General features: G+C 42.3%; 4 protein-coding genes across 12 annotated transcripts; 3 read left to right on the forward strand and 1 right to left on the reverse strand.

Moving 5' to 3' along the window:
- Positions 1-4639: 4639 nt before the first annotated feature.
- On the reverse strand, positions 4640-23625 carry mtx2 (metaxin 2). Its single transcript, XM_035754898.2, has 10 exons — positions 23454-23625; positions 19794-19841; positions 19360-19406; positions 14950-15022; positions 13289-13365; positions 12588-12680; positions 12020-12058; positions 9637-9762; positions 8270-8346; positions 4640-5266 (listed from the first exon to the last, which is right to left on the reverse strand). Exons 1-10 carry the CDS (start codon positions 23491-23493, stop codon positions 5065-5067), a joined length of 822 nt encoding a protein of 273 aa, XP_035610791.1. The 5' UTR covers positions 23494-23625; the 3' UTR covers positions 4640-5064.
- Positions 22779-48997, forward strand: lnpk (lunapark, ER junction formation factor). 6 transcript variants are annotated; one of them, XM_035754894.2, is made up of 14 exons: positions 22779-22921; positions 28476-28565; positions 29683-29724; positions 30133-30320; positions 31078-31136; positions 31422-31462; positions 34526-34609; positions 34700-34754; positions 35954-36148; positions 42549-42654; positions 42910-42980; positions 44633-44800; positions 47412-47531; positions 48264-48997. In XM_035754894.2, the coding sequence occupies exons 2-14, from the start codon at positions 28539-28541 to the stop codon at positions 48443-48445; spliced, it is 1338 nt and encodes a 445-aa protein (XP_035610787.1). In that variant the 5' UTR covers positions 22779-22921; positions 28476-28538; the 3' UTR covers positions 48446-48997. The 6 variants fall into 6 exon arrangements, with proteins under 6 accessions (XP_035610787.1, XP_035610786.1, XP_035610788.1 ...); XM_035754893.2 differs by lacking the exon at positions 22779-22921 and adding an exon at positions 27657-27821; XM_035754895.2 differs by lacking the exon at positions 22779-22921 and adding an exon at positions 27657-27821 and having other exon boundaries at positions 42564-42654.
- A 25473-nt stretch (positions 48998-74470) lies between these two features.
- atp5mc3b (ATP synthase membrane subunit c locus 3b) lies at positions 74471-77189 on the forward strand. 2 transcript variants are annotated; one of them, XM_035754899.2, is made up of 5 exons: positions 74471-74548; positions 74788-74870; positions 75698-75775; positions 76067-76257; positions 76647-77189. In XM_035754899.2, exons 2-5 carry the CDS (start codon positions 74832-74834, stop codon positions 76759-76761), a joined length of 423 nt encoding a protein of 140 aa, XP_035610792.1. In that variant the 5' UTR covers positions 74471-74548; positions 74788-74831; the 3' UTR covers positions 76762-77189. The 2 variants fall into 2 exon arrangements, with proteins under 2 accessions (XP_035610792.1, XP_035610793.1); XM_035754900.1 differs by lacking the exon at positions 74471-74548 and adding an exon at positions 74569-74653.
- Positions 77190-78081: 892 nt separating this feature from the next.
- Positions 78082-109089, forward strand: LOC118370104 (N-chimaerin-like). 3 transcript variants are annotated; one of them, XM_035754903.1, is made up of 14 exons: positions 78082-78308; positions 78471-78542; positions 79900-79938; positions 80025-80080; positions 85547-85578; positions 85688-85801; positions 87981-88269; positions 98059-98136; positions 99157-99241; positions 100990-101163; positions 101365-101442; positions 101780-101917; positions 102035-102140; positions 108188-109089. In XM_035754903.1, the coding sequence occupies exons 2-14, from the start codon at positions 78524-78526 to the stop codon at positions 108357-108359; spliced, it is 1380 nt and encodes a 459-aa protein (XP_035610796.1). In that variant the 5' UTR covers positions 78082-78308; positions 78471-78523; the 3' UTR covers positions 108360-109089. The 3 variants fall into 3 exon arrangements, with proteins under 3 accessions (XP_035610796.1, XP_035610794.1, XP_052354926.1); XM_035754901.1 differs by having other exon boundaries at positions 78082-78255; XM_052498966.1 differs by lacking the exon at positions 78082-78308 and adding an exon at positions 81061-81203 and having other exon boundaries at positions 78494-78542.
- The last annotated feature ends 35090 nt before the right edge of the window (positions 109090-144179 follow it).

Raw genomic sequence — 144179 nt, forward strand, 5'->3', positions numbered from 1 at the left:
GACAACACAGGAGTAAACAATTAACAAGTCAATAACACAGTAGAAAAAAAGGGAGTCTATATACATTGCGTGCAAAAGGCATGAGGAGGTAGGCGAATAATGGGAAGACAAGACAAAACCAATGGAAAATTAAAAAGGGATCAATGATGGCTAGAAGACCGGTGACGCGACCACAGAGCACCGCCCGAACAAGGAGAGGCAACGACTTCGGCAGAAGTCTTGGTTACTACATGATTCCATATGTGTTTTTTTTAAATCATTTTGATGTATTCACTATTGTTCTACAATGTATAAAATATAGAACAACTATTGAATGAGTATGTGTCCAAACTTTTGATTGGTACTATATCAAAACAAGACACATGACATAAAAAACAATGGGAAAAGACTTTGGAACACCTTCAATTATATTATGGGCAGAAAATCCAATTAATCTTCCTTAATTGAAGTTGATTGGTCATTTATAACAAAACCTTTTAACCTATAGCCAATCATTTCAATGACTATTTCACGGGGAAAGTGGACAAACTGAGAAGTGAAATGACAACACTGAAAAATGAACCATCATAATTATTTGAACCATCACCATCATATTTAAGATCTCATAATGAAAGAGAAGAATTGCCATTTTGAATTTGGTCAAGTTTGTGTGGTGGGAAAACTGTTGTTATCCATCAATAATGATAAGCCACCAGGTATAGACAACCTAGATGGGAAACTATTGAGAATGGTAGCAGACTGTACTGCCACCAATTAGTGTGTCCACAGGTGTGGAAGGAAGTTAAAGTAATTCCACTACCTAAAAATAGTAAAGCCCCCTTTGCTGGCTCTAACAACCGCCCAATCAGTTTGCTGCCTGTTCTTACAGTAGAAAACTGACAGAGAGAATTGAAAATACACCTTTGTAAAGAACAAGTTAACTACTGACTTTCAGCATGCATATAGGGAACGACACTCAACTTGTACTGCAATGACTCAGATGACTGATGATTGGCTAAAATAAAAGGATAATAAGATGATAGTTGGAGCTGTATTGTTAGATTTAAGCCTTTGATGATATGGATCACAATTTGTTATTGAAAAAAAACAGCTTGATATGGGTTTACATCACCTGCCATCACATGGTTGAAGAGTTACGTATCCAATAGAACTCAAGAGTATTCTTCAATGGAAGCTTCTTTAACTTGAGATACAGTATGCACAGTGCAGTATCCCTGAGGGCAGTTGACATGGGCCGTTACTCTTCTCTATTTTCAGAAATGATTTGGTACTTGTCTTACAAGAAGCTAAAATGACTATGTCTGCTAATGATTTCACACTCTACACATCAGCACCTACAGTCAGTGAGCTCACTGAGACTTACCACGGAATTACAGTCAGTGACAGAATGGGAAATTAATTAACAATAAACTGGTCTTAAATGCATCTAAAACCAAAAGCATATTTGGTTTAAAGCATTCTCTTAGACTGTTACAGGCTTTGTTTTTTTCATTCATAATTTAGAGGTTGGACATTAGCACGCGGGGTGCACCGATTGGTGTCACCTTTTAAGTCACTATGTGTAGCATCTGTGCTGGCTTGTTAGTTGGAAGTTGTTTCACCATAGTTAAGAGTGGCTGGCCCAGTGCTTCAGTTGTCTTGAGAGATGTGGAGGGTTAAAACACCTTAAGGAACAATGTGGACTGTGAAGGGACACAGACATGTTCATTGTGGATATGTCTGTGGTGTAGCGATGTTATATGATGTACTGTTTTATGTGTAATGTAAGTATCTTGATGTGTTTGGACCACAGGAAGAGTAGCTGCTGCCTTGGCCAACTAAAGGAGTCAGGGAAGCCGCTCATGGGTATCTCTAATAAAATACAAACTCCTTCAGTTGGCTATACCTATTTGATTTCAAGACAGACAATCCTTAATCTGATCATCCCTATTTTAGTTTTGCTACACTTTTTGGTTTGCTTCCTGTCTTTAAGTTTGGTGTAGGTTTTTCTTTTGTTTGCCTCTTATTGGGTAAATGTAGTGGGTGCTCGTGGTGGGTGTCTTAGGTCCCAGTTGTTGTTATGTTACTTTCAGTGGACACACCCATGGTGTCTTTCGAAACCCCTTCTAAAACCCAACCTGTTTTGTTTTAGTTGTCAGTTACTCATTGTTAGTTTCCCCTTCTGTTTGAGTAACATTATTGGTTTTCTTGCAGGGGAACGTAACAAGACCTCAACTGGAGTTGTGCATAAAGTGTGTGACCTTTGTTGTTGAAATTGAAAAACTGAACTCCTATGAGTAACATTGGATAGTCAGTCATGGTGAAGTCATATTGACAAAGTTGTTGTGAAGATGGGGAGAGGCAGGTCTGTTATAAAATATATGTTTTTGACACAAAGATAAACTGTACTAGTTGTTCGGGCTTTGCTCTTGTCCCATATTGATTAGACTGGTAATATGGTCTGGTGCAGCAAAGAAAGACATAGCAAAGTTGCAGCTGGCTCAAAACAAAGCAGCACGCCTTGCCCTTAACTGCACACACTGAAGTAACAACATGCTTGAGTCTTTCATGGTTGAGGAGAAATTGACTACATCTCATCTTTAAGAAACATTTGTGTGTTGAAAATGCATAACCACTTATAATCTATTTGATACACTTCAAACAGATACATAGACCAGCAGACACGCCACTATGGGTTTCTTTACGGTACCCAAACCAAAAACAGATTTACTTCGTTTCTCACCATAGGTTACTCAGACAAAAAGCAAGTTTAGCTAAAACAAACTGATAAAGGATCTTGCATCATAGCGCCTCTTTCTAAAGATCTACTTTAACTTTACTGCATATATGAATATGAAAATATGTTTTTTCTTTCCTATATATATAAAACTCTTTTTTATTTGAATTTGTTCTTGTCTATTACTGTTCTATACTTTGCCATGTACAGTATTTGTATCTTTTATGTGGACCTCAGGAAGAGTATCTTCTGCATGTGCAGTAGCTAATGCGGATCCTAATAAATTCAACTTAACCCTAAAATCCATGTGAAAATGGCACGTTTCTAGGTATTGTGGAAAAGATAGGAAGATAAGTTTCCAATGACATCGGTGTGCATCATGTGATTTAAACTGATACATTGTATACTTGTTCTCCCCACTGTATAGTGTCGGTAATAATAGCACATTTCTAAGTGTTTACAATGCATCAACCAATAAGCATGCAATGCCTTCTCATAATTAGCTTAAATCAAGTACTTGTTCTCCCCACTGTATGTACAAATGTATGTGGACACCCCTTCAAATGAGTGGATTCAGCTATTTCAGCCACAAACATTGGCAATGGAATGCCCTTACTGAAGAGTTCAGTGACTTTCAACGTGGCGTTGAAACCGTCATAGGATGCCACCTTTCCAACAAATTTCTGCCTTTCTAGAGCTGCCCCGGTCAACTGTAAGTGTTGTTATTGTGAAATGGAAATGTCTAGGAGCAACAGCGGCTCAGACGCAAAGTGGTAGACCACACAAGCTTACAGAACGGGACCAACAAGTGCTGAAATGCATAGCGAGTAAAAAAATAGTCTTGTCTTCAGTTTGCAACACTCACTACAGAGTTTCAAACTGCCTCTGGAAGCAACGTCAGCACAAGAACTGTTAGTCGGGAGCTTCATGAAATGGGTTTCCATGGCCGAGCAGCCGCACACAAGCCTAAAATCACATGCGCAATGCCAAGCGTCGGGTGGAGTGGTGTAAAGCTCGCCGCCATTGGAAACACATTCTCTGGAGTGACGAATCACGCTTCACCATCTGGCGGTCCGACGGACGCCAGGAGAACGCTACCTGCCCGAATGCATAATGCCAACTGTAAAGTTTGGTGGAAGAATAATGGTCTGGGGCTCTTTATCAAGGTTTGGGCTAGGCCCCTTAGTTCCAGTGAAGGGAAATCTTAATGCTACAGCATACAATGACATTCTAGATGATTCTGTGCTTTCCTTTCCCATTTTACTGTGGATATAGATACTTTTGTACCGGTTTCCTCCAGCATCTTCACAAGGTTCTTTGCTGTTGTTCTGGGACTGATTTGCACGTTTCGCACCAAAGTACGCTCGGCTGCGTGGTCCCATGGTGTTTATACTTGCGTACTATTGTTTGTACAGATGAACGTGGTACCTTCAGGTGTTTGGAAATTGCTCCCAAGGATGAACCAGACTTGTGCAGGTCTACAATTTTTTTCTGAGGTCTTGGCTGATTTCTTTTGATTTTCCCATGATGTCAAGCAGAGGCACTGAGTTTGAAGGTAGGCCTTGAAATACATCCACAGGTACACCTCCAATTGACTCAAATTATGTCGACATCCTAAGCGACTTGCCAAAACTATAGTTTGTTAACAAGACATTTGTGGAGTGGTTGAGAAACAAGTTTTAATGACTCTAACCTAAGTGTATGTGAACTTCCGACTTCAACTGTATATACTGAATGGCTCAATTTACAGAATGTGTGACTGCTATTAAGGGGATTTGTTGGCTGTTATAACTGGATACACCAGTTGAAAGCCCTAACCCACTTTGGGATTACTGGTTTAATGCATCTTATCTCCAAGGCCTCGGACCGTCAATGTTAATAAACTAGTATAACCTACAGCATATTACCCAAACAACAGTAATGGTACTTTCACTTTTTATTTGTCATTCTTGAAAGTGCTTCAAGGTTTTCCACAAGCATGACAATAACATGGTACATCTGTGAATTTCATACTTAACTTGTTTTAATACTAAGCTCACACTTCTAAATATTCTAAATAGAAACCATAAATTGTGAAGAATAAGAGTTGTGTGTGGAATTGTATTTTTGTAGGCACTTTCCATTCAAATATCAAACCAGAAAAAAAACTGCACAATCTGGAAAAAATAAATCACAATTGCTTTTCATTTAGTTTCTACATCAAAGAATCACCACTACATTTTCAAGAAAGTCATACTTCCAGTTCATGGCATTCACAGGCAAGCAAGTGGAGAAAGAAAGACTGGGAATGGGGTAGGATAGGATGGGATGGAGATGGAATGGGACTGTTGGGCTTCAGGTGATGGGCATCAAAAGAGGGAGGGGCCTTTCGAATAGCCTCTGGACGAGGAGCCAGCTTGGCTGTCCTCGAAATAGCTCTGCTCGATGCGGCGGCAGAAGGCCAGCAGGTTGCTGTAGCTCTTGATCTTCTCGCCCAGCTCGTCGCTGGTGAGTCGTGTGGTCAGGATGGTGAAGAGGTGGCCGAACACCAGCGCATCCAGCTCAGTGGGTCTGAGGACAAAGGGAATCTTTTATAACCCATAAAAAAGTTTGAGCATGATTCTTGACACAAACATACTTTTTTTTTTAAAGGAGATCAGATTCACCAATCCAATTTCATATTTGTATTTTTAAGATACGAAAAGTATAGAGGGGGATAAATGGTATATAAGCGCAGAGTGGCTGAGACAGGGCTTAAGTCCCGTAGTCATGGCCTAGTTCCAATATTTGTGGCTTGTATGGCTCAGTTTGTAGGCTAGTTTTCTGGGACCACACATACGTAAAATGTGTGCGCACATGACTAAGTCGCTTTGGATAAAAGTGTCTGCTAAATGGCATATTATTACAGTGCCTTCAGAAAGTACTGTATTCACACCCCTAGATTTTTTCCACATTTTCGGTTATCGCTCAAATTTAAAATAGATTGAGTTTCTGTTACGGGCCTACACACAATTATTGAAGAAGTATGGCTGTACGCCCAGCCTCTGGGAACGAGCTTGACAGCATAGGCTAACATCTTCATTAACTTGGAGAAGAAGCGTGGAAACAGTTACTATTACAACTATGTGGAAACACTGGCCTGAGAGGTGAGAAATCCAGCCACACTTTGCTTTTGTTAAACTAAGCCACTAACAAATCCTAATATCATTTTTGGACCTAAACCCCATGTAAGTCAATCTCCCCTGTTTAGCATGTTTTGCTCAATTAATTTGTTTAATTCTTTGGGCGCAAAACATGCTAAACATGGGGACATCGATTTACATGGAGGTTTTTACAGAAAATGCTAACATTAACAATAATTGGCACTGACTAGTTAAACAAAACCAAAGTGTGGTAGAATTCTGTTTCTCAAAATTAATGAAATGAAAAGCTGAAATGTCACGTCAAGGATTCAACCCCTTTTTTATGACAAGCCTAATAAAATCAACTGTATAAAAAAAATCCACAAACATGCATCCTGAAATCCAACAGGAAAATGGCGTTCAGTCTGCTTTACAAGGGACACTGGGAGATTTATAAACTTTTCAGGAAGACAATAACGTAAAACACAAGTCCAAATATACACTGGAGTTGCTTAACCGAGAATGTTCTTGAGTGGTGTAGTTACAGTTTTGACTTAAACGATTGTCTAGCAATGATCAACAGCCAATTCGACAGAGCTTGATGAATTTTGAAAATAATCAAATGGGCAGGTATTATACAATCCAAGTGTGCAAAGCTCTTAGACTAACCCAGAAGGGCTCACAGCTCTAACACGTATTCACTCAAGGTTGTGAATACTTATGCAAATTAGATATTTCTGCATTTCATATTAAATCAAAATCATGTTTACTGTCATTACGGAGTAGTGTGTGTAGATCGATTAGGAAAAAAAGTAATCAATTTTGAATTCAGCCTGTAACAAAATATGGAATAAGTCAAGGGGTATGAATACTTTGGCAGCTCTAGATCCAAATCATACAGCAAATAAGGCTGTCATTTGTCACCATGTCCATGTGTGGGAGACATTACCATTTAAAAAGGCAACATGCCATACCATTGATGGATTCACAAAGACCTTACATATTTATTCTATGCACAACAACGTATTATGTTGACTACTCTCTTTCTCTGCTCTAGCCAAGGTCAGCACAGGCCGTCAGTCGATTATACAACATCACACTCAGGCAGCTTTGTAATGGCGTTTAAGATTTCACCCATACTGGCAATCTTAATTTTTATTACAGCAAGTTATTGTCCTCTCTTGTAGCATATGACAAGGCCAGGATGTCATTACTAGATTAATTAGAGGTCCCTCCCCCCGCAGGTTCAGGGGGGAGAAAGCTCAGACAATGGGAGAAAGGGGAGCGCTGGGTTCACAGATTCAGCAGTGTTATCCTTCAGCACTATGTGTAAACTAACCCAGTGAAAACAAATGGTAGTCAAAGCCCTGGCTATCTAAGAGGTACTGTATAGGCCCAAGTCTGACCCAAAACAGCATTAGTCTGCATCCCAATTTGCCACACTTCTCCCAAAGTTCCTGTCATGGATTTAAAAGCATTGGATTTATAAAGGGTGTGCAAGTACAAGGCTCCCCCTGACCTCTTTTTTTCTTTTAGAGTAGCAGGAAAACAACCTGTTTTGAGACCTTAAGATCAGCACTTTAATGCAACTAATGTAATATAATAGGATTCATTGAATACATTGAAAGGACTGATAAAGTAAAAGGACAAAAATGTTAGCACAACAGGCAAATACAATGTAATAATAGGTCTAACATGGTATAGACCAGGGGTGTCAAACACATTTTTTCCAAGGGGCCCGCATTCGGTCTTCAACGGGGTCCGGAAGGCAGCACTGGATTTATTTATTTCTACGCTGTAAAAATTGGCTAAATAGTCTCCATTGTTTTTGGAATTTAATGCTCCCTGACTGTGTAACTTTCATTTAGGTGATTTTTAGCGAGCTGGTCACAGTCCAAAAAAACTTTGTGTCCATTATCATTTCTACAGCTTTCATCTGGTTTAGTCATTTTAGTCGTGGGCCGGATCCTTGTGTTTGACACCCCGGGTATAGACCATTTGTGGCCTCCAGCGGGTAATGCCGCCACTTGCAGCACATTCATTATGGCGTTACAGTGAGTATGAATCCCACTGCTCCTTTGTATGTCTCCAATTCAATGTACCACTTCTCTCATTCATTTTCTTTTCAAGGGCCGGCAGATAGCATAGCGGTTAGGAGTGTTGGGACAGTAACCAAAAGGTTGCTGGTTCAAATCTCTGAGCCAATCAGGTGAAAAATCTGATATGCCCTTGAGCAAGGCACTTAACCCAAAATGCTCCATGGTCCCCCTCAATAATGGCAGATCCCTGGCCATTATTCCACTCTCCGATGGCGTCTCAAGAGTGGGATATGCAAAAAAATGCATTTAATTTACACGTGTGAAATAGGACAGATGTAAGCATCAACCAATATATTGTTATTTGTCTATCAGAATAAATAAAAAAGTATGCAAAGACAATTGTAGAAACCTACTGCTTATTGAAGAAGTATGGCTGTGTGCCCAGCCTCTGGGAAAGAGCTTGACAGCATTGGCTAACATCTTCATAAACCTGGAGAAGCGTGGAAACAGTTACAATATAACAATAATATTACAACTATGTGGAAACATTGCATGAGATGAGAAATCCAGCCACACTTTGGTTTTGTTAAACTAGACACTGACAGCAAATGCTAATATTAGCATTTCGGACCAAAACCCCATGCAAGTCAATCTCCCCTTTTTGGCAAGTTTTAAATGTCATGCCTAATGGATTGTGTTGCTCAATTCATTGGTTTACAATTCTTTCGAGAAGATTTTGGCATGACATTTAAAAAACATGCTAAACGTGGGACATTGATATATATATATATACACACAAGGTTTTGAACAGAGAATGCTGACGTTAGCATTAATTGGCAGTGACTAGGTTAAACAAAACCCAAGTGTGGATTGCAGTAATTCTTTGTCTATAGACTGCTTTCAAGGAAACAAATAATACATCTGTAAAATAGCTGAACTGATTGTAGTTCAGGTAATATGGTGTTCTTTTTCAGCTGAGGTTGGCATCTCAGGGCGCTCATCTCTGGCGGACAGACTGTTACAAATTGTATCCTAAGGTCTGTCAAAAGACTGTGGGATGCAACACGAACAAGCAACAGTTTCGTCACTGATTATTTGAACCAATCGCAATTTAGCGGTTGAGTGTTTCTTTTGAAGTTCGCTATACTCGAGTTCAGTGGGTTGAGTCACTGACGGAGATCTTTCTGTCAGGTTTTGCGCCCCCTTCGGCTTCGTAAGGTGGGGGAAATCATCATGGACTATACTCAGCCTTGTCTTAAGGTAGTAAGTCCCCCACCCAGTCTCAGTCGCTGGTATAATATCGCACACTCACATTTAATCCTGAGGTGCTGCACCCTCTGCAACAAGTGATTATTATTTGACCCTGCTGGTCATTTATGAACATTTGAACATCTTGAAGAACAATCTGGCCTTAATGGCCATGTACTCTTATAATCTCCACCCGGCACAGCCAGAAGAGGACTGCAGAGCCCGGTTCCTCTCTAGGTTAGTTCCTAGGTTCCTGTCTTTCTCTGGAGTTTTTCCTTGCCACCATGCTTCTACATCTGCATTGTTTTCTCTTTGGGTTTTAAGGCTGGGACTCAATATAAGCACTTTGACATCTGCTGATGTAAAAAAAGGGCTTTGTAAATAAATATGATTGAGGGAAAACTTGGCCCATAGACTTCCACTTCTTGTTCTAATATCTGTTCTCGTACATCTCCCCCCAAAACCTTATGGAGTATCTGACGAAATTACACAAGATTTTAGTTCTGGGCTTCCGAGAACACAGGGCACTAACCTGCTCCAGGCTCTTCCCTGCCCAGCCAATGGCATTCATCTTACGACGGACCTCCCATTGCTTCTGATAGGCCAGGATTTGGTTGAGGGGCCAGGAGTATGGGCTGCTGTATCTCGGCCTGGAGATCTACAGACATGAGGCTGAGGTGAGATTAAAAAAGTTTCCACATTTTGAACATTGTCTGGCTTAAGTTGGGTGGTTCTTGTAAACAAAAGACAAACACTAAAATATACTTTAAACGCAATCTCGCCACTGCCAAAGATAAATATTTTAATAGCTTTATAGATAGACCCAGGTTAAAATATTATTGTATTTCCTGATTGGTGGAGTGCTGCAGAGATGATTTTCCCATCTCCACAGAGGAGAACTGTGTCAGATTGACCATCAGGTTCTTGCCAAGGCCTTTCTCCCCCGATTGCTCAATTTGGCCTGGTGGCCAGCCCTAGGAAGAGTCTTGGTGCTTCCAAACTTCTTCCATTTAAGAATGATGGAAGCCACTGTGTTCTTGGGGACCTTCAACGCTGCAGAGATTTTTTGGTACCCTTCCCCAGATCTGTGCATCGACACAATCCTTTCTCTGAGCTCTACAGACAATTCCTTTGCTCTCATGGCTTAGTGCATGGTCAACTGTGGGACCTTATCTAGACAGGTGTGTGCCTTTCCAAATCATGTCCAATCAATTGAATTTACCACAGGTGGACCCCAATCAAGTTGTCGAAACATCAAGGATGATCAATGGAAACAGGATGCAACTGAGTTCAATTTTGAGTCTCATAGTAAAGGGTCTGCATACTTATGCAAATAAGATTAGATTTGTTATAAATTTGCAAACATTTTTTTAAAAACCTGTTCGCTTTGTCATGATGGGGTATTGTGTGTAGAGATAAGAGGACATGCAGCTTCTCTTCGGTCATATGTTTCCCTAGAAGGCTAAATAAAACCTTGCTCACCAAAATGTCATAAATCTATAGAATGAGTGGCTCAATCTAGGTGACATCAATAAAGTTCTGTCATCTCGGCTTCTTCTGCGGAGCAAAGACGTTTAGGGGCCAGTTGTAAGGAAATGAAGAAAAAAAAAGCGCTGTGAAAACAACCCAACATGTTTCTGATAAGATTTCAGTTGGATACATGCTTATTTTGTGGTTGAAATAATATCAGGTTTTATGATGCCGATAAAGATAGCATCTCTAGAGTCGGTACCTAACAGTGCATTTGCATAAGATGCTGAAAAAAATAAAATGTATTTCTCCACTCCTGTTCCCGAGCCAATTTTAACTACAGTTGGTGTAACATTTTACTGCAAGAAATGCTTAATTCTGCTGGAGTTAATATAAGGCTGTGTGAGAGGTTAAAGACCTACAGTCAGTGTTCAGATTTCAGTTTCCATTTAAAACATCTGAACAGTAGGCTACAGTTCTCTTGATGTGCCATAGGCTTATTTGATGTCCCCCTCTTGTGACCGTGTAATTTGTATAGCACCCCAATTATCACACATAAGATAGCTGGCACTGCCATCATCCTCTTACCACTTCAACAAATATTTCCTAAACTTTACTTTACTGGCCCTTACCTCTATTTTCAACTCTCCATTTTGCAGCTTTTCTCTTATTGAATTAAACTCCGATATTCCTTTTTGCCTTCCGTTGACCGTAAACCTAATTTGCCAATTAGTGTGTAGGCTATTTGGTGTACGTACAGTTAGGCCCTAAAGCTTACGCCCCAGATAGCTAAAATGATGAAAGAAAAACCTCAATGTAGCCTACAGATATAACATTTAGATAGGACATTTTACTTTCAAAGCGCACTTAGCCCTCCAGTCAGCCCTGACAAAATAGCCTATGCTATTTCACCCATTTCAATGAGCTATTATAGGTGCGCACCTAACAGAGGTTCCACAATACCTTTTCACAGATTAATGCAAAAACACTCACCATGAATAAAAAATAAAAAACAGAATCAGTTCTATCATGGCGAACATCAAGACTTCTCTTTCACTGTTGCTGTTAGTGTTCTCTGATAGGTTTCAGCTAACCTAAAAACAACTGAACACTGTCTGCCTCTGTATTTGTCAGTTTGATTAGTCAAGGAATGAAAGAGAAACTTATGACATAGACTAATGAAAACATTTAAAATGCCCATCCCTAACATTGAAGATGAATGAATGTCAACCGGGGGAGAACGTTTCTAAACAATTGTCGTAAATTAACACAAAAGTCACAGCTGAGGGCGGCAATAAAAGGGCTATGCAGAGGGCAATGAGTGGAACTCAGCAGTGTGTGTGAGGGCCTACTAAATGGAAGCCGAGTAAAAAGCATGGCTCATTTATGAGAGGGGGGCCGAGGCTGCAGCCTAATGAAGATGAATGCCCAGGGAGAGCACTCACCTCAGTCGCCGTGGTATCATCACACCACTGGATATACAACTGCATAGAGGAAAGAGGGATACAAAGGATGGATACAAAGGATGAACACAAAACATAGAGGGGAAGGAAGGAGGGAAAGATATAAGACAAGAGGCATGAAGAGAAGAAAATACGAGAGAAGGGGGGGGGGGGTATACAGGAGTATTTGAGATGGGCAACATTTGAAAATAAACAAAGGGAGGAAAAGTAGTGGCGAGCAGTGAAGGATAAAGGATCTAGGGGGAAGAACATTTCTCACAGAGTACATGGTGTCATTGCTTGATTTTACTGAACATTACTTAAGGAGCAAAGGATTTCAATGAATACTAAAATCACATGTAGATAATCAAACATACACAAATCATGAAACAAGCTCATATCAAGGATATGCTCATGACATTTCAAACAACTTCTTGTTGTAACCACACGAGTCCCTTGCCAAGCACTTCCTTTCTCTGACAGGAATATAGAGGGCTTCATCAGCATAAATACCCACACATTCAGTATGTAATGGAGTTTTCCTTCCTGTTGAGGAGTTTCTCTACTGTACCTCAGCGGTGAGCAGCATGTTGTTGACCAGCTCCATGTAAGCTTTCATTTCAGCCCTCTGAACGTCATCCAGACCATCACTGAGAGAGTGACCCTAGAGAGCGAGAGATAAGCAGTGATGAGTGTGTGAGACATACGTGTGTGTGTGTGTGTGTGTGTGTGTGTGTGTGTGTGTGCACATACGAGGGTGTAGCATAGCAGGATGCTTCGATAAGCAAGCAGTCATAACAGTAAAGCTTTCAGAAATTCAGAAATCACACCCCTTGACTTATTCCACATTTTGTTGTTACAGCCTGAATTCAAAATGGATCAAATCATTTCTCACCCATCTACACACAATAAACCCCATAGTGACAAGTGAAAAGATGTTTAGAAATTTTAGCAAATTTACAAAAAATTAAATACGTCATTATCTCATTTACATAGGTATTCACACCCATACATGTTAGAATCACCACAAATGGGTTGAATACTTGACTCAAGACGTTTTATTACACATTTTTTTTTATTAATAAAAAAATGTCTAACGCCAAAGTGGATTTGTTTTTATAGGGTATTGTGTCTAGGCCAGCGACAAAATGTAAATGTAATCAGGCTGCAACACAACAAAATGCATGTATGTGAGAGAGTAGTAGGGAGTGATTGATGACTGATCTTAAAAAAGGACAGGGGTCCTGCTTCTCATTCATAAGGCTCACTTACCTTTGCCTTGGTAAACTGGACTATGGGCCCCAGCTCAGACACGACCTGATTTCCCACATGGACAAAGGGGACTTTACCTGAAGGGAGAGGAATAAACCGTATAAAAGTTCATTTCTAGTGACAAAGGGAAAGAAGAGAGATTATAGAATGCATATTTTAAACTCTCCTCTGTAAATAAGAATCTGGTCTCCAATGTCGTTACTCAAAACTGCCCAGCAGGCTGCACTGAGTACAGAGCTAATCAAATTCATAACATTTAGTAAAGTGTTTGAGTGGGTTTGACTGGGCAGAAATCAATGATGAAGCTCGAGTCTCTCATGTGTTGGTTTTGAGTGTTGAGCTTACCTTGAATCCCTTACAAGAAAACATTACACGGAAATTGTGGTAATATTGAATTACATTTGCAAATCACATCCTAAGTCAAACACCAGGCTACATTACACTGTATTGGATTCTCCAAATCCCAGGTAGGCTATGGTGTTATGTTCATCCATTTTGAGCCAACAATTCCTATGAATTGTATGGAAATTAATTTTGTCCTTTAATTGAATCTGACAGTTTTTTTGCATCATTCTCTGCAAGATGGTGAGTTATGAGAGGAGGCTGGAAAAGGAAACTAAGGATTCACACTCCCATAAAATAAATGTAATCTCCAACTGGCATAATTCAATGTAAATGCAGTGATTAAAAACATTGAGGTTCTTCAGTTAAAAACAGTCTAAAATGTATGATTCCTAAATTCATTAGAAGTTCACCAGTATTTTTCAGATGCTAAATTCAGTAATTGAGAGAATAATTTATAGCATGATTCGAATTTATCTGAGAGCAGCAACCCTAGTCATGGTTTTACAGTCATCCTTTATCGGTCTACCAGCTGCAATGTAACGTGTGATGCTCTGACAAAAGGCCTGTCCACATCCAGGGGATAAAGATTTACACATACCCAACATGCGGACCACACCGCTCGCATTATGTGCACGAGTGTTTCAAAATAAACTTACACATACATATATTTCAATCATTGTGTCAATGAGCGTCTGCGTAGCCAGGCACTAAAATAGAACTTGGTTCTATTTGTCGCGCTTGATGCGCTGCAAATCCTACCTCTCCCATCTCCTCATTGGTTTTTAGGAGCATATGCCCACGTGGGTAATTGAAAGATGAATTGAGATCCACATTCCAGTTGGTGGTGGTAATGGACCTTAAAGTTGGTTGCCAACCGCCATTTAAAGTCCAAAGAAGTAGCCGGAAGGAGGCGAAATGACTAGAAACAAACTCGGTTTACCCTTTTATCTGTGGATTAATTGTCAGAGTGCGTTTCAGGTAAAATAACAACCCACTGCTTATAATCTCAGCTAGCTAAATTGCCATGAATGTTTAATGCCTTTCGACCCGTCCCCAAATTAATATAGTTGGTTCAGAGTTTGTTTTGATATTTCAAAATTTGGGTCCTGATCACGTCTGGTGTGGATGGACAAAAATCCACATGCGCACGATGGTATACACGCACGCCCGGTCTAGTCAGCATGTAACAGGAAAGGTTCTCTTGGCCATGTACACATATGGGACGTATAAACAGCTGGTCAAGTTATACAAAAGCACAAGCATAGACCTGAGGGAGGGAGGGCATACACACTTTTTCAATAGCATGGGGAACTCACCAGATGGGGACATGTACTCTGCATTTGACCGACAGGACACATGAACAGGCAGATTGCACATCCTCAGATAAGCCTGCGACAAAAAACAGCATTTCATATGAACTACACCAACAACACAGCTAGTTAACAATCCAAATGCAGTAATCAGTAGATCAAATAGCAACACATATGAACAGAAATCAAACAGAATATGCTTAGTATTCATGACTGTGGTTGTTTTCTTAATTCAAATGACATTCAAGGTAAATCAATATTTCAAGAACAAAATAGAATAATTTGGTTTATTCAATTAATTCAGGGGAGACTAATTAATTCAGAAGGTTGTGTTCTAGCATGGACACAGCACCACTATCATTATTTTGTCAAGCACACCGACATTGGTTCCCAGAACAATTATAGCACTGTTGTGCAGAAGAAAAACAATATGACTCCACTGCTTTAGACTACCCGAGCAGCACTACCAGTCATGCTAGAACCATTCAGCCTGAACACATATAACCTAGGCTATTCACTGTACCACAAGGGCTCGACATTTCCACCTGCCCGGGGACCCCCCTTGAAACCCTCCGGGCCAGTTAATCAACCATAGTAGCACACCTGCCTGATAATATAGACCATGTTAATATGGACCTAAAATATAAAAGTTATCAATATGTTACTGGGATCATTTCTGGAGAGGAATATTACATTTTAATAGTTTCATACAAGATGGTGGATGTTTGTTTTTTTCTTCCTCCAAGCAATCAGTGTAAATATCATATTTTATTGTTGGCTATAAAATCATTTATAAACATGCACCTGTTAAACTGACCGTTAAGGCTCCATGGGTTGAGGAATTGAAAAACTGTATGGTTGAAAGAGATTGTGGGGGGAAAGGAGTCGCCAATAAGTCTGGCTGCACATCCGACTGGCTGACTTACTGCAAATTGATTAATTGTGTGACAAAAACTCAACAGACAGAAGAAGAAACTATGAAGCCAAGATCAATGATGGAGAAAAAAGGTCTTTCTGCCCATAATTTAATTTAAAGTACAAATTCAACTCCCCCTTTAATTGAATCAGATGGCTTTACTCATCACAAAACCAATTGAGGTTGCCAATTATTTTTATGATTACTTTAATGGCAAAGTTGGCAAACTTAGGCAGGAAATGCCAATAATAAACAGTAAGACATCGTGTTCATACACAAAACAAATAATGAAAGAAAAACATAAAGTTTTAATGTTGTAAAGTTAGTGGGAGTGGTGGAAAAATTGTTAGCAATCAATAATGACAAACCTTGCACTGACAACTTTGAAGGTAAGCTACTGAGGATGGTAGCTGACTATGGCCACTCCTATCTGTCATATCTTTAATATGAGTCTAGAGGAAGGTGTTTGTCCTCAGGCCTGGAGGGAAGCCAAAGTTATTCTGTTACCCAAGAGTAGTAAAGTGGCCTTTACTGGTTCTAACAGCAGACCTATCAGCTTGCGTCCAGCTCTTAGCAAACTGTAGAAAACAATATTGTTTGACCAAATACAACGCTATTTCTCTGTAAACAAATTGACACTTTCAGCATGCTTATATTGAAGGGCACTAAACACGTACTTAACTGACACAAAAGACTGATGATTGGTTGAAAGAAATTCATAATAAAATGATTGTGGGAGCTATCCTGTTAGATCAGTGCAGCCTTTGATTATTGACCATAACCTGTTGTTGAGAACTTAAGCCATAAAACATTTCAACCTCAGCTCTGAATCCTTGATATGTCAATCCATCTAATAGAAATGAGAAGGTTTACTTTAATGCAGCTCTTTAGGTCCTCTACTCTTTTCGAATTTGACCAATGACCTGCCACTGGCATTAAAGCCTGTGTGTCCATGTATACTGATGACTCCATATACACGTGTCAGTAACCACAGCTGAAACCCTTAACAAGGAGTTGCAGTTCGTTTTGGAATGGGTGGCCAGTAATAAACTGGTCCTGAACATCTCTAAAACTGAGAGCACACTCACCGTGTGCAACAATAGTGTTAAACATGATTTTTGAATGACTACCTCATCTCTGTACCCCACAATTACAATTATCTGTAAGGTCCCTCAGTCGAGCAGTTCATTTCAAACACAGATTCAACCACACAGACCAGGGCTTATATTTGGGGAAAATCCAACAACACGTCACTGAGTACCACTTCATATTTTCAAGCATGATAGTGGCTGCATCATGTTATGGGTATGCCTTCATCGGCAAGGCCTAAGCAGTATTTTTTTAAGCTAAAAAGAAATTTAGAGCTAAGCACTGGCAAAATCCTAGATGGAAAGCAGACTGAACCAGGTTTTCAACAGACACTGGGAGACAAATTCACCTTTCCGCAGGATAATAACCTAAAGCACAAGGCTCAATAGACACTGGAGATGCTTACCAAGATGACATTGAATGTTCCTGAGTGGCCTAGTTACAGTTGACTTAAAATCAGCTTGAAAATCTATGGCAAGACTTGAAAATGGCAGTCTAGCGATGATCAACAACCAACTCGAGAGACCTTAAAGACATTTTTAAAGAACCATGTATAAATATTGTACAATCTAGGTTTGCAAAGCTCTTACAGACTTAACCAGAAAGACTCATGTATTGTCTCAAGGGGTTGAATGCATATGTTAAATCTAGTGTTTTCTTTCTCGTTATTTTTGCAGTCAAATTACATATGGATATTAGGTGAAGGTAAAGAATATCACATTTTATATGAGGGTCTCTGCATTATATTTTAGAAATAAAAGGCTACATAAAGTACTATCTAGTCATCCCATTTGTGAAAAAAATACAGTATTTTGACTAAATTCCATTTCAGTAGTCTAAAGGTTAATATTTGGGATGGGAAACAGTTAGCATTTCCCATAGGAAAACATTTCACACTTAGCCACCGTGCTAATGTAACTGTGGCTTCCATCCCTCTCCTTGCTCCATCCTGGGTTCAGTCAGAGACCCTCTGAAAACATCGACAACTGTCAGCCATAAGGCATTATTACCCGTCACTCCACAAAAGCAGTCTCAGAGCAGGTGAAGTCACTGATTGAACGCTACTTGTGTACCGCTAAACACCAACTGACAAACCAAATTATCCTCTGGAAAGAGACCACAGATATTTCTGCAAGCAAGACCTCAAGTCCTTTGGCATCAACACCGACACCTGAGAAGATGGCGCCCAGGACTATCTTCACTAACAGCGGGCACTTCGCAGCGGGCTGCTAACCAGCAAATCCACCCTGGCGCAACACTAAGTAGTAAAGAGCAAAAATGAAAGAAGATCAGGACACCACCGCAACATCTACAACAGGCTTGCCCAATAAGCAGCCGGAAGGCATAATCAAGCCCGCGGGTGATTTTATTTGTCCCCCCAAGTCTTCTGAGCAAAAAATGTATAAATAAATATTTAGTTGTATTCATTGTTGGATATAAGATTATAAAATCACCAAGAAATCAGCTCAGTGATTTAAATTCAGGAAATCTGTTTCCCAAGTATTCCCACAGATAAAGAGGCATATGTGATCATATCCCAATGTAATCTAGGTTTGAAATTATTCAATTTTTGTCAAATACTATATGTTTGGGATCTTGCAGTGTACAAATTATTAATAACTTTGTTCCAGCCCCCCGACCCTCCGCTCAGGGAAATAAATAAATTGGCCCACGGCTGAATGTAATTGGGGACACCTGATCTACAACAGCAGGGCAGTCTACAAATGTGACAACTATGGCCGAGTCTGCCACTCAAGAGTGGACTTCACACCCACCGCAGACACTGTGCTAAGACCTAACTCCCCAAGGCACATGAAATCTATTGTCACCGGAGTCTGCGACGACAAATTGTTAAGATGTTGGTTTCAGACCCCGCTGGTGACAATGGCGCCCAACTGTGGGGCAAGGCTCTTTTTGGTGAGGAGGTCAAAGGCGGGTGAATGTAGCAGACCTGAGTCCAGCTCATGGTCTTATGACGTGGGAATTTCCTGTTGGTTTAACATGTTTGTTTCTCCCCTGGAGACCCAAGTTCAGATCCTGTCCATGACACAGGCATGCACAGTTGTATACCAGATAGCTACAATAGAGCCACTAACGACAAGCAGCCATCATCTGCACAGGGGTTTCCACCCTCTAATTGTTTCTTCCATATAACAATGACATCCACAAAGTTGTTGGATTTTAATGAAAACAGGTGTCTTATGAAAGGTTTTATAAAATATGACAAACCCTATCAACACATTTGGCCATGTTTGATCAGAGGACTAGCTTTACGGGCCCTGTGTACTGTATGGTCTTTTAAGGAGGCCTAGCCTATACCACAACATTTGTGTAACGGCTAATGCCAACGAGCCAACTGTCTTAGTTTCACATCCTATTTGGCTATGGCAAAGACATAAACATTATCTTACCTGTACAGCAAGTGATGATGCACAGTCTGATAGTAGTATCTGATCCTCTGAAAAAACAAACAGGCAACAGACAGACATGCATTTGCACATTATAAAGTGACAAGATACACTGATAAATATGGCTCAAAAAGTTATTAAAAAAAAAATAAAATAATAAATAAATAAAAATAAATTCTTAAAACCTATATTCCTCTCTAATTCATTAGCATAATTTTCCTCAACATTACATCAAATAACTTTAATTGGGTATGTTTAGCAGTGCACTAATAGTCCACAACATTGTAGGGTTCAGGGCTTAAGCCTAAACTAAAAACTAAACTAAACTTAATTAATAAAGTAAATAACTTTCGCATTATCCAACACATGATTTAACATTGTAAATGCAGAAGTAGGAATTTGAACAGTTTTGTCTCGAAAGTGAGTGAATGACTTACCTCTCAGAGGCTGATACAAGGTGGCATTTTCAGGCCATGGCTCCGCAGCTGTGGGACAAAATATTCAGGAGAGCATTGGCAAAAGGTCACATTGAGGAGTTTGTCAGGTTGCAGAACAGTGACACTGTTGTGACATGATGAATTTCGAGCTTGAGCCAATCTGAGAGTCGGCATCATAAAATGTTCCTGTGAGGATGATTGAATTTCAGAGGCCGAGTATAACATTGCCTGGGGATCAGACCACCAACGTCTGGGACATTACACTGTTTGATTCTGGAAATGGTCCTCTCAGGTCCTCTACAACCTAGAATATTGAATAAAATTACATTACCGATTGTCTGCGTGGTTGGTCCTTACGTGGCAACAAATTTTAGACAATATATCCACAGTAAAGTATTATTAAATCAACTTTTCAAAGCGCTGGTAATGCACCTTAAGCATCAGCCCTACCGAGCTAAAGAACCAGCTGACACCTGTTTGATTTTAAACATACTTTATAATAATAAATCTATGCAGTAAAAAATACAAAATACAAATTCAGCAACTAGTTGCTTGTATGCACCAGTCCAATAATGTCAACTTCACTTTCACGCACATCTCATCTGTGGCAGCTGTGATCAGCCAGCTGCATCCCCTTCCAGCGATTAGCTGGGGGCAGCAGGTAGTCTAGTGGTTAGAGCTTTGGGCCAGTAACCAATTGCTGGATCGAATCCCGAACTGACAAGGTAATAATCTGTCGTTCTGCCCCTGAACAAGGAAGTTAACCCACTGTTCCCCGGTGGGCCGCCATTGTAAATAAGAATTTGTTCTTGACCGACTTGCCTAGTTAAATAAAAGGTTACGTTTTAAAAACACCTGCTTCTCTACATCCCACTTTTCCTGTGCATCCATCAGTTTTTAAAATATAATTTAGCCGTAATGGCGAGCTGGGATGCAGACCCTGGTAAGTCTTCGGGTTGTTACATTTGGAGCAGCGCACAGAGCGAGCAAAGTTGATACATTATATAATTTAATCGCCTGGCTAGCTAGCTAGCTAGCTAGCTACCAGTGTTGCCCCCGCCTCCCAGTTAGCACAGTGTCCTTCGCTCCCGCCTGCTGAACATCTGCCCTTGTCGTCATTAATGGTACTGCGGGAAATCAGTGCCCGACATGAGGGCAAAGCTAGATAGCTACCGGTGTCGCCACCGTCTCCTGCCTACCGGAATCTGAGCCAACACCTGCAATCATGTCTTTCACTGAAGTCTGCCCTCGTAGTCGTCAACAGAACTGTCGGGAAAGCAGTGCCCAACAGGCGCTAGCTCCATATCCCGCCTGCTATGCATCGGAGTCCTAGCGAGTGTAGTCGATGTGAAATGGCTAGCTAGTTAGCGGTGGTGCGCGCTAGTGGCGTTTCAATCGGTGACGTCACTTGCCCAGAGACCTTGAAGTAGTGGTTCCCCTTGCTCTGCAAGGGCCGCTGCTTTTGTGGAGCGATGGGTAACGATGCTTCGAGGGTGACTGTTGATGTGTGCAGAGCGTCCCTGGTTCGCGCCCGGGTCGAGGGGACGGACTAAAGTCTTTACTGTTACACTAGCACCCAGTGTTCTTCGCTAATACCTTCCATCGCCGTCGTTAAAAGCAGTGCCCGACAGGCGGGGGCAAAAGACACTTTCTACCAGTGTTCTCGTTCTACTTCTTCTGTGGGGTTTATTGGTGGTTGGCATCTAACATTAACGCCACCTACTGTACTGGAGCAACCCGGCCTCCTCCCTGTGTCCCAGAGCATTAAAAATGGAAGATAGAAGTATAAAGGGTTCATGAAGATGCGACAACACATCTGTCACGCTGATCCTCAACACAAGGGCGGCAGCGTAGCCTAGTATCCGAAAGGTTGCAAGATCGAATCCCCGAGCTGACAAGGTACAAATCTGTCGTTCTGCCCCTGAACAAGGCAGTTAACCCACTATTCCTAGGCCTTTAACTGACTTGCCTAGTTAAATAAAAAGTTTAAACATAAAAATACATTTTTAAAAAGGGCCCCCGAGGGTGCATCTATAGTCTCCTCCTATATTCCCGGGTTCAAGCCCCGACTGCGTGAAATTAGCAGTCTGTCAACAGCTCTGGTGGACATTCCTGCAGTCAGCATACCAATTGCACTCTCCCTCAACTTGAGACATGTGTGACAAAACTGCACATTTTTGAGTGGCCTTTTATTGTCCCCAGCACAAGTTGCACCTGTGTAATGATGATGCTGTTTAGTCAGCTTCTTGATATGCCACACCTGTCAGGTGGATGGATTATCTTAGCAAAGGAGAAATGCTCTCTAACAAAAATGTAAACAAATTTGTGCACAAAATCAGAGAGAAATATGCTTTTTGTGGGTATGGAAAATTTCTGGGAGATTTCATTCAACTCACTTTACATGTTGCGTTTATATTTTCGTGTAGTGTAACGTAAACTCACCCCATTCCGTACAAATGTGCGCAACCGCAACATTCAAACGAGGCTACAAAGAAAACTCATGGGACTGCAGTGACTGTATTGACTTCAAAATCGGGGGTGTGAACTACGTTTCTATTCAAGCGTTGATCGACATGGTAATGGCTTTTATAGTATTGGAGAAAAGTTGAAAAAAACGGACCCTCCGTTACATCCTGACGCGTCATGCCGTAACGTCCTGCATGTGTAACGGATGTGAAACGGCTAGCTTAGTTAGCGGTGCGCGCTAAATAGCGTTTCAATCGGTTACTTCACTTGCTCTGAGACCTTGAAGTAGTAGTTCCCCTTGCTCTGCAAGGGCCGCGGCTTTTGTGGAGCGATGGGTAACGATGCTTCGTGGGTGACTGTTGTTGATGTGTGCAGAAGGTCCCTGGTTCGCTCCCAGGTATGGGCGAGGGGACGGTTTAAAATGATTCTGTTACACATGCATAAAGCAACTATTCCCGTCTTATAATCTCTCTCCACCAGGTGTAGCACTTCTCTCATCCTTTCAAAACAAGAAATGGACAGTGACGGGGCAAAGGGGGATACATAGTCATTTTCTGCGTCATTGCATGCGATCATCAATCTCAAAGCTGCTGTTTACTTCCAAGATCACTTTAGCACCGCCCTAAAAACCTGATTCAAATTCGACACAAACCTTCAAATAGGTATGTATAATGACACATTATATAAACTCTTTATAGTGTTTTATTTACATTTTAGAGGCGATAAGGTGATAAGTTGGACAGATCGAGTGAAAAAAAGCTATTTTCCCACACAACATCTCTCCTTCTCACTATCACGCATTAGTTTCGCTTCCCCACCCGTCATTTTTTTAAAGACCTGACGGGGCTCATTGCCTTTTTGAATCATGCAGAAAAAGGGCAGCGTGGGGTCATTCTGTTGGAAAGGGGAGAAATTGTTCTTTACAATGGTATTGACATTACAGTTGATCTGGAAGTATTACGTTATTGGGGCGCTAAAATAAGGTAAATTGTACGGACCAATGCGATGTACAAAAGTGAGTGAGTTTACGTTAGTTTGATATGGAAAGCTAGTTACCTCATTTGTCAGCGAAGCCGCAGACAAAAATGAATATTTGCACGGCTAGCTAGTGGCTAGCATCTGATGCTAACTAACGACAAAACGAATGCCAATGACGTTAGCTTTATGTTGCAGAACACAGACTACACACGTTACCTGCTATCTGGGAGACGAATGCCTCTGCAGCAAGAGACATGATGAAATCGGACAGAAATTCAATCCAGAATGGTGTAAAATAAAATGTTGCAAACAAGGTTAAGGGCACGCTTAGCGTAGAGTAATAAAGGTGACGTCAGACGCAGTGGTACGACGCGCCTGTTTTTCCTGCTCCAAATTTAGTTCAATCACAATCGTTCCGCCAACACGTCGCTCGTACCTGAGCCCATAGCCACACTCAGAGTAGGAATGCAGGCCAAGTATCGGGGAAAAGGATACGATGAATAGGACAAGATCTCCTCTCTGCCCAGAAAGCTACCATTCACCAGCTCTGCTACCGTTATGTCAAGATACTAACCAAATATGCCTGCAATTATCATTTACCTGCTTACTTCCAAAAATGGTCTAAATAAAATTGTACAAGCTACCACCTTTTTTTTATGTATCACGATTTTCAAAAAAACTGTCGTGTGATACAAATGCAAAAAGCATGTTAAATATCCTTCCTCCCAATTAATTTCTATGTGAGAATTGCCAGAACAATCAGAGATCATGTAACGTGCTCTTTGTTCTCGTATATGATGTGATATGTTACAGGTTTGGTTCGTATTTCCTGTAAAAAAAAAAAAGAGGGACAACATCTGAAGAATTAAACAGGATATTTTTGATCTAGACAAAAAAATGTGTTAGCCTATTATGTGTGGGTTCCTCCATCATATAACTGGTTAAGCAGAGACGTCCCTAAAAACCTTTACATGTTTGCATCTTAGCCCCCCTGTTTTGGGGTTTTCCAACATTTTGACAAGTATCTACTTTTCTCATGATATTGCTGCATGCTTGAAATCTACACATCTCTGAGTGACTGTCTGCACTATCAGAGAGAACAAGGTTCAGACGAATATACAAATTAAATCTATTCATAAAGCCCTTTGTACATCAGCTGATATCTCAAAGTGCTGTACAGAAACCCAGCCTAAAACTCCAAACAGCAAGCAATGCAGGTGTTGAAGCACGTTGGCTAGGAAAAACTCCCTAGAAAGGCCAAAACCTAGGAATAAACCTAGAGAGAAACCAGGCTATGAGGGGTGGCCAGTCCTCTTCTGGCTGTGCCGGGTGGAGATTATAACAGAACATGGCCAAGATGTTCAAATGTTCATAAATGACCAGCATGGTCAAATAATAGGTCTGGGACAGGTAGCACGTCCGGTGAACAGGTCAGGATTCCATAGCCGCAGGCAGAACAGTTGAAACTGGAGCAGCAGCATGGCCAGGTGGACTGGGAACAGCAAGGAGTCATCATGCCAGGTAGTCCTGAGGCATGGTCCTCTGAGAGAGAGAAATAAAGAAAGAGTGAATTAGAGAGAGAATACTTAAATTCACACAGGACACCGGATAAGACAGGAGAAGTACTCCAGATATAACAAACTGACCCTAACCCCCCTGACACATACACTACTGCAGAGATTATAACAGAACATGGCCACGATGTTCAAATGTTCATAAATGACCAGTATGGTCAAATAATAATCATCACAGGCAGAACAGTTGAAACTGGAGCAGCAGCACGGCCAGGTGGACTGGGGACAGCAAGGAGTCATGTCAGGTAGTCCTGAGGCATGGTCCTAGGGCTCAGGTCCTCCGAGAGAGAGAAAGAAAGAGAGAATTAGAGAGAGCATACTTAAATTCACACAGGACACCAGATAGGACAGGATAAGTACTCCAGATATAACAAACTGACCCTAGCCCCCCGAAACATAAACTACTGCAGCATAAATACTGGAGGCTGAGACAGGAGGGGTCAGGGGACACTGTGGCCCCATCCGATGACACCCCCGGACAGGGCCAAACAGGAAGGATATAACCCCACCCACTTTGCCAAAGCACAGCCCCCACACCACATCAGTGATCATCAACCCACTCAAGTGACGCACACCTCCTAGGGACGGCATGAAAGAGCACCAGTAAGCCAGTGACTCAGCCCCTCTAATAGGGTTAGGACCATATACCATTGTCGTTGTCTTAAATCGCCTATTGACATGTCAACAAAGTATGTATCAAGTAATGTACTCACCTTCATTTGTTGCTTGTATGCCTCTGTAAAGTCTGCAGTACTACTCACTTTTGCTGATCAACAAAGATGATAAACCTAAAATCGGCAAGATGGCCGTTTCTCGTAAACAGGAAAAGACTCAGAAGACGAAACTCGGTGAGCACAGGCTTGGCCAAATGTACTTTTAGCCCAGAAACAAGATGGCGTTGAGGCCTCAATGCTCTGAGTTAATGCCCATTTTCTGGGATTAAAGGTAAAAAATGGTAATACAGCGGTAATTTGACCGCTTCACATTAAAGTACATCAACCTACGGTGTAAGGAAAAATAGAGCCAGCCATTTATCTATCGTAATTTACGAAAAATCGTACAATGTCTGCTTGATGATGGTTAAACAATTGTTTTATTTTTTATTTAAAGTTAGATTCAGTTGCGGATTTGTTAAGGCGAATCCGATTACGTGGGTTTCGGAGCTCTACGTGATTTACTGTGATTTTCTGTACTCACACGCAAACACAGTCAATGTGAAGTGACACAGTGTGGGAATTACAGACAGAACCTGCAATAAGTTACCTGCGTTCGAACCATCACTGGTCACCATAGAAACACCCACCTGTAGCACGCGCTCCAGCAGGTATATTGCACTGGTCAATCCCCAAAGCCAACACTTCCTTTGGCCGCCTTTCCTTCCAGTTCTCTGTTGCCAATGACTGGAACGAATTGCAAAAATCTCTGAAGCTGGAGTCTTATATCGCCCTCTCTAACTTTAAGCATCAGCTGTCAGAGCAGCTTACCGACCACTGTACTTGTACACAGCCAATCTGTAAATAGCACACCCAACTACCTCATCCCCATATTATTACTTAACCTCTTGCTCCTTTGCACCCCAGTATCTCTACTTGCACATCATCATCTGCACATCTACACTGTGTGGTTGTTTTTGGTCGCACTACTTTGCTTTATCTTGGCCAGGTCGCAGTTGTAAATGAGAACTTGTTCTCAACTGGCCTACCTGGTTAAATAAAGGTGAAATAATAAAAAAATAGAAACAGTGAAGTTAAACATCTTCTTTCCATTATGCATTAAAAAGTCTAGAATGTATTTTTCACGTTGTAAGTTGAGACTGAGGAAGTAGTAATTGCCCCTCAAATATTAGACAACTAAACAAGCCCTAATGTAAATCAAAGGTGGGAGAATAATATGAGTAACTCATAACACCAGGGCTGGATTAATGCAGGGCCTTATCTATCAGGTATGAAGGTAAGACCCAGATGCAGACCGCATTGAATGAACAAGAGTTTAATATTCCAACAGGGGCAGGCAATCGACAGGTCAAGGCAGATAATGGTCAGAAAACCAGAGGTGGGGCAACGGTACTGGGTGGCAGGCAGGCTCAGGCTAGAGCAGAGGTCGGTAATCCAGAGGTGGGCAAAGGTACAGGTCAGCAGGCAGGCTCAGGGTCAGGCAGATGGGCTCGGAGTCAGGACAGGCAAGGTTCAACACCAGGAGCTTGAGACACAAACCACTGGTTGACTTGAACAAACAAGACGGCAACATACAAACAGAGAATACAAGTATAAATACACAGGGGATAATTGGGAAGATGGGCCACACCTGGAGGGGGGTGGAGACAATCACAAAGACAGGTGAAACAGATCAGGGTGTTACATTACCGGAGTTGAAGCCCCTGAGCCCAAGCCCGTGGGGGGCCCAAGCGCCAGCAAAAAGAAGTGTTTAACAATATATTTTAGATGTTTCAAAGTAGCTATCCTTTTGCTTTATAACAGCGTTGCACACACTTGGCATTCTCTCAACCAACTTCATGAGGTAGTCACCTGGAATGCATTTCAATTAGGTGTGCCTTGTTAAACGTTAATTTGTGGAATTTATTGACTTCCTAATGCATTTGAGCCAATTCCTCCCCTAATCGAGACGACGCTGGGCCAATTGTGCGCCGCCCTATGGGACTCCAGATCACGGTCTGTTGTGATACAGCCCGGGATTGAACCAGGGTCTGTAGTGACACCTCTAGCACTCTAGCGCTGCGTTACGCGGGAACATAATTAGGTCGGAGGGTTTAGGTGTTTTGTGTTTATTTTCTTTTATACTGATGTAGCCAGAGCTACTACTGTATGTAGTGTAGTAAACCATCATTACCACGCACAGTAGGTGGCGGCATGGACCCTAAACGTTTGTTCGCGGACCGCCATTCTACCATAGAAGGAGAAAACGACGAGGAAGAACCCGAACCCCCGTATTGTTATTGACTCTTTATTGCATGACACGGACCTATTTAACATGAAATAGCTATCAAGCAACCGTAAGTAGCAGACTTTGATGTATTTCTATTAGGCCTAAGAATGATTAACATTAGGCCTGTCGGTTTAACACACTAACGTTAGGCTAACGTTACGTGCTAGCGTATGCTGCTAGTAATATTCTGCTAGCTAGCAAGCCAATTTATGTCAGCTAGCGAGCTGTCACAAGCATCAATCTACAGTGTTACGTTAGTCTATACAATTCTGTTGAGTGACTCAGGATTACAAAACCGTGTCAGTCATGCCCAACACTGAGCATTTTCCTTCAGGTGCTTCAATGGAACATGTCAGGGCTGTTTAGCGTTAGCTTCGACTTTTTGTCTGCCAATGGGGGGGTTGCACTAGTTACCACAGCCACAAAGTCATAAATCTTGCTAAAGTGTACACGGACTATTTCTAAAATGCTTCTTCTTAAAATCAGAGTTTAAACCTAACCTTAACCACAATGCTAACCGTATGCCTAACTATAACCATAAAGTAAGACCAAAGAGCACATTTTTTTTATTCGTGAATTTTTACTTCATAGCCAGTAACAACCATCTGAATGGGCTAGCTATCGTTTGCACTTTCCATTCTGTAACCTTACCTAGCTAGCCATCTGAGCTATTGTTTGGGTAGCAAGCTATGTCTTACCTTTTACTTTTCAACACTTTTAGGCAGCTAGCTAACGTAAAGGAAAGAGTGGACGAGGAGCGGGACACACCATACATTCTACAGAGATGGGCGCTGTTGTTTCCCGGTGGAAGGTAACTATGCACGTTAAACGTTAAAGTCCCTAACAGTAACGTAAACTAGTTTAGCTATAATAATCCAATGTATTCTAGCAACCCTGGTTTATAAACGCAGATATCGACTCTGCCACTTGGGTATGCTTTTTGGCATTAGGTTGAGGTTTATAGCTACACTCCATTACATTGGTGTCAGAAGCGGGAACCCCAAACCTTCTGGCCTGAAGCCGAGCTCCATCGACTGTGCCACAAAAGCATGCTTAAGTGGCACAGTCGTTATCCAAGCTTATAAACCAGGGTCCCTACACAACTCCTCTAATATTCATATGTGAAAACATACTGAATTGTAATTGGATGCATTTTACCACCATACCATACTGTGTTATGATTGGTTAAGACCACCCAAATGGTTAGGTCATGGGCAGTTTGATCCTGGTTGGCGACATGTGAACATGCCAGTTATAGCTAGCTAATAAAGAGCTATGTTAAGAAATATCCTGTAGTACTGTATTTTATTATTTTGTACAAAGTGTGCAAAACAAGACAACTCCCTCTCAAAGAGCATGTCCTTGCGTTAGACCTCATAGGACGCCGTCTTACAGGAACGTGCTCACCAGTCAAGCACACACACTAGTGGATGCGAGCTCCGATCCCACTTCTGACACCAATGTAATGAAACAAGCAGGAAGTGCGTCTCGAGCCATCAACCTTCTTGCCTGAAGCCCAGCACGCCATTGATTGTGCAACAAAAGCATGCTCAAGTGGTAGTCGATCTCTGCGCTTATAAAACAGGGTTGAATAAATCTGGAGAAACCGACTACTCCACAGTCTAACTAGCTAGCTACCAACCCAATGCTCCCTTAGCATTTCAAGGTTTCAGTTTAAATTAACGTAATCAAGTAGCCTACATCACTGACTAGTCAACTGTACTGTCTGGCTAGTGTCAGAATGGAATTGAGGCAATGTTTTTGGCGTTTGAGGGCATGCATGATGTGTTGAAGTTAATGTTCATAATATCTATTAATTACCTTTTTTATCATTCGGAGAGAAAAAGCGTTGCATCCAGCACACACATCTGGTCGTAGCCATTTGTTTTGAGTGATTCAGAAGTAAATTGTATCTAATCTTCAAACAGGCTAAACCAACGACGGTGGAACTTCTAGAAGGCATTGACAAGGTAAGTATTAGGTTAAATGTTGCTATAAGCCCTGCTTTTCAACATTATATAGGCTACTAGTATTCAAAAAATTGTTTGCAGCACCAAGCTTCTCCCACAGTCCTGTCCATGAGCTTCATCTTGTATCTGTCTGTAATTATCAGTCAGGCAGTGATCTGTTTTGATCTTTTAGTGACAGGTACAGATGTCCACAACTCTGACTTTGGCCAGCACATTGGCTGTCAGATACTAGATACTAGGTTATACTTTTTAGAGAAGAATTAGAACGCTACATTAAACCCTTTTTAATTGTAGCATAAGGCTAGGAAATAGTCTGGCATTACCCAAGCATTCCATAATTCTTATAATCCAAGTATTACCTGTTATCTGTTATAAAATACTTGTCATGGCATTTTGTTGTCTTTTCAGGATATTAAGGACCTTGAGGAATTTAGAGCGAAGAATCAGAGATTGGAGAAGTTGTGGGTGGGAAGACTGCTTCTGTATTCATCTGTGCTTTATCTTATTACTTGCATAAGTGTTTACTTCTGCTATCTCCCCGAACAATGGACAGGACGCATCGTGATGACTTTGCCCTTATTTCTATTTCCTATATTGTAAGTATAGCCTACTCTGTCCACTGCCACACATAACCTTAAAGGGGCAATCTGGGATTCAAACAACAATGAAGTGGTGCTCTTTTTGTTGTTGTTGTTGGTAAACATGGGACTGGAGGAATGTACTCACTCTCAGATTCATGTTTTATAGCTATTCTGTGTTTGTTTGAAATTACATTATTTACAAACATCTGTGTATAACAAGCTTATATTTTGGTTTCTGTTAAGAAAGTTGTATTCTTCAAGAATCAATGGCTATATATCCTTTATTTAAAATTAAAACAATGTATGCACCAATCCCTGATTACCCCTTTAAGTATGTATACTATTATGTGCCTGCAGCCTCCTTTGTAAAGATGTTTGTTGGCAGTTCAAAAGTACCCCTGGCACATAAGTCAGAGAAGATGCCGAGCATCTACATATTTTCATTCACATGAAATCTTCCACGCACAGACATAGATTTTTATATTTGTTTAAATCAATAGTTTTTCTTATTCCACAACTGTACTGGTTTTGTGCATCTAATGCCAAAGTTACTTTTCAATATGTAGGCCTATACTACTCTTTCAGGTCATGTCCTGCCATGTAAAATTTCCACCACATAATCTTCAAAGTGAAGAATCTTCTGTTTTGTTCCATTGATCACAAAATGCTTTACCACAGAAAGTGATGCTCTCTCTGATCTGCTTTTCTGAGTAACTATTCAACAATGGAAGACTGTTTATGCTGCATTCTAATATTCCTGATTGTTTTTCAGAGTGTGGTTTATGAGGAAGCTGCTGTTATTCCTTTTCTCAAAGCGAACGGAAAGAAACAGTAAGGCTTCTCTTATTTTTATTCCATTTTTGTTGGCCCATCAACCACCCCCTTCTTTGGAGGACATTTTTGTTTTTACACATGTAGGATTCTCTTCTTTACATTAAGTTTATCTTATCTTGTTTTGAATTGCAAGTCTGTCCAATTGTAAATGTCCAATTGTTAAAAAAGAATGATAATACTAAAAATATTTATCAATATAAATGTCTCTTAAAATGCAAATGTTTGAAAATGCATGTGTTTCATGACAAATACTCAACGCATTCCTCGTCACTTTTGTTTCAGATGACAAACTAGAAGATTTAAAAGTTGAAAAAAGAAAAATTGTAAGTGTAGATTTTTATATTTTATTTCTTCCAATAATTTTATATAATTCAGGGCAGAGCTGGTTTCGTGGACACAAATTAATCCTAGTCCTGGCCTAAAAAACACGCTCAATGGAGAAACCAGCCCTTTAGTGTTTTGAAGTAAGCGTGTTATTGATCCAGAGCTGATATCTTAATGACACAATGCCTCTTTCCCTGATTGCCCTTTTAATACCCTAAATGTTTAATTGTGTCAGGAGCTCCTTGCACAACTCGCATGCGCTCTAACCTTTGAATCACATTGATGTAATTTGTGCTGATCTATGCATATTACACCCCTTTTTAGAATTTTGCGCCCCCCCATCTCCTACCCCTTTCCCTTAGTAGAGGGAGGCTCTTTGCTACAGCAGGCAGGCATTGAGTACAGGTGCCTCAAGCTTACAATGGAAGTCTCCTGCCTTCTTAGGAAGCCTTTTTTGTGCTCTTAGAGCACTTTGCAGTGAGCTAATTGCCAGTGCTAAGAAATAATCTAAAATCAATGCAGGCGAATTGGCAAAGAGACTGTGTTCCATAAAGCGCTCCCTTAACGATTCTCTGTAAATGTATAGCAGTAAGCATGGAGAGGATGTCATTTTCTGTCATGTCTAATAACTTCTAATAATTGTGGCTGATGGATTTTCACACCCCATTACTGATTTTGGTGCATGTTATTATATATCTTCTACTAGCTAACAATTAACAATGTTTGGTGTTGAATTACAAACCATATTGCTGGCTTGCAAAATCAGAATTTCCTTACATAGCAGTTTTGGTGTTCACACCGACGGGTCCCCTTCCTCACTCAGCCCCAGTTTTTTCTGCCACTGAGTACACATTTTCACTTACAACAAATTAAACCACTAGGATAATGTTATAAACGTAAAATTATTTTAAAATCCTGTTGTAAGGTATACATAGACACTATGATTTACTATTAGTGTTTATCATGTTATTGTATTTGTATTTATTATGGAACCCCATTAGCTGCTGCCAAAGCAGTAGCTACTCTTCCTTGGGTCCAGCAAAATTAAGGCAGTTTATACAGTTTTAAACATTTACAACATTTACAATACATTCACAGATTTCACAACACACTTTGTGCCCTCAGGTCCCTACTCCACCACTACCACATATCTACAGTACTAAATCCATGTGTATGTATAGCGCGTATGTTATTGTGTGTGTGTACGCGCACATGTGTCTATGCCAATGTTTGTGTTGCTTCACAGTCCCCGCTGTTCCATAAGGTGTTTTTTAATCTGTTTTTTAAATCTAATTTCACTGCTTGCGTCAGTTACTTGATGTGGAATAGAGTTCCATGTCGTCATGGCTCTAAGTAGTACTGTGTGCCTCCCATAGTCTGTTCTGGACTTGGGACTGTGAAGAGACCTCTTGTGGCATGTCTTTTGGGGTATGCGTGGGTGTCTGAGCTGTCTGCCAGTAGTTTAGACAGCTCGGTGCATTAAATATGTCAATACCTCTCATAAATAAAAGTAGTGATGAAGTCAATCTCTCTTCCACTTTCAGCCAGGAGAGATTGACATACATATTATTAATATTAGCTCTCTGTGTACCTCCAAGGACCAGCCGTGCTGCCCTGTTCTGAGCCAATTGCAATGTCTCTCTTTGTGGCACCTGACCACACGAGTGAACAGTAGTCCAGATGCGATTAACTAGATAGAGCCTGTAGGACTTGCCTTGTTGTTAGTGCTGTTAACAAGGCTAGTGCTTTTTTTTATGGACAGACTTCTTCCCATCCTAGCTACTGTTGTATCAATATGTTTTGACCATGACTGTTTTACAATCCACAGCTACTGGATTGCAGCTTCGTCATCTCAACTTGCTCAATTTCCACATTACTTATTACAATATTTAGTTGGGGTTTAGTGAATGATTTGTCCCAAATGTAATGCTTTTAGTTTTTTAAATATTTAGGATAAACTTATTCCTTGCCACCCATGTTAAGTATTGCAGCCATTTCAGTCGCTGTAGTAGCTGACATGTATAGTGTTGAGTCATCCGCATACATAGACACAATGGCTTTACTCAAAACCAGTGGCATGTCGTTAGTAAAGATTGAAAAAAGGGGTCTAGACAGCTGCCCTGTGGAATTCCTGATTCTACCTGGATTATGTTGGAGAGGCATCCATTAAAGAACACCCCCTGTGTTCTGTTAGACAGGTAACTCTTTATCCACAATATAGCAGGGATGTAGTCATAACACATCTTTTTCCAGCAGTAGACTCGGATCAATAATGTCAAAAGTTGCCAACTCAACTTGCTCAATTTCCACATTATTTATTACAAGATATAGTTGAGGTTTGCCACTCCTACTTAGTGAGGACGATGAGCACGTAGATGAGCTTCCCTTAGAAGGTTTCTGACAATTGTTGCGGAAATTCTTCGGTTTTGCAAAACCACAGTTTCATCAACTGTCCAGGTGGCTGGTCTCAGACAATCCCGCAGGTGAAGAAGCCAGATGATGTCCTGGCTGGCGTGGTTACATGTGGTCTGTGGTTGTGAGGCCGGTTGGATGTACTACTAAATTCTCTAAAATGACGTTGGAGGTGGCTTATGGTAGAGAAATGAACATTCAATTCTCTGGCAACAGCTGTGGTGGAAATTTCTGCATTCAGCAAGCGAATCACACGCTCCCTCAAACTGCACATTTTAGAGTAGCCTTTTATTGTCCCCAGCACAAGGTGCACTGATCATGCTGTTTAATCAGCTTTTTGATATGCCACACCTGTCAAGTGGATGGATTATCTTGGCAAAGTAGGAATGCTCCCCAATAGGGATGTAAACTAATTTGTGCACATTGGAGAGAAAAGCTTTTTTTTGTGTATGGAACATTTCTGGGATCTTCTTCTATTTCAGCTCATGAAACATGGGACCAACACTTTACATGTTGCATGTATATATTTTTCCAGTATATATGTATTTTAACTTGAAAGCTACCAAAATGTTTGTTGTTTACTGGTAATATACCCTCCCTTTGTATTCTTATGTTGTGCAGACAGTTCCTTAACTGATTTTATTTTTCAGTTGGAAGAGGTGATGGAGACTGAAACATACAAAAATGCCAAGTTAATTCTTGAGAGATTTGATCCTGAAGCAAATAAGAAAGTGGTAAGTACAGTATGTTTTTTGAACGAATGACTTAATCTGATATTTATTTCAATTATGAATTGTTCTGAGATTCTTATTTTATTTTGAAAGGAAATGGAATTCACGCCAATCAGGCCAGGTCAGATGACTCCTGGACCGGGCCAAGGTGAAGGCATCCTTTCTACATTAGTTGTTTTTGTATTCAAGCATAAAGCCAAAGATAGTAAAACTATAAATGCCTTACTTACCTTTTGATTGCTACCACATCATTTCTGTGGTTGACTAGGTTACATAGAATTGATCTGTTCATGTGCTCACGGTGTGAGCCTGAGCTGTCAGTCCTGTATAATTGATTACATTCAGGAGAGCAGTCACACACTTCTTTCTCTACGTTTAGTCAATGAACAAATAGGTTGACCATAATTGAGTGAGCGCTTGTGGGAATTGTTTATTCAATGCCCCTTGAGGACTTTCGTTCAATGAATGGGGGCGGCAGGTAGTCTTTTATGCTGCAAGGTTGGGCAAACTACGAGCCCAACCCTGTTTTTTCAGGGTGGGGGGCTTTATTAAGGGTTAAAAATATGTCCAGGCCTCTCTTGAATGTCTAAAACTTAATAGAAAGTATGTAGAAATGATAATGGGCCGACGTTAAATAACTGCACTTTTTCTGGCACAGAAATAGATTTTGACAAACAAATCAGATCAACAACAAAAACATTTTCGTCTCTGAATTTCAAAATCCCGATTTGGCCCTTGAGCCAAAAAGTCTGCCCACCCCTGCACTAGTGTATAAACCCTTATGTTATACTGGGAAATTGCATTTCCATAGCTAGAGCTGACAGTGAGAATCAACCACCTTTGCATAATAAAAATCTTTGTGAGAAGGTGGAGACGTTTAGTTAGACATTGATATGCAAATGCTGGCTGAAAAGTACCAGTAGCCCCACTTTGGCCCCAAGTGAGAGCAGGTCCGAAGGAGCCAATAGCCCAGTGAGACAAGGGTGCCGGCCTTCGTAGATGGAAACAGAAGAGCATGAACTTTCTGGGTAAAACACTGCGGTAAATTTAGCATGTAAATGTGCTATTACAGATGTGGGCCAGCAATCGGAATGTTGGCGTTTTGAACCCCTAATCAGACAGCAAAAATCTGGCATGATGTGAGTCGGCAACCAAGGGTTGCTGGTGTCAAATCCTAGATGCCATCTCCTGCCGTTGGGCCCTTGAGCATGGCAATAAAATGTCCCTGTACTTCAACCCACATTACCGTAGATATGCAAATTAAACAGAATGCCTTAACTCAGAACCATTTGTGTAGTGTCCTCATTTTGAGAAAGAATACCTTTTCTACATATCCCTCTTCTTCAGAACTCCGTCAACGCAACATAGCCTTGAGGCCCCCTGTCATGGGTGCTGGAACCACCCCTACGGGTCCCCTTCCTCGCTCAGCCCCAGGTGGGCCCCCAGGAGGACCCCCGGATAGAGGCCTGTCTGCCGCAGTCGCCCAGCAAACCATGATGAGGAGACCCCCTATGACACCCTGCACCCCTATCCCAGGCATGGGTGAGTAAAGATCTAATAGGATAGTTATTTGGCCTGTTTTGAATGAGAAATAATTATTTCACAGTTAACAGAATTGTACAAAAGTTCTTTAGCGCTTTCTGGTCCCCCTATATCTGGGTTTACCAAACTCTTGTGGCCCACGACCCTATTTTGATATCAGCAACTTCTAGGTGACCACACCATGTGAAAAAGGCAATGTAATCAAAGCAAGTTCAGTCTGACAGTATTTCAATCTGATGGAATCATCAGGGAAGATCATCAGGCAATAATTGTGTATGATCCTATGTGTAGAAAATAACAATCATTGCTAGAAAATATTTGTCTATTGTCTAATGAGAGTGGACCAAGTAATTTGGTGTCACTAAAGCGGAAAAGTGGAATAAACGAGTCAGGAGTAGGTTTTCTTGATTGAACACAGTTCTCTATTGAGAGATTTCTGACAATACAAACGCAATCAATGAGAATCTCCCAAGGAACAACTTACATCTTCTTTAGATCACACAGGAACACAAGACGACTATCTTTAATTAAACTATAACAACAATCACAGATTTGTCACCGTCTTAATTGATCTTCTTGGATAGCTCCCCTCTCTTGGTAGTCGTTCTACAGAGAGAATGTATCTTCCCTCTGTCTGCTGGTTCCATCCTCTCTCTTATAGGGGAAAGAGAATGTCATTAGTACCGTCAGCTGTGCTTAATTGCCTTTGGTTACCTTGTGTCACATGACTTGTTGGGCTACTATCTGTGAGCCCAGCCTGCCCTCTGGTGGCCCTTCCACACTACTTTCCATCTAAAAGGGGATTCAACTGATCTACACAACCTACTCAACATTTTCCAAATGAAACTTCCTCAATGAGCTTGACACCTTGATGAGCTCATTTCCTGACGATGGCTCACCACTCCTTGTACTCGGTGACTTCAACCTCCCGATGTCTGAATTTGTTTCTTTCCAACTGTTTCTTTCCCCTCTTTCCATCTTTTAACCTCACCCTTTCTCAGTCCCCTCCCACTCACAAGGCAGGCAATACGCTTGACCACATCTTTACTAGAGGCTGTTTGTTTCCTTTACTGTCTTGTCTCTCCTCCAACCCTATCCACTCAGCCCCTCCCAGATGGTTATGTGCCGTTGCAGTCTTCACTACTCTCTCCTATTCTCCTATTCTATCTTATCTCAGTTCTAGGCCCTCTCCTCTTCTCTCTGTACATTAAGTCACTCTGTCATATCCTCCCATGGAATCTCCTGTTATTGCTATGCGGGTGACACTAAACTACCCCCCCCCCCTTCTGACACCAAGGTGGTGACACCCATCTCTGCGTGTCTGGCAGATTTCTCAGCTTTAATGCTGGCCCACCACCTCAAGCTCAACCTCAATAAGACAAAGCTGCTCTTTCTCCTGGGGAAGGCCTGTCCGCTCCAAGACCTCTCCATCATGGTTGACAACTCCACTGTGTCCCCCTCCCAGAGTGTAAAGAATCTTGACGTGACCCTGGACAACACCTGTCGTTCAAATCAGTGACTCGCTCCAGCAGGTTTATGCTCTACAACATCTGTAGAGTATGACCCTACCTCACACAGGAAGCACAGCAGGTCCTAATCCAGGCGCTTGTTATCTCTCGTCTGAACGACTGCAACTCGCTGTTGGCCGAGCTCCCCGCTTGCGCCATCAAACCCCTGCAACTTATCCAGAACACTGCAGCCCTCCTGGTGTTCAACCGATCTTCCATGTCACCCCACTCCTCCCCATACTCCACTGGCTTCCAATCGAAGCACGCATCCACCACAAAACCATGGTACTTGCCTACGGAGCAGCAAGAGGGGGCTATTCTTAAATCTTACACCCCAATCCGGATAGTCCGTCCTGCTGCCTCTGGTCTCTTGGTCCTCCTATCCCTCAGCCAAGTCCACTCTTCTCTGTCCTGGTACCCCAATGGTGGAACCAGCTTCCCCTTGAAACTAGGGCACCAGAGACCCTGCCCATCTTCCGAACACAACAGGATGGCTATGTCTTTGAAGAGTATCTTAAATAATCCCACAGCGGCCCCCCCAAAAAAGGCCTTTCGTGAACAAACACTCGCACTTGCCTTTTTTCATCCCTTACTAAGTCTGACTTTGCTGATGAGGAAAATGTACTTGATATGTGGTATATGGTCATCCCAACCAGGGCTATGGCGGTCATTATATTTTGTCAGCCAGTGATTGTCTAGCAAATATCTGCCAGTCTCACGATAATTGACTGTTAATTAACAAACACATTTAGCATCTTCTGGCTTCAACGCATAGCCTACAAGCATCTGATGCAGACCTTTTGGAACATCTACATTTTAAGAAGTGTAATATACCATCACAAATCCATTATTTATTTTAGACAGGTCTAAAAAAAAAAAAGTAATCTATTTCATAAGGACAACTGTTCTTCTGTTAGGCCCTGATCTGGCTGTGGGCTACAGTAGTTAATTTAGCAGACAAGATTTGCTTAGAATTCTGTGGCATTATTTTATAGTGTGAAGAAGACAATTGAACATACAACCGCTTCACTTTGTCCACATTTTGTTACGTTACAGCCTTATTCTAACATGGATAAAAAAATTAAAAACGAAATCATCAATCTACACACAATACCATATAATGACAAAGAAAAAACAGGATATTAGACATTTTAGCAAATTTATTACAAATAAACTAATCGCATTTACGTAAGTATTCAGACCTTTTACTCAGTACCTTGTTGAAGCACCTTTGGCAACGATTCCAGCCTCGAGTCTTCTTGTGTATGACGCTATAAGCTTGGAACACCTGTATTTGGGGAGTTTCTCTCATTCTTCTCTGCAGATCCACTCAAGCTCTGTCAGGTTGGATGTGGAGCGTCTCTGCGCAGCTATCCTCTCCAGAGATTTTCGGTCGGTTTCAAGTCCGGGCTCAGGCTTATTTACATAAGAATTCAGACCCTTTGCTATGAGACTTGAAATTGAGCTCATGTGCATCCTGTTTCCATTGACCATCCTTGAGATGTTTCTTCAACTTGGAGTCCACCTGTAGTAAATATAATTGATTAGACAAGGCACACACCTGTCTATATAAGGTCCCACGGATGTCAGAGCAAAAACCAAGCCATGGGGTCGAAGGTATTGTCCGTAGAGCTCCGAGACAGGATTGTGTCGAGGCACAGATTTGGGGAAGGGTACCAAAACATTTCAGCTGCATTGAAGCTCCCCAAGAACACAAAGCATTCCATCATTCTTAAATGGAAGAAGTTTGGAACCACCAATAATCTTCCTAGCGCTGGCTGCCTGGCCAAACCAAGCAATTTGGGGCAAAGGGCCTTGGTCGGGGATTTGGAAAAAGTCAAGGGGTCTGAATACTTTCCGAATGCACTGTAGCTGAATAAAATTTAAAGTATATTTTCTCCAAGCGATTTGAGGGAGTGTGCACATGCGGCTATAGAAACAGGTACTCCTATATGCTTAATTTATAATTATTTATGTAACTTTAGTTGTGATACAAACATATTTTTTTATTTTAATACATACTACGGTTGCATGATGTGACTACTGATGATTTGAAAAAAATTGCATGGAAGGCATGAGCTCTGCTTTGTTTTTTACTCAGGCTGCAAACACTTCATCACTCTTAACCACTTGATAATGGCCGTTATGCCCCTTGGCTGAATATACTAGTTATAATTCCCTTCCCCCGGCTGCGTGCTCTGAAGCACCTCTCACATAGACCCAATCACGTGGCTGAAAGCTTTCTCACAGGCTACATGTGAAGGTAGATACACAGGGGACGCAACTGTGCATGTCCTTATCCAATTCCAACGCGGTAGGCAATACTGCTGTTGTAAAGAGAAGCAATGTGCTTAATATGTGGAAAGTTGAGGAATAAATATAGTAGGCCTAGCCTATAGGAAGCTGATGGGAACCTCTTTTTAATAGAGGCCATCACTCTGTTTTCTCAAGCAATTGCATAGCCTATAGAAATGTTTTGCAACATGAGCTCATAGGTTCTACATTTGCATTGATGTCAGAGTGATTTAGAGGGACAATAGAGTGCTGAGTACCAGGCAGTTAGCAAGTTTGGTAGGCTACTAATGATTATCAGCCGCATCAGAGCTGAAATAAGCCTAATTACCGTGGCTAAACAGTCACATGGAATTTGACTGCCGTCATGACTCCTGACCGCCAGGGTGGCGGTAATACGGTCACCATAATAGCCCTAGTCCCACTTAGCTATCTTAAGATGAATGCACTAACTGTAAGTCGCTCTGGATAAGAGCGTCGGCTAAATGACTGCAAATTTAGGAGATTAATTTAAATGAAACCATAATTTCACCTTTATTTAACCAGGTAGGCTAGTTGAGAACAAGTTCTCATTTGCAACTGCGACCGGGCCAAGATCAAGCGTAGCAATTCGACACATACAACAACACAGAGTTACACATGGAATAAACAAAACATACAGTAGAACAAAAGAAAACAAAAAGTCTATATACAGTGAGTGCAAATGAGGTAAGTTAAGGAAATAAATAGGCCATGGTGGCGAAGTAATTACAATATAGCAAATAAACACTGGAATGGTAGATTGGCAGAAGATGAATGTGCAGGTAGAGATACTGGGGTGCAAAGGAGCTAAATAAATAAATACCAGTATGGCGATGCGGTAGGTAGATGGCCTGTTTACAGATGGGCTATGTACAGGTGCAGTGATCTGTAAGCTGCACTGACAGCTGGTGCTTAAAGCTAGTGGGGGAGATATGAGTCTCAAGCTTCAGAGATCTTTGCAATTCGTTCCAGTCATGGGCAGCAGAGAACTGCAAGGAAAGACGACCAAAGGAGGAATTGGCTTTGGGGGTGACCAGTGAGATATATCTGTTGGAGCACGTGCTAGATATATCATAAAGAAGTCTTGATTGTGAAGGTCTTTAAACCCCTTGCTGTGGCACATCTAAATATGTTCAGAATGTAATATGTTCATACAAAATCAAAAATGTTGGGGGATGAGGTCCATTTGTTTGCAAAAGTAGTGGTTCTCATGATTTAAGAACAACTTAACCACTATGTAGCTTAACGGTTAAGAGCGTTGGGCCACTAACTGAAAAGGTTGGTGGTTTGAATCCCGGGCCGATTGAGCAAGGTACTTAACCCTAATTGGTCCTGTAAGTCGCTCTGAATAAGAGCGTCTGCTAAATTACATTTAAAAGAATATATTTAAAAAATCTCCTGTCTCTGCAAGTTCACTCCAATTTGATAGAGAGTGTCAAATAATTATTCAACCTCAGAGCTGCTTTTAAAGCATGTCTGGGATACATTTTCAGACCGGCATAGATCAGGGGAGGTTAAAATAATAATTGCAACAACGCTGTTACTGCAAGACTGTTTGCCATGTTGTCTTGCAGAATTACACAAATTAACTTTTTGGCCTATATTAACATCTTCAGGTTTGGGTCAAATCCAGTACAACACATCACTGAGTGAAACCCTTTGTATTTTCCTGTATTGTGGTGGCAGAATCATGTTTAAAATTATTTGTATTTTTTTTACATTTAACCTTTAACTAGGGGAGTCGGTTATAAACTATTTTTATTTGCAATGAAGGCCTACACCGGCCAAACCAGGACGATGCTGGGCCAATTGTGCGCCGCCCTATGGGACTCCCAATCACGACCGGTTGTGATACAGCCTGGATGTTATGGGTATGCTTGTCACTGGCAGGGACTTGGTTTGTCAGGATCAAATGAAATATTAAAATAGCAAAGCCCGGGTAAAAAGTTGGAGGAAAACATGCCTCAGTCCTCTGAATACTTTACCCTGGGATAGAGTTTTATCTTTCAGTGGAACAATTGCAAAAATTGTAATGCCACAGACACACCAGAATGGCTTTCCAAGAGGTGTTGAGGGTTCATGAGTGGTCCAGTCTCAGTCTTGTCTTAAATCTGCTTGATAATCAGAGACAAGGTTTGAATATCGCTGTACATCAATGGTTACCCTAAGAGTTGTACAAACTTGGTAGAATCTTATTCAAAATGATTTACAGCTGACAAATGTAATCCTTTTTCAAATGTTTTTATTTGAAGACAGCTAAATGTGAAAACTGCAAGAGATATGTAGACTTTCACTTAGCACTGTATGTAGCCCTCTAAGTTGCTTATGGGTTGTTAATGGATTCCAGTGTAGATTATTAAAATACTTGACCTTATTTTCTATGGCCTACACTTTTATGTATCCCAAATCTAAATGCCATATTATGCACTAAACAAGGGTGATTTATATTCTTACCTTTCAAGAGAAACCTGTTAAAAACTAGCCTGTGTAGTTTTTTTTAAGGCTGTAGTATTAAAATGTGTAGAAACTAAACTGAGCACTAATTGTCACTGTGTTCCTATGATGTGCTATAATGTTAGGTATGCACCCCCCAGGCCCACCCCTGGCTAGACCCGTCTTACCTCGAGACCGAGGTGCTGTGGACAGAGTCATCGAATACCTTGTGGGAGATGGCCCTCAGAACAGGTCTGTACTTCCGTCCAAAGCATTTCCAATGACCTCCATTACTGATGTGCTTCGTAGAGTACTATGCCTACAGTGAGCAGAGGATCGTATTCTCTGTTTGGCATCACTATTTTGTGCTCATCAGTTGTGACAGTCACTGTAACATACAGCTTTAAATGGTAGACCTTTACTGGAGTTCTTCTTTTAACAGTTTTGCATCTAGGCAACTTCAAGGTTGATCTCTTCTCACTGTTATGTATGCTCTTTTATCCCCAGATATGCCCTTATATGCCAGCAGTGCTTCTCCCATAATGGTATGGCATTAAAAGAGGAATTTGAATATATTGGTAAGATTTTGAGAAATACTGCTTCCTGTCACTACCCTTCAAACAATGCATTAACTTTGCCCTTCGGTACTTGGCTGCCAGCTTTGTATTTAGTATTTATTATGGATCTCCATTAGCTGCAGACAAGGCAGCAGGTACTCTTCCTGGGGTCCGGCAAAATTGAGGCAGTTATACAATTAAAAAAAAACATTACAATACATTCATAACATATTTCACAACACACTTTGTGCCCTCAGGCCCCTACTCCACTACCACATATCTACAACACAAAATCCATGTGTACGTGTGTGTATAGTGCGTATGTTATCATGTGTGTGTATGCCTGTCTTTGTGTTGCTTCACAGTCCCTGCTGTTCCATAATGTGTAGCTTTATCATTTAAAAAAATCTTGATTCTACTGCTTGCATCAGTTACCTGATGTGGAATACAGTTCCATGAAGTCATGGCTCAATGTAGTACTGCGCGCCTCCCATAGTCTGTTCTGGACTTGGACTGTGAAGAGACCTCTGGTGGCATGTCTTGTGGGGTATGCATGGGTGTCTGAGTTGTTTGCGAGTTTAAACAGACAGCTCAGTGCTTTCAACATATCAATACCTCTCACAAAAACAAGTCCATATCTCCTCCATTTTAAGCCAGGAGAGTTTGAAATGCATATGATTAATTTTAGCTCTCTGTACATCCGCACTGCCCTGTTCTGAGCCAATTGCAAAGTCCCTCTTCATGGCACCTGACCACACGAGTGAACAGTAGTCAAGGTGTGTTTAACGAGAGCCTGTAGGACCTTCCTTGTTGTTAGTGCTGTTAACAAGGCTAGTGCTTTTTTATGGACAGACTTCTTCCCATCCTAGCTACTGTTGTATCAATATGTTTTGACCATGGCAGTTTACTATCCACAGCTACTGGATTGCAGCTTCGTCATCTCAACTTGCTCAATTTCCACATGACTTATTACTAAATTTAGTTGGGGTTTAGTGAATGATTTGTCCCAAATGTAATGCTTTTAATTTTTTAAATATTTAGGATTAACTTATTCCTTGCCACCCATGTTAAGTATTGCAGCCATTTCAGTCGCTGTAGTAGCTGACATGTATAGTGTTGAGTCATCCGCATGACAATGGCTTTACTCAAAACCAGTGGCATGTCGTTAGTAAAGATTGAATAAAGGGGTCTAGACAGCTGCCTTGTGGAATTCCTGATTCTACCTGGATTATGTTGGAGAGGCATCCATTAAAGAACACCCCCTGTGTTCTGTTAGACAGGTAACTCTTTATCCACAATATAGCAGGGATGTAAAGCCATAACACATGGGTTTTTCCAGCAGTAGACTATGATCAATAATGTCAAAGGTTGCACTGAAGTCTAATAAAATAGCCCCCACAAACTTTTCATAATTTTTCTCAGCCAGTCATCAGTAATTTGTGAAAGTGCTGTGCTTGTTGAATGTCCTTGTGTTACGTTTTTTTCTAATATGCTGGTGCAACCAACTTTTTGTAACCAAAGTAGCTCAAGCTATGACATCGAAATAAGGTTAATCCATTGAGCAGATGCAGTTATGCATCTTCAACATGTCTTAAAAAAAAGTTGTGAGGCAATTGTTGAAGCACATGGCACCTTGCCTTTGAAATAATGTTACTTACATTATGACCGTTTAGCTTTCAGGTGTGCTTACTGTTACGTCCTGAACAATGCAAGGAAGACCCGACCTCAAGCTCCAAGACTCCCAGAATTTAGCTTTGAGCGGAGAATGCGCTCGGAATCACCCACCCCAGAAAAATCTGCAGCATCAGAGGCCACTGATGAGAGTGCACCCCCCTCTGGAGGTATAGTAACTAGAGTTACCTTTGAAAATGAACTAAGCATATATGTAGCACTTGGCCAAATCCAAGGGTCAAATGATCAGAGGAGAAGTGTATCCAAATGTATCAGTGTTGACATTAAGGTTTTTTTTTTTCTTAAGTTGTTTATTTTATTCAGGGCTCTAAATGAACAGGTTGTAAATTAACAGCATTGGTGCCCCCAACTTTAAAAATGTTGTTTAAATTTAAGAGGAACCAGAATTAAAAAATTTAAAAAATTGTCGATTGAGATATATCCTACATGAATTCTAGCAACTTCTGAAGCACATGTTGTGCCCCAGAAACTCATGTAACCCTGTTGATATAAATACAGTGGGGCAAAAAAGTATTTAGTCAGCCACCAATTGTGCAAATTCTCCCACTTAAAAAGATGAGGCCTGTAATTTTCATCATAGGTACACTTCAACTATGACAGACAAAATGTGAAAAAAAATCCAGAAAATCACATTGTAGGATTATTAATGAATTTATTTGCAAATTATGGTGGAAAATAAGTATTTGGTCAATAACAAAAGTTTATCTCAATACTTTGTCATTGCCAACAAAGGGTATATAACAGAGGTCAAATGTCTTCACAAGGTTTTCACACTGTTGCTGGTATTTTGGCCCATTCCTCCATGCAGATCTCCTCTAGAGCAGTGATGTTTTGAGGCTGTTGCTGGGCAACACGGACTTTCAACTCCCTCCAAAGATTTTCTATGGGGTTGAGATCTGGAGACTGGCTAGGCCACTCCAGGACCTCGAAATGCTTCTTACGAAGCCACTCCTTCGTTGCCTGGGCAGTGTGTTTGGGATCATTGTCATGCTGAAAGACCCAGCTACGTTTCATCTTCAGTGCTCTTGCTGATGGAAGGAGGTTTTCACTCAAAATCTCACAATACATGGCCCCATTCATTTTTTCCTTTACATGGATCAGTCGTCCTGGTCCCTTTGCAGAAAAACAACCCCAAACATGATGTTTCCACCCCCATGCGTCACAGTAGGTATGGCATTCTTTGTCCTCCAAACACGACGAGTTGAGTTTTTACCAAAAAGTTATATTTTGGTTTGATCTGACCATATGACATTCTCCCAATCTTCACACGTCTGGCACTGCAGGATTTGAGTCCCTGGCGGCGTAGTATGTTACTGATAGTAGGCTTTGTTACTTTGGTCCCAGCTCTCTGCAGGTCATTCACTAGGTCCCCCCGTGTGGTTCTGGGATTTTTGCTCACAGTTCATGTGATCATTTTGACCCCACGGGGTGAAGTCTTGCGTGGAGCCCCAAATCGAGGGAGATTATCAGTGGTCTTGTATGTCTTCACAGTTGATTTCCTCAAACCAAGCTGCTTACCTGTTGCAGATTCAGTCTTCCCAGCCTGGTGCAGGTCTACAATTTTGTTTCTGGTGTCCTTTGACAGCTCTTTGGTCTTGGCCATAGTGGAGTTTGGAGTGTGAGTGTTTGAGGTTATGGACAGGTGTCTTTTATACTGATAACAAGCTCAAATAGGTGCCATTAATACAGGTAACAAGTGGAGGACAGAGGAGCCTCTTAAAGAAGAAGTTATAAGTCTGTGAGCCAGAAATCTTGCTTGTTTGTTATTGACCAAATACTTATTTTCCACCATAATTTGCAAATAAATTCATAAGAAATCCTACAATGTGATTTTATGGATTTTTTTCCCCCCTCATTTTGTCTGTCATAGTTGAAGTGTACCTATGATGAAAATTACAGGCCTCTCTCATCTTTTTAAGTGGGAGAATTTGCACAATTGGTGGCTGACTAAATACTTTTTTGCCCCACTGTTCCTGTCATTGTAATTAGTCATTTGTGTAATATTAGGTTTTGACATTATGTAATAGCACTATTTTGCTATTTTTACTTCTCTGTAAAACATTTTGTCATTTATCAGATGCTCATCCAGAGCCTACATTTTTTCAGGAGTAAAATGTCCTTAATAGACATAATACATTGCATGGACTCACTCTGTGTGCAATAATAGTGTTTAACATGATTTTTGAATGACTACCTCATCTCTGTACCCCACACATACAATTATATAAGGTTCCTCTGTCAAGCAGGGAATTTCAAACACAGATTAAACCACAAAGACCAGGGAGCGAAGACCATGTCTCGCAAAGAAGGGCACCTATTGGTTAAAAAAAAAGCAAACATTGAATATCCCTTTGAGCATGGTGAAGTTGTTAATTGCATTTTGGATGCTTTATCAATACACCCAGTTACTACAAAGATATAGGCATCCTTCCTAAACTCATTTGCCAGGGAGGAAGGAAACTGCTCAGGGAGTCCAGTGGTGATTTTAAAATGGTTACGGACTTGAATGGTTGTGATGGGAGAACTCCTGAGGATGGGTCAACAACATTCTAGTTACTCCACAATACTAACCTAAATGACAGTGACCAACTTGGTTAGTCATGAATTCATACATCTTCAGGTCATTAAAACCACATGGTAAATGTAGCATAGTGTTTGCTGCTATAACAAACTCAATGATCAATTTAGCATTGTCGTCGTTTTGTGCATGTTTGTTTTATCCTAATATTTACCATTGCTTTATACTTTGTCTTTGAATAGCTGATCAAAGTGAAGACAGTGGTCCCAGTCATGTGGCTACCAGGGCGCCCACTGTATCTTTAGCAACTGCTTCATGGAGTTCAGTGCACAGTTTCGCCATTGTCCACCATCACCACAAAGGTCCCATCTTACCACAGCCTGGTGCTTTGCAGCCCCTTACAAATAATGATCTTAGTCCCACCAATCACGTACCCTGATTAAAGGCTATTTAAATTGACTTCCTGTGGCATCTGGCCCCATAATCATATCACAATCTTAATATGATCAAGCAACTAACAATCAGATTTGGGGTCAATTTATTTTTAATGCAGGAATTGAACTGAAATTTCCGTTTTACCCATCTGTCTGATATCACAGCTACACAAGCTATTGCATGGCATTACACAATGATGTTGATGCATTATTTCACGTTGGACCATCAAATGTCCATTGTACTGATCCCACTCTTTTGACCCAGAAAGTTGTTGATAATTAACTTAATTCTGGAGTAATGTAAAGCTTCAGTGTTCACAGATCAAGTCATTGTATATAATATTAGCAGGCTGGGCATGCTGCAAATTATCATTGTAGTGTAATTACACAAAGTTAGTGATTTAATGGTTTGACTGTTAAAATGATTTAACCCACTCACTCACCCCCCTTCTCTGATATTTTTGTGAATGTTTGATAATAGGCTGCTCTGACAGTTTGACAGTAATACTTTACAGTAAATATATTATAGTGGCTTATGAATGTGTGATTTGTACAAAGTGGCTCAGAGGCAGAGCGAGCGAGTCCTCTTATCAGAAACAAGCAAGTGGTAGATCTGTATGGTTAATGTAAGCTTTATAAATGTCTGTCTTTTGGTTGTAGATGAGAAGGAGCTGGAGGTCCCTTCTGATGAAGTGGAACCTGAAGTTGAAAAGGCCCAGTCTACAGAGGAGACCCCAGACGCCAACGTAGAGAACCCAGAGTCCGCAGAGACGGTACACACAGAAGAGGAGCCTGAGAGACCAGGAGAAAAGCAAGAAGTCCCCCAATTGGAAACAGAGTAGAAAACATTGAATTCCTACCCTCCCCTCTGTATATCAGCTGACATGGTGCAGTGTTTGTTTAAAAATCATGTGGTACCCAGCTCCTGGATTTACATAAGATGCTTGTAATGCACAATATTCTTTGGAAGTGAAGTAATAATCTAGAATTTACCACTTTTTTTCTCACTTAAACCATAACTTGGCAGATGTGAAAGAGCATTTCTTACATTGGCTTTGATTACATACTTGCCAAATCCACTTTTTCTTTTGAAAAGATACATTTGCCAAATGCACTGGTCCGGTCTGTCTTTCATGATTTGCTCTGATTGTGTTATTCATTAGGTTCACAATAAATAGTTAAGACATGTTTTACATTTATTTACAGTAGTTCTGGAAATATTTTAACTTGTTAAATCGTAAGCCTAGTTGGGCAAAACTTTTGTTTACAGAGTGAAAGTAGAATGAATTGAGATATTATTTATTCTGGCCAAGAAGCAGTTCCACATATCTTCTTTCAAGCCTGTGTTATGTTCAGCCATGAAGTAAATAAAATAATATATATTTTGTGTTGGAGCTTAATTTGTATGTCAGGTTTTCGGCACACCAAATCTTTGCAAATGCCTGTTTTTATTAGTATGTAGATGGCACGCCAAATAATGTTTTTTTTTAATAAAATAAAAGACGTGGTAGACTATTGTAACAAGACAAAGGGTGCTTCTATTTCATAATACTCTAGGTTAGACTGCAGTGCTTTGCAGGCAGTGTCATAGTGGGCAATTCCATACAAAATTGGCCCAAATATATTTATTATGTTTTGGTTCTTACTGACATGAAATTCGTGGGAAGGATGCTTGGCATACCTTTGACTTATGCAAAATGTTTATTGAGAACTATTAAGTTGGGGAATTTGTGACATTTAGGCCTTACCCAGGCCTTAAGACACTACAAAGATGAGTAAAATTGTGCTTAAGTCATAAGTTGCATGGACTCTGCAATAGACTATCTGCTGTAAAGACTGTTCTCATTGTGTAGAAACCAGGGTCTGGCCCCCAAAACAAAGTTCCTCTCATCATTATCCATACCGGAGCCATCTCCATCCTGGTACCTCCCAGCACACAAACACCAACTCATGCTATGGAATGCAGTCTTGTTAGGTTTATCACCGAAGGAATCGTAAATCTTCTGTCAGCATTAAGCCTCCAGAGGCCCAATCTAAGTTCACACAGACAATATAATTCTAAGAACCCCCTATTCTATTGCATAAAACAACCATTTGATGCAATAACAGCATAACAATCTTGTAATTTTGCTCTCATAAACATGATTTTTGAATGACTATCTCAACTCTGTATACCACACATACAATTTAATTGCACGGTCCCACAGTCGAGCAGTGAATTTCAACCACAAAGACAAGGAAGGTTTTACAATTCCTCGCAAAGAAAGGCACCCATCGGTAGATGGGTAAAAATTCAAAAGCTGACTTTGAATATCCCTGTGAGCATGGTGAAGCTATTAATTACACTTTAGATGGTGTGTAAATACACCCAGTCACTAAAGAATACAGGCGTCCATCCTAACTCAGTTGCTGGAGAGGCGAAGGGTGACTTTAAAACATTTAGAGTTTAATGGCTGTGTTAGGAGAAAAGTGAGGATAGATCAACAACATTGCAGCTACCTCAAAACACGAACCTGACGGATTGAAAAGAAGGAAGGCTGTACAGAATAAAATATTCCAAAACATGCATCCTGTTTGCAAAAAGGCACTAAAGTAAAACTGACAGAAATGTGGCAAATAAATTTACTTTATGCCCTGAATACAAAGCATTATGTTTGGGCAAATCCAACGCATCACTGAGTACCACTTCATATTTTCTATCATGGTGGTGGCTGAATCATGTTATGGGCATACTTGTCATCTGCAAGGACTAGGGAGTTTTTTTTAGGATAAAAAGAAATGGAATAGAGCAAAGCACAGGCAAAATCCTAGAGGAAAACCTGGTTCAGTCTGCTTTCCAACAGAAACTGACTAGGGTACCACACATCTCAAAATAGGGCTACTTAATGTTAGATATTATCTCTTACTTCAAAGGCAATTATAGTCAATGAACTGATCATAATCTTGATGTGATTGGCCTGACTGAAACTTGGCTAAAGCCTGATGAATTTACTGTGTTAAATGAGGCCTCACCTACTGGCTACACTAGTGACCATATCCCCCATGCATCCCGCAAAGGCGGAGGTGTTGCTAACATTTACGATAGCAAATTTAAATTTTGAGCTTCTCGTCATGAAATCTATGCAGCCTACTCAATCACTTTTTATAGCTACTGTTTACAGGCCTCCTGGGCCATATACAGCGTTCCTCATTGAGTTCCCTGAATTCCTATCGGACCTTGTAGTCATAGCAGATAATATTCACATTTTTGGTGACTTTAATATTCACATGGAAAAGTCCACAGACCCACTCCAAAAGGCTTTCGGAGCCATCATCGACTCAGTGGGTTTTGTCCAACATGTCTCTGGACCTACTCACTGTCACAGTCATATTCTGGACCTAGTTTTGTCCCATGGAATAAATGTTGTGGATCTTAATGTTTTTCCTCATAATCCTGGACTATCGGACCACTATCGGCTCAGACCCCAACCAAGGAACATCACAAGTCATGCTATAAATTCACAGACAACATAAAGATTCCTTGATGTCCTTCCAGACTCCCTCTGTCTAACCAAGGACGTCAGAGGAAAAAATCAGTTAACCACCTAACTGAGGAACTCAATTTAACCTTGCACAATACCCTAGATGCAGTTTCACCCCTAAAAACATTTCTAATAAGAAACTAGCTCCCCGGTATACAGAAAATACCCGAGCTCTGAAGCAAGCTTCCAGAAAATTGGAACGGAAATGGCGCCACACCAAACTGGAAGTCTTCTGACTAGCTTGGAAAGACAGTACCGTGCAGTATCGAAGAGCCCTTACTGTCACGAATCTCGCCGGAGTTGGTGCTTCTTCCTGTTCGGGCGGCGCTCGGCGGTCGTCGTAGCCGGCCTATTAGCTGCCATCGATTCCCTTTCCGTTTTTTTCTGTTTATTGGGTACACCTGTTTTGAGTTAGTGTTTGTTTATAGGCTAGTTAAGGGCACTAGGCCCGCTGGGTATTTGTGCGGGCTTGTTCTCTGTTATTTGGTGTATTAGTGTGATCTATATGTTTCCGGACAGTTTTAGTCCTTTGTATTTTTGGACGGGTTGTTTCATGCACCCTTGTGTTTCGCATGTCCGTGTCTCCACTGTCTTTGGAATAAAATATCCATGAACGGAATTACCTGCTCTCTGCGCTTGACTCCTCCACTCACCATTCATAGAAATCGTAACACTTACTGCTGCTCGATCATCCTATTTTTCCAACTTAAATTGAGGAAAATAAGAACAACCCAAAATGTATTTTTGATACTGTCGCAAAGCTAACTAAAAAGCAGCATTCCCCAAGAGAGGATGTCTTTCACTTCACTTCAGCGGCAACAAATTCATGAACTTCTTTGAGGAAAAGATCATGATTATTAGAAAGCAAATTATGGACTCGTTAAATCTGCGTATTCCTTCGAAGCTCAGTTGTCTTGAGTCTCCACAACTTTGCCAGGACCTAGGATCAAGAGAGACACTCAAGTGTTTTAGTACTATATCTCTTGACACAAATAATCATGGCCTCTAAACCTTCAAGCTGCATACTTGACCCTATTCCAACTAAATGCCTGAAAGAGCTGCTTTCTGTGCTTGGCCCTCCTATGTTGAACATAATAAATGGCTCTCTATCCACCGGATGTGTACCAGACTCACTAAAAGTGGCAGTAATAAAGCCTCTCTTGACAAAGCCAAACCTTGACCCAGAAAATATAAAAAACTATCGGCCTATATCGAATCATCCATTCGTCTCAAAAATGTTAGAAGAGGCTGTTGCGCAGCAACTCACTGTCTTCCTGAAGACAAACAATGTATACGGAATGCTTCAATCTGGTTTTAGACCCCATCATAGCACTGAGACTGCACTTGTAAAGGTGGTACATTACCTTTTAATGGCGTCAGACCGAGGCTCTGCATCTGTCCTCGTGCTCCTACACCTTAGTGCTGCTTCTGATACCATCGATCACCACATTCTTTTGGAGAGATTGGAAACCCATATTGGTCTACACGGACAAGTTCTGGCCTGGTTTAGATCTTATCTGTCGGAAAGATATCAGTTTGTCTCTGTGAATGGTTTGTCCTCTGACAAATCAACTGTAAATTTCGGTGTTCCTCAAGGTTCCATTTTAGGACAACTATTGTTTTCACTCTATATTTTACCTCTTGGGGATGTCATTCGAAAACATAATGTTAACCTTCACTGCTATGCGGATGACACACAGATGTACATTTCAATGAAACATGGTGAAGCCCAAAAATTGCCCCCGCTAGAAGCCTGTGTTTCAGACATAAGGAAGTGGATGGCTGCAAACTTTCTACTTTTAAACTCGGACAAAACAGAGATGCTTGTTCTAGGTCCCAAGAAACAAAGAGATCTTCTGTTGAATCTGATGGTTGTACTGTCGTCTCAAATAAAACTGTGAAGGACCTTGGCATTACTCTGAACCGTGATCTCTTTTGACGAACATATCAAGACTGTTTCAAGGACAGCTCTTTTCCATCTACGTAACATTGCAAAAATCAGAAACTTTCTGTCCAAAAATGATGCAGAAAAATGAATCCATGCTTTTGTTACTTCTTGGTTAGACTACTGCAATGCTCTACTTTCCGGTTACCCGGATAAAGCACAAAATAAACTTCAAATAAACTTGCTAGCCTCCCTACACTGGCTTCCTGTCAAGGGTTGATTTGAAGGTTTTACTGCTAACCTACAAAGCGTTACTTGGGCTTGCTCCTACTATCTCTCTGATTTGGTCCTGCCGTACATACCTTCACGTACGCTACGGTCACAAGACGCAGGCCTCCTAGTTATCCCTAGAATTTCTAAGCAAACAGCTGGAAGCAGGGCTTTCTCCTATAGAGCTCCATTTTTATGGAATGGTCTGCCTACCCATGTGAGAGACGTAAACTCGGTCTCAACCTTTAAGTCTTAACTGAAGACTCATCTCTTCAGTGGGTCAAATGATTGAGTGTAGTCTGGCCCAGGAGTGTGAAGGTGAACGGAAAGGCTCTGGAGCAACGAACCACCCTTGCTGTCTCTGCCTGGCCGGTTCCCCTCGTTCCACTGGGATTCTCTGCCTCTAACTCTATTACAGGGGCTGAGTCACTGGTTTACTGGTGCTCTTTCATGCCGTCCCTAGGAGGGGTGCGTCACTTGAGTGGGTTGAGTCACTGATGTGATCTTCCTGTCTGGGTTGGCGCCCCCCCCTTGGGTTGTGCCGTGGCGGAGATCTTTGTGGGTTATACTCGGCCTTGTCTCAGGATGGTAAGTTGGTGGTTGAAGATATCCCTCTAGTGGTGTGGGGGCTGTGCTTTGGCAAAGTGGGTGGGGTTATATCCTTCCTGTTTGGCCCTGTCCGTAGGTATCATCGGATGGGGCCACAGTATCTCCTGACCCCTCCTGTCTCGGCCTCCAGTATTTATGCTGCAGTAGTTTATGTGTCGGGGGGCTAGGATCAGTTTGTTATATCTGGAGTACTTCTCCTCTCTTATCCGGTGTCCTGTGTGAATTTAAGTATGCTCTCTCTAATTCTCTCTTTCTCTCTCTTGGAGGACCTGAGCCCTAGGACAATGCATCAGGACAACCTGGCATGATGACTCCTTGCTGTCCCCAGTCCACCTGTCCGTGCTGCTGCTCCAGTTTCAACTGTTCTGCCTGTGATTATTATTATTTGACCATGCTGCATTTATGCATTCATGAACATTTGAACATCTTGGCCATGTTTTGCTGTAATCTCCACCCAGCACAACCAGAAGAGGACTGGCCACCCCTCATAGCCTGGTTCCTCTCTAGGTTTCTTCCTAGGTTTTGGCCTTTCTAGGGAGTTTTTCCTATCCACTGTGCTTCTACACCTGCATTGCTTGCTGTTTGGGGTTTTAGGCTGGGTTTCTGTACAGCACTTTGAGATATCAGCTGATGTACGAAGGGATATATAAATTGATTTGATTTGATACCGGAGCGCCAAGTCTAGGTTCAAGAGGCTTCTAAACAGCTTCTACCCTCAAGCCATAAGAGTCCTGAAAACCTAATCAAATGGCTACCCAGACCCCCCCCTTCTTTTACACATCTGCTACTATCTGTTGTTATCATCTATTCATAGTCCCTTTAATAACTCTACCTACATGTACATACAGTTGAAGTCGGAAGTTTACATACTGTGGTGGTTCATTTCTGTATTATCAAATGAGGAGAGACAAACTTATCACACAAGTCAGAGTTATACTTAAACAGAATCTTTATTAGTGAGAGCTTTGCAATAGCAATGGTTGGTCGACAAATTACCGAATTCGCCCCGAGACAAAAGTACAAAGGTCTTTTATAGCCAAGATACACCCCTTTCAACATACATGAAGAACAGATATATAGAATTGGTCACACGGTTAAGATTCGTATGAAAGATACCTATAATACATAGCAGACAGTATCTGCTGTGTCAACAGTTTTCATTGTATAGAGACCAGTTTCTGGCCCTCTGACTCCAAACTGGAACCATCTCTCCCTGGTACGGTACAGAATAGAAACATTAACTCATGCTCTGGAATGCTCTTTGGGTTTTATCAAACAAAGATATTCCTTTCTCTGCTTTCTCTGTTGAATGAGTGGATTACTCAAATCGATGGCGCCAACTAAACAGACTTTTTGGGATATAAAGAAGGATTTTATATAAAAAACGGCACTACATGTTATAGCTGGGACCCTTTGGATGACAAATCAGAGGAAGATTTTCAAAAAGTAAGTGAATATTTAATCGCTACTTGTGAATTTATGAAACCTGTGCCAGTGGAAAAATATTTTGATGTTGGGCGCCGTCCTCAAAAAATTGCATTGGCATGCTTTTGCTGTAATGGCTACTGTAAATCAGACAGTGCAGTTAGATTAACAAGAATTTAAGCTTTGACCGATATAAAACACTTCTATGTACCTAAATGTTTTATATCCATAATTTTAAATAATGATTTATTTGATTTGCTGGCCCTCAGGGATGCCTAGCCCTAAGCAGTTTTAAAAAGTAATGATATTTTGGACATTTTGTTTCCCTTTAACTTAGAGTGAGTGAGAAAAAGGCAATTCTTGAACATGGGGTGAGACATTATCACTAATTTGTAAATAAATCCAGTTTGTTATTTAGAATTATTTATTTCTGGAGAAACCTAACTTGATTACAGAATAAAAAACAGTACATCCTGCCAGCACTCCCACAAGTGAGCATCTCAGGCAGAGAATGACACATGGAAGAGAGCGAGGAACGAGATGGGAGTAACAATCCAGGATCATTTGCTCTGAGACTGGCAAAATAATGTAATGAAACAAGCAAGGAGCAGGTTCTGAACCCTCAACATTTTAGCCCGAAGTCCAGCACGCGAAGTCTGAAGGCTGTGCCCAAATGTATTCATTGGGGTTGGGTAAAAACACTTTATCATTTAGAATCTTTAACATGTGGAAAGGGGAAAAAGTATTAGTATTGTTTTTTCACAGGCATAGCAGGATGGGCTTTTAGATGAACAGTAGACTATTCAACCTTTACAAAAGAAATGACTAATAGCCAAGCTAGGTGTGAACCCCCCCAAGCCCCAACTTGAGCTAGGTTTGACCCCCCAACTTGCAAAAAATAATTTGTATCTATCTTTCCACATCTAGCTACACACGTATCTACCTACACACGGTTGATATTCTGAAAAAACAATATATACAGTTGAAGTCGGACGTTTACATACACTTAGGTTGGAGTCATTAAAACTTGTTTTTCAACCACTCCACAAATGTCTTGTTAACAAACTATAGTTTTGGCAAGCCGGTTAGGACATCTATTTTGTGCATGAGACAAGTAATTTTTCCAACAATTGTTTACAGACAGATTATTTCACTTATAATTCACTGTATCACAATTCAAAATTGGTCAGAAGTTTACATACACTAAGTTGAATGTGCCTTTAAAAACCTTGGAAAATTCCAGAAAATGCTTCTGACCACGTTCATCTGTACAAACAAAAGTACGCAAGTATAAACACCATGGGACCACGCAGCCATCATACCGCTCAGGAAGGAGATGTGTTTTGTCTCCTAGAGATGAGCGTACTTTGGTGCGAAAAGTGCAAATCAATCCCAGAACAACAGCAAAGAAGCTTGTGAAGATGCTGGAGGAAACATGTACAAAAGTATCTATATCCACAGTAAAACGAGTCCTATATCGACATACACTTAAAGGCAGCTTGTTAAAGGAATTTGATTCCTATATGTTTATTAACCAATTCAATTAATACACTGGATGTATTTCACCAATTTCTAAGAATTTGTAAGATACTTATTTGCATAAAATGGACAGAGACCAGTCTCAAAATCAATCAATAGCGTTTATTCTCGAGAGTACTGATCATGGTACAATTTACAAGAGGTTATAAACTAAAAATGACGTCATAGGTTTTAAACTGTCCCTCCTCCACTCCGATACAATGGCAGTATAGTTCACAAGACTTCCCACATCGTCCACCACCTGTTAGATAATTTACTACCAGCCTAAGGTCTCTCCTCTCCCGGTGTAGATAAGATGTCCCGTAAGGAACACAGCATTCTAGCCAGTCTGACGATAGCTTCATTCGTTTCTACCAAGGAACAGACAGTCTTTGTTCTAATTCTTGATTATAATTACACACATTATATTCAGTATTATGATTATAATAAGATTCATACATCCATACAGTAACGTAATAGTATTCTGTTTAGTCATAGTTCTAATTGAGTCATTATTGATAAAAAGCCCTTAACACCTCTCAACAAGGAGGAAGCCACTGCTCCAAAACCGACATAAAAAAGCCAGACTAAAGTTTGCAACTGCACATGGGGACAAATATCATACTTTTTGGAGAAATGTCCTCTGGTCTGATGAAACAAAAATAGAACTGTTTGGCAATAATGACCATCGTTATGTTTGGAGGAAAAAGGGGGAAGGCTAGCAAGCCGAAGAACACCATCCCAACTGTGAAGCATGGGGGTGGCAGCATCATGTTGTGGGGGTGCTTTGCTACAGGAGAGACTGATGCACTTCACAATATAGATGGCAGCATGAGAATGGAAAATTATGTGGATATATTGAAACAACATCTCAAGACACTCAAGACATTCCAGTCAGGAAGTTAAGCTTGGTCGTAAATGGGTCTTCCAAATGGACAAGGACCCCAAGCATACTTCCAAAGTTGTGGCAAAATGGCTTAAGGACAACAAAGTCAAGGTATTGGAGTGGCCAATAGCAGAACTAAAAAAGCATGTGCGAGCAAGGAGGCCTAGAAACCTGACTCAGTTACACCAGCTCTGTCCCGAGGAATAGGCCATAATTCACCCAATTTATTGTGGGAAGCTTGTGGAAGGCTACCCAAAATGTTTGACCCAAGTTAAACAATTTAAAGGCAATGCTACCAAATACTAATTGAGTGTATGTAAACTTCTGACACACTGGGAATGTGATGAAAGAAATAAAAGCTGAAATAATTAATTCTCTCTACTATTATTCTAAGACAGGGAATTTTTACTTGGATTATATGTCAGGAATTGTGAAAAACTGAGTTTAAATGTATGTATCTAAACTTCCGACTTCAACTGTATATATATATATATATATATATATATAGCATCTCGGTGCAAGAGCATTTACTACAGTCCCTGGTTCGAATTCAGGGCGACACACAACTGGCTATGCGTCATCCAGGTTTGGCCGGGGGTAGAAGTGAGAAGCACTCCCTGTCCTCCCCCAACATTATGGATGCCGTGAGAAATACTCCCTGCCCTCTCCCAAACCTCTCAGTGGCCCCCAGCCAACACAGTCTGTGTTTAAGATACTATAGACATTTTGTACTTTCAGCCGATAAAAAACACATATATGTACCGACATTTGTTGTTTCTCTACAATCTGCGATCTTGACACAAGGCACTGCATGATTTACAACTGTCCAGTTGATGGGACGCCAATCCCTAAGAAGATTTATTAATGATGGTGTTGAAGTTGTGCTTGGCCATCCAGTCATGGGTGAACAGGGAGTACAGGAGGGGACTGAGCATGCACACCTGAGGGACCCCGTGTTGAGGATCAGTGTGGCAGATGTGTTGTTACCTACCCCTACCACCTGGGGCGGCCCGTCAGGATGTCCATGATCCAGTTGCAGTGTTTAGTCCCAGGGTCCTTAGCTTCGTGATGAGCTTTGAGGGCACTATGGTGTTGAACGCTGAGCTGTAGTCAACGAATAGCATTGTCACGTAGGTGTTCCTTTTGTCCAGTTGGGAAAGGGCAGTGTGGAGTGCAATAGAGATTGCGTCATCTGTGGATCTGTTGGGGCGGTATGCAAGTGGGTCTAGGGTTTCTGGGATAATGGTGTTGATGTGAGCCATGACCAGCCTTTCAAAGCTCTTCATGGTTACAGACATGAGTTCTTGGCATTTAGGCAGGTTACCTAGCTGTTCTTGGGCACAGGGACTATGGTGGTCTGCTTGAAACATGTTGGTATTACAGACTCGGTCAGGGAGAGGTTGAAAATGTCAGTGAAGACACTTGCTCGTTGGTCAGCGCATACTTGGTGTACTGGTAATCTGACTGGCCCTGCGGCTATGTGAATGTTGACCTGTTTAAAGGTCATACTCACATCAGCTATGGAGAGCGTGATTACACAGCCGTCAGGAACAGCTGGTGCTCTCATGCATACTTCAGTGTTACTTGCCTCGATGCGCGCATAGACGTCATTTAGTTCATCTGGTAGGCTTATGTTTCCCTGCATTGAAGTTCCCGGCTCTGGATGAGCATTTTCTTGTTTGGTTATGGCCTAATCAGGAGTAGGCCTAGTGGTATTCTATAAATGCATGTAGCAATGGTAACCATACTGATAGAAAATAGAACGTAAGGGGTACATACAACATTTATTATTATTATTATTATTTCTCACTAATCCAAATTTACAGTAGAGCTGTAGGCTAGCAAACAACACTGTGACTTAACGTATCTTAACGTATCTTAAATCTGCAAAATTAGGATTTTCTGAAATTGAGGCCACAAATGCTAAAATCAAATCTTTAATAATATCACTGTAGTAAATTATTTGTAATCATTTTTTCACAATGTTATTTCCCTTCATTTAAACTGAATAAAACCTTGTGATACTTCGGATTTAGACTCACCAAACTATTAATGGAATCCTCAAATGTATGACATTCTAAAAGGGTGAGATTAGCTAATAATTTTCTTTAATATAGACCCCTCCCTCGATAAGTTTCCCACTGGGGAGAATGCTCAAGGTCCTTGTATGCCTTTGTAATCAGTTATTTTTAAGGTGGTAACACCAATTGCATAAAACTGAGACATACATTATACTACTAAAATGTTTTGTATTTTAATAGCCTTTGAAGTATATATGGTATAGATCAATAAAAACAATCAATCACCTAACCAAACCTACATGTAAATATTACCTTAATCAATCACCCCAACAACCTTGTACACTGTACTCATTATTGTTATTTTATTGTGTTACTATTTTATTTTTTATCTATTTGTTAATTTTGTTACTTTTTAACTCCGTTATTGGGAAAGGGATCGTAAGTAAGCGTTTCACAGTAAAGTCTACACTTGTTGCATTTGGTGCATGTGACAAATACAATTTTATTTTATTTTGTTTGGATAGGCTGTGTTGATTGAAAAGCAATTTATGTAAGAATGCCTTTTTTATCAAAAACGAAAAGTGTCAAGTATTCCTGCAAAATTATTTTCTATCTACAAATGTAACTTTCTGGAATTTGCTGGTGCAGACATACTGCAGCCCACAGGACCTCCGTCAGTGTGACTTTATTGCTCTCCTCTGAGTCAGACTTAGGGCGTAGCTGCAGACTGAACCAGTAAAAGCATCCAATTCCAATCACTGTCACATAAGACAAATATAATACATGTTTAAAAACCAAGCAACCTCATTTCCATGAATGTACAAAATTAAATTAGCGATTTATCAAATCACTGTTATAGATTCCTTACAAATCATTGTAGAGTATGATGAAGGTCATAAATCCTCCCATTTACAGTTTATCTCCAAACAGACGTTGGCACCTCCCCATCTGTCTGTTTATGAATAATGTGCAATACCAGTCAAAGGTTTGGACACACTTACTCATTCAAGGGTTTTTTCTTTATTTATTTGTTTACAAATTTCTACATTGTAGAATAATAGTGATGACATCAAAACTATGAAATAACACAAATGGAATCATGTAGTAACCAAAGAAGTGTGAAACAAATCAAAATATATTTTATATTTTATATCCTTCAAAGTAGCCACCCTTTACCTCATATGTTATTGTGTGTGTGTGTGTGTGTGTGTGTGTGTGTGTGTGTGTGTGTGTGTGTGTGTGTGTGTGTGTGTGTGTGTGTGTGTGTGTGTGTGTGTGTGTGTGTGTGTGTGTGTGTGTGTGTGTGCCAATGTTTGTGTTTCTTCACAGTCCCCGCTGTTCCATAAGGTGTTTTTTAAATGTTTTTTAAAACAAATGTTACTGCTTGTGTCAGTTACTTGATGTCCATGTAGTTATGGCTCTATGTAGTACTGTGTGCCTCCCATAGTCTGTTCTGGACTTGGGAACTGTGAAGAGACCTCTGGTGGCATGTTTTGTGGGGTATGCATGGGTGTCCGAGCTGTGTGCCAGTAGTTTAGACAGACAGCTCGGTACATTCAACATGTCAATACCTCTCATAGATAAAAGTAGTGATGAAGTCAATCTCTCACTTTCAGTCAGGAGAGATTGACATGCATATTATTAATATTAGCTCTCTGTGAACATCCAAGGGCCAGCCGTGCTGCCTTGTTCTGAGCCAATTGCAATTTTCCTTTTTTTATGGCATCGACACGACTGAACAGTAGTCAAGGTGAGCCAAAACTAAGGCCTGTAGGACCTGCCTTGTTGATAATGTTGTTAAGAAGGCAGAGCATCGCTTTATAATAGACAGACTTCTTCCCATCTCAGCTACTACTGCATCAATATGTTTTGACCATGACAGTTTACAATCTAGGGTTACTCCAATTAGTTTAGTCATCTCAACATGCTCAATTTACACATGATTTATTACAAGATTTAGTTGATGTTAAGGTTTTAGTGGGTGTTTTGTTCAAAATACAATGCTTTTAGTTTTAGAAATATTTAGGGCTAACTTATTCCTTGCCACCCATTCTGAAACTAACTGCAGCTCCTTGTTGAGTGTTGCAGGCATTTCAGTCGCAGTAGTAGCTGACTTGTATAGTGTTGAGTCATCCGCATACATACAGTTGAAGTTGGAAGTTTCCATACACCTTAGACCAACACATTTAAACACAGTTTTTCACAATTCCTGACATTTAATCCTCGAAAAATTCCCTGTCTCAGGTCAGTTAGGATCACCACTTTGTTTATATAGCCCTTCGTACATTAGCTGATATCTCAAAGTGCTGTACAGAAAACAAGCCTAAAACCCCAAACAGGAAGCAATGCAGGTGTAGAAGCACGGTGGCTAGGAAAAACTCCCTAGAAAGGCCCAAACCTAGGAAGAAACCTAGAGAGGAACCAGGCTATGCGGGGTGGCCAGTCCTCTTCTGGCTGTGCCGGGTGGAGATTATAACAGAACATGGCCAAGATGTTCAAATGTTCATAAATGACCAGCATGATCAAATAATAATAATCACAGGCAGAACAGTTGAAACTGGAGCAGCAGCACGGCTCGGTGGACTGGAGACAGCAAGGAGTCATCATGTCACGTAGTCCTGAGGCATCGTCCTAGGGCTCAGGTCCTCCGAGAGAGAGAAAGAAAGAGAGAAAGAGAGAGAGAATTAGAGAGAGCATACTTAAATTCACACAGGACACCGGATAGGACAGGAGAAGTACTCCAGATATAAGAAACTGACCCTAGCCCCCCGACACAAACTACTGCAGCATAAATACTGGAGGCTGAGACAGGAGGGGTCTAATATTAATAATAGTAGAGAGATGTCATGCTGTGACCATAGAGAGCCTGTTATTCTCTATGTTGGTTAGGTCGGAGTGTGACTAGGGTGGGTCATCTAGGTAATTATATATCTATGGTATGATTCCCAGAGGCAGCTGTTTATCGTTGTCTCTGATTGGGGATCATATTTAGGCAGCCATTTCCCCTTTTTGTGCTTTGTGGGATCTTGACTATGTTTGTGTGTAGTTGCTTGCACTGCATGTAGCTTCACATTTTGTTTATTAGCTTTACTGTTTTTGTGCTTTAAGTTTCTCTTCTAAGTAAAAGGATGGAAACATACCACGCTGCATCTTGGTCCACTCATTTCAACGAGCGTGACAGAAGATCCCACCACAAACGGACCAAGCAGCGTGGCAGGAGGAGAAAACATCCTGGACATGGGAGGAGATATTGGCAGGAGACGAAAGCCTTTCATGGAAGCAGATGCAGGAGGCAGCAAAGGAGGATCAACCGCGACTCGGAAGTTCACGACCACGACGGAAGCCTGAGAGGCTTGGTCGGCGAAGCCGAGGTGCGAGTCTGAAAGCGAAGAGGAATATTGGGATAGACTGAGCGAGGAGTTGAGGGGAGTGATGAGGTAGAGTGGATGTTTTGGTATCTGGAGCAAGACAGTCGCCGTGAGGAGCGTGGGACCAGCACCATGTTTTGGGGAGATACGCAATGTGTCTCCAGTGCGCATCCACAGCCCGGTGCATTCTGTGCCAGCTCCTCGCACTTGCCTTGCGAAAGTGAGCATCCAGCCAGGATGGGTGGTGCCGTCTCAGCGTTACTGGTCTCCAGTACGCCTCCTCGGTCCAGGATATCCGCGCCGGCTCTACGCAATGTGTCGCCAGTGCGCCTTCACAGCCCAGTACGTCCTGTGCCAGGGCCCCGCACTTGCCGGGACGCGTTGTGCCAGCTCTACGCTCCAGACCTCCAGTGTGCCTCCACGGCCCAGTATATCCTGCGCCGGCCATGCATACATTTTACATTTACATTTAAGTCATTTAGCAGACGCTCTTATCCAGAGCGACTTACAAATTGGTGCATTCACCTTATGACATCCAGTGGAACAGCCACTTTACAATAGTGCATCTAAATCTTTTAAGGGGGGTGAGAAGGATTACTTTATCCTATCCTAGGTATTCCTTAAAGAGGTGGGGTTTCAGGTGTCTCCGGAAGGTGGTGATTGACTCCGCTGTCCTGGCGTCGTGAGGGAGTGTGTTCCACCATTGGGGAGCCAGAGCAGCGAACAGTTTTGACTGGGCTGAGTGGGAACTGTACTTCCTCAGTGGTAGGGAGGCGAGCAGGCCAGAGGTGGATGAACGCAGTGCCCTTGTTTGGGTGTAGGGCCTGATCAGAGCCTGGAGGTACTGAGGTGCCGTTCCCCTCACAGCTCCGTAGGCAAGCACCATGGTCTTGTAGCGGATGCGAGCTTCAACTGGAAGCCAGTGGAGAGAGCGGAGGAGCGGGGTGACGTGAGAGAACTTGGGAAGGTTGAACACCAGACGGGCTGCGGCGTTCTGGATGAGTTGTAGGGGTTTAATGGCACAGGCAGGGAGCCCAGCCAACAGCGAGTTGCAGTAATCCAGACGGGAGATGACAAGTGCCTGGATTAGGACCTGCGCCGCTTCCTGTGTGAGGCAGGGTCGTACTCTGCGGATGTTGTAGAGCATGAACCTACAGGAACGGGCCACCGCCTTGATGTTAGTTGAGAACGACAGGGTGTTGTCCAGGATCACGCCAAGGTTCTTAGCGCTCTGGGAGGAGGACACAATGGAGTTGTCAACCGTGATGGCGAGATCATGGAACGGGCAGTCCTTCCCGGGAGGAAGAGCAGCTCCGTCTTGCCGAGGTTCAGCTTGAGGTGGTGATCCGTCATCCACACTGATATGTCTGCCAGACATGCAGAGATGCGATTCGCCACCTGGTCATCAGAAGGGGAAAGGAGAAGATTAATTGTGTGTCGTCTGCATAGCAATGATAGGAGAGACCATGTGAGGTTATGACAGAGCCAAGTGACTTGGTGTATAGCGAGAATAGGAGAGGGCCTAGAACAGAGCCCTGGGGGACACCAGTGGTGAGAGCGCGTGGTGAGGAGACAGATTCTCGCCACGCCACCTGGTAGGAGCGACCTGTCAGGTAGGACGCAATCCAAGCGTGGGCCGCGCCGGAGATGCCCAACTCGGAGAGGGTGGAGAGGAGGATCTGATGGTTCACAGTATCGAAGGCAGCCGATAGGTCTAGAAGGATGAGAGCAGAGGAGAGAGAGTTAGCTTTAGCAGTGCGGAGCGCCTCCGTGATACAGAGAAGAGCAGTCTCAGTTGAATGACTAGTCTTGAAACCTGACTGATTTGGATCAAGAAGGTCATTCTGAGAGAGATAGCGGGAGAGCTGGCCAAGGACGGCACGTTCAAGAGTTTTGGAGAGAAAAGAAAGAAGGGATACTGGTCTGTAGTTGTTGACATCGGAGGGATCGAGTGTAGGTTTTTTCAGAAGGGTGCAACTCTCGCTCTCTTGAAGACGGAAGGGACGTAGCCAGCGGTCAGGGATGAGTTGATGAGCGAGGTGAGGTAAGGGAGAAGGTCTCCGGAAATGGTCTGGAGAAGAGAGGAGGGGATAGGGTCGAGCGGGCAGGTTGTTGGGCGGCCGGCCGTCACAAGACGCGAGATTTCATCTGGGAGAGAGGGGAGAAAGAGGTCAGAGCACAGGGTAGGGCAGTGTGAGCAGAACCAGCGGTGTCGTTTGACTTAGCAACGAGGATCGGATGTCGTCGACCTTCTTTTCAAAATGGTTGACGAAGTCATCTGCAGAGAGGGGAGGAGGGGGGAGGAGGATTCAGGAGGGAGGAGAAGGTGGCAAAGAGCTTCCTAGGGTTAGAGGCAGATGCTTGGAATTTAGAGTGGTAGAAAGTGGCTTTAGCAGCAGAGACAGAGGAGGAAAATGTAGAGAGGAGGGAGCGAAAGGATGCCAGGTCCGCAGGGAGGCGAGTTTTCCTCCATTTCCGCTCGGCTGCCCGGAGCCCTGTTCTGTGAGTTCGCAATGAGTCGTCGAGCCACGGAGCGGGAGGGGAGGACCGAGCCGGCCTGGAAGATAGGGGACATAGAGAGTCAAAGGATGCAGAAAGGGAGGAGAGGAGGGTTGAGGAGGCAGAATCAGGAGATAGGTTGGAGAAGGTTTGAGCAGAGGGAAGAGATGATAGGATGGAAGAGGAGAGAGTAGCGGGGGAGAGAGAGCGAAGGTTGGGACGGCGCGATACCATCCGAGTAGGGGCAGTGTGGGAAGTGTTGGATGAGAGCGAGAGGGAAAAGGATACAAGGTAGTGGTCGGAGACTTGGAGGGGAGTTGCAATGAGGTTAGTGGAAGAACAGCATCTAGTAAAGATGAGGTCGAGCGTATTGCCTGCCTTGTGAGTAGGGGGGAAGGTGAGAGGGTGAGGTCAAAGAGGAAAGGAGTGGAAAGAAGGAGGCAGAGAGGAATGAGTCAAAGGTAGACGTGGGGAGGTTAAAGTCACCCAGAACTGTGAGAGGTGAGCCGTCCTCAGGAAAGGAGCTTATCAAGACATCAAGCTCATTGATGAACTCTCCGAGGGGACCTGGAGGGCGATAAATGATAAGGATGTTAAGCTTGAAAGGGCTGGTAACTGTGACAGCATGAAATTCAAAGGAGGCGATAGACAGATGGGTAAGGGGAGAAAGAGAGAATGACCACTTGGGAGAGATGAGGATCCCGGTGCCACCACCCCGCTGACCAGAAGCTCTCGGGGTGTGCGAGAACACGTGGGAGGACGAAAGAGAGCAGTAGGAGTAGCAGTGTTATCTGTGGTGATCCATGTTTCCGTCAGTGCCAAGAAGTCAAGGGACTGGAGGGAGGCATAGGCTGAGATGAACTCTGCCTTGTTGGCCGCAGATCGGCAGTTCCAGAGGCTACCGGAGACCTGGAACTCCACGTGGGTCGTGCGCGCTGGGACCACCAAATTAGGGTGGCCGCGGCCACGCGGTGTGGAGCGTTTGTATGGTCTGTGCAGAGGAGATAACAGGGATAGACAGACACATAGTTGACAGGCTACAGAAGAGGCTACGCTAATGCAAGGAGATTGAATGACAAGTGGACTACACGTCTCGAATGTTCAGAAAGTTAAGCTTACGTAGCAAGAATCTTATTGACTAAAATGATTCAAATGATACAGTACTGCTAAAGTAGGCTAGCTGGCAGTGGCTGCGTTGTTGACTTTGTAGGCTAGCTGGCAGTGGCTGCGTTGTTGACACTACACTAATCAAGTCGTTCCGTTGAGTGTAATAGTTTCTACAGTGCTGCTATTCGGGGCTAGCTGGCTAGCTAGCAGTGTTGATTACGTTACGTTGCGTTAAAAGAACGACAATAGCTGGCTAGCTAACCTAGAAAATCGCTCTAGACTACACAATTATCTTTGATACACAGACGGCTATGTAGCTAGCTATGTAGCTAGCTACGATCAAACAAATCAAACCGTTGTGCTGTAATGAAATGAAATGAAAATGTGATACTACCTGTGGAGCGAAGCGGAATGCGACCAGGTTGTTGAGTGCGGAAGTTCTATTCAGTAGACGTTGGCTAGCTGTTGGCTAGCTAGCAGTGTCTCCTACGTTAAGGACGACAAATAGCTGGCTAGCTAACCTCGGTAAATTAAGATAATCACTCTAAGACTACACGCTCTAAACTACACAATTATCTTGGATACGAAGACAGCAAAGACAACTATGTAGCTAGCTAACACTACACTAATCAAGTCGTTCAGTTGAGTGTAATAGTTTCTACAGTGCTGCTATTCGGTAGACGGTGGACGTTTGCTAGCTGGCTAGCTGCTGGGCAGATAGCAGTGTAGACTACGTTAGGACGACGAAATACGAAGTTGCAATAGAAGTGCTGACTGTTTCACTTTGTTGTCCTCTTTCTTTTCCTTTTTCTTCTGTCCTTCTTTTGTCCTTATTTTATCTTCCTTTCTTCTGTTAACTAGATATTTTTGTTGTTATTCTTTGTAAGCTAGCTAGCTTCTTCCAGGAGAGTCCATAGCAACTGCTTAGCAACAAGTAAACAATTCTGCTAGCAATTCAGCTAGCTAAGATAACTGTACAATTTTATGAAAAATAGTTAATTTTTCAAAAGCCTGTCTTTTTTGGTTTGTTCCTTGTTTTGTCTTCTATTGAGTCTTGCAGTTTTCTCTTGATTTTTTCGATGTACTTCACTCTAAAAAAACATTTAAATCTCAATATATACAGGAGCTCATTTTTCAGCAGCTGCTCAATTTAGAACTCCATACTGTGTCTCCAGTGCGCCTTCACAACCCAGTGCGTCCTGTGCCTACTCCCCACACTCGCCCTGAGGTGCGTGTCATCAGCCCGGTGCCACCTGTACCGGTCCCACGCATCAGGCCTCCAGTATGCCTCCACAGTCCAGAGCTTCCGGCGACAGTTCCTAGTACAAAACTTCCGGCGACAGTTCCCAGTCCAGAGCTTCCGGCGACAGTTCCCAGTCCAGAGCTTCCGGCAACATTTCATAGTCCCGAACCTCCAACGACGGTCCGCGGTCCAGAACCTCTAACGACGGTCCGCGGCCCGGAACCTCCTGAGATGGTCCGCGTTCCCGGAACCTCCTGAGCCGGTCTGCGCTCCGGAACCTCCTGAGACGGTCCGTGGTCCGAAACGTCCTGAGACGGTCTGGATGCTCCTGAGACGGTCCGCGGTCCGGAACCACCTGTGACGGTCTGGAGCCTCCATTGACGGTCCGCGGTCCGGAGCCTCCAACGACGGTCGGCGGTCCGGAACATCCTGAGAGGGACCGTGGTCCGGAGCTTCCAGCGACGGTCGGCGTTCCGGAGTCTCCAGCAACGGTATGTGGTCCGGAGCCTCCAGCTGTTGTTTTGGATTGATTTGCACTTCTCGCACCAAAGGATGTTCATCTCTAGGAGACAGAACACATCTCCTTCCTGAGCGGTATGATGGCTGCGTGGTCCCATGGTGTTTATACTTGCGTACTATTGTTTGTATAGATGACCTTCAGGCGTTTGGAAATTGCTCCCAATGATGAACCAGATTTGTGGAGGTATACAATTTTTTTTCTGAGGTCTTGGCTGATTTATTTTGATTTTCCTATGATGTCAAGCAAATAGGCACTGAGTTTGAAGGTAGCCCTTGAAATACATCCACAGGTACACCTCCAATTGACTCAAATTATGTCAATTAGCCTATCAGAAGCTTCTAAAGCCATGACATCATTTTTCTGGAATTTTCCAAGCTGTTTAAAGCACAGTCAACTTAGTGTATGTAAACTTCTGACCCACTGGAATTGTGATACAGTGAATTATAAGTGAAATAATATGTCTGCAAACAACTGCTGGAAAAATTACTTGTGTCATGCACAAAGTAAATGTCCCAACTGACTTGCCAAAACTATAGTTTGTTAACAAGAAAGTTGTGGAGTTGTTGAAAAATGAGTTTTAATGACTCCAACCTAAGTCTATGTAAACTTCCGACTCCAACTGTAGACACTCACGCTTTACTCAAAGCCAGTGTCATGTCGTTCATAAAACATTTTAAAAGCAAGGGGCCTAAATAGCTACCTAGGGATTTCTTAATTTTAACTGGATTATATTTGATAGGCTTCCACCCTCTGTGTTCTGTTAGACAAGTAACTCTTTATCCACATTATAGCAGGGGGTGTAAATCCATAACAAGTACGTTTTTTCCAGCAGCAGACTATGATCTACAGTGAGTTGTCATAATGCTGCATCAAATGTACATTTTCCTTGTGGCGTTTGCGGACACTATGTAATTTATGTCCCCCTAATTGCCCTGAATAACTCTGTTGATCCTGCTCCTATTGTATGCAGTAATCAGGAGCGTATGCATCAGAGTTACACCATTAGCAATGAGGTGGCGTGCCCTAGTAGGAAGAGCACTTTGTGCATTTCACCCTGCACTATCAGCTCCAATATAAATAGCATGAGCAAGTCTACTTCTGATAAGCTTCCCAGTAAAGCATTAAAACAATCAAGAGTCCCAGAAAAGTGTTAAAATAGACCATACTAACATATGCAGCCCGAGAAACAAAGTCCATGAAGTCAATAACTTGCTTGTAACAGATTACTTTCATATTCTGACAATCTTTGAAATTCACTTAGATAATACCTTTGATGATACAGTGGTAGCAATACATGGTTATACATGGCAAAACATGGTTTATATAAAGAACCACATTCCTTTAAAGCTTAGAGACGATATAATGTTAAATACTATTTAGGTAATATGGCTACAGATTAATCTGCCTCACCTAAAGCCCCTTCTTTTGGGAAGCTGCTATAGACCACCAAGTGCTAACAGTCAGTATCTGGATAATATGAATGAAATGCTTGATCATGTATGTGATATCAACAGCGAAGTATATTTTCTGGGTGATTTAAATATTGGCTGGCTCTCATCAAGCTGCCCAAAAAAATGTCAAAACTGTAACCAGTGTCTGCAACCTGGTTCGGGTTTTAGATCAACCAGGGTAGTTACAAACAGCACAGGAAGGAAATCATCAATATGTATTGATCACATCTTTACTAATGCTGCAGAAATTTGCTTTAAAGCATTATCCAAATGCATTGGATGTAGTGATCACAATATAATTGCCATATCTAGGAAAACCTAGCTTCCAAGGGCTGGGCCTAATATAGTGTATAAGAGGTCATACAATAAATGTTGTAGTGATTCATATGTAAATAGTATTTGCTGGTCTGTGGTGTGTAATGAGGAGCAACCAGATGCTACACTTAACTCATTTATGAAATTGCTTATTCCAGTTACTAATAAGCACTCATACATTAAGAACATTACTGTAAAAACTGTTGAATCCCCTTGGATTGATGAGGAATTTAAAAATTTGTATGATTGAGAGGGATGAGGCAAAAGGTATGGCACATAAATCTGGCAGACCAATTAATTGGCAAATGTACTGCAAATTAAGAAATCATGTGACTAAGCTAAATAAAAACAAAAATAAACTATACTATGAAACAAAGATACATTATATAAAGAATGATAGTAAAGAGCTTTGGCGCACCTTAAATTACATTTTGGGGAAAATGCCATCTCGGCTCCATCATTCATTGAATCAGATGATGGCTCATTTGTCACAAAACAAATTGATATTGCCAGCTACTTTAATTACTTTTTCATTGGCAAGTTTAGCAAATTTAGGGATGACATGCCAGCAACAAACGCTGACACTACACATCCAAGTGTATCTGACCAAATTATGAAAGACAAGAATTGTAGTTATGAATTCTGTAAAGTCAGTGTGGAAGAGGTGAAACAATGATTGTTGTCTATCAAAACACCGGGGTGACAGAGGATAATAGCAGGTGATATTGCCACTCCTTTTTGCCACATCTTAAATTTAAGCCAACTAGAGAGTGTATGCCCTCAGGCCTGGAAGGAAGCTAAAGTCAGTCCTCTACCCAAGAATAGTAAAGCCCCCTTTGCTGGCTCAAACAGCCAATCAATCAGTCTGTTATCAACCCAAAAAATGGTGTTTGACCAGATAGAATGCTATTTAACAGAAAACAAATTGACAACAGACTTTCAGCACGCATGTAGGAAAGGATACTCAACAAGCACATCACTTACACAAATGATTGATGATTGGCTGAGAGAAATTTATGATACAATTATTGTGGGGGCTGTCTTGTAGACTTCAGTGCAGCTTTTGACATTATCGATCATAGTCTACTGCTGGAAAAACTTGATGTGTTATGGCTTTACATGCCCTGCTATAATGTGGATAAAGAGTTACTTGTCTAACAGAACTCAGAGGGTGTTCTTTAATGGAAGCATCTCAAACATAAACCAGGTAGAATCAGGAATTCCCCTGGGTAGCTGTTTAGGCCCCTTGCTTTTTTCAATGTTTACTAATGACATTTCACTGTCTTTGAGCAAGGCCAGTGTGTCTATGTATGCAGATAACTCAACACTATACACGTCAGCTACGACAACGACTGAAATGACTGCAACACTTAACAAAGAGCTGCAGTTAGTTTCGGGATAGGTAGCAAAGAATAAGTTAGTCCTAAATATTTCCAAAACTAAAAGCATTGTATTTGGGACAAATCATTCACTAAACCCTAAACCTACATCTCATAATGAATAATGTGGAAATTGAGCAAGTTGAGATGACTAAACTGCCTGGAGTAACCCTGGATTGTAAAACTATCATGGTCAAAACATATTGATACAACAGTAGCTAAGATGGGGTGAAGTCTGTCCATAATAAAGTGTTGCTCTGCCTTCTTAACAACACTATCAACTAGGCAGGTCCTACAGGTCCTAATTTTGTCACACCTAGACTACTGTTCAGTCGTGTGGTCAAGTGCCACAAAGAGGGACTTGGGAAAATTACGGTTGGCTCAGAACAGGGCAGCATGGCTGGCCCTTCAAAGTACACGGAGAGCTAACATTAATGCCATGCATGTCAATCTCTCATGGCTCAAAGTGGAAGAGAGATTGACTTCATCATTACTTGTTTTTGTAAGAGGTGTTGACAAGCTGAATGTACTGAGCTGTCTGTTTAAAATACTAGCACACAGCTTGGACACCCATGCATGCCCATCAAGACATGCCACCAGTGGTCTCTTCACAGTTCCAAAGTCCAGAACAAACTATGGGAGGCTCACAGTACTACATAGAGCCATGACTACATTGAACTCTATTCCACACCAGGTAACTGATGCAAGCAGTAGAATCAGAGTAAAAAGGCAGGTAAAAATACACCTTATGGAAGAATGGGGACTGTGAAGCAACACAAACATAGGCACAGACACATGCGCACACACACATGATAACATACGCACTATACACACATGTACACATGGATTTTGCGTTGTAGATATGTGGTATTGGAGTAGGGGCCTGAGGGCACACACTTATTGTGTTGTGAATTCTGTAATTAATGTAGAGTAATGTTTTTAAAATTGTATCACTGCCTTAATTTTGAAGGACCCCAGGAAAATGAATGGGGACCCATAATAAATGCAAATACAATTACTGTATATTGTCCACATTTGTGAATTTCCAAGCATGTGTTTAGATATTTAAATGTCATATTGATGTGAAGAAAAGGTCAAGTACAATACATTAATGATACATCTCTCCAAGCCTTTTAATCAGCTTCAGACTGCCGTTATTTAAGAACCTTGGCGATGCAGTATAATATCTTTATTTAAATGTTTCACTCAACCTTTATTTTACCTGGTAAGTTGACTGAGAACACGTTCTGATTTACAGCAATGACCTAGGGAACAGTTACAGGGGAGAGGAAGGGGGATGAATGAGCCAATTGGAAGCTGGGGATGATTAGGTGGCCATGATGGTATGAGGGTCAGATTGGGAATTTAGCTAGGCTACATCTACATGTCCTTGAAGACATAGGTAGAGACCCTGTCTATGAACCAATCATTGCATGTCTGTTCGGCCCTGTCATTCCCTCACATACCCAGAAAAACACACAAAGACAGATCTTTGAGGGAGGTAGGGCATGAAAATAGTAGTTCATCATTATAATATATGCCATTTCGCAGACGCTTTTATGACTTACAGTCATGTGTGCATACATTCTAAAATCGAACCCACATTAATGCTCTACCAACTGAGCTACAGAACCACATTTTGCTCTCATCTCTAAAATACCATTAATTTAATGGACAAGGAATGTTAATCCAACTCTTTTTTTAAGCTGGTCATATGTGTTTGTGTATGTACAGTATATATATGTGTGTGTGTGTGTGTGTGTGTGTGTGTGTGTGTGTGTGTGTGTGTGTGTGTGTGTGTGTGTGTGTGTGTGTGCGTGTGTGCGTGCATGTGTGCATGTGTGTGTGTCTACACAGTGGCCCAATCTCAATTTTAATCATAAGACCCTACGGCCTTTAAAATCAACTCTGGACCTCGAAGCCAGTTAGACTGCATTTTTCCATTGTTCCCCTCTAATCAGGGACTGATGTAGACCTGGGACACTAGGTGTGTGCAATTAATTATCAGGTATAACAGAAAACAAGCAGGCTCCGGACCTCGTAGTGTAAGAGTTGAATACTATGCATTGCTACCACTGCCCTACTCCCTGTGCAGATTGGAGATCTGAAAGGACATGGCATAGGTATGGTAATAGCTCCACCTAGGCTTCAGATAGGCTAGTTGGATTTAATGCCATATTGCTAACACCTGTCAAACCTTCTCAGATCACTGAAGTGCACAGGGCGTTAAGGTTGAGGTTTGACATTGGGATTGGGTCAGTATAGCTGTAATGATACCTTGCCTAGCTGCCACTACATCACACAGGTTTACACCACATCCCCCTCTGCTGGAGATGGATCATGTTGTATATGATCTGCTATAGTGCAAAACCAAACTCAATAAATAATGGTTTTTATATATTTTTTAAAAATGTAATAGACGAGAACTTTTGAAAAGGATGACACTGTCCATATATGAATATAACAAAAGGCTAAAGAACAGGAAAACTAGAATTCAAAATTATTTTGGGGTTAAAACAAATATGTGGGGTAAAACTGATACATAGATTCACAGAGAATTTAAAAATAGCAGTTCAACATCATTGGTGAACAGTGTGGCACTCACACAAGTAGAAAGAAACCCTTTTGAGTGTGCCCTACTATCACCCTGCGTTTATGAGTTTATTATCACTAGTAGCATGATTAAAATATGTCACATTGTCATTGAAACGAATACAATAGATATTTGATTGATAAATAGAAACATAGATGGTTGATAGGAACAATATTGAATACGCTGTGATTGTACTATTTTTCTTTCCAATATTCTAACAAAGGTGCTAGCTCAGGAATGAGGTCTGATGTCGTAAATCCCGTCATCCGGGAATATGATTAAATACGGTTTCGGGCATGCGCAGTTGTTCCTCAGCGCTTCGACCTCTGCAGCCGGTAAGTGAAGGGGAGGCAAATGGGGATCTACGCTGAAACATTTTAACAATCCATTTTCATCTTCTATCTAAAGTCGTTTTGATCCCACACCAACACATAATTTATGTGAATACAGTTGTTTTGCACATAACGTTAATCGTTTTCATGGATTCGCTGTATCTTTGAATTTGTAGTGAAATTATCATTGACCTTAGCGACTGTTCTCTCTCTCTCTCTTTTTTTGTTGTTGAGACAACCAGGTGACTCGTCTAGTTGATTTTATCAGTCAACACATTAAACTAATATGTACGCCTGTGCGAAGTTCGTCTCTACGCCTGCACTGGTGAGTTGTGAAATTAATGATGCATATAAGTTGTCATAGCATAATGTTAACTAGGCAAGTTAGATGGGCCTGCTGAATTTATACTTATTTGTGACTTAGGAACTGCTGTAACGTTTCAGTGCATGCAATTGTGCACACTGAATTGTAAGTAACTTGGCTTGAAATGTAATTGAAATCAACGTAGCTAGCTAACCTTTAAAAACTATTATAATAATTGTTAAACCTGCTCTTAGAAAATAACGTTACCTCTTGTCACCTAAGCTAGGTTGCCAGCTTTAGCTATGCTTACGTTAGGTTGCTAACCATCGCTCGTTAGCTTTCGAATGAGCCAATGAGACTTTGTAATTTCAAGGTCATGCAGAAATAAAGCAGCAAAGACTGCTTGCATTTGGCTATGTGCATTTGTTACTAGTAATGTCAATCCTAGTTGTGCCCTTTGCCAGTTTGGCGTTACATATTGATCCACTCCATAATGCCCTCTGAGTTGGTCGTGTAGGACATCTGCAAGGGCTGGTTCAGTAGAGGCAGATATTTGGAACTAAACACTGCAGTGCTTCCATGCATTTGTCATGTTTAACAGCACATTCTCCTCAGTGTGTGTGGGAGGGGGGCTCTGTAGTATGTAGCAAGCTACTAGTTACTTGTTGTACTGCCCACATCTGACTTGTACAGTTGGTCAGTGGTGATGTACATATGATTTGGCAATGTGTCCCCTTGCGACTGTTAACAAATGTTATTTATTTTTATAGTGGTGTGTTTATAATCAAGTGACAATAATGTTATGGAAGTTTCATCACTTAACATATACCATTTTTTAAAATGTGCAGGTCCGTGCTGGATCCAGGGCATTATACAGACCTCTCTCTGCGTCTGTGCTTTCCCGGCCGGATGTCAGAACTGGAGAGGTGAGTGTCTACCTGCCCCTTTTACCCCTTAGCGCCCTTACCCTGAGAAACAACATCGACTACTATGGACATCTGATGCTACCTTTTAGTCTAGATTTTTTTCCTTAGGTAAAATGTTGCTGATAGAAATTATAAGGATACAGCCCTCTGTTCTCTTCCAAATTTTATTGGACCCCTCTGCAATGATTTAAGTGTTGTCTTAATCATAAATGATTGTAATATTTATCTTCAAGCTGTTTTTATGATCAATTGGTTCATAATTATTTGTGACTTTTTATTTGTTGCTCCCAGGCTAGCACTGACTTTGTGCCACAGAGTGCCTTTTCTCAGGTAGCACTGCGGGGTTTCCAGACTAGTGCTGTGAGCAGAGACATTGACACAGCAGCCAAGTTCATCGGCGCTGGAGCTGCCACAGTTGGAGTGGCTGGTTCTGGTGCTGGAATCGGGACTGTGTTCGGCAGCCTTATCATCGGCTATGCAAGGTAAATATTGCCATTAGTAGATATTGGGGCGGCAGGGTAGTGGTTAGCGCGTTGGACTAGTAACCGGAATGTTCAAATCCCCGAGCTGACAAGGTACAAATCTGTCGTTCTGCAACCTGAACAGGCAGTTAACCCACTGTTCCTAGGCTGTCATTGAAAATAAGAATTTGTTCTAAACTGACTTGCCTAGTTAAATAAAGGTTAAAAAAAAAATGTATATATTTTTTTATCAATATGGTGCCCTGCTTTATGCCCTTTATGTGAATCTTTGTTGATTTTTGTCTTTTTTTTTTTACAATGTTTGAAAATGGTTAACAATCGCTATGGCTGCAAGTCTCTCCCACAGTTGATTCATGGCACTAGCAATTATTTATTTTTTTTCTCCCCAGGAACCCTTCTCTAAAGCAGCAGCTTTTCTCCTATGCTATCCTGGGATTTGCCCTGTCTGAAGCCATGGGTCTGTTCTGCTTGATGGTTGCTTTCCTGATCCTGTTTGCCATGTAAATAGGTCTACTGCAGATGGTGATCATGATTTTGAAACCACAGCTGTGGCTACCTATTTTACTCGAGCAACCCACATTGTTCAGTGTTGGTCATAGAATTGTACATTTTCCAAGTTTTTGTTGAAGGCTGACAAAAGAAAAGGCATGTATTGTAAAAATGTAACCAATTACAGAATTAAATGCATGTATTTCACTTTAATGCTTTAGTTATTTTGTGTGTAGCCCCACTTCCCTGCAAAACATTTTCAAAGGAACACCAGATTTTGGATTAACAAATGCATTTCTCTAGCGTGTGCCCTTCAGCTCAAAACAAAGCATATAGGTATGTTAACTGCAGGTTGATTGCAAGTGAGTTTAAGTACATTTTTACTGTACTTTTGGTTATCATATGCTTTTCTTAATTGTAATAAATACTGAAGTCATCTTTCACTGGTGTAATACAATGTCCTCTTTTGCTATTCCATGAAAAATGATCAACTTGACTCTGCTTTGCATTTATTTTTTAGAACAGCCATTTAATATATGTTAAAGTTGCCAATAGATGCTGATATTGGGTCAGTTTTGCATTAGGACTGGGGAAGCTGATCTGAGCTCTTTACCTAGGGCAAACTTCACACCAAAGCCATACATTTCACTTGATCTTGAAGATATTTTAGATTTGGGGTGAGATTTAGTTCAGATGTTGGATTACAATTGAATAGACACTTCCAATCTCTTGCATTTTGAGATTATAAACTTCATAGCACTAAGTAAACATTTTGGTTGTCATGAGCGGATATTATTTATGGATACCGGTAGTTAAAACATGCTTTAAGAGGGGGGAGGGAATAATGTAACTGGTTGTATGTGAGTGGACAGTGCAGTGTGCTTCTAATGGCTTTGGACCTGTCTGATTCTGACCAATGCGTGTGTATGACTGGTGGCACAAGTAGTGGTCTTAATTAACGTGGACTGCAGGATTTATGAATCGTTAGCTCAAACATTGCCTGTACTATGCCTACTTGCAGAGCCGAATTTGCAGTTAAGATTTCCATTTAGGATGTCCCAAAAAAAGAGAACGAAATTACAAGGACATCTCAACGGTATATTAATCTAATCAGATGTATGGATTCTCTCATCCTTCTAACATGGTGATTTAACTGGAATGCTGCTGCACCGGTCCATGCTTTCCAGGATCCTTGGGACTTCCCAAATTTAAATTTAAAATAGTTACGGGTAGGGACATCCTAAGGATCCCAGATAGCACCAACCCTGCCCCATCCTTTTCTGAGCAGCTTCACATGGTAACCATGGTAAAACTACGGCCTAAAATTGAGGCTGATGGTCACGTGATATCACAAGATGGCGACTTCGTTATAGAATATAGATACGGTGTTTATTGGGATCAATTATATTAGCTATATGCATTCATATACAACCGGATAGATTACACATTGGCTTTATCCTCACTGTAGATAAATGCATGTTTGCATCTACGCCTGTTCCCATTCCTTAGGTTTGTTTATTTTTGTCATGAAGTCGGCGGTACTACTAGCGGTGACTCACAGTGTGAGCAAACGCGTTAACTTAAGTGGCCAACGCTATCTAGCCTGGACTGGCTCTGTTATTGTAGTATAATTAGTATAAACACTTGACAGTTTTCAACATTTTTCCTAGTTGCTGAATGTTTTCTCGCAAAATAATATTTATTCACTGTATTCCCCTTATCAGCTTTCTAACGTCGGTGGAAATAGTCATATTGCGCATCAGTTATCGCACCAAGAATGGCTCTAAATGTCTTTGGTAAGTTAACTAACGTTAGCTAGCTAACTGTTCCTTTCTGTCAGTTTGATACCTCGCTAGTTCCAATACCAGCTCTAACGCCAGCTTCCTAGTAATGCATGTGACAGATATGCAAATGTTTTGCTATAGAAATGTGATCTGTGTTTGTCCATCTAGCCAGAATTATTTTTGGCCTTGTCGGGAGGCCTGTAGAGTTTTTTTTCGCACGGTATAGAAACACCGTATTTTGCGTCATCAGATTTGTAGATACAATGTTCGATAGCTAACGCTAGCTAACTGTTTATTTAAGTCATTGTCAACGTTCATGTATTATAGCGTTTTAAGCCATGTTAAAACCCCTTCATCACCAAAGGGTATCACAATAATTTTCATGAGGTGGAATAGTAGACTACAGTCTATTGCCTTTTTTTTTTTTGCATTAAACAAAGGACATTGACATATCTGTAACTGTTGAACTAGGAGAGGGAGAGAAATACATACATAACGGTTAGGGGGCTGGAAATTACGTGCATTTCAAGTTTAAGATCAAGCTAACTTCCAGGCTGTGGGGGATGAGACTGGAAGCTCTGCTTTGGGACAGATATCCAGTGTATTCTGTCAGAACACACATGCCATAGTCCTTTCATGGTGTGATTGAAAGCACAGTCTGCAGTCCTATGTAGTGCAATAGCTATTTGAGGGTCAGAACATCCTTGTAGTAGCCTAAATGAAATCTTTGTCAGTATTAAGTAGGAGCTCTTTTTAAAGCTATCCTACATAATGGTGTCGACCCAAACTGCATGTGCTACGGTAGTGGTATGGTTCAGTATAGAACTGGTATTTTTTTTGTAAGGATATGTTGCTACGAGTGGAGACAGAGCGACCATACCAACCATGGCGGATGTGTGAAAAGTAAAGTCCTCATAAAACAATTTGGCTTGGCACCATAATGTTTTAATGTATTGATGAACTTACTTCTCAAGTACAATAAGCCTAAGCTAATAATAATGTTAGATGTATTCTGAATTTGCATAAAATGCTAATTTTCCCACAGCATTAGTTTGGTATTGTTGATTAGGCTAGTTGCATAGTATCTTGCGTCTAGCCTAAAATGAGTGACCCTATATTATGCTTCAAGGCAATTCAGATGGGCTGAAGGCCTGCTAATGTAATCATTTGTTTGGGTTCAAAAATATCTTGTCTGTTACTGAATCTGTAGAAAATCTAATTTGTCAGGGTGGCTTTAATCAACACAGTTTAAGTGTAGTGTGTTAGAATGACCACCTGGAGGCACTGTCAATCAGGAAACAAAGATTTTTGGTAGTGTGTCAATGTTAAAGTTTTTTTAAGACTTGAAATTATGTTCTTCTTTCCTCAGACCATGATGAATACAGGCCGCCAGTGTGGAAATCTTACCGTGAGTATAAATGTATTCTAAAAATGAAAATATTGTAGGGAGCACTGTAATCATGTTTTACTGACTGTGTTCTGTTTTTGCACAAGTGTATCAGCTCCAGCAGGAGGCACCACATCCACGGCGACTGACCTGCACCTCTGAGGTAATTGACTTGCTTTCAATAATTGACTTGCTTTCAATTTCTCATTGACTTGCTTTCAAAGAGAATAACAGATATGTAACTCACATTTCTATGTGAATTTGTTCGGGTCACCAAAAAGTTACATCTTACAGCTTTAGATGCTAAATATGTTTGGTGAATTTTGGCCCATTCCTCCTGACAGAGCTGGTGTAACTGAATGAGCTTTTTAGGCCTCCTTGCTCGCACATGCTTTTTCAGTTCTGCCCATACATTTTCTATAGGATTGAGGTCAGGGCTTCGTGTTTGCCACTCTGCCATACCGTGACTTTGTTGTCCTTAAGCCATTTTGCCACAACTTTGGAAATATGCTTGGGGTCATTGTCCATTTGGAAGAAACCATTTACAACCATTTACAACCAATCTTTAACTTCCTGACTGATGTCCTGAGATGTTGCTTCAAAATATCCACATCATTTTCCTCCTCATGATGCCATCTATTTTGTGAAATGCACCAGTCCCTCCTGCAGCAAAGCACCCCCACAACATGATGCTGCCACCCCCATGCTTCACGGTTGGGATGGTGTTCTTCGGCTTCCAAGCCTCACCCTTTTTCCTCCAAACATAACGATGGTCATTATGGCCAAACAGTTCTATTTTTGTTTCATCATTCCAGAGGACATTTCTCCAAAAAGTACAGTCTCTGTCCCCATGTGCAGTTGCAAACCGTAGTCTTGCTTTTTTATGGAGGTTTTGGAGCAGTGGCTTCTTCCTTGCTGAGTGGCCTTTCAGGTTATGTCGATATAGTACTGTGGACATGGATATTTTTGTATCTGTGTCCTCCAGCATCTTCACAAGGTCCTTTGCTGTTGTTCTGGGATTGATTTGCACTTTTCTCACCAAAGTACGCTCATCTCTAGGAGACAGAACGCATTTCCTTCCTGAGCGGTATGACGGCTGCGTGGTCCCATGGTGTTTATACTTGTGTACAATTGTTTGCACAGATGAACGTGGTACCTTCAGGCGTTTGGAAATTGCTCCCAAGGATGAACCAGACTTGTGGAGGACTACAATTTTTTGTCTGAGGTCTTGGCTGATTTCTTTTGATTTTCCCATGATGTCAAGCAAAGAGGCACCGAGTCTGAAGGTAGGCCTTGAAATACATCCACAGGTACACTTCCAATTGACTCAAATTAGGTCAATTAGCCTGTCAAAGGCTTCTAAAGCCATGACATCCTTTTCTGGAATTTTCCAAGCTTTTTAAAGGCACAGTCAAATTAGTGTATGTAAACTTCTGACCCACTGGAATTGTGACATAGTGAAACAATCAGTCCGTAAACAATTGTTGGAAAAATTACTTGTGTCATGCACAAAGTAGATGTTCGAGCCGACTTGCCAAAACTATAGTTTGCTAACAAGAAATTTGTGGAGTGGTTGAACAAGTTTTAATGACTCCAACCTAAGTGTATGTAAACGTCAGACTTCAACTATATATATATATATATATATATATATGCTGATTTACTGATTTTAATCGTAGGTTTGTTTGGAACAGTGACAGAATAACAACAAAAAAAATCCAGAAAAACGCATGTCAAAAATGTTGGAAATTGATTTGCATTTTAATGAGGGAAATAAGTATTTGACCACTCTTCAAAACATGACTTAGTACTTGGTGGCAAAACCCTTGTTGGCAATCAGAGGTCAGACGTTTCTTGCAGTTGGCCACCAGGTTTGCACACACCTTCAGCTCCCTCCACAGATCTTCTATGGGATTAAGGTCTGGAGACTGGCTTTGCTTCTTCTTGTGCCACTCCTTTGTTGCCTTGGCCGTGTGTTTTGGTTTATTGTCATGCTGGAATACCTATCGACGACCCATTTTCAATGCCCTGGCTGAGGGAAGGAGGTTCTCACCCAAGATTTGACGGTACGTGGCCCCGTCCATTGTCCCTTTGATGCAGTGAAGTTGTCCTGTCCCCTTAGCAGAAAAACACCCCCAAAGCACAATGTTTCCACCTCCATGTTTGACAGTGGGGATGGTCTTCTTGGCGTCATAGGCATCATTCCTCTTCCTCCAAACACGTTGAGTTGATGTCAACGAGCTCCATTTTGGTCTCATCTGACCACAACACTTTCACCCAGTTGTCCTCTGAATCATTCAGATGTTCATTGGCAAACTTCAGACGGGCATGTATATGTGCTTTCTTGAGCAGGGGGACCTTGCGGCAGGATTTCAGTCCTTCACGGTGTAGTGTGTTACCAATAGTTTTGGTGACTATGGTCCCAGCTGCCTTGAGATCATTGACAAGATCCTCCCGTGTAGTTCTGGGCTGATTCCTCACCGTTCTCATGATCATTGCAACTCCACGAGGTGAGATCTTGCATGGAACCCCAGGCCGAGGGAGATTGAGTTCTTTTGTGTTTCTTCCAACTGTTGTCACCTTTTCACCAAGCTGCTTGGCGATGGTCTTGTAGCCCATTCCAGCCTTGTGTAGGTCTACAATCTTGTCCCTGACATCCTTGGAGAGCTCTTTGGTCTTGGCCATGGTGGAGAGTTTGGAATCTGATTGATTGCTGCTGTGGACAGGTGTATTTTATACAGGTAACAAACTGAGATTAGGAGCAGCTCGTTACCTGTATAAAAGACACCTGGGAGCCAGAAATCTTTCTGATTGAGAGGGGGTCAAATACTTGAGTTTTTCTGGATTTTTGTTGTTATTCTGTCTTTCACTGTTCAAATAAGCCTACCATTTAAAATTATAGACTGATAATTTCTTTGTCAGTGGGCAAATGTACAATATCAGCAGGAGATCAAATACTTTTTTCCCTATATATATATATATATATATTTTTTTTTTTCTTTAATATATTCAACTGGCTATGAAGTGAAATTAATATCTCTGCGGGGTCTCAATGTTTCTATGGGAATGTGACAACACTAACAGTGTGGTCAACGCCACAGAGAATCCAGTACAGTTGTCCAGGTCTATACTACCTGAAATATCTACTAGAAATTCACATATCAAAATGTATTACTTTTGTGTTGCAGTTAGGGTTGGGAGGTATTCCTATTTTCAGAACATTTCTGTACAATACCAGGATATACGGTTTTACCGAACGTGCACACATATGTATGCATGCATATATATATTATTATATATATATATATATTATATATACAGTGGGGCAAAAAAGTATTTAGTCAGCCAACAATTGTGCAAGTTCTCCCACTTAAAAAGATGAGAGAGGCCTGTAATAGGTACACTTCAACTATGACAGACAAAATTAGAAGAAAAAAAATCCAGAAAATCACATTTGTAGGATTTTTAATGAATTTATTTGCAAATTATGGTGGAAAATAAGTATTTGGTCACCTAGAAACAAGTAAGATTTCTGGCTCTCACAGACCTTCTTTAAGAGGCTCCTCTGTCCTCCACTCGTTACCTGTATTAATGGCACCTGTTTGAACTTGTTATCAGTATAAATGACACCTGTCCACAACCTCAAACAGTCACACTCCAAACTCCACTATGGCCAAGACCAAAGAGCTGTCAAAGGACACCAGAAACAAAATGGTAGACCTGCACCAGGCTGCGAAGACTGAATCTGCAATAGGTAAGCAGCTTGGTTTGAAGAAATCAACTGTGGGAGCAATTATTAGGAAATGGAAGATATGCAAGACCACTGATAATCTCCCTCGATCTGGGGCTCCACGCAAGATCTCACCCCGTGGGGTCAAAATGATCACAAGAACGGTGAGCAAAAATCCCAGAACCACACGGGGGGACCTAGTGAATGACCTGCAGAGAGCTGGGACCAAAGTAACAAATCCTACCATCGGTAACACACTACGCCACCAGGGACTCAAATCCTGCAGTGCCAGACGTGTCCCCCTGCTTAAGCCAGTACATGTCCAGGCCCGTCTGAAGTTTGCAAGAGAGCATTTGGATGATCCAGAAGATTGGGAGAATGTCATATGGTCAGATGAAACCAAAATATAACTTTTTGGTGGTAACTGAACTCGTTGTGTTTGGAGGACAAAGAATGCTGAGTTGTATACCATACCTACTGTGAAGCATGGGGGTGGAAACATCATGCTTTGGGGCTGTTTTTCTGCAAAGGGACCAGGACGCCTGATCCGTGTAAAGGAAAGAATGAATGGGGCCAAGTATCGTGAGATTTTGAGTGAAAACCTCCTTCCATCAGCCAGGGCATTGAAGATGAAACGTGGCTGTGTCTTTCAGCATGACAATGATCCCAAACACACCGCCCGGGCAATGAAGGAGTGGCTTCGTAAGAAGCATTTCAAGGTCCTGAAGTGGCCTAGCCAGTCTCCAGATCTCAACCCCATAGAAAATCTTTGGAGGGAGTTGAAAGTCCGTTGCTGCCCAGCAACAGCCCCGAAACATCACTGCTCTAGAGGAGATCTGCATGGAGGAATGGGCCAAAATACCAGCAACCATGTGTGAACCTTGTGAAGACTTACAGAAAACGTTTGACCTCTGTCATTGCCAACAAAGGGTATACAACAAAGTATTAAGAAACTTTTGTTATTGACCAAATGCTTATTTTCCACCATAATTTGCAAACAAATTCATTAAAAATCCTAGAAATGTGATTTTTCTGGATTCTTTTTTCTCATTTTGTCTGTCATAGTTGACTTGTACCTATGATGAAAATGACAGGCCTCTCATCTTTTTAAGTGGGAGAACTTGCACAATTGGTGGCTGACTAAATACTTTTTGCCCCACTGTATATGTGTGTGTGTGTGTATGTATATATATATATATATATATATATATATATATATATATATATATATATATATATATATATATATATATATATATATATGCATGCATGCTGCCATTTCACTTCATAGCCAGTTGAATATATTAAAGAAAAGGCTTGCAAGTGTGTCCTTCTGTAGCTCAGTTGGTAGAGCATGGCGCTTGTAACGCCAGCGTAGTGGGTTCGATACCCGGGACCACCCATACGTAGAATGTATGCACACATGACTGTAAGTCGCTTTGGATAAAAGCGTCTGCTAAATGGCATATATTATTATTATTATAATAAGGGATGCCAAAAAAAATATTCTAGCCGTCTCACAGAGTATTATTACATTCCGGCTTGGCCAGCCCCTTGATGGACACCTGTGCATGCTAGCATTGTCTCTGACCATGGTGCTTATCCAGTGACCTTCCTCTGAAACACCTAGTTGGTGGGCATTAGATCCTATTTTAAGTTTGCTATATGTCTTTACAGTAGTCAAGTCGCGTAGCATACGGTGGATAATTCTTTATTTTATATTCCATGATGTTGAGTTGTGTCCTTCGGAATGCATCCCAGTGTTATAGCTGATGCAAGTAAAGTACTATTGCGGTGACTTAGTTCTCCTCTGGTTAACCTTCCAACCTTCACAATCCGAAAACCAGAAGTCTATTTTTCTTGATTTACTTATCAATGGAATATTCTATTTGCTTTCAGGTGGATAACCGGCCCAAATACTATGGGAGAGAGTAAGTTGGATTATTTCAATGTAGAATTTATATACAAAACTAGTCATTGCTGTAGTTTAAAAAAAATCCAGTCTGCGTCTGTGTTTCCAATGTTCTGTCTTCTCCCCAGGTACCATGGGATGATCTCCAGAGAGGAGGCTGACCAGCTGCTGAGTGTGGCAGAAGGGAGTTACCTCATCAGAGAGAGCCAGAGGCAGCCTGGGACCTACACACTGGCCCTACGGTTAGGCACACGCACACCATTTCTACAGTTAGATTTTCCAAACAGTGTGATGCATGACTTCTTTTGATTAGTTTAGAATTTTTTGTAGTTACACCCCCCCCCCCCCAATTTTGAGATTTACAATTGGTAGTTAGTCTTGTTCCATCGCTTCAACTCCTCTACGGACTCGGGAGAGTTGAAGGTCGAGAGCCATGCATCCTCCGAAACACGATCCTGCCAAGCCGCACTGCTTCTTCACACACTGCTGGCTTAACCCGGAAGCCAGCCGCACCAATGTGTCTGAGGAAGAAACACCTTTCAGCTGGTGACCTCAACATCTAAGCCATTTGTTGGGGGTGGTTCTACTAAGCTAACATATGGAATTGCTTTAAGATGATCATTTATCTTTTTGATTTTGAATTTTAAGAACCCTTTAGGTACGCATATATACATATATACTAAAGTATGTGGACACCCCTTCAAATTAGTGGATTAGGCTATTTCCGCCTCACCCGTTGCTGGCAGGTGTATAAAATCGAACACACAGCCATGCAATCTCCTTAGAATAACATTGGCAGTAGAATGGCCTTACTTAAGAGCTCAGTGACTTTTACATGGCACCGTCATAGGATGATATGAATCACCAGGAAAATAAACATTGAATGATGTAGAGTTTTCTAGTACAGAATGTTCTAAAAAGTGTGTGTGTGTTCTTTATCTTGAAAGTTCATATGTAATTCCATTGGGGGAACATAGGTTGTATGAGCAACATTGATCAGCTTCTCTCAGCTGTCAAGTGCTGTATTGCCTATGCACTGGGGCCTGACTAAGTGTAATTATTTATCCAGATCATTTTCCTTGAAGCTGCTGTGATGAAAATGTTGATTTCTTGTATTTATTGAGGTCAGCCAAGTTGTGCTTAGTGTCAATCTGCCACTCTGTGCATTGCTTCGCTTATGTGTTTGCCTCTGCGACAGAGGAGTATACCATCCTCTGTCGCAGATGTCGTTAGCGTGGTAAATCTAATGCACAGTGTATTCCCAGGTCTGGGCTCTGTCCTTGAAGCCAGTGAGAGGGCTGCCAAGTGTTTCTTTTTTTCATAATCCCCCAGTCTGAGGCTTCCCTCAAACCCTTTCTGTCCCATATCTCATTTGGTCTCGTTAAAGCAGATCGGCAGAGGTGATGAATGTTTTTGGCTCTGATTTTGTGTTTTTAAAACTAGGCCAGCGTTTTGAAATTCTCATGTGAAAATGCATTGTTTTCCAAACAAGCAATGAGGTTTTGAAATGCAAATAAACTGCATTTCTTCCTCCTGTATATCTTTCTTTTCTCTCTGCTTAAGTGTCTCACCTTTGCTAATTCTTCGCTATAATTGCTTTCCATAAATATAATCACCTTTTGTAAGGATGGCTGGAAAATGGTTGTCCAACAATGGGCAGCCTTGGATCTGAATTTGGAAGGGTGAGGTCATGAACTTTGCATCTGGTTAGTATTGGAGTAAGGATTCTTAGCTAGTTAGTTTAGGATGTCTCCTGAGTTATTTGTGCTGGTTTGTGTTTTTCTTTTCACACGGGAACACTTTCTTCTCTTCGCCAACTATCTCCCTTTATTTCTCATTGACAGATGAGGTTGAAATATTGGTCTCTTGCATCTACCCAATGATGAAGAATTCCTTGCATTTACCCAATGATGAAGAATTCCTTGCATTCTTCTGGCTCATGTTGTGCACAGTGATTGGATTTGCTGTCCGTACAGAGTGTAATGGTTGGCGCTTTTGCTGCATGCACATCTGAGAGGCCTTTTTCCTGTGAGATGAGGAATTTTGTTAGCATTCACTATACACTTAATGTATTGATCAGCTCTAATAAAGGTCACCATTATTTATAACCACTATGTGCAGGGAAGAAATGATTTGATCTAGCAGTCATTACTGGATATTAAAAAGCTTTTTTAGCATGATTTAATTTGGTTTTCCACTGATCCAGGGTACGAGGAAGGAGAGGCAGGCAAAGTAAAAAAAAAAATGCTTTTAAGGTCGGCTCTACATCCTAGGATTCCCCCCCCCCCCAGCTGTACGGCCTCCTCCTTATGCTTCCCACTTGAGACAATCTAAAAACACTCTCCTACCCATAGAAACTGATTCTCACTGATTTCCCTCCCCCTTCCCTTTTCCTCTTTCCTCCCTATATCCTGAACCCAGCTTTGGAAATCAAACCAGGAACTTCCGTCTCTACCGTGATGGGAAACACTTTGTTGGGGAGAAGCGCTTTGAGTCCATCCACGACCTTGTGACAGATGGGCTGATCACGCTCTACATCGAGACCAAGGCAGCAGAGTACATCGCTAAGATGACCATCAACCCAATCTATGAGCACATTGGCTACACAACACTCAACAAGGAGCCCACGCTGAAGAAACACTTGCCTGTGTGCCAGGAGGTTCCTGATGGGCCTGCGCCACAGGGAGAGCTGGGTGACGAGGAGAAAGGGGTAAGGAACACTCTCACTGTCCTAAAAATGTCAGCCTTTTACTGTACTGGAAAAGGAAACGAATGGAGCAGATGCTGAAATGAATGCAATGTGAAAACCAGGCAGAAGTGAATGTTTTCCATGTCAAGAAATTCCAGCTCTACTATTCTAATGTGCAGAAAGTTGGTAGCACTGCTCTTGTTGCTCACCAAAAGAAGATAGCCAGAATTTTTTTAGATGCATCCTGAGATCAGTTTTTAACACTTCATGCTATTGAACGGAACTTTGTCGTTTTGTGGTTCATGGAACCTGGATTTGCTGGCGTGTGGTTGTGTACAGTGCGTTCTGAAAGTATTCAGACCCCTTGACTTTTTCCACATTTTGTTACTTTACAGCCTTATTCTAAAATTGATTTAAATATTTTTTTCCCCTCATCAATCTACACACAATACCACAATATGAAAATGTAAAAACAGGTTTTTATTTATTTATTTGCAAATGTGTTAATATTTAAAAAAAACATACCTTTTTACATAAGTATTCAGACACTTTGCTATGAGACTCGAAATTGAGTTCAGGTGCATCCTGTTTCCATTCATCATCCTTGATGTTTCTACAACTTGGAGTCCACCTGTAGATACAGATACATTCAACTGGTTACATTATTTGGAAAGGCTCACTCCAGTCTAAATAAGGTCCCACAGTTGACCGTGCATGTCCGAGCAAAAACCAAGCCATGAGGTCGAAGTAATTGTCCCTAGGGCACCGAGACAGGCACAGATCTGGGGAAGAGTATCAAAAAATGTCTACAACATTGAAGGTCCCCAAGAACACACTGGCCTCCTTTATGCTTAAATGGAGTAAGTTTGGAACCATTAAGACACTTCCTAGAGCTGGCCAAACGGAGCAATTGGGGGAGAAGGGCCTTGGTCAGGTGACCAAGAACCAGATGGTCACTCTGACTGTGCTCCAGAATTCTTCCGTGGAGATGGAACCTTTCAGAATGACAACAATCTCTGCAGCACTCCACCAGTCAGTCCTTTATGGTAGTGCCCAGACAGAAGCCACTCCTTAGTAAATGGCACAACACCGCCACTTGGAGTTTGCCAAAAGGCACCTAAAGGACTCTCAAAACTCCGTTGGAGTTTTTAAAATAAATTAGCAAAAATGTTTAAACCTTTTTTTGCTTTGTCATTATGGGGTAATGTGTGTAGATTGAGGAAAAAACAACTAATCAATTTTAGAATAAGGCTGACGTAACGAGATGTGGAAAAAGTCAAGGGGTCTGAATACTTTCGGAATGCACTGCATGTACACATAAACTGAACAAAAATATAAATTCAATTCTCGTCCAAAAAGTTTACTATATTTTGCTAAAAAAGCACCTGGATGATCATCAAAACTCTTGGAAGAATGTTCTATGGACAGGAGTCAAGTGGTGAAATGGGCCCTATTTATCCCTGGCGCAAACCAACACTGCATTCCACAGTAAGAATCTTATACAAACGGTCAAGCATGGTTGTGGTAGTGTGACAGTTTGGGGTTGCTTTGCTGCCTCAGCACTTGGACGACTTGCCTTAATAGAAGACATCATGAATTATTCTCTGTATCAGAGAATTCTGCAGGAGATTGTTAGGGCATCAGTCTGTGAACGGAAGCACAGCTGGGTCATGCAGCAAGGCAATGATCCAAAACATACAATCAAGTCTACATGAAAATGGTTAAAAGTAACACATTTTAAGTTTTGGAATGGCCTAGTCAAAGTGGAGATCTAATCCCAATTGCGATATTGTGGCAGGACTTGAAACGAGCAGTTCATCATTGAAAACCCACAAATGTCGCTGAGTTAAAGCAGTCCTGGATGCAGGAGTTGGCCAAAATTCCTCCAAAGCGATGTAAGAGACTGATCATCTACTACAGGAAGGATTTGGTTAGTCATTGTTGCTATAGGTGGCACAATCAGTTGAGGGGGCAATTATACTGAACAAAAATATAAATGCAACAATTTCAGTTTTACAGTTCATATAAGGAAATAATTCAAATACATTAGTCCCTAATCCATGGATATCACAGATGTCTTTAAAAAAAAAAAAGTTAGGGGCGTGGATCAGAAAACCAGTCAGTATCTGGTGTGACCACCACTTGTGTTGCGCTGCATGAGACATCTCCTTCACAAAGAGTTGATCAGGCTGTTGATTGTGACCTGTGGAATGTTATCCCACTCCTCTTCAATGGCTGTGCGAAGTTTCTGAATATTGCCGGGAACTGGAACACGCTGACGTACTCATCGATCCAGAGCAACCCAAACATGCTCAATGGATGACGTCTGGTGAGTATACAGACCTGGAAGAACTGGGACATTTTCAGCTTTCAGGAATTGTGTGAAGATCCTTGCAACATGGGGCTATGCATTATTATACTGAAACATGAGGTGATGTTGTGCCATTCATCCGCCACCAATGGGCTTCAGGATCTCATCACGGTATTTCTGTGCATTCAAGTTGCCATCGATAAAATGCAATTGTGTTCATCGTCCGTTGCAAATACCATAACCCCACCGCCACCATGGGGAAGCGTTGACATCAGTGAACCCCTGATCGTAATTCTTTGACAAAAGCTCTGGTGAATATTGCTACAGTCAGCATACCAATCCCCCCTCAACTTTAGATGTGTAATGATCATGCTGTTTAATCAGCTTCTTGATATGTCACACCTGTCAGGTGGATGGGTTATCTTGGCAAAGGGAAAATGCTCACTATCAAAGATGTAAAAAAAAATCTGTGCACAAAATTTGAGAAATAAGCTTTTTGTGTTTGAAATTTCAGAAGTGGATAGATGGCAGCATTCGCACGAAACTGAAAGTGTGAACCACTGCATTTAACCACGGTAAAGGGACTGGAAACAGAGGCAAATATAGACAGAGGCAGAAAGATGTTACAGGGACTAAGTGAAGTTGCAGTTCAACTGCTCTGACACGAGACTCATGTGACAGGGACTTAAAACAATCACCGATTTGTAAAGGGAAAACCAGCCACGTTGCGGACACTGATGCCTCACTTCCAGACCCGTTAACACCTATTTTGCCTGTTTCGAGGAAAACGACACTGACCCACTGACATATGCCTCCACTGCTTATGAGGACTGCGGGCTCCCAATCTCTGTAGGTGACGCGAGTAGGATCTTCAAGCATGTTAACACTCGCAAGGCTGCCTGCCCAGATGGCATACCAAGCTGTGTCCTCAGAGCATGCACAGACCAACTGGCTGGAGTGTTAACGGACATTTTCAACCTCTCACCATCCCAGTCTATCATCTGCACTTCAACAGGGCCACCGTTGTTCCTGTACCCAAGCAAGCCAAGGCAACTGCACTAAATTACTATCGTCCCGTAGCGCTCACTTTTGTCATCATGAGGTGCTTTGAAAGGCTAGTCAAGGACCATATCACCTCCACCTTACCCGACACCCTTGACAGACTACAATTTGCATACCGCCCCAACATTTCTAAGGACGACGCAGTCGGCGTTGGACTGCACACTGCCCTATCCCACCTGGACAAGAAAAATACCTATGCTGTTTGGTGTTAAAAGGTGAGCAGTAGTCATAGTGCCCTAACTGAATTAAACATTTCTGGACCCCATGAAGAGTACACCAGCTTAATTAGGGATGTATATTAAATATAAATTCCTCCCGCCCTTGGGGTGTGTGCTCAGCCCCCTCCTGTACTCCCGTTTTCACCCCTGACTGTGTGGCAACTCGATCATCAAGTTTTTTGACGACTTGACAGTGGTAGGCCTGATTACCAACAACCACGAGACAGCTTACAGGGAGGAAGTTAGAGCCCTGGTGGAGTGGTCCTAGGAAAATAACCTCTCCCTCAAACAAAGGAGCTTATTGTGGAATACAGGAGACGATGGAGCCGCAGTGGATAGGTTCAAAAGCTACTAGTTAATTGGCGTGCACATCATAGAGGACCTGAAATTGTCTCGCCACACCAACATTGTGGTGAAGGTGCAACAGCACTTCTAAAACCTCAGGTAGCTGAAGAAAATCTGCATGGCCCCCAAGACCCTAACAAACGTCTGGAGAGGCAGCATTGAGAGCATTATGTCAGGCTGCATCACCGCCTTGTCCGGCAACTGCTCCGCCCTCAACTGCATGACTGTCCAAAGGGTAGGTGTGGACAGCCCTATGCATCACCGGGGCCATGCTGCCTGCCCTCCAGGACTACAGCACCCAGTGTCAAAGGAATACCAAGAGGATCATCAAGGGCCTCAGCCAGGTGAGCCACAGACTGTTCACTTGTCTATTGTCAGACAGATGGAGACAGTACAGGTGCATTAAAACCGAGACTAAAAAACTGCTTATTTTACTTGGCCTTCAGACGGTTGAACAGTCATCGCCAGCAGTCAGCTAGTAATCTCACACACCTCATACTCACGTGCACTTACACATCAAATCAAATTCCTATATTAAGCAAACTAGATGGCACAATTTTCTTTTTTACTTACGTGCAGACAGGCACACTCCTTGGTCCATTTGAGCAAATTCATATGCCCATGATTTTGGAATGAGATATTCGATGAGCAGGTGTCCATATTCTTTTGTTTTTCTAACATGTGTATCATTCACAACTAAAGTTGCCAAATAACTAACCGAGGGTATAGGACCAGTTTCAAATGATCATATGCGCACTCTTGCTCCAGAATGGGGGAAATATCCTTTCTATTTTATTCAGCTAAGTTCAATTATATTCTTCTTACTATAAAATACTATAAAATAACGGTAGTAGGCTAAATGCCTACTGTTGGACTGCCGTGGTCTGCATATAGATGCCTCATCTCATGATTCAGCCTCAAATGGATGTATGCAATACTTTTTTGTTTTTGTTTTACACCACTGAAGTTATCTAATGGTCATTCACTCGCTGACCTCCCCCAGCCGCCTTCTCCCTCCTCCCACTCTTCTCTCTCTATGTAATTAAATGCCTATAATCATCCTAATGCAGGTTCTTTTTGAAGAGCCTGGACATAATCAACCCGGCAACCCCTCAATACAGACTGATAAGGTGGAGTCATGCGTCCTCCGGAACATGACCTGACAGCCAGCTGCACCAAGGAGTCGCTAGAGCACAATGAGCCAATTAAAGCCCCACCGGACGATGCTGGGCCAATTATGTGCAGTCCTATGGGACTGCCGGCCACAGCATGAACCCGGGTCTGTAGTAAAGCCTCTAGCACTGCGATGCAGCGCCTTAGACCGCTGCGCCACTCGGAAGGCCTGAATTAAAGGTGATTTTATTGAGAATAACAACACAACTCACTCCTTGAGTTGCTATGGTGTGCACTAGTGGCCTCTTCTGATACACGATCAATCTTGGCAGTATTTTTCTGTCTGTCCCATGGTAGCTTTAACAGGCTATGTATACAGAGGACACTATCAAGATCACTCAATATCCTTTCTGCATTTTCCCTTCAGGGAAGACCATCTAATCATGATTGTTAGTGCTTTCTATAGAGTGAGGTCAACGTATTTAGTGACTTTTTTTTTGTGATTTTTGGCTCTGTACTCCAGCACTTTGGATTTTTTTAAATTATAGAATGACGGGTTAAAGTCAATACTGTCAACTTGAATTTGATCGTATTTTCATCCATATCATATTTTCATCCACTTTAAGTACGTGCCCCACCTCCCCCATTTTAGGGAACCAAAAGTATTTGGACAAATTCACTTGTGTATTAAAGTATTCAAAAGTTTACTATTTTGTCCCATATTCCTATCACACAATCAATCTTGTGACTCTTGTTGGATGCATTTGCAGTTTTTTTGGGGCTTGTTTTAGGTTTTGTGCCCAATATAAATGAATGCTAAATAATGTATTGTCATTCTGGAGTCACTTTTATTGTAAATAAGGAAAGAATGTTTCTGAACACTTCTGCGTTAATATAGATGCTACCATGATTACAGATAATCCTGAATGAATCTTGAATATTGATGAGTGAGCAAGTTGGAGGCATAAATATCACCCCCCCCCCCCCAAAAAAAAATGCGAACCTCTCCTGTTGTTGGTCATGGCATTTCTTGGGGGTATGATATTTATGTCTCAAACTTTCTCAATCGTCATTTTTCACAATTCATTCAGGATTATCCGTAATCATGGTAGCATCCACATGAATGCATAAGTGTTCAGAAACATATTCTATTCTTATTTACAATAAAAGTGACTCAAATGACGCAGTACATAATTTACCATTACTCTTGTGCACAAAATAATCTGAAAAACAACCAAAACAAACTGCAAATGCATCCAAGAAGTTTGTAATGTCACAAGCTTGTTGTTATTGTCATTGTATGCTAGGAATTATGGGACCAAATACGAAGCTTTTGACTACTCAAAGAAGTGAATTTGTCCAAATATTTTTGGTTTCCTAAAATGGGCTATGCACCAAAAGTGCTGTAATTTATATTTCTATGTAATTTATATGGATGAAAATTCCTTCACCTTATTAACCTCATAGTCATAGGATTTAAAAGTATACAAAGTACTGGAGTACAGAGCCAAAACAACAAAAAATGTCACTGCCCAAATACTTTTGGACCTCACCACCAAGAGAGTGCTACACACACAGAGGGATCAAGATGGTGGTGGTGAGAGGGAGATGCAGAGAGTGTGAGGGTAAGACGCAATCGGGCAAATGTATAAGTAAGGATAAAACGTGAGTGGGAGAGGGAGAAATCTTTCCATTTCTCAGAGCCTCTGTGAACCTCAGGCAAGTCTGAGCCTGCTTTAAGCACCAACTGTCAGAGCATCTTACAGATTACTGCACCTGTACATAGCCCACCTATAATTTAGCCCAAACAACTACCTCTTTCCCAACTGTATTTAATTAATTAATTTATTTTGCTCCTTTGCACCCCATTATTTTTATTTCTACTTTGCACATTCTTCCATTGCAAAACTACCATTCCAGTGTTTTACTTGCTATATTGTATTTACTTTGCCACCATGGCCTTTTTTGCCTTTACCTCCCTTCTCACCTAATTTGCTCACATTGTATATAGACTTGTTTATACTGTATTATTGCCTGTATGTTTGTTTTACTCCATGTGTAACTCTGTCGTTGTATCTGTCGAACTGCTTTGCTTTATCTTGGCCATGTCGCAATTGTAAATGAGAACTTGTTCTCAACTTGCCTACCTGGTTAAATAAAGGTGAAATAAAAATAAAATAAAATTTTAAGTCCGATGGCTGCTGTTATCTATCCCTTTATGTTCTGTACATATTGTTAACAGTCCTGAGCTGCAGGCAGAGACCAGGTTCTACAATCATGATCTGTACCCCACTTTCTGCTACTTGGATCTATCCACAATCATGCACTCTTCCAGCTTACAGTGCATTCGCAAAGTATTCAGACCCCTTGATTTTTACACATTTTGTTACGTTACAGCATTTTGCAAATGTATTACAAATAAAAAAACGAAATACCTTAGTTACATAACTATTCAGACCCTTTGCTACTCAAAATTGAGCTCAGGTGCATCTTGTTTCCATTCATCATCCTTGATGTTTCTACAGCTTGATTAGAGTCTGCCTGTGGTAAATTCTATTGATTGGACATGATTTGGAAAGGCACACTTCTGTCTATATAAGGTCCCACAGTTCACTGTGCATGTCAGAGCAAAAACCAAGCCATGAGTTCGAAGGAATTCTCCGTCGAGCTCCGAGAAAGGATTGTGTCAAGGCACAGATCTGGGGAAGGATACCAAAAAGTGTCTGCAGCGTTGAAGGTCCCCAAAAACACAGTGGCCTCCATTTATTTTATTCTTGAATTGAAGAAGTTTGGAACGACCAAGATTCTTCCTAGAGCTGTCTGGCTGGCCAAACTAAGCAACCAGGGGAGAAGGACCTCTGTAGAGATGGGATAACCTTCCAAGATAACCACCTCAGTAAAAGGCACATGACAGCCCGCTTGGAGTCACCTAAAGGAAGAAACCAAGATTGAATTATTTGGCCTGAATGCCAAACATCACATCTGGAGGAAACCAGGCACCAACCCTACGGTGAAGCATGGTGGCGCCAGCATCATGCTGTGGGGATGTTTTTCAGCGGCAGGTACTGGGAGACTAGTCGGGATCGAGGGGAAAGCTGAACGAAGGGGAACACAGAGATCCTTTCTGAAGAGGGCTCAGGACCTCCGACTGGGGCAAAGGTTCACCTTCCAACAGGTCAATGACGCTTAGCACCCAGCCAAGACAGCACATGAGTGGCTCCGGGACAAGTCTCTGAATGTCCTTGAGTGGCCTACCCAGAGCCTGGACTTGATCAAAGATCTCTGGAGAGACCTGAAAATAGCTGTGCAGCGACGCTCCCCATCCAACCTGACAGAGCTTGAGAGGCTCTGCAGAGAAGAATGAGAGTAACTCCACAAATACAGGTGTGCCAAGCTTGTAACGTCACACCCAAGAAGACTTGAGGCTGTAATCGCTGCCAAAGTTGCTTCAACAAAGTAAAGGGTCTGAATACTTATGAAAATGTTATTTAAAAAAAATATGTTTTTATTTTATGCATTTGCAAAAATGTCTTAACCTGTTTTTGCTTTGTCATTATGTGGTATTGTGTGTAGATTGATGAGGGGGGAAAAATGATTGAATCAATTTTATAATACGGTTGTAACGTAACAAAATGTGGAAAAAGTCAAGGGGTCTGAATACTTTCTGAATGCACTGCATTTAACAAGTAATGTGTACTATAATTTTTGTAAATAGCTGTTTTGAAAACATGCAGATCCTATATAGATTTTTTTTTTTTTACTCTAGAAGTTACAACCATGTAGGACTAAGTTGTCTGAAAGTGAAATCAATTGCACCATATCCTAACATTTTGGGAATTGTAATGATTTTTTATTTTCTTCTGTATGTGGTAGATGTGTTTTTATGAGCATTAATCTGAAGGCTAGTCTCTCAACCCTGGAGCTACAGTGACATTGAGCTGTATTGTAGGATTGAGCTCTCTCTCCCTCTGCCTGTGGGGTAATAGGAATATACTATAGCACTGTTGATAAAGCCGAGCCTGTTCTTTTCTCTGATTGGCTTATTCTCAATGTGACATTTAAATCCATCAGTGACTACCCAATGCACCTGCTTTCGCTCGCTCGCTCTCTCTTGCTTACCCCCCATGGCTGTCTTCACTCTGGGTTTTGTCTGTGCACCAGTGACCGTATCAGTGTCGACGTGGAGAGGATAAACTTAGCAACACACCTCATCTGCATCGATGCACACAGTCAAGCCAGATCTTTTGAGGAGGAATCTCGTTTAGACACCCTGATCAGCACAGGATTAAGGACACAATTCTGTGGCACTGTAATTTTAAAGGAATAATCTTAACTACTTATTTTTTCTTTTTTTCCCCCTTTAAGATCTTTGGATTCTTAGTGGATTTTACCTACTGCTTTTGTTGGGTTGTTTTGGTTTAGCTGATGCGTTGATTTTAACGATACAAGCATCGGTGCTGATGACAGGCTTGCGCTGAGCTGCTCCAAGTTGATCTCTGTGAGCTTTGTCAGTCTTCCACATAGGCATCACATTAGCTGTTCTGAGAACTGGGGGAATTTCCCTTTTATTACCCACCCATCATACCATCCAGGGAGTTGTCCATAGTCAGGGAAGGGAAGAAGTCTCTGGTAAACGAGGCTAAGAAGGATGGGGGTGCAGAAGGACATTATGGCCACAGCCCTGGGTGTGAGGATGGGGTCAGGGACCCAGAAGCCCTTGCCACCTTCTGGCAGCCTCTCAAACTGTTTGCCTATTCACAGCTCACCTCACTGGTCCGCCGAGCCACCCTGAAGGACAACGACCACGCGACCAAGTATGAGAAAGTCCACAATTTCAAGGTAAGACCTGAACCTGCCTGCTCAGCGCTTCTTACTTTTCCTCTTCTGCTCTTTCTTTTTCACTGCCTTTATGGTTGTTATATCACATTTGAGGTTGTTTGATTGGCATATTTTACATTTTTTGGAATGACAGGGGGGAGAGAATTGCCTGTTTGTAAAAGATAAAAATCTATATTCTGATCGACTTCTGACTAGTGAGCAGCATTTTGAGTAGTCATGAAGGAGGTGGGATTGTAGTAGTCCTCAGCAACTGATAGTGTAGTCTGACTGGCTACCGTACCTGTCGTGGCTAGCTCATATAAACTGGGAGAGGGAGACAGAATCTGACAGAACACAGCACTTAATCCCATTCTGTCCAGCCAGACGCTTAGGGACCCTCCAGCTGCATCTTGCCAACCACACCTCTTACCAGCCAAACATAGCAACCATCTTGTCCTAAAATAATCTCAGCCAGATATAATTTTACTAGAACATGTGAAAATAATACATTTTGTTTTGTGAGATTCTTTTTAATAACCAGACTGCTATAACACCAGTCATTTAGGTTTTCTCATTTTGTTGTTTGTCTTGTCATTTACACAAGATGCCTATCCTCCACGTTCCCATTCCCAAAATAACAATCTAAAACAAGGGGTCTGAGTCCACCATGCTTTTCACAGATAAATGTTGAGCATTTCTGATTGGTCTAGCCATTACCTGGCAGAACTAGGCATTTGTTTGATGTAGTCCCTTTTTAGATATGTGATAATCCTGGCATTGTCAACCATGACACACACACACACACACACACACACACACACACACACACACACACACACACACCCACCACCGCCACTCTCCAACCCCCATTAAGGCCTGCCAGTCTGATTTCTAGTGCTGCTTATCTCTCTCTGGCATAATTCCCAATTGGCTCCTTCCATGTGCGCAGGCTGTGGAGATCCAGACTAGTATGTCCATCTATCCTTCCATCCAGTAAAAAAAGTGACCATGTTTTCCATCCTCTCTTCCTCGCCCTTGCAGGTGCACACCTTCCGGGGACCCCACTGGTGTGAATATTGTGCCAACTTCATGTGGGGCCTCATCGCTCAGGGAGTTAAATGTGCAGGTAAAGGGAGGGTGAGAAGCAAACCGTGGTCTCTGCTTTGTGTTTTGTCTTTTAACACAGCTAGTTTGAACCAGGTTTCGAGGAGATGTCATATACAGCACCATACCAGTGTCTACAGGGCGTTCGTAAATTCAATCTGGTAATCTACTTGAGTTCAGAGCACTCTGGTTTGAGAGTGTCAGAGCAAAGAATAATTGATGAATTTAAGAAAGACAAGTAGTGCCTGTTGATATGACAGGTGCCTGTAAATATTGGCTTAAACAAATTGAAATGTTGCCATTAAGTTAGTCACTAACCCTCTTGATAACATGGAAATAGACTAACCAGCTCAGCAAAGGTGAGTAAAATTAGTCAGTGAGCTGTTCACTCATTTTTGTCTTTAAAGTAGCTAGTCAATGTTAGCCAGTTAGCTTGACTGCTGTTATTAGACTTTTTTTAATTTAACCATTATTTTAGGGAAAACATTTGAAAAGTATTTTGGAAAGTATTCATTCCCCTTGACTTTTTCCACATTTTATTACGTTACAGCCTTATTCTAAAATGGATTAAATTGTTTACCCCATAATGTCAAAGAAAAAAATGGTTATTAGAAATGTTTGAAAATGTATTAAATCAAAAACTGACATTTAAATAAGGGTAGGCAACAACACATCTGCCACGCTGATCCTCAACACAGGGGCCCCTTGGGTGCGTGCTTAGTCCCCTCCTGTACTCCCTGTTCACCCACGACTGCGTGGCCAAACACGACTCCAACACCATTTAATTTTGTTGACGACACAACAGTGGTAGGCCTGATTACTGTCAACAATGAGACTGCCTATAGGGATGAGGTCAGTGACCTGGCCGTGTGGTGCCAGGACAACAACCTCTCCCTTAATGTGAGCGAGACCACGGATCTGATCATGGATTACAGGAAAAGGCGGGCCGAACAGGCTCCCGTGAACATCGTAGTGGAGTGGGTCGAGAGTTTCAAGTTCCTTGGACCACTATCATGGTCCAAACACACCAAGACAGTTGTGAAGAGTGCACGACAACACCTTTTCCCCATCAGGAGACTGAAAGTATTTGGCATAGGTCCCCAGATTCTCAAAAAGTTCTACAGCTGCACCATCGAAGCATCCTGACCCGGTTACATCACCGCTCGGCATCTGTCCGAGGCCCAGTACATCACTGGGGCCACGCTTCCTGACATCCAGGACCTCTACCAGGCAGTGTCAGAGGAAGCCCCTAAAAATTGTCACTCCAGCCACCCTGTTCTCTCTCGTAAGTTAGCTTGTTGTGTTCGGCGCATGTGACTAATACAATTTGATTTGCTCTATTTTTCAATGCCATTTTATGGGCAAATTGATCAGAGATCGCCACTGCAGACCTTAAGAAATGATGTGCATGATAGAGTGGGTTCTTACTATTGTATTTCTTTATTGATTTGAAGTAGTTGTCTAACTAATGTGTAATTGCTTTTTGCTCTTGTAGTACAGGGCTCCCTTGCAAACGAGGCTGGTCTCAATTGGGCCCCCTGCCTAAATAAAGGTTACATAAAACATACACAAATCATCTCCAATTGGAAAAGCAATCAGATTGGCATAACATTGAGGATGCGTTTATGCATTGTAACAGAATAATCGTTTTTAGTGCTGCCTGCCATTTTAAATTGTGATAAGGACACTTTATTTAGGCAAGACTACCCTGCCTAAATAAAGGTTCAATTAAATGATACAGTATCATTGCTAATCTCTTTTTCTGCCCAGATTGCGGTTTGAATGTCCACAAACAGTGTTCCAAAATGGTGCCAAACGACTGTAAGCCTGACCTCAAGCATGTCAAGAAAGTATACAGTTGTGACCTTACGACCCTGGTAAAAGCCCACCATTCCAAGCGACCCATGGTGGTGGACATGTGCATACAAGAGATTGAGTCTAGAGGTGAGCGGTAGAAAATGACCAACTTGTGATGTTTTTTTGTTTGTTGCTATAGGGTTGTTATGGTTTCAGACATCCTCCAGTAACAATGTTCAAATTTCCTGACAAGTAATGGAGAGGTATGAATTTGCACTGGTGTTAGTTTGATAAATGTAAAGCTGTTTTAATTTGTCATTGTCTTTCTCTCCCGTTCTCTAACTGTAGGTGTTCAGTCTGAGGGCCTGTACAGAATCTCAGGCTTCAGTGACCTGATTGAAGATGTGAAGCTGGCTTTTGACAGAGGCAGGGCCCTTTTTCCTTTGCCACTGTATCGCATTCTGCTTTCTGGGTGGGGCAGTCAGTGTGTATCAATTGGACTTAGGCCAAGGACTATTGTTGATATTGCTGCAAGATTGCGGGGACTAGGTTGGACAAAAACGGATTTAATTGGTAATGGCAGTTATCAAGTAAGGCCAATCGAGTGCCAACTGCGTTTATAATCTCTAGACCGGCTGCAAAGCCACAAAACAATAGAATTCTAAGTTCTCTTTTTGGATGCGTGCAACCGTTGTGGCATCTTTTAATTAACTGCCCCGTCTATAGATAGGTTTAAAAAATTCTCCCTCTTGTCTCCCAATAGATGGTGAAAAGGCGGACATTTCTGTGAATGTGTATGAAGACATCAATATAATCACTGGCGCACTGAAACTGTACTTCAGGGATTTACCCATTCCTCTTATCACGTATGAAGCCTACCCAAGGTTCATGGAGGCAGCAAGTTAGTCCTTAACTTTAGCCTTTTTAATGAATATTTGTATTTGGACTTTTATTGGGTGTGTGTTATGGTTCCTATCCTGCAGACACTGACTGTGTGTCCATTTGTTTCGGATTCTAGAGATTACAGATCCAGACAAGCGGTTAGAGGCCCATCATGAAGCTCTGAAGCTGCTGCCACCTGCACACTGTGAATCACTGTGTTATCTCATGGCCCACTTAAAGAGGTGAGACCAGATATTGCAGTATATTATGGTAAAACAGGCGTACAGTGTCTAGTCGTTGAGTAGAGACAATGATTAGATTTACAGTCTATTAAAACTTAGGGATCGGCGTTGCAAATCATGCTGTGCCTTGTGTCAAGATCGCAAATTCTTGTTAATATAACTGCACTGTCAAGTTACAGTAGCTATTACTGCGAAAAAATATCATGCTATTGTTTGAGTCCCTTAACAACCAAACACTTTTTTCCCCACCGCGATAGGTTTCATAAATTCACTGCTGAAGGTGAAATGTTTACTTACATTCTGAAATCTTGCTCTGATTTATCATCCAAAGGGTACCAGAGATAACATGAAGTGTCGTTTTGTTAGATAAAATCCTTTTTCATATCTTAGCATACACGATCGATTTTGTATTTCCGCTTGGTTCAATTTTCAAAGAACAGAATCTGTGAAAATCTAACCCTAAATATTGTTTCAACCAGTCAAATCACATTCGTATGTATTCCTCTAAGATCCTAGAACGTAACCAGACCTCACTATATCATTAGGGTTGTAGTATATTCTATAGGACACCAAATTTGGTCAGAGAGCGACGCCTTCATGGCAAGCCGATGACGTGGGCGGTCTTCATTTACATTTAAGTCATTTAGCAGACGCTCTTATCCAGAGCGACTTACAAATTGGTGCATTCACCTTATGACATCCAGTGGAACAGCCACTTTACAATAGTGCATCTACATTTTTTAGGGGGGTGGGGGGGTGAGAAGGATTACTTTATCCTATCCTAGGTATTCCTTAAAGAGGTGGGGTTTCAGGTGTCTCCGGAAGGTGGTGATTGACTCCGCTGTCCTGGCGTCGTGGGGAGTTTGTTCCACCATTGGGGGCCAGAGCAGCGAACAGTTTTGACTGGGCTGAGCGGGAACTGTACTTCCTCAGTGGTAGGGAGGCGAGCAGGCCAGAGGTGGATGAATGCAGTGCCCTTGTTTGGGTGTAGGGCCTGATCAGAGCCTGGAGGTACTGAACAGCTCCGTAGGCAAGCACCATGGTCTTGTAGCGGATGCGAGCTTCAACTGGAAGCCAGTGGAGAGAGCGGAGGAGCGGGGTGACGTGAGAGAACTTGGGAAGGTTGAACACCAGACGGGCTGCGGCGTTCTGGATGAGTTGTAGGGGTTTAATGGCACAGGCAGGGAGCCCAGCCAACAGCGAGTTGCAGTAATCCAGACGGGAGATGACAAGTGCCTGGATTAGGACCTGCGCCGCTTCCTGTGTGAGGCAGGGTCGTACTCTGCGGATGTTGTAGAGCATGAATACAGGAACGGGCCACCGCCTTGATGTTAGTTGAGAACGACAGGGTGTTGTCCAGGATCACGCCAAGGTTCTTAGCGCTCTGGGAGGAGGACACAATGGAGTTGTCAACCGTGATGGCGAGATCATGGAACGGGCAGTCCTTCCCCGGGAGGAAGAGCAGCTCCGTCTTGCCGAGGTTCAGCTTGAGGTGGTGATCCGTCATCCACACTGATATGTCTGCCAGACATGCAGAGATGCGATTCGCCACCTGGTCATCAGAAGGGGGAAAGGAGAAGATTAATTGTGTGTCGTCTGCATAGCAATGATAGGAGAGACCATGTGAGGTTATGACAGAGCCAAGTGACTTGGTGTATAGCGAGAATAGGAGAGGGCCTAGAACCGAGCCCTGGGGGACACCAGTGGTGAGAGCGTGGTGAGGAGACAGATTCTCGCCACGCCACCTGGTAGGAGCGACCTGTCAGGTAGGACGTAATCCAAGCGTGGGCCGCGGCGGAGATGCCCAACTCGGATGCCCAACTCACAGTATCGAAGGCAGCCAATAGGTCTAGAAGGATGAGAGCAGAGGAGAGAGAGTTAGCTTTAGCAGTGCGGAGCGCCTCCGTGATACAGAGAACAGCAGTCTCAGTTGAATGACTAGTCTTGAAACCTGACTGATTTGGATCAAGAAGGTCATTCTGAGAGAGATAGCGGGAGAGCTGGCCAAGGACGGCACGTTCAAGAGTTTTGGAGAGAAAAGAAAGAAGGGATACTGGTCTGTAGTTGATGACATCAGAGGGATCGAGTGTAGGTTTTTTCAGAAGGGGTGCAACTCTCGCTCTCTTGAAGACGGAAGGGACGTAGCCAGCGGTCAGGGATGAGTTGATGAGCGAGGTGAGGTAAGGGAGAAGGTCTCCGGAAATGGTCTGGAGAAGAGAGGAGGGGATAGGGTCAAGAGGGCAGGTTGTTGGGCGGCCGGCCGTCACAAGACGACGAGATTTCATCTGGAGAGAGAGGGGAGAAAGAGGTCAGAGCACAGGGTAGGGCAGTGTGAGCAGAACCAGCGGTGTCGTTTGACTTAGCAAACGAGGATCGGATGTCGTCGACCTTCTTTTCAAAATGGTTGACGAAGTCATCTGCAGAGAGGGAGGAGGGGGGGAGGGGGAGGAGGATTCAGGAGGGAGGAGAAGGTGGCAAAGAGCTTCCTAGGGTTAGAGGCAGATGCTTGGAATTTAGAGTGGTAGAAAGTGGCTTTAGCAGCAGAGACAGAGGAGGAAAATGTAGAGAGGAGGGAGTGAAAGGATGCCAGGTCCGCAGGGAGGCGAGTTTTCCTCCATTTCCGCTCGGCTGCCCGGAGCCCTGTTCTGTGAGCTCGCAATGAGTCGTCGAGCCACGGAGCGGGAGGGGAGGACCGAGCCGGCCTGGAGGATAGGGGACATAGAGAGTCAAAGGATGCAGAAAGGGAGGAGAGGAGGGTTGAGGAGGCAGAATCAGGAGATAGGTTGGAGAAGGTTTGAGCAGAGGGAAGAGATGATAGGGAAAAGGATACAAGGTAGTGGTCGGAGACTTGGAGGGGAGTTGCAATGAGGTTAGTGGAAGAACAGCACCTAGTAAAGATGAGGTCGAGCGTATTGCCTGCCTTGTGAGTAGGGGGGGAAGGTGAGAGGGTGAGGTCAAAAGAGGAGAGTAGTGGAAAGAAGGAGGCAGAGAGGAATGAGTCAAAGGTAGACATGGGGAGGTTAAAGTCGCCCAGAACTGTGAGAGGTGAGCCGTCCTCAGGAAAGGAGCTTATCAAGGCATCAAGCTCATTGATGAACTCTCCGAGGGGACCTGGAGGGCGATAAATGATAAGGATGTTAAGCTTGAAAGGGCTGGTAACTGTGACAGCATGTAATTCAAAGGAGGCGATAGACAGATGGGTAAGGGGAGAAAGAGAGAATGACCACTTGGGAGAGATGAGGATCCCGGTGCCACCACCCCGCTGACCAGAAGCTCTCGGGGTGTGCGAGAACACGTGGGCGGACGAAGAGAGAGCAGTAGGAGTAGCAGTGTTATCTGTGGTGATCCATGTTTCCGTCAGTGCCAAGAAGTCGAGGGACTGGAGGGAGGCATAGGCTGACATGAACTCTGCCTTGTTGGCCGCAGATCGGCAGTTCCAGAGGCTACCGGAGACCTGGAACTCCACGTGGGTCGTGCGCGCTGGGACCACCAGATTAGGGTGGCCGCGGCCACGCGGTGTGGAGCGTTTGTATGGTCTGTGCAGAGAGGAGAGAACAGGGATAGACAGACACATAGTTGACAGGCTACAGAAGAGGCTACGCTAATGCAAGGAGATTGGAATGACAAGTGGACTACACGTCTCGAATGTTCAGAAAGTTAAGCTTACGTAGCAAGAATCTTATTGACTAAAATGATTAAAATGATACAGTATTGCTGAAGTAGGCTAGCTGGCAGTGGCTGCGTTGTTGACTTTGTAGGCTAGCTGGCAGTGGCTGCGTTGTTGACACTACACTAATCAAGTCATTCCGTTGAGTGTAATAGTTTCTACAGTGCTGCTATTCGGGGCTAGCTGGCTAGCTAGCAGTGTTGATTACGTTGCGTTAAAAGAACGACAATAGCTGGCTAGCTAACCTAGAAAATCGCTCTAGACTACACAATTATCTTTGATACAAAGACGGCTATGTAGCTAGCTATTAGCTATCTACGATCAAACAAATGAAACCGTTGTGCTGTAATGAAATGAAATGAAAATGTGATACTACCTGTGGAGCGAAGCGGAATCGACCGGGTTGTTGAGTGCGGAAGTTCTATTCAGTAGACGTTGGCTAGCTGTTGGCTAGCTAGCAGTGTCTCCTACGTTAAGGACGACAAATAGCTGGCTAGCTAACCTCGGTAAATTAAGATAATCACTCTAAGACTACACGCTCTAAACTACACAATTATCTTGGATACGAAGACAGCAAAGACAACTATGTAGCTAGCTAACACTACACTAATCAAGTCGTTCAGTTGAGTGTAATAGTTTCTACAGTGCTGCTATTCGGTAGACGGTGGACGTTTGCTAGCTGGCTAGCTGCTGGGCAGATAGCAGTGTAGACTACGTTAGGACGACGAAATACGAAGTTGCAATAGAAGTGCTGACTGTTTCACTTTGTTGTCCTCTTTCTTTTCCTTTTTCTTCTGTCCTTCTCTTGTCCTTATTTTGTCTTCCTTTCTTCTGTTAACTAGATATGTTTTGTTGTTATTCTTTGTAAGCTAGCTAGCTTCTTCCAGGAGAGTCCCTAGCAACTGCTTAGCAACAAGTAAACAATTCTGCTAGCAATTCAGCTAGCTAAGATAACTGTACAATTTATGAATAAATACTTTACTCGATCAACTTTGTCAAATAAGCACAATCGGGATCAAACAAAGCTAGCTAGATAGCCAATGAGCTGGGCTTTACGGGAGTATCCGGAAACCCTATATCTGTGGCAAAATGCAGCTGCTAACCTTGTGCGATAGCATGCCTTTTCCTTTTGGTGGAAACACCTTTGACAGCCATTAGGATGTTTAAAATAGTTTTTTGGCTACAATGAAAAATGTATATTTGTAAGTCTCACACCACTTTGCAATGAGCTGGAGGCAGTATGCGTTTTTAAAACATATACTATAGCTTATTAATCGTTTGAAACCTGAGCATTTTACTACATAGTATGAGGCATGTTTTTACCTTGTTTCAACATAGCCAAGGCAAAATCTCACCATATCAGGAGGCAATTTATTTTATACAGACATTGAAACTAGTAGCTTATTTCTCATTCTATTTTTATTTCATTCAAATTCAATCATGAAGTGAGGAAAGACACATCAGGTGTTGGTACCAATGCCGTTTGTCTTGGCAATTAGGTTTCAAAAAACAGGCAAACAGCCTAAAAATGATCTTGTTTTGTCTTTTAGAGGATTGTAAAATACAAATTCTTTAAAAGTCTGAGAAAGAGGACGATGTTGCAGATTTATTTTAAAGGAGTGGCTGCAGTCCCGTCTTCTCTGCACCCCTCTTCCCGACGGCTAAAGGTCCGAAGCGTCTGCGCATGTGCTGGGTTCTCTACTTTGCACAGTCTCTGCTCTACTCGTTGAGCTGCCCAGAGAACATGCCACCCGGGCGAATGATACTTGTTTAATAAAGTTAGATCAAAGCTGAATCAATGTCTACAAGATCACATAATGATAGTATTAATGATAGTACAGTATAACATACTGTAAGACAAATAACATCACCTCATTTCTTATGAGATTTTCAGATGATTGTGCGAATGGTCACATTTTTCTCATGCGGCCAAAACTCTGCAGCGCTTGCCAAAGAATCACATGCACGATGTGATTCGGATCTACAGTTCTGGGGAAAAGGGATCCATGGGGGTGGGATCCGCAGCCTCTGCCTTATTTTAATGACAAAATCAAATGCCCGTCGGCCAATGGCGGTTCTAGTGTTAAAAATGTGTAAATACTTGTGAAGCAGCTTATTGTGTGACTTAAGGAAAATCTTAGAGGACAAATACTTATGCAATCAAGACAGGCCTTTTTGTAAGTTATTATTATTAATTGTAGAGTTAATATTTTTTTTACTTGGAATTATATGTTAACAATAGCCAATAATTGGTTTGATGGTAGAAAACTAATTTGGACCTGAACGAGCATGTCAATGGCATCCAAAGGGGTTTATTTTAGTTGTTGTTGCCGCTTCTCTCTCCTTGCCCTGTGACCCTTTCCTGTTCCTCTTTTTAAAGGGTAATCCAAAATGAGAAAGACAACCTGATGAATGCAGAAAACCTTGGCATTGTTTTTGGGCCCACCCTCATGCGGGCCCCAGACCTGGATGCGATGACGGCGCTCAATGACATCCGCTATCAGAGACAGGTGGTGGAGACGCTCATAAAGAACGAAGACATTCTGTTCTGAAAGGCGATTGATTAGCAATGAAGGAATCCTAAATCGTGAATAAGCGATGTACTCATCATTTAGAAAGGAGGAAGTGACAATGTTTTTAATGTTTTCCCTTTGTAAAACTAAGACTTGAATAATAATGCACCATTGTACATTCCCTTCCACTCCCAGTGAGCCCTGTCTGAAGAGATGTCTGATGGGTTTGAATCCCGTACTTTAGACGTGTCTTTTGCATGTTCACCCCCCCCCCCCATTTGTGTCGGGGGTAATTGATGTAACACTCATTCCTTTGGATAGCTAGTATGCGTTTTTGTTTTCAGATATTGTGTTACACCAAAGGGAGAGAGGACTCAACTTTATCTCTGACATAGTGTCTTTGACAGCATGGGCAGTGCCATTGATGCTACAACCCATAGGAATCCCCATCCAGTTGGCTACTTTTAATACTTTGAAATGGCAGAGGCATGGTGGATGCCCTCAATGGCAATGTCCATGCCAAAATGGGTTATATCCACGATGAGTCCTCTCTCTATGGGTCACAATCACTCATTAACTGCTCTCTCTGATCTTGTAGATGTGGCTCATTTGTTTCATGATGAGTTTATTCTTCCTGTGAATCACTAATGTACCTGGATGTAACATACAATACTATCGGTTTAAAAACCTTGTTTATTTTGTTTAATATTGTATGTTGTTCTTTTACGTTCATTTAAAATAAATACAATGGCATATTTCTATAATTTCAGCCAGTAGTTCTAAAAGTAGCCTAGCACTCACATGCCATAACGGGTGCCTTAAATGTATTATGTTATATTAGCGGTGTGTCCCATGTACATCTGCACTTCATTTATATTTATAATGGCGTGCCACACTATTGGCACTCACTGCCCCTATTGTCAGAGTATCCAATGTGCCCAAGTGATCAAGCCTCCCACTTTTACCTTGCAGCGTCATTGTATGTGATTGTGCCTTTCAACGGTCCTATCAACATTGTCCACCCGCTTTGGTTGTTTGAAGTATCCCTTTATTCCTTGGTCAGACTATGGCACAACACTTTTCTAGTTTAAAAAGTGTAAATGGTACCAAATTAGCTCAATGGATGCAAAGTTGAGTCAGTCTAGTTTAATTTGAACCTAACTAACCAGTTTTATTACAATGGGATGCCCATCTACATTTACATTTACATTTAAGTCATTTAGCAGACGCTCTTATCCAGAGCGACTTACAAATTGGTGCATTCATCTTATGACATCCAACAGCCACTTTACAATAGTGCATCTAAATCTTTTAGGGGGGTGAGAAGGATTACTTTATCCTATCCTAGGTATTCCTTAAAGAGGTGGGGTTTCAGGTGTCTCCGGAAGGTGGTGATTGACTCCGCTGTCCTGGCGTCGTGAGGGAGTTTGTTCCACCATTGGGGGGCCAGAGCAGCAAACAGTTTTGACTGGGCTGAGCGGGAACTGTACTTCCTCAGTGGTAGGGAGGCGAGCAGGCCAGAGGTGGATGAACGCAGTGCCCTTGTTTGGGTGTAGGGCCTGATCAGAGCCTGGAGGTACTGAGGTGCCGTTCCCCTCACAGCTCCGTAGGCAAGCACCATGGTCTTGTAGCGGATGCGAGCTTCAACTGGAAGCCAGTGGAGAGAGCGGAGGAGCGGGGTGACGTGAGAGAACTTGGGAAGGTTGAACACCAGACGGGCTGCGGCGTTCTGGATGAGTTGTAGGGGTTTAATGGCACAGGCAGGTAGCCCAGCCAACAGCGAGTTGCAGTAATCCAGACGGGAGATGACAAGTGCCTGGATTAGGACCTGCGCCGCTTCCTGTGTGAGGCAGGGTCGTACACTGCGGATGTTGTAGAGCATGAACCTACAGGAACGGGCCACCGCCTTGATGTTAGTTGAGAACGACAGGGTGTTGTCCAGGATCACGCCAAGGTTCTTAGCGCTCTGGGAGGAGGACACAATGGAGTTGTCAACCGTGATGGCGAGATCATGGAACGGGCAGTCCTTCCCCGGGAGGAAGCGCAGCTCTGTCTTGCCGAGGTTCAGCTTGAGGTGGTGATCCGTCATCCACACTGATATGTCTGCCAGACATGCAGAGATGCGATTTGCCACCTGGTCTTTAGAAGGGGGAAAGGAGAAGATTAATTGTGTGTCGTCTGCATAGCAATGATAGGAGAGACCATGTGAGGTTATGACAGAGCCAAGTGACTTGGTGTATAGCGAGAATAGGAGAGGGCCTAGAACAGAGCCCTGGGGGACACCAGTGGTGAGAGCGCATGGTGAGGAGACAGATTCTCGCCACGCCACCTGGTAGGAGCGACCTGTCAGGTAGGACGCAATCCAAGCGTGGGCCGCGCCGGAGATGCCCAACTCGGAGAGGGTGGAGAGGAGGATCTGATGGTTCACAGTATCGAAGGCAGCCGATAGGTCTAGAAGGATGAGAGCAGAGGAGAGAGAGTTAGCTTTAGCAGTGCGGAGCGCCTCCGTGATACAGAGAAGAGCAGTCTCAGTTGAATGACTAGTCTTGAAACCTGACTGATTTGGATCAAGAAGGTCATTCTGAGAGACCATCTGCAGTGGATGGCCCATTTATCAGGAAATGAAGTATGCTAAGCCTGTGACAAGGTCTGAGAGAGGGTTTTGTGCAAGCAGGATCAGCCATGTATCCCAATTTTGCAGAATCTTTGTCCCCATGTGCAGTTGCAAACCGTAGTCTGGCTTTTTTATGGCGGTTGGCATATTCCTTGCTGATCGGCCTTTCAGGTTATGTCGATTATAGGATTAGTTTTACTGTGGATATAGATACTTTTGTACCTGTTTCCTCCAGCATCTTCACAAGGTCCTTTGCTGCTGTTCTGGGAATGATTTGCAATTTTCGCACCAAAGTACGTTCATCTCTCGGAGATAGAACAAGTCTCCTTCCTGAGTGGTATAATCGCTGCGTGGTCCCATGGTGTTTATACTTGCGTACTATTGTTTGCAGAGATGAACGTGGTACCTTCAGGCGTTTGGAAATTGCTCCCAAGGATGAACCAGACTTATTTTCTGAGGTCTTGGCTGATTTATTTTGATTTTCCCCTGATGTCAAGCAAAGAGGCACTGAGTTTGAAGGTAGGCCTTGAAATACATCCACAGGTACACTTCCAATTGACTTCCAATTATGTCAAATAGCCTATCAAATCAAGTGTATTTATATAGCCCTTTGAACATCAGCTGATATCTGAAAGTGCTGTACAGACACCTAGCCTAAAACCCCAAACAGCAAGCAATGCAGGTGTAGCAGCACGGTGGCTAGGAAAAACCTAGGAAGAAACATAGAGGAACCAGGCTATGAGGGGTGGCCAGTCCTTTTCTGACTGTACCGGGTGGAGATAACAACATGGCCAAGATGTTCAAATGACCAGCATGATCAAATAATAATAATCACAGTAGTTGTCGAGGGTGCAGCAAGTCAGCACCTCAGGAGTAAAATGTCATTTGGCTTTTCATAGCCAATCATTAAGAGTATCTCTACCACTCCTGCTGTCTCTAGAGTTAAAAACAGTTGAAACTGGAGCAGCAGCATGGCCAGGTGAACTGGGGACAGCAAGGAGTCATCATACCAGATAGTCTTGAGGCATGGTCCTAGGGCTCAGGTCCTCTGAGAGAAAGAAAGAAAGAGAATTCGAGAGAGCATACTTAAATTCACACAGGACACCGGATAAGACAGAAGTACTCCAGATATAACATACTGACCCTCGCCCCTGACAAATACTGCAGCATAAATACTGGAGGCTGAGACAGGAGGGGTCAGGAGACACTGGCCCCATCCGATGATACCCCCGGACAGGGCCAAACAGGAAGGATATAACCCCACCCACTTTGCCAAAGCACAGCTCCCACACCACTAGAGGGATATCTTCAACCACCAACTTACCATCCTGAGACCAGGCCGAGTATAGCCCACAAAGATCTCTGCCACGGCGCAACCCAGACAGGAAGATCACATCTGACTCAACCCACTCAAGTGACGCACCCCTCCTAGGGACGGCATGAAAGAGCACCAGTAAGCCAGTGACTCAGCCCCTGTAATAGGGTTAGAGGCAGAGAATCCCAGTGGAAAGAGGGGAACCAGCCAGGCAGAGACAGCAAGGATGGTTCATTGCTCCAGAGCCTTTCCGTTCACCTTCCCACTCCTGGGCCAGACTACACTCAATCATATGACCCACTGAAGAGTAACTTCTAAGTTGCCAACTTTGAGACGAAAACAGGGGACCTTGCAAGCTTAGCTCTGGAACCAAATAAGATCGATTGCGTTTTTCCAAGATGCAGAGAAAGATTTATCAAAAAATCTATTTGCTGATATTGGATAACTGCACTATTTTTTTTCTTATGGGACACAAGTAGAGTCCTCTGCATACAAAAACCATTGACAAGAGCAGGCTGATTTATGTAAAAAAAAACATTTAGGGTTGGGGTGACCGAAGAAAGGCATGTGTGACTGCTTGTATCTCTCAGCTTGTATCTCTGCTTGTATCTCTTGTCTTGTAAAGGGACCTTTAAAGAGGAAAACGTCCAGGCAAAATGTATCTCTTTGCTCATGGAATGAGGGTAGTGGTAATGAATTTAGTGCAGCCTTGTATCTGAGATATGCTGTGCCAAGGATGATTCGCCAAACGTGGTTTTGGTTGCGCTCAAGCTGGTCAGAGTGCCTGAGTTTAGGAGTCTGCTAGGACCGGCAGGGGAAGTGGGCCCGGTTCCTTACCTGGGCGGAGTATGCCCAGAATTCACTTCGTCACTCCTCCACTGGGCTGTCACCCTTCCAGTGCGTCCCGGGGTACCAACCGGCCCTGGCTCCATGGACCCCGAGCCAGAAGCTCCTGCAGAGGAGGTTTGGAACACTGCCCAGGTGAGGCGCCATCTGCCGCCAGAAAGAGCAGACGGACCGCCACTGCAGGGAGGCTCCCGTGTTTCATCCTGGTGATTGCGTCTGCCTTCCACCAGGAACCTCCCCCTCTGCCTGACCTACCGGAAGCTGAGCCCCCGGTTTGTGGGGCCATGCAAATTCCTCCAGAGGATCAATGAAATAACGTACAAATTACAGCTCCCCACTAGAACTACCTTATCTCACCCGCTTTTCATGTTTCCCTCATCAGCATGGGGGTTTCTGGTCTCCTGGCTCATGCCATCTCCTACGACACCCCTCCACCTCCCCTGGACATCGAAGGAAGCCCGTCAGATGACGTCAGATCCCTCCTGGACTGCCAACGTCATGGGGGTCAGTTCCAGTATCTGGTGAACTGGGAGGGGTATGGTCCAGAGGAGTGCTGTTGGCTTCCAGTGGATGACATTCTAGATCCCAACATCATCCGAGATTTCCACCTTCGCCTACCGGCCCGCTCCTCGCCTTCGGGGCCGTCCTCCTGTGGCTGGAGCCGCGCGTCGGTGGGGGTTCTATCACGTCTACTCCCGCTCTGGTGCTCGACGTTGCCGGTCTACTAACCACCAGTCCTGGCAAACTATCATTACGCACACCTAGCACCCATCATTACATACACCTGCACCTCATTAGGCACAGTTGGACTTCATCACTTCCACCATTACTTCCCCTTTAGCGGTTGTATCACCAACAGGCAGTATTGTATGGTGGAATATTCTATGTAGAGAGTGAGAGAGACTTTGTCATTTCTTCAAACAATCATCATTAGTCAATATCGATCAATCATTGCAATACTGAAACCGTCGACACAAAAGTCTTGACTGTTGGGCTGAGAGCCTACTCTTTACAGACAATGCACAGTTTATATAGCTGATACCCAGAATGCTTGGTTCCACCTCTCCCATATACATTGGAGGTACTATAAGCCACTTTGGGTTTTCCCCTGGTCATCTGCCTCTCGTGCTGTTTCCCAGATGCCAGGATAATTAGGACTAGTGAGGCCTTTGTTCTGTTCCTCCTGGCCATCTCGGTGACACACACCACATCTGATCTATGGAATGCCAGCTGTGGGTTTTCTTTATCACCAAGTTATCACTTAATCAGTTGCCAGCCCAAGCTCCATAAAGACTCATCTCAGTTAACTCTGAAAGGAGAGAGAGTCCTAAGAACCTTACTCTAGTCAATAAAACAACCATTTGGTGCATAAATATGACAGTCTTGTTATTATCTGCTACCACAATTGTATCTGTGTTCCTGTTCAAAAACGCTACTCTTGTTCTTGCATTCTCTCTATGTTCGTTCATATTAAACTCAGACGACACCTGCTTCCTGACTCCCTGCGTCTTCGTTACAGTCCATTTACCTTACAGCTAAAATTAAGTTAGTTTTAAGCTTCCTTAATGCAAAAGATTTCCAATAAACAAGTGTGAGTAGCCCTTTCCTGCAGTCATTGACCAAAAGCGCCCCCTTTGACCTCGGGTGTAATGTTATTAATATTTTCCATAATTAATACGTTTTTTAAATTTTTACAATGAATGAACAGTTTTGATATATTTCAGTCTTCTGTGATGTGTGTGTATATAAAGTGTAATATTGGGATGCAAACTCAAAATGGAATACATTTCAACTCTCTTATCTAACATGGTACAGGTGTCCTTATTTTTTTAAGCCCATAACCATGTATGTGAGGTGTATACTTTGGTTTCAAAGTATATTTGTTTAAAACTACCAAGAATCAACGTGTGACCCTGATTTAGCCCACTGCAGTAAAAGGTTAAACATTTGCTTTCCCTTTCTGTCAACATTAAACCAACACCACCATATGAAGCAACCAGTACAAAAGAAATCAAATTTTGACTTAACTCCACTCCCAATTGGTACAACAAATATGTAATTGAAATCACTCCTTCCTTTCAATTCAATATATAGTCTACATAATTTCCATGCACAAAAATATTACAGCCAACATGTCACTTTCATGCCATATAGCCATGACTTTGGAGCACTAAAACCCTACTGTACTATCACATACTGGAAAGACTGTAGCACACATAGTGACCATCACATTCAAAACAGAAGAGCAACATAATACATTTCCTGGGCCTGCAATGTCATTTCTATCAATCTGCAGGGAGTGGCGTACACACCAAAATGTGACCCACTCCAATGTTTACCACCAGTGGCAGCTGTCCAACTTCAACCTGTGCTTCAACAGTACATATGTGTCTGGGATGTGGGAATTGCACACAGATGGTTCTTTGAGTTGGGAAGCTGCATACTGAAGTGGGTGCAGACAAAGTTAACTCCACTTACCAAACCAGAGGTGATCAAGCTGATCATCTTCAGTGACATGTTGTGGTTACTTTTCACAAAAGTTGAGCATAAGTGCACAGTCTTTGGTCATTATTTTCTGCCCTGTGGTTGATCTTTTGCTACCATCAAGAAAAGGTGCACATTTATCAGTTCTTCATATTCCCAATGTCGAACCAGTTTGAGAATGTTCCTAGAACATTACTTATGTTTTAATTTAAATGTAACCATGTTTGAAATTTTAAGAAATTTTCTGTTAAAGTAACAAAATAACAAGAAAATTGTTTTGTTGTCAAGTTCCTTAAAAATCTCTCAAAGATCCACCCTTTTTTTCCCCAATTTTCGCCTAAAATAACATACCCAAATCTAACTCCCTGTCGCTCAGGACTTGAATCAAAGATGTGCATATTCTTGATACCCTTTGAAAGGAAACACTTTGAAGTTTGTGGAAATGTGAAATTAATGTTGGAGAATTTAACATATTAGATCTGGTTAAAGATAATACAAAGAAAGAAACATGAGTTTTTTTTGTACCATCTTTGAAATGCTAGAGAAAGGTCATAATTAATTATTCTAGCCTAGGCACAATTTAGACTTTGGCCACCAGATGGCAGCAGTGTATGTGCAAAGTTTGACTGATCCAATTAACTATTGCATACTCATTAAAAATATTGTATCAATACTGCCCAAATGTGCCTAATTGGTTTATTCATACATATCAGATATGTCTATACCCTGGGAAATGTAATCTAAAGCTTTAGATTACATTTCCCAGGGTATAGACATATCTGATATGTATGCATGGCGGCCGATGACTGCTTTCAGATTCTGGACATCTAATGAGAGTTGGCTAAATCCTTGGATCATTAAATGGGCCTGTAAAGAGTAGGTTCAATTGTTTACCCACTTTCCCAGGACAGCCACACCCCAGGAGGGTATGATTGACATACCAAAAATCTCACCCGGGTGTAGGACATGACCATAGGCTTCCTGATTGTCTGGGATGAGTCTTTTGGCACGCTTCAGTTCCCCAGAGTTGGTTTGACTTGTCTCATTGAAAAGGTTGGTGACCGGAATTCTTAACATGTACATTTCAGGTTCTCCCCAAATAACAACACCCTCCCCGCCCAGGAGGTAAAGTGAGGTACCCCTTGTCACTGCATACCCACATCCATCCAAAAGGTGCTCTCATGCCTTCCTCTATCCTGGAAAGGTTTACACCTGTCACCTTTTGCTGTAAGTCTAACACTAAAATCCCCTTTAGCATAGTTTACCCTATCACTATACTCTTCTCTCAGTTGACCCATATATACACGACAAGCTCTAGTATCTCCCATACCTTCCTTCCTATCATTACAAAGACACAGGGCAGGGGTTGACTTCGGGCTTAGGGAGGTCAGTATGCGATTGATACTCAAGCTTCCATTTCCTAACAATTCTCTCCTGAGGTGAGTTCTAGGCCATAGAGGGATCTGCCTGCTTCCTTCTACAACATTTGGTAAGTTTTCTCCCTTCTTGTGACCACCCTAACATACATGTGTCCCATGATCCCCGGCTAACCTCTCAGTTCTTCTCCCAAAGAAATGTCCTGTGTACTCCCTTCACCTAGTAGGTTGTTTCTCATTACCGCTCTGCATAAAGTATAAAAACTCCAAACTCCATCCTTCTCATAGGCTCAACCTGACTCCCGAACAGCTCAGTGGTTGATGTAGGCTTTCTAAATAGCAAAACCTGGGTTCCTGGCCTCTTAGTCTGATTTCCAATTTTTCTCACCATTTGTATCCATTTGTTGTTTTCCTCAGATCCCCCAGGGTGTCCCGTGGCTGCGCCAACAAGGAGACCCATGGAAAGGATGATGGGGAAAACAAACCATCAGACCCGGTGTAGTCTCTGTTTCCTAGTTATAGAACCTGAGTGTGAGTGTGAAATGATGTCTCCTTCTTCTGCTCGTTGGCTAGAGCCTTCTTCTTCATCTTTCTTCCTGGCCTTTTGATCTGGGCCCTCTGCTTCTGTCCTTTGGCTCAGACCTTCTTCCTCTTTCAGATGTTCTTGTGGCCCTGCTCTCCCTCCCCCCAGTCGCTCATCCATGGCTTCCACTCTGGGAGGTGCTTGCAGTGGGAGAGATGATGCCAGCCAGACCTCTCGCCACTCGCAGGGCTGTTGGTGTTACCATGGTTACCTAGAATGGACCCATTCATCGTGGATGGTTCCATTTTTGCTTGTGGACTCTGAGTTTCACCCAGTCTCCAACATTTATGGGAAGCTCGTCAGGGTCTTCACCTGGGGGAACCTTGTTTGCTTTTCTGCAGGCAGAGTGGAGAGACCTGACAATAGAGGTTAGTTCTTTCATGTACTCAATGTGATCACACTGTGCCTCAGTTATGTCTATCTGTCGGTCAGTCATAGGTCGAACACCTGGTGTGTTCATGGGTTGTCTTTTTAACATCTCGTAAGGTGTACACCCAATACCTTTGTTAAGGCTGCTGTGCATTTTCATGAGGACAAGGGGCAAACATTCTACCCAGCTCATTTTTGTGGAATGGCAGGCTTTTGCGAGCCCCCCTTTGATTGTTTCATTAGCACTCGCTGTAATCCCGTTACTCTGCGGGTGATAGATGGACACAAACTTCTGGCCAACACCCATCATTTTGGCCACTTGGGCAACCACATCTCCTATGATATGGGCGCCATTGTCTGCAGAATAAACATCAGTCACACTGAACCTGGGTATAACTTCTCTGACTAGCAATTTTGCAACTGTTCACGCATCACAGTTGGTGGTGGGAAATGCTTCCACCCACCTGGTGAACCTGTCAACTATCAACAATTATCAACAGGCACCATCTTTCTTTCTTTTTGCTCCACCATGTCTATGAAATCCATAGCAAGGTGGACAAAAGGTCCCTTTGGAGTGCGGATCTTCCCTGGTTGTAGTGGAGTTCCCTTGTCTATGTTATATAACATACATGTTGAGCAATGGTAAATTAACTGTTTTACGTGCTGATTCAAATTTGGGCAAAACCATTGGGCCGAAATCTTCTCCTCCACCATATCCCCCCTTCGGCATACAGTAGAGATCATGGTTGATGGTAAACAGGGCATGCCAGACAAAAGACGTAACCATAAGCCAGACCTAGGACAGAGAACACATCCTCTCTCCCTCCATACTTGGTGGTTGAGAATATCAGCCTGCTGCTGTTTCTGAATTTCAGTAGTTTCAGATGACACAAACGACTAAAACTAGAATGCATGTGTGTGACAACGGGAAGCAGCCAATTTGTCCTCCTCATCAGCTATGCTGTTACCAATACTAGCATAATCACTCCTACCTTGATTTCAAGGTTTTACTGCTAACCTACAAAGCATTACATGGGCTTGCTCCTACCTATCTCTCTGATTTGGTCCTGCCGTACATACCTACACGTACGCTACGGTCACAAGATGCAGGCCTCCTAATTGTCCCTAGAATTTCTAAGCAAACAGCTGGTCTGCCTACCCATGTCAGAGACGCAAACTCGGTCTCAACCTTTCAGTCTTTACTGAAGACTCATCTCTTCAGTGGGTCATATGATTGAGTGTAGTCTGGCCCAGGAGTGGGAAGGTGAACGGAAAGGCTCTGGAGCAATGAACCGCCCTTGCTGTCTCTGCCTGGCCGGTTCCCCTCTTTCCACTGGGATTCTCTGCCTCTAACCCTATTACAGGGGCTGAGTCACTGGCTTACTGGGGCTCTCTCATACTGTCCCTGGGAGGGGTGCGTCACCTGAGTGGGTTGAGACACTGATGTGATCATCCTGTCTGGGTTGCCCCCCTTGGGTTGTGCCGTGGCGGAGATCTTTGTGGGCTATACTCAGCCTTGTCTCAGGATGGTAAGTTGGTGGTTGAAGATATCCCTCTAGTGGTGTGGGGGCTGTGCTTTGGCAAAGTGGGTGGGGTTATATCCTTCCTGTTTGGCCCTGTCCGGGGTGTCCTCGGATGGGGCCACAGTGTCTCCTGACCTCTCCTGTCTCAGCCTCCAGTATTTATGCTGCAGTAGTTTATGTGTCGGGGGGCTAGGGTCAGTTTGTTATATCTGGAGTACTTCTCCTGTCCTATTCGGTGTCCTGTGTGAATTTAAGTGTGCTTTCTCTAATTCTCTCTTTCTCTCTTTCTTTCTCTCTCGGAGGACCTGAGCCCTAGGACCATGCCTCAGGACCTGATATGATGACTCCTTGCTGTCCCCAGTCCACTTGGCCGTGCTGCTGCTCCAGTTTCAACTGTTCTGCCTTATTATTATTGGACCATGCTGGTCATTTATGAACATTTGAACATCTTGGCCATGTTCTGTTATAATCTCCACCCGGCACAGCCAGAAGAGGACTGGCCACCCCACATAGTCTGGTTCCTCTCGAGGTTTCTTCCTAGGTTTTGGCCTTTCTAGGGACTTTTTCCTAGCCACCGTGCTTCTACACCTGCATTGCTTGCTGTTTGGGGTTTTAGGCTGGGTTTCTGTACAGCACATTGAGATATCAGCTGATGTACGAAGGGCTATATAAATACATTTGATTTGATACCCGTGTGTGCCTCAACTTTAACAATAGCCGATTTGTTAGGTTTTTGCATAGCTTCAATCAATAAGGTCTGTTTTTAATAGGTGTGCCTGTGGTATTAGTAAACCCTCTTGCTCTCCAAACCCCACACTAGGTCAGACAAACCCCAATAGCATATGTTGAGTCTGAATAAACAGTAAGTGCCTTTCCTGCCCCTAATTCACAAGCTGTTTTCAGAGCCAACAATTCTGCCTGTTGGGCTGATAAATGTTCTGGTAGGGGCTGTATAACACGAACAGTGAGCTCCAGTGTCTATTAGAAATGGCAGGTCATGTCCATTAAGAGTAACCATTGGCTCTTCTCTTCCATCATTGAATTTGTACTGGGGACATTGGAGCAGGGGAGTCGGGTGCCTTCATTGTTGATTCTGAGGAAAATAAGAACTGTTGGGGTCCTAATTTCCCATTGGCCATGGGTGTCCTGGTGTCCCATAGGGCATAGGTGTCCCTTGAAGACCAAGACTTTTCCGCTCTCCCTCCCGAATACTTCGACCTCCGGGAGGCCTTCAGTAAGAGGCAGGCCACCACCCTTCCCCCTCATCGTCCTTACGACTGTGCCATAGAACCCCGGCACCACATATCCTCAGGGTTGGCTGTATTCCCTCTCAACCCCTGAAGCAGCAGTCATGGATATTTACATCCAGGAGTTGCTGGAGGCAGGTTTCACTCGCCCCTCTTACATCCCCTGCTGGTGCAGGCTTCTTCTTCTGGGGTAAGAAGGATAGAGGCCTGAGTCCCTGCATCGGCTACAGAGGGCTGAACCAGATTACAATCAAGAATTATTACCCCCTACCCCTGATGTCCTCCGCATTGGAGTTGGTCCAAGGGACACAGTTTTTCACCAAACTGGACTTCCGCAACACTTACAATCTGTTGAGACTCAGGGAGGGAGATGAGTGAAAGCCTGCCTTTAACGTTTAGCTATGCCCTTCGGATTATCAAACTAACCGGCAGTCTTTCAAGCACTGGTCAATGACACCCTGAGGGATATGTTCAATTGGTTCGTCTTTGTTTACCTTGATGACATCTTGATCCTCTCCAAGACCCTTCCGGAACGCATACTGCGCATCAACCAAGTCCTGAGATGCCTCCTGCAGAGTCAACTATATGTCAAGATAGAGAAGTGTGAGTTCCACGTATCCCATGTTTCCTTCCTGGGTCACAATATCTCTACCGAAAGGCATCCAAATGGACCCAGTAAAGATTGAGGCAGTCGCCGACTGGCCCCATCCCACCTCACTCAAGCAGGTCCAGCGGTTCCTTGGGTTTGCCATTTTTTACAGGTGTTTTATACGCAACTTTGGTGCCGTGGCGGGTTTGGACCGTGAGGTGCGCTGCAAGTCCCAGACCCATATTTGCTGGACCCCGAGGCTGTCTCCTCCCTGGCAAGAGCTGAAGATATGAAGTTAATGGTAACAAGACAGATGGCACAGACAACATGTCTCTAGCTACCCTGCTGAAAGGGCCAATAACTGTAGTAGGATCTATGTGTATCCAAACTTTTTTACCTGGTGAAAAGAAGGACACTATAAGGAATAGGGTGCCATTTCAGGCACACCCATACACTGATGAAGGGCAGTTGACTCTGTACAGATTTTAGAGCTCAAGTCATCTCTGTCTTAGCTGATCTAAAACTAGTGTGTGGACCTAAAAACCTGCTACATAACTCTTTCGAAAGTCCTATGAACCAAATATCCTGATAACTGAAATGTGTGATTTACTTTTACTATTAAAGTCCCACTTCAGTCTCCTTATCAGCTCATTTATCACCTGATATACTTAGCGAAAGTCACATCTCAATAGGTGGTCCAGGTATCCTCATGACATTGCACAAGCGGGGGACTTTCTTCTTCTGTTCTCCTCTGTTGTTCCTGCAAGCAAGGGGGCATCAGAGGGCAGCATCAGACCAACTCCTTGAGGTTTGAAAACAATTTTTGTTTGCTGGAGCGCATCTTTAAAACTGAAAATCCTTAGTTGCATCCAGCCTTCGGGAAGTATTCAGACCATTGTGTTTTTCCACATTTTGTTACGTTACAGTCTTATTCTAAAATTGATTTTTTTTTTTTTTATCTCAGCAATCTACACATAACGACAAAAGCGAAAACAGGTTTGTAGAAATTGGTGCAAATTGATTAAAAATAGAAAACAGAAATACCTTGTTTACATAAGAATTCAGACCCTTTGCCATGACACCCAAAATTGAGCTCAGGTACATCCTGTTTCCATTGATCATTCTAGATGTTTCTACAACCTAATTGGAGTCCACATGCGGTAAATTCAATTGATTGAACATGATTTGGAAAGGGACACACAGGGACTAGTGGAAAGGGACTACATAAATCCTCTTAGGGATCGCGAACCGCTAGCGGGACACCTTTCGACAACATTCGGTGAAATCGGAGCGCTCCAAATTCAAAATACAAAATCGTAATATTAAATATTCATGAAAATACAAGTGTCATACATGATTCTTTAGCTTAGAATCTTGGTAATCCAATTGCGTTGGAAAAAACAAAGGCATTACGGAAAAAGCATACCATGCGATTATCTGAGGACAGCGCCCCACATCAAAATACCTTTTCAACTAGCATAGGCTTCACAAAAATCACAAATAGTGATAAATTAAAATCACTTACCTTTGAAGATCTTCCTCTGTTTGCAATCCCAAGGGTCCCACCTACACAATGAATGTTTTTTTTTTTTCGATAAAGCCCTTCTTAGAATCCAAAAAAAGTCAGTTTAGTTGGCGCCATTGATTTCAGTAATCCACTCCTTCAACATGCATACAAAGGAATCCATAAAGCTACCGGTAAACTTTGTCCAAACAAGTTAAACAATGTTTATAATCAAATCCTCAGGGAACCCTAATATGTAAATAAATGCTAATATTTCAGACGGAAATGTTCAATAGAAAAGGAAAATAACGAAGAGCGCGCCATCATTCACGCGCGCCAAAAGCCTATCTTTCCTGATGAGCACACCTTGGAAAAACTACAATTACTTGTTCGTTTTTCAAGAAACAAGCCTGAAACCCTGTATAAAGATTGTTGGCATCTAGCGGAAGCCATAGGAACTGCAATCTGGAAGCATTTTCTTTGTATATCCTATAGGCTTGCATTGAAAAGACCTGTGACCTCCAAATAAATATATTTCCGGATGGATTTTCCTCTGGTTTTCGCCCTGCCATATGAGTGCTGTTATTCTCACAGACATTATTTTAACAGTTTTAGAAACTTCAGAGGGTTTTCTATCCAATGCTACCAATTATATGCATATCCTAGCTTCTGGGCTTGAGTACCAGGCAGTTTACTTTGGGCAACCATTAAGACTCTTCCTAGAGCTGGCAGCCCGGCCAAACTGAGCAATCGGGGGAGAAGGGTCAGCGAGGTGATCAAGAACCCAATGGTCACTCTGACAAAGCTCTAGAGTTCCCCTGTGGAAATGGGAGAACCTTCCAGAAAGACAACCATCTCTGCAGCACTCCACCAATCAGGCCTTTTCTGGTAGAATGGCCAGACGGAAGTCACTCCTCAGTAAAAGGCTAGATGACAGCCCGCTTGTAGATTGCCAAAAGGCACTTAAAGACTCTCAGACCATGAGAAACAAGATTATCTTGTCTGTTGAAACCAAGATGGCCTGTCACATCTGGAGAAAACCTGGCACCATCCCTACAGTGAAGTATGGTGGTGGAAGCATCATGCTGTGAGGATATTTTTCAGTGGCCGGGACTGGGAGACGAGTCAGGATCGAGGCAAAGACAAGACAACACAGAGGTGGCTTCGGGACAAGTCTCTGGATGTCCTTGAGTGGCCCAGTAAGAGCCCGTGCTTGAACCCAATCTAACATCTCTGGAGAGACCTGAAAATAACTGTGCAGCGATGCTCCCCATCCAATCTGACAGAGCTTGAGAGGATCTGCAGAGAATAATGGGAGAAACTCCCCAAATAAAGGTGCGCCAAGCTTGAAACGTCATACCTAAGACTCGAGGCTGTAATCGCTGCCAAAGGTGCTTCAACAAAGAACTGAGTAAAGGGTCTGAATATTTATGTAAATGTGATATTTCAGTTCTTTATTTTTAATAAATTAGCAAAAATGTCGAAAAAAACATTTTTGCATTTTTATTTATGCGGTATTGTTGTGCAGATTGATGGGAACAAATATTGAATTAATTTTAGAATAAGGCTGTAACCTAACAAAATGTGGAAAAAATCAAGGGGTCTGAATACTTTCCAAAGGCACTGTATATCCATAGATTTTTTAAAGAACATGCCTTATAAATGCCTCATGAGCTTAGTTCAACTGTCAATTGTACTCCATCAGAACACAAAATATAAGCTTGTCTTAGTCCAATGTTTGTAAACAATGTAAATATAAACAAACACTATACAGTGGCTTGCAAAAGTGTTCACCCCCTTGGCATTTGTCCTTTTATGTTGCCTTACAACCTGGAATTATAATAGTTTTTTGGGGGGTTGAATAATCTGATTTACAAAACATGCCTACCACTTTGAAGATGCAAAAACAGAACTTGAGTGTGCATAACACCCCCAAAGTCAATACTTTGTAGAGCCACCTTTTGCAGCAGTTACAGCTGCAAGTCTATTGGAGTATGTCCCTATAAACTTGGCACATCTAGCTACTGGGATTTTTGCCCATTCTTCAAGGCAAAACCAATCCAGCTCCTTCAAATTGGATGGGTCCCGCTGGTGTACAGAAATAGTCATATCAGTCATATCACAGATTCTCAATTGGATTGAGGTCTGGGCTTTAACTAGGCTTTTCCAATACATTTAAATGTTTCCCCTTAAACCACTTGAGTGTTGCTTTAGCAGTATGCTTATGGTCAATGTCCTACTGGAAGGTGAACCTCTGTCCCAGTCACACATCTCTGGAAGACTGAAACAGGTTTCCCTCAATAATTTCCCTGTATTTAGCACCATTCATCATTCATTCATTTCTTACCGGTTAAACCGTCCCTGATGATGAAAAACATGGTGTTCTAGGAGTGATGGGAAGTGTTGGGTTTGCGCCAGAAATGGCGTTTTCCTTGGGCGGCCAAAAAGTTCAATATTAGTCTCATCTGACCAGAGTAACTTCTTCCATATGTTTGGGGAGTCTCCCACATGTCTTTTGGTGAACACCAAACATGTTTGCTTATTTCTTTCTTTAAGCAATGGCTTTTTTTCTGACCACTCTTCCGTAGAGCCGAGCTCTGTGGAGTGTGGGCTTAAAGTGGTCCTATGGACAGATACTCCAATCTCCGCTGTGTAACTTTGCAGCTCCTTCAGGGTTATCTTTGGTCTCTGTGTTGCCTCTCTGAATAGTGCGCTCCTTGCATGTGTAACAGTATAACTTTAGACCGTCCCCTCGCCCATACCCGGGCGCGAACCAGGGACCCTCTGCACACATCAACAACAGTCACCCACGAAGCATCGTTACCCATCGCTCCACAAAAGTCTCAGCCCTTGCAGAGCAAGGGGAACTACTACTTCAAGGTCTCAGAGCAAGTGACGTCACCGATTGAAACACTATTTAGCGTGCACCACCACTAACTAAGCTAGCGTTTCACATCCGTTACACATGGTCTGTGAGTTTTGGTGGGCGGCCCTCTCTTGGCAGGTTTGTTGTGATGCCATATTCTTTCAATTTGTTAATAATTGATTTAATGGTGCTCTGTGGGATGTTCAAAGTTTCATATATTTTTTTATAACCCAACCCTGGTTTGTACCTCTACACATCATTGTTCATGACCTATTTGGAGAGACACCTTGGTCTTCATGGTGCCCCTTGCTTTGTGGTGTTGAAGACTATGGGGCCTTTCAGAACAGGTGTATACATTTGAAGTCCGAAGTTTACATACAACTTAGCCAAATACATTTAAAATCAGTATTTCACAATTGCTGACATTTAATCAGAGTAAAAGTTCCCGGTCTTAGCTCAGTTAGGATCACCACCTTATTTTAAGAATGTCTAATGTCAGAGAGAAGGATTTATTTCAGCTTTTATTTCTTTCATCACATTTCCAGTGGGACAGAAGTTTACATACACTCAATTAGTATTTGGTAGAATTGACTTTAAATTGTTTAACTTGGGTCAAACGTTTCGGGTAGCCTTCCACAAGCTTCCCACAATACGTTGGGTGAATTTTGGCCGATTCCTCTTGACAGAGCTGGTGTAACTGAGTCAGGTTTTTAGGCCTCCAAATGTTCCTATAGGAATGAGGTCAGGGCTTTGTAATGGCCATTCCAACACAATGGCTTTCTTGTCCTTAAACTGATTTTCCACAACTTTGGAAGTATGCATGGGGTCATTGTCCATTTGGAAGACCCATTTTACAACCAAGCTTTAACTTCCTGACTGATGCCTTGACATGTTGCTTCAATATATCCACATAATTATCCTCCCTCATGATGCCATCTATTTTGTGAAGTGCACCAGTCCTTCCGGCAGCAAAACACCCCCACAACATCATGTTGCCACCCCCGTGCTTCATGGATGGTGTTCTTGCAAGCCTCCCCCGTTTTCCTCCAAACATAACAATGGTCATTGTGGCCAAACAGTTCTATTTTTGTTTCATCAGACCAGAGGACATTTCCACAAAAAGTACGATCTTTGTCCCCATGTGCAGTTGCAAACCGTAGTCTGGCTTTTTGAATGCTGTTTTGGAGCAGCGGCTTCTTCCTTGCTGAGCGGTCTTTCAGGTTATGTCGATATAGGACTAGTTTTTTTTACTGTGGATATAGATACTTTTGTACCTGTTTCCTCCAGCATCTTCACATCTTTTTCTGTTGTTCTGGGATTGATTTGCACTTTTCGCATCAATGTATGTTCATCTCTATGAGACAGAACGCGTCTCCTTCCCGAGTGGTATGATGGCTGCGTGGTCCCCTGGTGTTTATACTTGCTTACTATTGTTTTTCACAGATGAACATGGTACCTTCAGGCATTTGGAAATTGCTCCCAAGGATGAACCAGACAATTTTCTTCTGATGTCTTGGCTGATTTATTTTGATTTTCCCATTATTTCAAGCAAAGAGGCACTGCGTTTGAAGATAGGCCTTAAAATATAGCCACAGGTACAACTACGATTGACTCAAATTATGTCAATTAGCCTATCAGATGCTTCTAAAGCCATGACATACTTTTCTGGAATTCTCCAAGCTTTTTAAAGGCACTGTCAACTTACTGTATGTACACCTCTGACCCACTGTAATTGTGATACAGTGAATGATAATTGAAATAATCTGTCTGTAAACAATTGTTGGAAAAATTACTTGTGTCTTGCATTTACATTTACATTTAAGTCATTTAGCAGACGCTCTTATCCAGAGCGACTTACAAATTGGTGCATTCACCTTATGACATCCAGTAGAGCAGTCACTTTACAATAGTGCACAAAGTAGATGTCCTAACCGACTTGCCAAAACCATAGTTTGTTAACAAGAAATGCGCGGAGTGGTTGAAAAACAAATTTTAATGACTCCAACTGAAGTGCATGTGAACTTCCAACTTCAACTGTATGTACTGAGATCATGTGACAGATCATGTGTGTGTCACTTAGATTGCACACAGGTGGACTTTTTTAACTTATTATTTGACTTCTGAAGTTAATTGGTTGCACCAGATCTTATTTAGGGACTTCATAGCAAATGGTGTGAATACACATGCACCTCCCTGTCTTATTATTTCAGCTCCATTTATCAGAGGCATGTATATCATAGATAGCAATATACCTACTTACTAGTAATTTCAACTTGCTCAATTTCCACATTATTTGTTACAAGATTTAGTTGTGGTTTATGGTTTAGTGAATGATTTGTCCCAAATACAATGATTCTAGTTTTTGAAATTTTTAGGACTAACTTCTTCCTTGCCACCCATTCTGAAATTAACTGCAGCTCTTTGTTAAGTGTTGCAGTCATTTCAGTCGCTGTAGTAGCTGCTGTAGTAGCTGTAGTAGTGTTGAGTCATCCGCATACATAGAAACTCTGGCTTTACTCAAAGTCAGTGGCATGTCGTTAGTAACGATTGAAAAAAGTAAGGGGCCTTGACAGCTGCACTGGGGAATTCCTGATTCTACCACCGGGATCATGTCTGGTAGCTCCCGGCTGGCTGACGGCTCTGGCAGCTCCCGGCTGGCTGACGGCTCTGGCAGCTCCCGGCTGGCTGACGGCTCTGGCAGCTCCCGGCTGGCAGACGGCTCTGGCAGCTCCCGGCTGACTGACGGCTCTGGCAGCTCCCGGCTGGCTGACGGCTCCGGCAGCTCCCGGGTGGCTGATGGCTCTGGCAGCTCCCGGCTGGCTGACGGCTTTGGCAGCTCCCGGCTGGCTGACGACTCTGGCAGCTCCCGGCTGGCTGACGGCTCTGGCAGCTCCCGGCTGGTTGGCGGCTCTGGCAGCTCCCGGCTGGCTGACGGCTCTGGCAGCTCCCGGTTGTCTGACGGCTCTGTGCAGGTCCCGGCTGACTTGACGGCTCTGGCAGGTCCCGGCTGACTGATGGCTCTGGCAGGTTCCGGCTGGCTGACGGCTCTGGCAGCTCCTGGCTGGCTGACGGCTCTGGCAGCTCCTGGCTGACTGGTGGTTCCTGGCTGATTGGCGGTTCCAACGGCTCGGGACAGACGGAAGACTGACGGCTCGGGACAGACGGGAGACTCTAGCAGCTCGGGACAGACGGGAGACTCTAGCGGCTCGGGACAGACGGGAGACTCTGGCGGCTCGGGACAGACGGGAGACTCTGGCAGCTCAGGACAGACGAGGCTCACTGTAGGCCTGGTGCGTGGTGCCGGCACTGTTGGTTCTGGGCCGAGTACACGCACCTCAGGGCGAGTGCGGGGAGGAGGAACAGGGAGCACTGGGCTCTGGAGACACACAGGAAGCCTGGTGCGAGGGGCTGCCACCGGAGGGCTGGTGCGTGGAGATAGCACCGGATGGACCGGACCGTGAAGGCGCACTGGAGATCTTGAGAGCAGGGCCTGCACCATCCGCCCTGGCTGGATCCTCACATTAGCCCGGCAGATGCAGGGAGCTGGGATGTAGCGCACCGGGCTAAGCACGCGTACTGGGGACACCATGCACTCCACCCCATAACACGGTGCCTGACCAGTACAACGCCCGCCACGGTAAGCACGGTTCGGGGGAACTGTAACGCCGAGCTGGCACAGGTCGTGCAGGGTTAGGGAGGTGCACAGGAGGCCTGGTGCGGGGGGCTGGCACAGTCTTCACCAGACGGCTAGCACCCACCTCAGGACGAGTATTTTAGAGATGACCCAGGTGACATCAAATCCCCGGGCTGTGCCCAGAGTCCGTCGCCATCTAGAATCTCCTCCCAAGTCCATGAGTCCTGCGTTCTTTGCTGCTGCTGCTGCTGGCCTTTACCACGCTGCTTGGTCCATTGTTGGTGGGTTATTCTGTCACCACCGTTGTAGTGAGGAGACCAAAGCGCAGCGTGGTGTGAATACATTATTTTAATGTCGATGAAAGAACACGACGAACACTAAACAAACAAACAAAATAATAAGACGAATGTGACCGCTATCAATACTGTGTGCAAACATGCAACATCACATAGACAATAACTCACCAACTACAATACAACACAGGTTCCCAATCAGAGACAACAACAAACACCTGTCACTGATTGAGATATCAGGCCAAAACACATAGAAATAGACAAACTAGACATACAACATAGAATGCCCACTCCTATCACACCCTGACCAAACAAAACATAGAAACAAACAACGCAAATCATGGTCAGAGTGTGACATCTTCGAACATCTCATTCCAAAATCAAGGGCAGTAATATGGAGTTGGTCCTCCCTTTACTACTATAACTACCTCCACTCTTCTGGGAAGGTTTTTCACTAGCTGTTGGAACATTGTTGCGGGGACTTAATTCCATTTAGCCACAGAAGCAATATTGAGGTCGGGCACTGATGTTGGGCGATTAGGTCGGACTCGCAGTCGAATTTACAATTCATCCCAAAGGTGTTCGATGGGGTTGAGGTCAGGGCTCTGTGCAGGCAAGTCAAGTTATTTCACACCGATCTCAACTATTTCTGTATGGACCTCGCTTTGTGCATTGTCATGCTGAAACAGGAAAAAGCCCCAGACCATTATTCCTCCTCCACCAAACTTTACAGTTTGCATAGTGCATTGGGGCAGATAGCTTTCTCCTCGCATCCGCCAAACCCAGATTCATCCATCGGACTGCCAGATGGTGAAACGTGATTCATTACTCCATAAAATGTGTTTCCACTGCTCCAAAGTCCAATGGAGGAAAATTTTACACCACTCCAGCCATTGTGCATGGTGATCTTCGGCTTGTGTGTGGCTGCTTGGCAATGGAAACTCATTTCATGAAGCTTCTGACTAAAAGTTATTGTGCTGATATTGCTTCCAGGGGCAGTTTGGAACTCAATGGTGAGTGTTGCAACCGAAGACAGACGTTTTTTACGCACTACACGCTTCAGCACTTGGCATTCCCGTTCTCTGAGCTTGTATGGCCTAGCACTTCACAGCTGAGCCATTATTGCTTCCAGATGTTTCCACTTCATTATACCATCACTTACAGTTGGCCGGGGCAGCTCTAGTAGGACAAAAATTTGATGAATTGACTTGATGGAAAGGTGACCTCCTATGACTGTGCCGCATTGAAAGTCACTGAGCTCTTCAGTAAGGCCATTCTACTGCCAATGTTTGTCTATGGAGATTGCATGGCTGTATGCTCAATTTCATTACACCTGTCAGCAACGGGTGCTGCTGAAATAACCAAATCCACTAATTTGAAGGGGTGTCCACATACCTTTGTATATATAGAGTGTACAAGTCCTTTAAATGTTCAATATTCAATATAACTTTTGTAATACATATATATACTGTATATATAGGTTAAATATGTAATCTAACAAACTAATGTAACATTCAACATTAAAATGAGTTACACATCCATTGACACATTGTGAGCTTACTCTACAAATGTATTATTATGTAATCATGTTCAAGATAGCATGCATAGGTCGTCGCTGGTCTGTGGAGATTTTCACAATTGCTGTAATAATCACTGCATAATCTCAAACGGCATTGATCACCTGCACCCTGTACATTTAATGTAATCTCAACTGCAATCCAGGTCATTTGGTTTTGCCATTAGATGAAGCACAGTGATAACACATGAATCTGTTGTATAAACATCGGACATTGTATTTCCATTTGATCTTGCTGTGCTTTTAAATGATTGAGAGTGCAGTGATAGACATTTTGGTGACAGCTAACCCAAAAAATCAGACATTGTGGTTGAATATAGGGTGTAATGTCATTACCCAATTATCCACGTTGAAATGACGTGGTGTGCCCAGTGGGCTGTTCATCTCCCAGGCCTGGGCCCATTGCTCGGAAAGCCTACTAAGAGGCCAACCGTGGTAATTACCCTGTGGTTAGCCACACGCCACTCAGTTAGGTGGATAATCACCATTAGTGCACATTTGCAGAGCCATGGCTGGAGAGCTGAGGCCGGAGAATATTCTTGATGGTGTTTCATCCATAGAAATACATTTTCTGGAAGCATCTGCCCTTTTACCCTCCTATGAAAACGTGCCTTCGCAGCTCGGTAGAATTGCACATGAAACTAGATCATTTCATAAGCTCTTGAACCTCAGAAAATTCCCAGTCCCACGCCCTCCTGCCCCAAGAGTGCACTCATCTGACTTGCATGCAGTGGCCACTGGCTGCAGGCGCCGGGCGGGGGGACTTGAGTACTGGTAGGCTTCTTTTGTGGTGGATCTCTCATCAGTGTTTCTCACTGTTAGGGACAAACAATTGGGCAATTTGGCTGCTTGTTAGTAAGAGTCAGATGTCAACAGCAGAACAAAGTCATATCAAGAATAAACAGGTTTGTTTCGACAGCATAGCTTACTAGCTAGCTCCATTATTTGTTCTGATCAGCTGATAGTCAATCATCTCTCGTCGTCTCTAGGCCTAGGAGTCACTGGAACTACCTTGTTTATAATGTATGAGTGTGTTGTTGTTGTGTGTTGCAGAAAATACATTGGCATCTAAATGTTGAACTTCTTGGCTATAGAGGCAGTTAATATTGTTACAGTTTTCTTCTGTTGAAAGAGAGGAGGACCAAAACGCAGCGTGGTTATTTATAAACATCTTTAATAAATATGAAAATACAAACAATATGCAAGAAACCGTGAAAAATCCAAAACAGCCCTATCTGGTGCAACAAATACAGAGACAGGAACAATCACCCACGAAACACTCAAAGAATATGGCTGCCTAAATATGGTTTCCAATCAGAGACAACGATAAACACCTGCCTCTGATTGAGAACCACTCTAGGCAACCATAGACTTACCTAGATTACTTCACTAAACCACAATCCTATCACCTTACAAAAAAAACTAGACAAAACACACCACATAAATACCCATGTCACCCCCTGGCCTGACCAAAATAATAAAGAAAACACAAAATACTAAGGCCAGGGCGTGACAAATATGTTATTAATTTAGAGCTATGAATTATGAAAGTAAAAGTTTTTACTTTTTACAGAGACTAAAGGGCTGAATTCAATCAATCAAGCACGCACAAATCACATCTCTCCTTTGTCATGACATAGATAGGGGTAACAGGGAAATGACACAAAGCTTCCCTTACAAAATAAAATAATAAAAAATCACGGGAAAATACACGTTAGACAAAATGTGGTTTCGGGACACATGTATGAACAAATCACTGGGTTATTTATTTATTTTTCAATTTTTTTCATGTCAGACACTTGGTTTTCAGACGTGTAAAGTCTCACATGTATTTTTCACATGACTCATACATGTGGCTTCCAAACATTTCACATGTGATATTCTAAATTTCACTTGTGCTTTTGTAACCAGCTGGATTAGAACCTAGGCCTCCCACAGCAGAAGCCTTTACCAGTAGACCAAGAGGACCAACACTAGGTTTCTCTTCCAATGTCTATTATCAATTTCTCTCATCTAAGAATATTGACTGTTCAGTTCAAAATAGGGCTGCCAAACTTAAAAAACATATATAAAATGAAAATAGTTGCAGAATTTGCTGTAATTAATCATAGTTAATCGCAAATTCATAATTTAAATCAGAATAAGCTGTAATTTAAGATTTATTCTATAAAAAGCATTACAATAATATTGACGCCTTGATTTTGTCCAAAGTAACGGTTTGCAAAATCTGGTAAATTGATACAGCACACTTTCTTTAACATCAATGTCAACTTGTTTTGACATCACATTGTTATTTTTATTTGTATTGATTATGAATTTAGGATGTTTTTAGTGTAATTTGAACGCTTTCAGATAATGCCATTAATCACAAGAAAATAATATCTGTGCACTGAAATTGTAAAAAGTTAACTTGAGTTAACTGATTAACTCCGACAGCCCTGATTTCAAATAATCTCTTCATAGAAAAGAGCTGTTTTACATTCATTCCAAAAGAAAACACAGTCACACATTTTCAAATACATTTACCATCCCAGTCCCGCTTTGAATGACGTGCAGCTTATAAAGCATTTCGGGAAGCCTTCGTAAACACTACATAAATGTGTCACAAATGTGTCATCTATAACCGTATGTCATGCTCTATAAAAGGTTTCTAAATGTGGTATAACAGTGTGACATAACCACCAATGTCAAATATTATAAAGGGTGGCATTAAGTATTGCTTAATAAAGGCTTTATAAATCATATTAAGTTGAGGTTTCACAAAGCATTCTTAACTTGTAGAGCATTGCAACACCAGGATAGTGGGTTCGATTGCCGGAACCACCCACACGTAAAAATATTTGCATGCATGACTGACTGTAAATTGCTTTGGATAAAAGCATCTGCTAAATTGTATGTATTATATTATATTACTCTAGGATGGTCCAACCTCTTTTCCTCTTAGTTACATAGCCAGTATTGGACCTGACCTCAACTTTCCCCAAAATGCTGTGCTGCAGGATGACACACTCTAAAGTGCAGTTGAAAATGACTTTTTTTTATCCCAAATTCCATTTTTTTACGTTTTGTTTTTCCAGGTTTTGTATTCCCCCCCCCAAAAAAAATCTGGTTTCCCCCTATTTTTCACAACAAATTGGCATTTTCTGTGTTCACAACAACCGTTAAACCACATCAGGGGACAATTTTTGAGGACTGGGAAAAATCAAAAATACTTCTGAGTGTAGTTAATCTTTAAGTCAGCTCTCATGCCCAGCACTGTTGTTTGGTTAGCTTTGTTTCTGTAGAGCAGAAAGCGCACGTGATGATTCAAATGCCAACAACAAAAAATATGTAAGTTAACCTTTATTTATTGCAATTTAAATATATTTGCTGTAGTTAAGTGTTGGGATTACATAGCTCCATCAATCATTATTTCAAATAATTGCTGTGATTTCATGAGATTTGTAAATGAAAGAGCAATATAATAATAATTTGAATAGAATTTAGTGTCCCATCTCCCCAATTTAGAGTTTTTTTGACGCACCGAAGAAATGTCCTTATTCAGATGGTGTAACAAAGGCATTTCCTAACAGACCGGCTAACTTTCTTTGATGTTACTTTTATTGTTGGAACCAATATGCACAGTACCTTCAGCAGGCAGAGAGGCAAGAACCATTATCCCTCCAGCTCAGGGAAAAGCTACCCTATTCACAGCCTTGTGTAATGTTCAATGTAATTGCATTGCTGGATTTTTTAAAACAGAATGTATTTTTATTGTTTAAAAAAAAATGGACACGGTTTAAACATGTCTTTAATGTTTATTTGTTTTAGCTGTTGGTGATAATTCCCTAAGTGTTAATAGATTTGTGTTTACATAATTAAAACCCTGGATGGGAGACCAAAGTGTATCTGTAGCGAGATTAACTCTCCAGTAAGTGTTGCCCTGCTTAGCTTGGATATTTGTCACCGACTGTTTCCAATGTGCTATTCTAACAGTATAACTTTAGACCAGTGGTTCTTAACCTGGGTTCGATCGAACCCCAGGGGTTCGGTGAGTCAGTCTCAGGGGTTCGGCGGAGGTCAAGACACACATCCGATTCATATGATTCGTGATGACACGCTCCGCTTGGCCATCATTGGCTGCAGGTGATCACGCTACATCGCTTGGCCTATCTGTGCTGCAGGGAATTTGGTGCGCTCAGTAGTCGACTTGTGACTGTCGTGATGGTACGTCTTGTGATTTCTTTCTTAATATTTTAATCCCTTCATATGTCGAGCAAAAAAAGAAAGTGGTCGGATGAATATGTACAATATGGATTCACATGTATTTTTTATTTTACCTTTATTTAACCAGGCAAGTCAGTTAAGAACATATTCTTATTTTCAATGACGGCCTGGAAACAGTGGGTTAACTGCCTGTTCAGGGGCAGAACGACAGATTTGTACCTTGTCAGCTCGGGGGTTTGAACTCACAACCTTCCGGTCCAACGCTCTAACCACTAGGCTACGCTGCCATCCCCAGAACGTTATAAAACCAGCTGTGTTGAAGATGGCAAATATCATGCTGGGAAAAGAGGCTGAAGTTAAGTTATTCCAAATTCCTCTTTCAAATGACACCATCAGCGACAGAATAGAGGACATGAGCAAAGACATCTTGGCTCAAGTAGTTGCAGATCTGATTTCAAGCCCGGCAAAATTCAGCCTTCAACTCGACGAGACCACAGACGTTTCCAATCTAAGTCAGCTTGCTGTATTCGTGCGCTATGTGAAAGACAACGTGATAAAGGAATTTTTTTTATTTTGTAAGCCTCTTACAACAACAACTAAGGCAGCCGATGTGAAGAAACTTGTGGATGACTTCTTCAAAGACAACAATATTTCGTGGGATATGGTTTCTGCATTTTGTTCGGACGGAGCTCCAGTCATGCTGGGAAGAAAGTCTGGTTTTGGTGCGCTAGTGAAAGCCGATGCACCACACATCATTGTTCCGCATTGTATTCTGCACAGGCATGCGTTGGCAACAAAAACCTTGCCTCCAAAACTGGCAGAAGTATTAAAAATTGTGGAATGCGTGAACTATGTGCGAACTAGTGCTCTGTGGCATCGCATCTTCAGTGAGCTGTGTAAAGAAATGGGCTCTGAATTTGAGGTACTTCTGTACCATTCTAACGTTCGGTGGTTATCCCGGGGACAGGTGCTGAATCGTGTTTTTGCCGTGCGTGTGGAATTAGCCCTGTTTTTGCAAGAGCACCAACATTGTCATGCAGATTGCTTCAACAATTCTGAGTTCATTCTCATTTTAGCGTACATGGCTGATATCTTCGCAGCTCTCAATCATCTCAATCCAAAGATGCAGGGCGGTGGAGTCAACATCATCGAAGTGGAGGAAAACCTGAAGGCTTTTCAAAAAAAGCTACCGTTATGGAAACGACGAACAGAGAATGATAACTTCGCAAACTTTCCCCTGCTGGACGACTGTGTAAGTAAGATCCAAGATGTATCTGGAATCGGAGACATTTCTGTACCCGCGGAACTGAAACAAGCAATTGCCACACACTTAGATGAGCTTGCAAAGTCTCTCGACGGATACTTCCCTACAAGAGTCTCATATCCAGCATGGGTGAGACAGCCGTTCACGTTTAGTGTTGAGACAACAGATGTCAATGATGAATACCTCGATGAAATCATTGAAATTCAGCAGAGCCAGGTTCAACAGCAACTCTTCAGAACAACAACGCTTTCAACGTTTTGGTGTCAACAAATGGTAACGTACCCTGTTATTGCTAAGAAAGCTCTGGAGATTTTCATACCGTTTGTTACAACATATCTTTGCGAGCAATCCTTTTCGAGGATGCTGGACATAAAAACGAAGAAAAGGAACAGACTTTGTTGCGAAAATGACATGAGAGTGGCACTTGCCAAGGTGAAGCTGCGCATTACTGAACTGGTCTCTGAAAGGCAACAGGAGAAGTCACACCGATTTGCAGTAAATATTCATTATTATGTTTTTGTGTGAAAATCACGTTTTGATGATTTTGTTATTTGAACACAGTGATGTTGATGCACGGTTCATTTTGTGCACCAGCCAAATATATACCTTTGTTTTGAATTTGAAAAAATAATTGTATTTTTCCAATTAAGAAGGGTTCGGTGAATGCGCATATGAAACTGGTGGGGTTCAGTACCTCCAACAAGGTTAAGAACCACTGCTTTAGACCGTCCCCTCACCCATACCCGGGCACGAACCAGGGACCCTCTGCACACATCAACAACAGTCACCCACGAAGCATAGTTACCCATCGCTCCACAAAAGCCGCGGCCCTTGCAGAGCAAAGGGAACCACTACTTCAAGGTCTCAGAGCAAGTGACGTCACCGATTGAAACGCTATTTAGCGTGCACCGCTAACTAAGCTAGCCATTTCACATCCGTTATACTATCATAATGATGGTTGAGAGATTCACTGTTGCTATCAAAGTCATACCAAAGGGTAGGTTTAACAGAGCAAATTATATGTAACCATACTTTATCATTCATATATCCTCAATGATGCTATTTAGGACTATATAGCATTTGGGATGTTGAGGAGGCTGTCGGAAAACCCTGTGGAGTCGTTATCATCTCCAATCAGGAAGCCCAGCAGGTAGGCCGCGAGTTCGTTGCTAGAGTCCTCCAACAGTGGGGCAAAGGCGTTGTCCTGGTCGCCCCAGCTAGCCGTCGCTCCACGATTCCCTGTGGGGATATCCATCGCCTCTGGTGAGCCATTGGGGACGCCGGCCCTCATGTTAGGGTCCTGTTGACTCAGGCTAGGTTGGCGTGCTAGCATGCAATGGAGGCTCTTCATAGTGAAGAGGGCACAGTGTGAACAGGAGCCAGGGGAGGCCAAGTTTTCCTGGGCATGTTGCAGCCCAAGGCAAGCAGAGCACACCAAGTGGATGTCTTTGGCCAATATCAGTTTTACGCCAGAGAAAATATATATTTTTAATTCAATATTATTTTGCTTTACAGACAAGCTTTTTTACTGCCTACCCTGCTTAAACTGTCTGCACGTCACAATTTTAAAACAACAGTATTTACTTTGTTGTATTCTGGAAGAAGTTAGGCAACACCGTGATTTCTTCCCTTCATTAAGGCAGCCATATACCCATGGTTTTATTTTTCTCTGCGTAGTAAGAAGCACATTCCTTATTAAGAGAAACTTTATTTTATTCTCTCCTCTCTTTTTCAAATGTAACCTTTATTTAACTAGGCAAGTCAGTTAAGAACAAATTCTTATTTACCACGACAGCCTACCCCGGCCAAAACCAGACAACTGTGCACCACCCTATATGACTCCCAATCACTGCCGGATGTGATGCAGCCTGGATTTGAACTAGGGACAGCAGTGATACCTCTTGCACTGACTGAGATGCAGTGCCTTAGACAGCTGTGCCACTCGAAAGCTGTTCTCTCTTCATTTAACATACACAAAGGGTAGATAGAACCCTAGCAGAAACCATGGCAAAAGGTTGTAGCACACAGTTGTAATTAATCATTTAGGATTATAAATCGGGTGTTCTAGCCCTGAATGCTGATTGGCTGAAATACCACAGGTATGACAAACATTTTTTTTTACTGTTCTAATTATGTTGGAAACCAGTTTATAATAGCAATAAGGCACCTCTGGGGTTTATTCATCGCTTCTGGTGAGCTATCAGGGACGCCAACCCCCATGTTTAGGGTCCTGTTGAAGGCTTAATTTGCAGGCTGTATCCAGGTACATCAGCTTGTATGTTTTTTAAATTAATTTATTTGATTTATTATTATTTTATTTCACCTTTATTTAATCAGGTAGGCCAGTTGAGAACAAGTTCTCATTTACAACTGTGACCTGGCCAAGATCAAGCAATGCAGTGCGACAAAAACAACAACAACAGAGTTACACATGGGTAATCTAACTGTACCATTGTCACAATTTTAAAATGTATATTAAGTATATACCTCATGTTTCGAGGTATATAATCCCCCTCAGATGGGGGCCTTAATGTTTTGGGGCGCATTCTTTCTGAGAATGAGATATCACCCTCTGACTCACATTACATCTGAGCAGTACGCTGCGTTGCACCGGATTTTATTCATTTCAATTGGGCTGTCCGCAATGGAATGGTATCACAGCGCCCCCCTGCGGTTGAAGAATCAGATACTGTCTATACATCCCATCACAAATATATACCCCAAAACAAATATATAAATGCAACATGTAAAGTGTTGGTCCCATGTTTCATGAGTTACAATTAAAGATCCCAGAAATGTTCCATAAGCACAAAAAGCTTATTTCTCTAAAATGTTAAGCACAAATTTGTTTACATCCCTGTTAGTGAGCATTTCTCCTTTTCCAAGATAATCCATGCATCTGACAGGTGTGGCATATCAAGAAGCTGATAAAAACAGCATGATCATTACACGGGTGCACCTTGTGCTGGGGACATGAAAAGGCCACTAACGTGTCGTTTTGTCACGCAACACAACGCCACAGATGTCTAAAGTTTTGAGGGACCATAACATTGGCACGCTGACTGCAGGAATGTACACGAGAGCTGTTGCCAGATAATTGAATGTTCATTTCTCTACTAACATCGTTTTAGAGAATTTGTCAGGACGTCCAACCGGCTTCACGAACGCAGACCACGTGTACGGCGGTTTGCTGATGTCAACATTGTGCACAGAGTGCCCCATAGTAGAGGTGGGGTTATGGTATGGGCAGACATAAGCTACGCACAACGAACACAATTGCATTTTGCAAATGGCAACTTGAATGCACAAAGATACAGGTCATTCTTGGGCTGAAGTAACATTTCAGTCCTTCTGAAGTATTGGTTCACCAAAATAAAATGTTAAAAGATTTTGAATATAAATTGAAATGTTCAGTATAATTAATTAAAATAAATACAGCATTAATTTAAACTTTATTATTAAAAAATCTTATTGTTTAACTGACATTAAGAATTGTGTCATGTCCCCCAGATGTTTCCCTTCATCTTTACTTGGGAAATTCATATTAAGAACTTTTGTCATTAACCTCTCTGAGCACGGAACCTGGTAAGCGGGCTGAAATTCCACAACATACGGTGATCGCTACGTAAATAGTCATATTAAACATTCATGAAAATACAAGTGTCTCACATGTATCGAAAGCCTAGAATCTTGCGAATCCAACTGCGTTATCAGATTTAAAAAAGGATTTACTGCGAAAGAATACGATGCGATTATCTGAGGATAGAGCCCCATAAAAAAAAGAAAATTCAACTAGCACAGGCGTAACAAAATCACAAACTGCATTAAAATAAATTGTTTACCTTTGACGATCATCGTCTGTTTGCAATCCCAATGCTCATTGTTACACAATGAATGGTCTTTTGTTTGATAAAATCCGTTTTTATAGCCTAACACGAAACATTTTGTGAAACGCTTGTGTCGTGAATTCCGTCTCATTCCATTTTCGATGACACATTCCAGGTAAATAACCCACACAGAATGTGACTTTTCCAGTCATGTTTGGTTTCATTGCAATCAACTGGTTTGTTTGTAACACAACCAAACCTGATGGGCCATTTCGCGGGACGTATTGACTGAAAGAAACCAATTTGAAGACAACAAGTAATGACATCACTGTGCACCAATGATATGACCACTGTTTTGTTGATTGACTGTATTTGAACCCAATGACCACTGATCGTCTTGAAATCTAGCTGGGTATCCAATGAGCTGAGGTAAACGGCAATATGCAATGGTTGTGTGTTGGAAGACCAACCCATGTAGTAAATTCCAGCGTAAAGAGAGTCATTCTCTATTGAAGTTTTATTCCGGAAGGAGCTACGCATTTTACGCACAGCATTGTTTTGGTAAACATGCAGATTCAGCTGTTTATATATCAATCAGTATGGTGACTAAGTCAGGGAAAGCTAAATCTAAGTCTAAATATACAGATGTACACACAATTTTAGAAGAAATTGATCGGAAAAGCAAGACAGAGATTGTTGTAGGACGATTCATTTAGTGATTCCCAAGTGGAGGAACATTTTTTGAACAGAGAGGACACCATTATAGCCACTGTGTATAATCTGTAATGGTGCCTGCAGAAGAGGAACAATGTCACCGTTTTGGACTGGTAAGTTCTGCTATTGCCCTTGTTTGAAATAATTAATAATATAAAATATTATTTGTGATTTTTTTAAATGTTATAAGCAATATATAAAAATGTAATGTGATGAAATAATGTAATGAAAAGTAATGAAATGTGTCTGCCGCCCCACCCCAACCCACATGAAATAGCCAATTTGAGGCTGTTGAGGGGAGGGCAGGCCCACAACAATGGCCAAAGTGAAATGGAGACAGTAGATACAGCTGGTCTGTTGTAATATAATAAAGACAGTAGATCTAGCTGGTCTGTCATAATATAATAGAGACAGTAGATCTAGCTGAAATGTCATAATATAAAAGAGACAGTAGATCTAGCAGGTCTATAATAATATATTCAACCTTATGTTCCCTGTACTCTATATATATCTCTTTTTTGATTTGATAGACGACTGAGGGTCTTCCAAATATTGAAAGTGTGTAAATAGTTACCTATGTTATTTTGTAAATGTATATATTTTTTTCTTCATATTTTGTTCTCCATTTTTTGGGGGTGTGTGTTAAAATACCATTTTGCCATTTTGTATATAGTTATTTGTTTCAAAATGTATACCTTCACCAATTTGGCCACTTGGGTACATTTGGGCTACTTGTGTGGGACACCTGGGTGACTTCGTGATAAATGTCATGTAGCACACTCATTTTGGAAGATATCATTCTGAAACGTATCATTCTGTACTGTTGCCCTCTTATATTTTTCGCTGAAATTTTCCCCATCATCCAATCTGAATATGTTTTTTTTTCATTGAATTATCTAAACCAGATCTATTGTGTTATATTCTCCAACATTCAATTCACATTTACACAAACTTCAGGGTGTTTTCTTTCAAATGGTACCAAGAATATGCATATCCTTGCTTCTGGGCCAGAGCTACAGGCAGTTAGATTTGGGTATGTCTTCAGGCGGAAATACCAATAAAAGTCTCTCTGGGGGTCTCTGCCGCCCTCTAGTGCCAGGAGGAACCATGACGGTGTGTGCTGAAAGTGCCTTAGGGACATGAGAGATACTATACAATGTTGTACTGCTGTGTGGCCTTTCATTGTTGTATTTTTTCTCTGCAGGAGACTACATCTCTGTGCTGGAGATTCTAAAGATGTGTAACCAAGCATTCATTACATGACCAATTAGTGAAGGTATGGTGAGTGTTTCCTTCTTGTGGTGAAGAGCTGATGACATTTCCCCCTATATTCTGGTCGAGCAGCCACCGCCGAGCCCTAACCGGGAGACTGACCTTCGACAAGGTCAGCATCTGTAGGGTATATGAGCGTCATTATGGAGAAGTACCACCTGTGCGACCCTGGTTGTCGAAACACAAGCAAATGCTCTGAAAGTCAAAGTGTGGGGAGGTGTCATTAATATTGGTATTGAAAGATGAGACTAACATGTGGGAATTGACATTCCTGTTCTGGGTTGCTGTGGGGGTGACGGGGCTTTTATACTATCTTTGACTCTCACTTTCTGTCTCATGAGAACACCAATCCAGACACTAGGTCAGGATTCTCATTGCTATCGTGGAATTACTCTTTAATAATTGCATCATTAATCAAATGCGTTTATAAAACCCTTTTTACATCAACTGTTCTCACAAAGTGTTTTACAGTAGCCCGGCCTTACTGCAAAGCCCAGGTTGATATTTAACCAGCCACAGAGATAGCACATTATATGGTAATAGGTCTGCTCACTTTATTGTCGGCCTATGTGTAGTCCCTCAATGATGCAGGTCTGTTTGGGTGACAAATGTTCATGTGTTCAACCAGAGCATCCCTGAAACAAAATGTGATCAAAACACACTCATATGATGCCAATTCTAAATTACGCTATTTGATCCTGAGTCGGGGCCCGTCGCTGTAGCCTTGGTACTACATACAGTGGGATTGGGTCATCTCTCTGTCTTTGTCTTTGTCTTTGGCCGTGTATGTAGAGGACGTCTGTGTGCGGAGGATGGCTGACTGGTTGTCATGGCGTGTTGTCTTTGTCCGGCAGATCCCTGTGCCCTGCGGGGCCGCTGGCCTCTGTGCTGACAGAGCTTTTTAATATTTCACTGTATGCCAAGCGCACCATATGCTACCCTGTCATTCGCCCCTCATGAATTAAACCTCCAAAAATGTAGTTCGAATGAGAAAATATGTGCATTTAGCACTCCGGGCGGGTCTTATTTCAGCCACTCTCTCTCTCACTTTCAGAATGACAATTGTTTCATTGTGGATGAAAGTGCCAGAGGAATGGCTATAAAGCTTTGGTAGAGGAGCATAGAAGATGTGGTAAGGGAGTTTTACATGAACATGGGAAAGATCTTGACATTATGAAATGTGTGAACAGTGGCTCACTGCATATTACCACTTACATCCGTCTTTTTGGAAATATGACAGCAACCATGTTCTATTGTGCACATTGACGTAGACCCACACTATACCATGGCAAACTGGATCATCAACATCATGAATAATCAACATGTAAGATTTGGGACTGCTATTAATAATTCACATCCAGATGTATCTTGAAAGAGTGAGACAGTAGACAGGGTTAAGTACTGCCCATTCATCAATGTGCCAAATGCTTTTATGAAGGTAATGAATTGGATACGGCAGCTTTACACTGTGTTAAGACTGTAAGGGGAGAAGTATAAGGGAGGTTGGGCAAGTTTTCATGAACCAATTAAGACTGTCTATTGCTACAGGTTTTGTGCTTCCAGACATGCTTGGCCTTTTGGGGTGTAATGGAAAACTTTGCCTGTAGCCCAAGGCAGTGAGAACCAGAAATGTCCTGCTACCAGCTTTTACACCCTGACTATGTTAGTTCCTTTCCCCTTGAGAGATGAAACCTGATTTGTTTAATTGAATCAATTGAGTCGAACAATGAGAGTATACATGCTTGGATATGATTAGA

This window comes from Oncorhynchus keta, chromosome 37 (genome assembly GCF_023373465.1).
Source record: "Oncorhynchus keta strain PuntledgeMale-10-30-2019 chromosome 37, Oket_V2, whole genome shotgun sequence".
Taxonomy (NCBI): domain Eukaryota; kingdom Metazoa; phylum Chordata; class Actinopteri; order Salmoniformes; family Salmonidae; genus Oncorhynchus; species Oncorhynchus keta.

What these genes read in the sequence shown, in the direction of transcription:
- lnpk (XM_035754894.2), top strand. Translation starts at nt 28,539, where the DNA reads ATGGGCGCTGTTGTTTCCCGGTGGAAG. An exon ending in AAGTTGAAAAAAGAAAAATT is followed by an intron (nt 31,463 to 34,525) that starts GTAAGTGTAGAT and finishes TTTATTTTTCAG; the next exon opens with TTGGAAGAGGTGATGGAGAC. An exon ending in TGTCCACCATCACCACAAAG is followed by an intron (nt 47,532 to 48,263) that starts GTCCCATCTTAC and finishes TTTTGGTTGTAG; the next exon opens with ATGAGAAGGAGCTGGAGGTC.
- mtx2 (XM_035754898.2), bottom strand. Translation starts at nt 23,493, where the DNA reads ATGTCTCTTGCTGCAGAGGCATTCGTCTCCCAGATAGCAG. An exon ending in TCCAGTTTACCAAGGCAAAG is followed by an intron (nt 12,681 to 13,288) that starts GTAAGTGAGCCT and finishes CTCGCTCTCTAG; the next exon opens with GGTCACTCTCTCAGTGATGG. An exon ending in ACATGCTGCTCACCGCTGAG is followed by an intron (nt 12,059 to 12,587) that starts GTACAGTAGAGA and finishes TCCTCTATGCAG; the next exon opens with TTGTATATCCAGTGGTGTGA.
- LOC118370104 (XM_035754903.1), top strand. An exon ending in TCAGGGAGTTAAATGTGCAG is followed by an intron (nt 99,242 to 100,989) that starts GTAAAGGGAGGG and finishes TTTTCTGCCCAG; the next exon opens with ATTGCGGTTTGAATGTCCAC. An exon ending in GAAGCTGGCTTTTGACAGAG is followed by an intron (nt 101,443 to 101,779) that starts GCAGGGCCCTTT and finishes GTCTCCCAATAG; the next exon opens with ATGGTGAAAAGGCGGACATT.
- atp5mc3b (XM_035754899.2), top strand. Translation starts at nt 74,832, where the DNA reads ATGTACGCCTGTGCGAAGTTCGTCTCTACGCCTGCACTG. An exon ending in TCGTCTCTACGCCTGCACTG is followed by an intron (nt 74,871 to 75,697) that starts GTGAGTTGTGAA and finishes TAAAATGTGCAG; the next exon opens with GTCCGTGCTGGATCCAGGGC. An exon ending in CTTATCATCGGCTATGCAAG is followed by an intron (nt 76,258 to 76,646) that starts GTAAATATTGCC and finishes TTTTCTCCCCAG; the next exon opens with GAACCCTTCTCTAAAGCAGC.